Here is a 144,179-nt window from a genome sequence, read left to right on the forward strand (position 1 = left end):
GGCATACCCCCCCCCCCACCCCTGCATTCTGTGGCATTTTAGGAGCATTTAAGAACACCTTTTCCACTGCAAGTTTATATACAATACACCCCTTATTTTCAAATTTTTTATGAGCTCACCTGTAAAATTTCGAAAAAATAAAAAAATTAAGCTTTCATAAAGGCAAAAATCTTTGTTTGTTTCAGATAATTAACATAAATTTGAATTACGTCAGGGTCGTATGTAGCAGCAGCCACATACACTTTGAATGCGGTCCTAATGTTGCCTTTTCGAAAAACCATTTTCTTTCCTTCTTCTCTTCTTTCATTTTTTTAAAGATCTGGGGTACGTGTGTTTGTGTGTGTGTGTTGGGGGGGGGGGGGGGCGGACCCCCGGGCCCTACCCTCTCTGTATCCGCGCATGCCACATTGTATTTTGTAACATTGTAATAGATACATGTGTAAAGATTTGCACACGATGACTGAGTGAGTGAGTGAGTTAGGTTTTAAGGTGAACCTACACAAAAAGGTTATATCCACATGATGACAAATGTCTGTAAGCCTAAGGCGAGGTATATGTATGTTCTGTGTATTTCTCCCTGTATAGTCTGATTTTGAGTACTGAGCCGTGAATTTACCCCAAGCATATTGTAGAGGAAAACATGCCAATCGTATCTCAAAGGTCAAAATATACAATATATAAAAAGAATATAAAAATATACATTTGTGAATGCTATTTGACACAGATACTGTCTAAAATGGCATTGAGTAAACATTACAGTTTTAACTCGTCTAATATGTTTTTTCACGTGCTCAGGTATGGTACGATACCTGTGCACGTGCGCAGGTATGGTATGATACCTGTGCACGTGCGCAGGTATGGTATGTAGGTATTCATTTTGCTTACTAACCCGCGGAGAACAAAAGAACAGGTGTGTAATTCACAAGTAAATATGATCAGGCAAAAAAAAAAACCGTATTTGGATTGTATATATAATAACAGACTACTTTCATTTAATATGCATGACCTGACACTGTTCAACAGATAGCGTACATAAAAACTTCACTGGTTCTATTTTAACATCAACAAACATTGAAGATTTTGTTCGATAACAAACAAAACAAACAAAAGGGTGGAGATATATAATTATAACAATGTTTTGTATTCGGATCTCGTGGATTTTACAAGGTCGGATCACACTCTGCGCTTGCGCGCCTCGTGAGATCCGACCAGGCAAAATCCACTCGAGCTGAATACAGCGTCCAAGATCGAGCTTCTATTATAACAACCCTATTATACCTGATTTGACTGCACATGTCCAATCTTGCTTCCGTACCAAAGAAACAACGTGAGTGAACATCCAAAATATATCTGTAGTGCCAAGTGAAACAGTCTCCGGGAACTTAAATCACAAAACATGAGTTTGATAAATAATCCCGACTAAAAAAAGAAAATCATGAAAAATAATTGATGCACATGTATTAGTGAATTCCATCAATACAGAAAACACTCCGAAAAGTCTCTTAGCTCCTCATGAAAAGTTGAATCGGGTGGTATGTATCGAGAAATCCCTACGTCAGCGGCCGTTACATTTTACGTCAGAGTCTATATTGATATTATCCATATTTTAGAATACAATATTTCATCCCTGCCTTTTTCAAAAACATTCATGACATTCCTGTTTTAAAAAATGACGTTTTATTTCATTTTTCTTCGGGCGTATTATTATCTGCGACATCATAACGTAATTGTTAACATTTTCAAACAATCTAATTACTGAACACAGGAAAAAATTCATATTAATTACCTGGGGCATTTTTTTATTAAGTAACGTAGAAACCGTTGTCTACACTATGATAATTTCAGGACAAATAGGACAATAATTGACTGGTAAGTACGGAAAAGGGAATATTAGATGTAAGAATTGGTCGTTTATTGTTAAAGAGAAATAGTGCACCTTATGGTTAGAGACGTATTTGTTTTAACATTTTATTAAGACATCTAACATACTAAAAACCCGTTGCAACATATCGAAGTACCGTCATAATTCACTCTATAGTGAAAACCTGCAGTTATAAGAAGTTTTACTTTGAAATACTTTTTAAGAACTAGTTATTACAATGTATATTCACTTTATTTTAAAGTGAAACTCTGTACGTAAGTTCGCTTTAATTTGCTACACTATTATAAGTAATGGATATTATTTGTTTGGGAAATAGATTTTAGTTTTGCGTGCATTGTTGGCAAATAAAACACGGTTTTAAGTTCAGATGCGTAGTAATTACGACACATCTGAACGAAAAAACGAAATCTACCCTTACCTTTTATTTGTCAACAAATCACGCAAAAGCAAAATCTATTTCCATTTTAACACGTTCGAATTACACCAGAAAGGGATACTAATCTGGAATCCTTTTTAGGCAGCATAGCCAAAAGTATGTCATTTTGCAAAACGTGTTTTAATCGACAAGACAATACAAAATGTACACGGTAAAATCCTTCTTTGCTTATAAAAACGAAAATCTTAAATGTTAGAATACTTGTTTCAATACAAAATATTTTATATGCATCCCCAGCTTTTGACTGGCTTATAATAGTAGGTTGTCCCCCTTGAAAATTATCCGATAATCAATATTGGTTTCCCTATTGATATTACTTTGAGCAATAGATTATATATAGGAAATTTATTTTCAATGATTAATTTCAAATATGTATTTTGGTTTGTGAATATTTTACCAGATATGACAGTAAATTTCAATTTCTTCTCTTCAAATTAATGTGAAAATATTTATTCTAACTGGACATCTTCTTGCTTCCAATTTTGTTTTAAAAGTATCACCATCGCTTATATTGAAGATACAGTGAAAAACACTAAACTTTTCAATTTCTTTAACTTTAGAGGCAAATAAATCATATTTTTCAAAGCATGACAATTTATTATCACATATGTAGGTATTCTTAACTTTAAAACCAATACAATAATATATTTATAGGTGTAATAGGGTAAAGCTTTCTTGCTTCCATTTTACTTCAAAGTGTATCAAGAAATAAAAACTTGTGGATTTCTTAAAGTTCTGATGTAACTTTAACCGTGTTAATTTACGGAACTGCATAACAACTACTGAAACCAAACTGTTTATGAGAACAATACGAATCAACATAAATTACATAATTTCCGACTGAAAGCTAAATATCTTTGGAATATTGAAATATTCGACGACAGAAGAAAAACTACTTCGAAGAATAATTTTCTTATGAAATAGTGTAATTTGCAAGTTAGGCGCTCATTGAAAGCTGGTGAGAGGGGGGAGAGAATGTGTACATTTATTTAAACAAAAGACACAGCATGGTTTCCACGATGTGCAAAGAAAGGGTGAAATTAACAGACGCGCAATATCATGTCTACTTTAGAAATGAAATCCCAGCTTGAAAAAAAATGGCATGCTTTCCATGAGTTTGCACGGTAGGATTATCTCTTTAGCTCGAAGTACATTTTTTTGTCACGGTTTTGTTCGTGGAAAGCATGCTAAAGACTTTAGTTTACACGATAAATTTGATTTCATGGTTGAATTGTATAGTATGTACAAACACATATGGCATATTTGATTTATGTATATCATTGATTATACAAGTAACTTAGGGCTATATTCAAAGACAGTACTCCAACACCACTCATTGAGTACACTCAAATAAATTGCCTAACGGTCACGTCTTTACTCAGGAAAGATTCGATTTGTATTCATAAAGATGAGTGACAGTCGAGTCGACTCCTAAGAGTGAGTGAATGTTGAGGGAGGTCTTGGGGACCCTTAAGTGTTTCTCAAGGTTTCATAATATAGGTTAAGTTGATAAATTTACAGTATATAATCAATTAGAAGGTAAGATAACAGTGTCATATATGGATTTTAAGCCGAGATTCATATGTGTACAAGATTTTTTTTTTTTTTTTTTTTTTTTTTTTTAAATATTATGTTCTTTTCAATACATGTTGCTGAGGACGAGAAAAACACAAAAAAGACCAAACAAATTAAAAGACAGTAAACTGATTCAAATGGTTAAAATAGATAAAGGAAAACAAGTATACGTTTACGAAGTCTAATCTAACGGGGCTCGTCAGTCACTCTCAAAAAAACACATTGTAGTAACAAATATTCCCTTAAATTATTGTTATAAACAAAACCTATATTCATTACATCTAATTGTTTAAATGACAGTGGAAACATTTACTATATAAAAAAAACGTTGTTTTTCCCCCTTTTAAAAAAAAAACAAAAAAACTCGTGTATTTTTAAGTATAAATTTCATTCTACTTATGCTGATGAGTAGACTGACTGACTGACAGACGAACGAACGGACGAAAGCACGTTTTGTAAAACAAATAGACGAGCGAATGGAAAAACATAGAGACAAGCAATAAGATGACAACTTCCGACTACAAAAATGATGATAGCACTTTTGCATACCTTTGATGCTATTGTCAAATAAACCGTTATAATCCGCTAAATCTATTGTGAAACCATTACCTGAGCTGTCCTTCCGAAAGTTAAGATTGAGTGGAATTTATGAATATGACATTCGGACTCCACTCACACTCCCGCAAGGTCTACTCGAGGTCCACTTGAGTGATACTTACCCAAGTTTGAGTCAAGTGTGAGTTTGAGTGACGACTATGAATATGGCCCTAAGACACTATAAATAAATAGATAGGGTGAATCAGAGCTAACTGTTTAAATAAATGAGTTCGGATCTCTATGATACACATACACCAATGCTGATCAGAAAAATCAGAAACTTGATTCATAATTAAATAGATTCTTTCTTTCTTTGATTTCTATGTAAAACCTGGGATCAAGGCCATTTAATAAAACTTGTGTGTGCGTGTTTTAGTAGTATGTATGTTTTTTAAGTTTGTTAAACTGCTCGGGTTTTTCTTTGCCATTGCCTCTCAAATACAATATTGCTTACTTTATTACTTTATTTTATCATGTTTTAAAGAGTAAACTTCTAGGCATGAAAGTTAAACTAAAGTACCGTTCTATGGACAAGAACAATCAAACAAAATGGGAATACATGTATCTTCACACAAGTTTCGTTTTTCTCGAGGAAAACTATTATACATGTGTTTGTGGAAAAGCTCGTTTATGAAATAATTTTCGGATTTCAATGTTTAGCGAGTTTAAAGTTTCAAAAGAAAAGAAATTTATTAAAATGTTTTCATTTTCTGTTACATGACAACACGAATTTCGCAGTATCATAAGCGAACATAATGTTTTTTTACAGAAATGTTTTATATCTTGATAAGAATAATATTTCTGTATGAATCTATAAAAAAAACATGATTTATATCAAAAACTGACTACATGTTTGTTGCTTTCTATGGAGTAACATGCGAGCTTAATTTCAGTGTATTACCTAAAGCAAAATTTTAGATCAATGCAAAATCCATGACAAAGAATTATTGACTTGGGTCATTAATGACACGACTTTAGCTAATGTAAGGGAGACAATCCAATTTGAAGGGAATTGCTTTAACACAGTCGATAATTAAGGGAGAGAATTCTTGCAAATTCTCGTTAAAAGCTGACCATGAAGACTGTCATGATTTCGTTTTTTTTCCTATTATAAGAAAGGAAACACGTACATTTTAGATATCAAAAGAGGTTTAAACTTAAACGATTTGGAATAGATACGTGAAATTTGAAAGGAATTTATTTCTAATAATTTGTAGGATGACAGCACGCCAATATGTTCTTATAACAGAAGCCCAAGACGGGCGAGTTCTTACGTGATGAAAATATCACATGCCCCTCAAATCTAACATGAATTTACAGAATTTTCCTAACAGATAAAAATAATATTTCATTAAAGAAATAAAAAAAAAAAACACTTCCACTCTTCAGATATCATAATGAAGTGAAATTAAAAAGTATACAGCTCACGAATATACGCGCTATAAGTAGCATGGACATTTTTCCCCGAGAAGCCGTCAGATTCGAAATGAAACAACAGGTTAAATTTTGCATATCTTAATAAAAATGTTTAATTGAGCTCAGCATAAATAAACAATTCCAATAATAATTAGTTTAAGCAAGTTGAATGGTTTAGCCGAGACGTTCACATGCTGATGAACCCCTAGCTTCTTTCTTATACTCATGCGCAGTTCAAGCCAGATAGTAGTAAAATTCGATATTTTATTTCTTAACGAACACTCATTTTCTTAGTTAGATTATTTCCAATCCGATGATCAAAAGTTGTTTTCAACACTTTAAGTCATCAGAAGCAGAATTGGCTATGGTTTGCGACTTGATGCTAAAGATATGTAAACCCTGCCTTACAGCGCACGCATCTTATATGAATTTGAGGCTTTTTTCAATGTGTGCGATATAAGGCACGGTCCACACATGCATGAACGCTAGAAAAAATATCAGTCATATAGAACGGCTGTCGCTTTTCGGTACATCTTCTTGCACCATTGTATAAAAGAAAACAGCGGAATAAACATAAACTGCAGTTTAGACATCTGTGGAAAATGGATTGTGCAACATCCCCTCACGCCCCTAGCGCCGGCTTAATCTTTTGCCTGCTGCCGGCAAGTGATTCTGCCTTTGCGAGTAGTGCAGGCCAAGATCAGCCTTCCGTGCAGGCTGATCATGGTCTGCACTATTCCCTATTCAGTCAGTAAATTTTCAGTGAAAACCCCTTCAAATAGTTAATGGCATTGCCCAAACTGAATATGATGGACCAGTCCAATTAAGAAATTTAGCAGGGTAATGGGTAAACGGTACTCTAATACCCAATAACACGGAACTGGCTCCATCATTCGAAAGGACCAGAAATTATAACAACACGGGGAGACATTTTGTAGCCGCCAAACGTCACTTTAAGACTACTGTTACTCGTAAATGTATATTAGACTATAGCAACCTTCCGATACTAAAAATCAAGAAAAATACACGAAAATGTATTCTTAATTAGTAATCATTTTATTTCTTAATTATGTATATAAATAAGATAGTCTAAAGAATTTTCAGTCTAGTACATTCTTTGGTCATTTTTTAAAGGTGGCGCAAGTTTGAAACTAGACATTTATTAAAAGCATATCAGATAAAACAATTCTTAGTGTTCAGAAAACTCATGCTCAGGGCAACAAACTGTATAATGTAATAGCTACATTGTAAATTATTTGTGTACTTCAAAATGAAACTGGCATAAATCATTGAATACTTGCAACAAGATTATAGCAAATGTACATACAATCCTTTATAATTAAATACAACTGTTTTTTTACACAGTTTATTCATACATATATAATATGTTGTTAAAAGCGCAGTACTCCTTCAAACTGGGACACACTTGTGCTACTTCATAAACATGTTTGCACTTTTTCTATAGGAAATCATTTCATTCTGATTGCGTTCATAAGCATATCGTTACACGGACTGTAAGTATATGTAACTGCTAGAATTCTGTTTGCAAAACAATTGGGTGAAAAACACCTAAACAACGTCTAACAAAAACAAGCACATAGAAATATTGAGAAATAACACGAAACATGTAGCTAGCGACATCGGCAAAAGTTGACAGTCATGAAGTCTTCATAAGATAAAATATATGCGTTCAAGAACATATATGTTATCATTAACCCTTAGCCAGCTGGCGGCAAGTGATACTGCCTTCGCGACCAGTGCAGACCAAGATCAGCCTACACATCCGTGCAGTCTGATCATGGTCTGCACTGTTCGCCATTCAGTCAGTATCTTTTTGGTAAGTACCTCTTTTAACAGTTAATGGTACTGTCCAAACTGAAAGATGGACATGTTCATGCAGGGTAAGGGTTAAATCGTGTTGTTGGCTAGGTAGTTACAAGCAACGAAACTTTAGGATCGTTTATATCAGACTTGTTGAAAGCTTCCCAATCAGGTTATTCAGGATTCCTTTTGTTCAGATGGATTTCCGGGCTAATATGAAACATTTAATTAAAAGAATTCCACATGAAACAAATTATGTTAAACATCTAAATATTATTGCAAAAAGTGTGACAAAGATATAACAGCATTGTGCTGAGAATTGTCTTATGATTTCAACATCCAATCAACTTCCCAATTTTTCATCTCAAATTTCATTTTATTTCTATCCTTGCTTCGTTCAAGGCTTCGCCTTTTTCTCTCGTGTGGAATCGTGATAAAAGTGTATGGTGTGGACACCAGTCTGCTCCACATCGGACACACGGAACCTGACCATTGCTCTACTTTCCGCTGTAATGTTATGATGACCTCATCTTCGTCTGCATCCGGGTCAAGATGGAACGTGATGTCACTTACTTTCTTATTATACATCATCAGTATCTGAAAGGTTTACAAATGCATGCATATTAGAAACGTTTCATTATTAACTCCAAATAGAGTGTGACCCTAACCTTATTCATTTTATGACAATAGAAAACTTGTTATGATATAAAGGCACATTCGAAGAAGTAATAGAATCTAGTATGTTTAATAAATGTAGATCTATACACATACCTTTATCACGTTTCTAAGTGCATTGACGTCCTTTGCATTCTCTAAGTAAACGTCGACATTCCCCTCTGCCCTCCAAGCTAGTTCCTGTTCAACTATCTCTAGGAGAGGACTTGGATTATCTGCCCCTCCAAACAAGAGTTCATCCGTGTTTTCATGTTTGTACGTTGCGGTTATAAGAGGCACTGTCAAGAAAAAGACAAAAAATATCATGAAAATCAAACTTTTTTTAATGTTACTAGTGAACGAACATTAGTTGTACGATAAGCCAACTATTTGCAATAGTTATCCATTTATATGAAACAAGAATTAGTGAGATGGCTATACATGTTTATATCTACATGTATTTTGAGGTACTACTTCTGCACACTTGTTGTAAAAACACATAATACTGTCATGAGGTGTCAAAAAAATTTCGATACTCACTATTGATCAAGTATAAAACCCAACGGCTTTCCAAAAGAACAACCTTTTTTATTTACCCGTATTTGTTGCAATGTCTTACATTCGTCCTGTAGACAAAACTAAAAATGTCTTACTTTTGTGATGAAACCAGGGAAAATGCTACAAAATTTAACTAAAAGTATTAAAATGTAAAACGCATAAGAACACCCTCATACTTACTCAGAAGGGAATATATCTGTGTGTTTTCTACACAAATCTTTCCATCGTGACAAGCTTGTGAATGCACGGCTGACTCGTGGTTTTCTGTGTTAAATACAGAAACCTTATCTTTCAATGGCTGAAATGGTGTACTTGCCCGCTCCAGATATCGCAATATCATTTTTGTACATGTTATCACTTTTTGTTTCCAGATAGCGCCTGAATGAAAAAAATAATGTCAGCAAGACTTTGTTTTGTAAATGCATATATTTTCTCTCTTTTTATATTTGATGTTGAAATTAAAAGTATGATTAAATGTATTCTATTTAGCAGCTGTTGCTTTTCTCTCAATATAGATGCTGAAATGGTACCTGTGTCGACACTTTCATGAATGTTAAGATTTCATCTAAAGGCCGTTACAAAATCTGTGAATAAATACATGTTAACATTTGTGAGCGAAATCACTGAATTAGATTGAACACACATATAATGTTAGCATACCAGCACTAGGGCATCCGCCGCATGTTTTGACAACACAGTTTTCGATTTCTGGCAATATGTCTTTTCTCGGCAATTTCCCCGTACCGGCTGCTGACGTCAGACGCCTCTGTAAGACCAGACTGATATTGTAACGGTGTTCATTCGTCTCAGCGCAGAACTCATCTTTTGCTGCCCAGCAATGGCTGTAAAGAGATGATAAAACGTAAAGTTCAAGCATCAGATAGTAAAGGTTTCCTTACACCTTAAGTAAGTAAAAAATATATCAGAATGTTTTTCTTGTAAAATTGTAAAATATTAAACTATCTTTTATTTTTCTTTCATTATCAACAGTCAAAATGTGCAGTTGATTCAAATAGTACAGGTACCTTTCTTTGAAATAATTTAAGAAATTATGCGCTGAATATACGCTAAGGTGAATCGAACAGCTCTCACTATTCTTCGAATATTCAAACTTGTGACGCAATTGATATATATGTGCATACAGATAACAGGTCTAACAACCCTTGATATGAAACAGTTTTAGCTCTACAAAGTTTATTTACCCTTCCTGGTCGAGATCGAAGTTAAAGTAAAAGTAGTCATCTCCCAAAACTGGCTTGCTACATATAACAGAGTCTTCCCTCGCATAAACCACAGTACCGCCTTCGAATGTAATACAAAGTACATGAAATAACCTATATATCCGGATTTAAGATCACTGTTAATGGTTTAAGTTCTAAATTACACTAAAAACAAGGAACAAATAAGTAATACTTTTAATATTTCCTTTGAATTGATGAATTTATTACAAAGGTTTATTTTCATTTACATAAAATATAGAAAGCGTTACCTTTATAAACTAAAGTCTCAATTTCTTTTAATTTTTTATAAAGATTGGTGTTTCCACTGTCCCACACCTCAATAGCCTTGCTTTCCTCCTCAGCCATTGGTCGGATTTCAAAATACAATCTGTCGGGCTTACTACCAATGCCTATTCCGATACGCTGCATTCGTACGGTCTTCGCCACTTTTACAATTGCTATTGCCAGATCAAATAAACTCTCGTCATTAGCTGGTTTGTTTGGTTTTATTTCAACAGCTTGTCCCATCTCATATCTAAGCATTTCTTTCTCATGCCTTGTTGCTATATTGTCCAAATTAACAGACCTTGGTCTATATCCGGAACCGGAAATGACGTAGAAACCACCATTAAAAGCCTCGAATCCAAGATCTAGAAGACTGATTAAAACTGAGTCGAGTCTAATAAACCGTTTGCCAGGACTTACAAAGTTGCTTAGACGGAAATGATCGGCGATATTGTTGGAGCTTGTGGAAACGTCAAATAACAAAGGTTTTCTTGATTCATTCTTCAGAGATTCCGGATAATCATATTCGTCTTCCTCGCCAAGCGGAAGTGGAACCCCGATTAGATTAGCCAGTGGGAACTGTACTAGGTGCGTTTGGATACCATCTTGAACTTTGACACAGACATCTAGATAATTTGGAGATGTGTACGAGACATAGTCAAATCCTGCTAGAATTGCTTTTGATGCGAATTCAGACATTGTCAAAGATGATCCGGGTGACAAACTGATTCTGGCTGCCCTAGAGCAAAAATGAAATAATTAAAATGACATCGTTGCTAATCCCATTCTCGCACAACAGGGGAATACTATGGCTCCATGGTTCGTCTCTGGATTATGACGAACTTCTGAAAGATGTGAATGTATATAAAAGATTTTTCTGAGCCTACAGAACATTTATTGCTTTTATATCTTATTATAATTTATCATTTGCGTTGGGTTCTAATTCACCTTGTTCCTTTACTTGAAACAGGAAAACATTGTATAAAGTGCGGAAAAATTCAATAGCGGGGTCGACTAATCCTTAACTTTGATTTACTACCATAACATAAAGAGATAAGCATTACCTCCCTTCTGTAAAGAGATTTGATGAACCGTCAGTATTATTCATCGACAATGCCTTTTCAACTTTTACTGAAATCAATATAGACTTCGAATGTTATATGAGTAAACAAATGTTATCATTATTCGTTTTTTTCTTAGTATTAAACTTTATCTAGAGAGTTATACTTTAATTAATTCTACCACTGTTTTACGTCTTATATTCTGTTGGCTACGTTTCTATTTGTTTTAAAAAAGTACCATGTCCATTTACAATGACAACCAGACGCTGGAGCCTTGTAGCGAGCCTCATATGCATCGTTCGAGTACCGCACCATGTCCAGTGGTCGTCTAGGTCCTCTGAGGCCGCGGTACAGTCACTACATTGCCGTGTCTCCACTCCACACCAGGAACCACTAGGTCCCTCGGGTTCAAATTCAGTATCAGTCAACGGGTATTCTATTAGTCTAAAATGCAATGTTATATAATGTGAAAAAACAACAACAACAACAACACAATTCATAGTTTATACGAACAGTGATCCAGAAATGTATATGCTATAGATCAGAAATGGGTTACCGGGGTATTACATTGACAACGCACTTTTGCCATAATGACCGAATGTTATTTAATGATGCAGAATGCGTAACGTGTAATAACAACACTTTATATAGATCTGGCTAGTAAATAAAAATAAGCGGAAAGAACACCCACATTTTGATGAATTCACATAATTTCCTTTAACTGTATCAATTTTGAACAACGCCATTATACCGTCATATTCTGTTTTTACAGTATGTTATCCCCAATAGATAGCACAGATTGAACATGTGGACTGTCTAATTGCTAACTGTTCGGGCCTTTTTGACTACAATCTTACCTTTTAAATCTCATACTGTCATCTTGTGAAACTCTTCCAGTGAAAGCCCCGCATGCTTGCTCCATATTTTTGCCAGGGGGATACCCATTGCCGAGTGTAATTACTGGAGCCGTACCTAAATCCCCTAGAGAGTCCTGTACCGCTACTCCTGATATGTAATCAGCCAACATCAATTTATATTGAATAATAGATAATGATGATTTATCATTTTAGTGTTATCATTGACAAAGCATTAAACTTTCAAGCAGACAAACAGTGCTCAATAAACTGAATTTCCGAAATATATGTCTGTAAATGACATTAAATTTCACCAAGGTTTTCAAGGAAGTCTTTGACAATAGAATGTTTCTCAATTAATTGAATCCCCGAAATATATGTCTGTAAATGATATAAAATTTTACCAAGGTTTTCAAGCATGTCTTTGACCATGGAATGTTCTACGTGACCTGATCGTCGTGTTCTGGATAAGAGCGAACGTTTCTTTACAGACGAACGAATTTTCTTTTCCACACACATTGAGACGGAAGACTGTTTATTTTTCACGTAAGCGAAATTCGAACACACGGCCAGTTCACCCAATCTTTGCAGAATGAATCCATCAGTTTCTACTGGTGGAATACCATTTGCGTAATGAGAAATAGGCTTTGAAACAACAACTTCAGCTGCTCTGCCTTCATAGAATACTGATATGTTGCCATGGTGCCTGTTGGGAAAGTCGGATGTTGGCTCATCCCACGCTTCTTTCACGATTAGTTTTCCTACAAGCAGAAGAAAATTACGGTTCTTCTATACGTTTTTTCCCCGCTTTTTATACTAATAACTCAAAACGTATCATTTTGGGGGTAAAGAAATCAACGCGTAAAAATAATTTTATTGCTGCGAAATGGTGGAATTGTTTTTGCATATTTCCGTGCCATTCTTTTGGTATATTTATATGCTGTATATTTTGGTTTCTCTGTGCGTCATATCATAAATGGTTGTTTTAATTGTGAAATGGCAAAGCATGATAGTTACTTTCAGGCCATTCTGCTTCCACAAACTTTGCCAATCTTGTGACAGATGTTGCAAGGTCAGAGTTCATCATTCTGTCTGCGCACTTGCTGTTGTCATCGTTGCCAACCACGTGATCTGTGCAATTTACACATGGCGTTCCGGGTTTACCACACCAGGCCGAAGATGCTTCCTCGGAGGTATACAGTATAAAATCACCCCACAGCTGATGCAGTCTGCAAAAAAAACCCGTAAAGTTGGTCTAATACATGTGTATAAGGACTGTTATTTATTATTTCAAGTTATTCTAATGGTAGTGAATGACAATTGGTATTTTCCATTCGATGACGTATTCTCGTACGCTATTTCGGTATGGATTAAAGGCAAAAATATTTAAAAAATAAACAAAAAAAACAACAACAGAAAAACTGATAGTCATCATGGAATTTTACAAAAAAAGGAAATATTATATATAGCTCAAAAAGTTACTTCTTTCGAAACAACACACAACTGCATACAATGAAACATGATGTTTCATTTGATTGTAATTTTCTGCAAATATATCCTAATGTGCATTAAGATAATATGAAGATCATAGTTTGAATTAATTATTCATTTGCAAGTTTACTAAAGCAAGCAAACAAATGAGTACAGGCTACGCCGAAACCGAAGTACTCACCCTACAACCTTATACTTCATTGAAAGCACTGAAAGCAAAATCACACACATTTTTCATAATAACAGTAACCTTTTGAATCTGTCATCACCCCTTTCAATGGGACCACTTGGTTCGAGACAGGCTATCTCCATAGTATCTTTAGCCCTCATCTCCACAGGACCGTGGCAGTCGGCATGGCAACTGTACATCAAAGGCTGGTGCAAAATGTCAAGCTTTCTTGTTAGGCTGTTCATCAGTTTAACATTCCTGAGTTTAAAGCACATGAGCATGTAAGTATAATAAAACGAAATACATGCCGTAGAGTAAATGATTAAAGCATTTAAACAAAATATGCATTCTAAGATTACATAAATATTCATACGCCATCAAGTTACCTCCCTTACATTATATACAAAATGCATATGATATTTTACATCAAGGGAAACATTTTTATTGTCATTTTTACAGGTAAATTTCATTTATTACTTTTATTATCTGTGCCACATAAATGACCATATTTTCTAAATAAAGTTAGTTTCAAACAATGCGATGTTACCAGATAAGTATTCCAAAAGCATCCACGCTAAAGTCTGTTTCAGCAACTGTGACGTTACTGTCAATGGCTATAGAGCTATTGTCACATCGCGCAACAGTATCGGAGGTTGAGACAACGTTCAAAGTTGGTCTTGTACTAAAAATGATGCAACTGAACATAAGAAACATAAAATGAAATAACTGATCAATCCTGTACAAACTTCCTTCTGTCATAACTTTAAGGCACTAAAGCCTGATTAGTGTTTGCGTTTTGTTGTGAATATGCTACCTGTAGTTACTGTTTCTATCACACAAATACACCACTTTCAAACAGAAGGCAGCTCACAATCTAGCTGGCACTAACAACACTGGAAAAGCTCGATGTATAGTATCCAAAATATCAATTTTGGGAGAACTACAATGACCTTGAAAAATCCAAGCAGGTCAGTTAAAAGGAATTCTTTCACTAAAAGTAATCTGACTAGAAAAACAAGCATTCATGAACAACTTCAATACAAACCGGAATAGACTACGCCTCCTACATTTTTTATATTCAGGATAATTATGAATTTTGAAATGCTTATCGTACAGCAAAGTGTATTATCCACCTGACATGTATAGGAGGTCCTAGGTTCATATCCACGTCTTTCATTGCCCAGGAAAGGGCGGGAAAAACTGTCAGGTTTTGAAAGACTGCGAATGTGGTGTTCATTGTACCATTTGTGTCCACATGCTGATTTGATGACGTCACCGTCCAGTTGTAAACGGTTACGTCATTTTGCGTCGGTTTTCCTTCCTCAAACCTCTGAGCTGAAATCATCAAAATGCTTGTAGGCAACTTCATTTCATATCAGGTTCATTCTATATGTTTTAAATATCATAGAATAATTAAACAGAGGTATACAAGTTAACAATAAAGATATTTTCAACTGTATAGATATGCAGTTTCAAAAGCAACAAGCTAAAAGTATTCAAACGTCAGTTTAAAACTAAAGTTTTAAAGCTGTTTACGTATATTATCAACATGAACAAAATGGAATGATCTAAAAAATTAAGATACGCCTTGCTTCCAAGTACCATATAATAACTGAAATTCTAATAAGTTTCTCCTCACTTATAACTGTCCGTCCATTCATGCTAAAATCTCCGGTGTAAATTGTTGGTTTTTTCGTAGTCGTCTTCAGCTCTATGTTAGATTGGCTTGAGTAATCAACTGTTAAAACAATCGGTGGAAAGGTTTTGAATTTAGCTATTTCCGTCTGGAATATCTGTGATCTTGGAGTCCGTTGGAAAGTTCCTGTTTTGGTAATGCTTATCTCTTCCTCGGTGTATAAGCTGAAACAAATATTGAAATCCCCACATTTCACAACTACTGTTATGAATTTCAAAATGAATCTCTCGGTAAACGCTTCTGATTTATTTGAATGGTCTTGTTTTTGTTTTTTAGGGGATTTTTGTATTACTATACATACTACAATTTAGTAATTTTTGCAGCTTATTTTAATATAGATTAAGATGTTTATGACGTTTCCTTGGATCTGTTAGATGGGTTTATAAATAATCAATTTCGTAGTTCTTCTTTTATAACGAATTAAATTCAGACTTGTTTCTGTTATCTTTAGTGTCAATACCTGTAATTTTGCTGGACATGTGTGTTGAGGTCCATCTCCATGGTATATTTCTTGATCACTGCCTTGTTGTTTACTTTAAATACCTTTAGCTCACTGTTAAAACAAAACTGTAATGATGATGTACAGTGCAAACTAATGCAACGTTTAACCAGTTTTAAAAATATTACAGTTGAAACTTGATATCTCGAACTCGCTTATTTAAAAATTCTGGCTATCTCGAAGATATATGCAAGTTCCGTCCCGAAAACACGTGCACAAAAAATCATTTTAAGTGGAACTGTGGTTATCTCGAAGGAAAACGCTAGATCCCTTGGACTTGGAGATGCCGTGTTTCGGCTGTATTCTAATGATTATATATAGTATCTATTTGAAGTGATTCTAAAAAAAATATTTTGAAATGATAACACTAATCATTACCATGTTACCATTTATAATTACATTATCAACAATACAGCTTTATAATATGAAAAAGTTATTATTGGGCGTGGTGCGTACGTGATCTTAGGATATAAATGTTCAATTTTTTTTAAGCAAGTCGGCGTCTTTAGCTTATACAAAGTAACAAAACCCACATAATTACATGTAGTTCAAACGCACGTGTTCGGTCTAATGATGTAGTCTCCAGTCTTGTAGGGTTTTGTATTTAAAATAGTGGAAACGCACATGCACTTACAAGAAATACGAAATCTGACTATAACCATGGCAACTGAAACATCTAAAAAGAAAGTCCTTTCCATCATAGGTGGTATTGTCATCAGTGTCTACGGAAGGCTCATATTTTCCCGTGTTCTTGTACAAGTTGATTTCCTCGTCAGTCTAAAATTAGGGAAAACAATGAACTCTTCAACTTACTAGTTGTTGGAATGATAAAACAGAGTCCTTATACGTTTCTAATTATTTACTGTTGTTTCTTGTCGATATTTCAACTATAACATGCTCTAAATTGTATAACAATCGAAATACCTGTCTCAAGTTTCTTGTACTTAAAAAAAATTTTATAAGGATTTTTATATTCTGTCCGTCTACTCCGCATCTGCAAAAATGGCTCATATTTATGTTAAACTCTAACTTAAGTGTAACAAACTACAAAATTATGTTCGGCTTTAACAAATAACATTTAACGTTACTTCATTATCATGGTTCAGGTTAAATGGTATATTCTCTGTAAACGAGGCATTCCAATCTACTCGATTCAGAACTGTACGAAGTGGGTTTGACAAATAACGCCTGTGTCTACTAGGAACCAGCTGTCCTTGCTCGTAGTGAACCCGGATATCAGCTCTCTCAAACATGTCAAGTGGTCTGAAAAAAAACAACAACAACAGATAAATGACACTAACATTTAACAGAACCATCAAACATTCATTTTATATTAATTGTTTTAAGTACTAATATCCTGTCCCGTGATATCAATATTTCTCTGTCACCATCCCCACCCAAGCTCAAACTCTTTCACTGGAATTGTTAAGTAGATAAAAACTGATGGATGCATTTAAAGATGTATGACCAAATTTAGGAAAACTAAATATCTGTCATACCCAGCGTCTGTCGTGTGCAGTTCGACAACATAATCTTTCGGACGTTTTATTTCGGCAACTTTGGCGTAGACTGTCTTGGATTCCGGCTTAAGGACATTATGTTTACAGCTCCAGTTGCCACTACCGATAACCAGTTGACCAGGCTTCCATGACGTCACATCCGGTTGATCTTTCTTCAGAGCTACGAGAACTTTGTTTCCTTTACACAAAACTCTCTGGAATGATCAAATAAAAGTAGACATAACGTTTTTTTTTTACACAATGCATACCCATAGAACGGTCACCGCGTGGAAGTTTTAACCAGTATATGGTGCGCACCAGACTTTGTGTTCAACCTTCCCTGCACCCCAACCCCATCATGTGATAGTATAAATAAGCGTTTTCACCAGCATGTAATGGTAATTGAATGCACGATTATATACGTTTCTTGTGTATTAACGTCTACAGAAGCCCGCTGGATTGTTGGTTACCGAGACTGAGGCTTCTGCAGACTGAAATAAACAGAACAAACGTGTATCGTCACTATTCTCCCATAAAAACATCACATGAAGACTAAACGTAAATGTTTTATCTTCATAGGTGATGAATTTACTATCCTGTCCAATTTTAAATCACCATTCTCTTCTTGGAAACGACTAACATGTTTTAAATATTCCTAACAGGGGCGCACAGTCAACAACTCTACAAACGATTGAGTTATTTCTCGTTCATGATTTCAAACATGCTGTTAACAATATTTTTGCATATCGTATCACATTCGGCAAACAGGAACACAATTTCAAGAATAATAAATTCACTTTCGAGTTATTTTGAGTACGACCCGTTTTCAACGTGTTGACCTGCTTCCAAGATTTATATGAATTCTGTGAGCTGTCAAATAAAATCATACCGATTGATACTTCCTAAAATAGGTAATATGATTCCTAAAAATTGCATAAGTAACATGCGATTCATTACATTCACGGTTATCGGGGAAACTTTTTCGTAACCAGTTCGAAAGGAGAGTAAACTGCAACGCAAGAATAAATATTCGGTCCTTATACAGCATTTCAAAAATAAAAATCAACCATTAACAGTATTCGAACTGCGTTGTTAATACACGATTTTTCTCTCGTTAATGCATGCCCGGATCCAGTAAAAGGGTATATGCATGTATACTGATGACTCAATCTAAATGTAAAACTACGAAAAGACCCGTGGTGACATTTCAACTTCATTATTTCACGATTTCTGCTTCCTGATTTCACGATTTCCACTTCATGAATTCACGAATTCACGATTTCAGCTTCCTGATTTCACGATTTCCACTTCATGAATTCACGATTTCACGATTTCCACTTCACGAATTCACGATTTAACGAAAAAACTTCACGATTTCTTGATTTCACGATTTCTTGATTTCACGATTTCCACTTCATGAATTTACGATTTCACGAATTCACGATTTCCACTTCACGAATTCACGATTTCACAATTTCCACTTCATGAATTCACGATTTCACGATTTCCACTTCATGAATTCACGATTTCACGAATTCACGATTTCCACTTCACAAATTCACGATTTCACAATTTCCACTTCATGAATTCACGATTTCACGAATTCACGAGTTCCACTTCACGAATTCACGATTTCACAATTTCCACTTCATGAATTCACGATTTCACGAATTCACGAGTTCCACTTCACGAATTCATGATTTCACAATTTCCACTTCATGAATTCACGATTTCACGATTTCCACTTCACGAATTCACGATTTCACAATTTCCACTTCATGAATTCACGATTTCACCATTAAACTTCACGAATTCACGATTTCTTGATTTCACGAATTCACGATTTCACCATTAAATTTCACGATTTCACGAATTCACGATTTCTACTTCAAGAATTCACGATTTCTCGATTTCACGATTTCATAATTATAGTACAATTTCAACTTTTCGCGATTTTATTAGTCACATGACTGATGTATGACGTAGAAAACCGCGGGTGATATTCGCTACATGTAAGATGGCGTGTTATATAATTGTACAACCAGGTTTAGGTACTGAAAGTGAAAACTGGCCGAAAATGCCTCAACTGATGAGGAAATAGACTTACAAACAATACTTTTAGAATGCATTATTGCTTAAAATGTGAAATTGTTCCAGTCCCTTTTTTCGGTTTTAGTAAGCTCCTCATCTTTGTGCTATTAAATGAAAAGCGATGCATCTTATTCACATGTAAGCTGTTGTCACCTGCTGTGTAAATGGTATGCAAACTGAGTTGATCAAGAGTAGGGCCGTTTAAAATGTAAAAAAGCGGCTTAGACGTTACAGGCGTGGAAAGGATATACATACAAAATATAAATTCAATCCATGCAAGCATTCTCTTTTAAATGAACAGAAACCAATGTGTCTATAGACGGAAAGACGGATTCCAAAATAACGGACTGACGGACGGACAACTGCAAGGCTTAATGCTCCGTCGCCATACATGGCGTGGGCATAATAAACATACTTATATATTTTGGAATTGTCTAAAACAGTAAAGGTACTTGGGCATCTTATTTTGTTCATACATGTTTTAGTGTTGAAAGTACCCAATACTGTGTTGGTACAGGCACCAATATCCCTCCCCAACCTCCACACAGACGTATGCAGGAGTATAAACTCATCCTCTTTAACCCAGACCATTCATTATGTTTACACTTCATTGAATGGAGAGTAACGGAATGGATAGGCCAAATAGAACAAGTGAAATCAAGAAATCATGAAATCGCGAAGTTTAATTGTGAAATCGTGAATTCAAGAAGTGGAAATCGTGAAATCAAGAAATCGTGAAATCATGAAATCGTGAAATCAAGAAATCGTGAAGTTTTTTTTTCGTAAAATCGTGAATTCGTGAAGTGGAAATCGTGAATTCAGGAAGCAGAAATCATGAAATCGTGAATTCATGAAGTGGAAATCGTGAAATCAAGAAATCGTGAAGTTTTTTCGTGAAATCGTGAATTCATGAAGTGGAAATCGTGAATTCATGAAGTGGAAATCGTGAAATCAGGAAGCAGAAATCGTGAATTCGTGAATTCATGAAGTGGAAATCGTGAAATCAGGAAGCAGAAATCGTGAAATAATGAAGTTGAAATGTCACCACGGGTCTTTCGTAGGCATGCACGCGACCATGTTTTTATACTAGAATGAAAACTACATAATAGCCGTGATTAATTTCTTAATTCCTCGTATGAGGATGAAGTCCATAACTCATAGTTTTATTCTTTTTAATATGAGCTTCATTTCTTTACAATGAAATTAGATTACATCTAAACATACCTTTCGTAATGATAAATATTTTTTACAACCTAATGACAATACCATTTTACTATTTCAAGGAACAGCGGCATCCTCGCATAGCGGAAGTCAACCGTTTTTTCGTCTCGGGATTACGCAATTAGGCTTCGGTTTTATTTTTTCTGCAATGTCTTCCTGTATTATGATAGTTGAAGGAGCTTTTTTTGTTAAAAAGCAGGAAGAGTTTTAATACACAATTTTATTATGTCAAGTGATAGCGAAACAAAACATAGTATTCGAATTGTACAGTAAACTTTAACTAATCAGGAAGATAAACAAGTTAAAAATAATATTTAAATATGTTACAGAACTCGGTTAAGACAAATATAGGTCTACAATAGATTGGAAGTTGTGCTCCGGACACAAAATACAAAATACCGATTTATTTTGGGACCGTGACCAATGTCCTTTGACACTGGGCTGACAAGGCCTAGTACTATCTTCTAAATGCTAAGCGCCAAGCGAGAAAGCTACTAGTATCAAATTTAGGTATGACGCGACAAATTCACGCACTCGAATTCTAAGGCGCAATAATATAAAAGTGATTTTTAGGGGTTGTTGTGGGGAGGAGTAATTCTGATTGTTGTACTCTTCAAATCACACCATACTTATATCCCAAGTTAAAAATCTTGTGTTGTTATGAAGTTGTGCTCCAGACACAAAGCTCAAATGCAGATTTGAACTCAAGGTGTGACCTTGACCTTTCATCTACCATCCAAGTTCATGCGTTCTGCACATTGTCTCATTGCAACCTGCATACATGCCATTTTGAAGTCAATACCTTGAATGGTTAGTAAGTTATGCTCTGGACACAGCATATGACAGACAAATTTGACCTTGCTGTGACCTTGACATTTGACCTGGTTTATGTACTCTTCACGTCGTGCCATCGCCATCTACCTATATCCCATGTTTAAAGTCAATAAAAATGGCCATTGAGTTATGTTCCGAACACGAAATACGAAGGACGAAATTGACCTTTGAGTTCCATTTGTGATCTTGACCTTTTACTTCCCATCTGGTTCATGCGCTCTGCACATTTTGCAATCGTCAACTACATATATGTCAAGTTTTAACTCAGTACCTTAAATGTTTATTGAGTATGTATTTAAAGAAATATAAAAGAGTAGGGCGGTCGTTTTTTCTTTTCTTTTTTTTTATATATTTCTAGATCAATTCTTTAGCATACAATAGTTTTTTCATAACCTTCATCAACTAACTATTAAAACACGAAAGCTATATGAAACTCCCTTATTATTATATTTCATGCTTTTTATGTTTTTTACTCTATTATCACTATAGACTATATCACTATGGCGCGGGCGCCAACACAAAATGAAATGTTTCCTTCTGTCATGTTATGTGTTTCGTTATGTCGCGTTGCTAGTTTCGTTTTTTCCGCGTTGGCGTGCGCCAAAACGAAACTGTAAACTTTCAAAATTTCGTTATGGCGCGTTTGCACACGCGCCAGGACTACATAACGAAATGTGCTGACATGCTAACGCGACAGAACGAAATGTCCTAAATCAGCCCATAAATTTAAGCTAATCGATACACATACATAAACAGTGATAACGTCACTACATCGCAGATCTGTTTTCAAGTATCTAAAATTCAAAATGATTAAATCAAATTTTGATGTTAAATTTCTGATACAAATAAATGTTGGTTTTTTTTGTATTTGTTTGTTTGTTGTTGTTGTTTTTTTTTGCAATTTATTACAAAGTTACAGGTAAATGAAAATCTACATTTAAAAGAATTATCATAAATAGTTTAATGGTTATAAGTAGTTGTCCCTGTTTATAGACAATAAATCATATTGTAATGATTTGGTTTACTCGCTGGGCAATTCTGTCACTTTTAATTTAATATAGCAAATATCTTAAGACGCTTGGTACAAATAGTTATATCTACATTAATTATAACTGGAGAAGTATTGATATTCAAAAATTTAAAGAGACGGTTTAAAATATATAATGAAATGATACCTTGACCGCAGGTGTTTGATCCAAATCGATTATTGGTGATAATTTCCCTTTACTTTGAAGGGTGAGTTTACCACCGGTCTCTGGCTCTATGTAGTGAATCTGATCATCAAAGACGGCACCGTCTTCCTCACCGAAAGCAACTGCAAATCCCACACAAACTACAGCTAAAAATTGCGTAAAATACATGTTTTATTAAAGTCGTCCTTTTAATACATTATCTGTATCCGCGACAAACGTTTCCCACTCAACTATCTACCTTACACTAACGTCTTAAACACTGCTTTTCAATGTTTTGCATGCTAATACACCAAAATACTTGTGCGCTCGTGGTAAGCCAACTACCTGTCACCAAATCTGAGACCAGTCCATCATAATTCTTAAACCCACGTAGAACTGCTTAACCACTCATTTTATCGAATAAAGAACACGCAGAAACGAGTTTACCGGTTATCAAACGCCCAAAGCACAAATGTTCTTCCGGGTCGAATTTTAAGCGTCGATCAATTCCTTTTAAGTTATTCTACACTGAGCTCTTGATGAGTTCGGACAGTTTCGCAACTCTAGGCACAATGTGATTTTAGGAAAGGGTAGGCATAACAACATAGAAAAATCAAAGACTCCAAAGATGGCGCTTCTGCCGTTGTTGCTAATTCTGGCAAATATCTGCAGTGGACAAGCTCTGTATTTTGAGGATGGATATGATCACCATTACACCTATTCCTCGGTGTCGGATATTCTAGGGATGCACAATGTTACAACCATTATTAAGGTACGTACTTATTTTATACCTGTTTAACAGCATTTTCAAATGAAACAGATAAGATCTAAAATACAACTCATTACTATAGAGAGTATAAGGGACATGTTCCATTTACATCATTTCTTGTTAGGATAGCATATATATTATTACTGTTGATTGAGAAATATTCGCGAAAGTTGGTTTTTTATTTATTTTTGCAAACAAAACCCTACTCAAATTTAAGATACCAATCTCGCCTTTAATAGTTTACAAGTTTATTTCATATATCCATCAGGCCATAGACCCATGTGATGTCAAGTAATGTAGCCAAGTACGGGTTCGCAATTCTTAAAAAAAACGAATATGGCTTTTGCCTATCAAATCGTAAAATTACGGAAACGCGAAAACTACCAAATCTACATAATGCTCATGATCTTGCTGACTGAACTTGCGTTAAGACACAATGAGCATGACAATAACAGTAAAATACAACATTTTTTTGTAGTCATTGTTTCTTCATTTGATGATCTGTCGCAGATCAATAAAGTAATTTGAGACGCATTTATCACCTCACGTTGAAGTACAATCTTGAGTATCGATGTATCATAAATATTGATCATTCGTTGTCGAAGGAGATACACAACAAAAGGATGTTCCGTGGGACAGTATAATAGATATGTATGGTGGCTGATTTAGGATATTTCGTTATGTCACCTTGGTGTGTATGCGGCTTTTGTAGCACATTTCGTTGTGTCGTCGTGGTGCCTGCACCAACGCGCCATAACAACATTTTGAAAGTTTTATGTATCGTATGGCGCGACATGTCGAAACATAGAACGTAAAAGAACAAAACAATTTATTTCGCGTTGGTGTGCGCTCCATTAACAAAGATTTTATTTTGCATGTTGGCCAGTGCGCCAAGGGGAAAATAATGTTTCATTATATTGCGTTGGCGTACACGCGGCTATGTAGCACATTTTCATATGTCGTCCTGGCATGCACGTCAACGCGCAACATTTTTATTTCTCTTTGAGCTCGCGCCTCCATGCAAAAAGAAAATGTTTGTTAATGGCGCTCACGCCATCGAGAAACAACGAAACATTTCATTTCGTCTTGGCGTGTCCTCCCAGACGAAACTTTTCTTGATGGCGCGCATGTCAGCACGAAAATAAATATTTCGTTCTGTCACGTTCTAGTTACGTTTTGTCGCGTTGTAAGTTTCGTTTGGTCGCGTTGGCGCGCACCAAAACGACACATAAATTTCAAAATTACGTTATGGGGAGTTTGCGCGCGCGTCGATTTATAGCTGGCTGCACACTAAAATTTGTATATTATCCACTTCTACATTTTATATCTAGACTCCAGTTTCTGTTTATTATCTGATAGCAAAAACCCATCATGACTCCTGCAAATGGTAATAAATGTATGAAATTATTCTAAAACATTAACATAACATATACTTAGTTGAAATAAGTGGTCCAGACCTTTTTATTTTCCTAATCGTTTTTATTTAATGCATAAATATAAAAATTAAATTACACAAAAATCAACAACTTTATTTACGTGTTATAGATATTGTGCATGAGAAGATATTTTGAAAAGCAATGATAATACTGGCCGTATCTTCTCTTGGCTCTATTCAAACTCCCAGCAGTGATAACATCCCATGGCGCTAAAACTTGCCTGTGACAATAACTGATAACAATGTTTAACCTTTACCCTGCTATATTTTCAAAAATGGACTGGCGCATCATTGAATTTGGGCAGTACCATTTAATATTCGAAGGGGTGTGCACTGAAAAATTACTGACTAAATAGCCAACAGAGCAGAACATGATCTTGGTCCGCACTGGTCGCAAAGGCAAAATCACTTGCCACCAGCAGGCTAAAGGTTAAATTGTTAAATTATAACTATTTCACCCGTCCAATATCTTTATGTAAGGCCGCCTTGGCCGAGTGGTTAAGGTCGTAGACTTTGAATCACGTGTACCTCACCAGTGGGTTACAACGTTTGAGGGCGTCACAAACATCACGTGACCATGAATAATTACATGACCGTTGAAAAGAAGATTTAAATATTATGTTCTTTTATTTAACTTCATGTTTTCAATCTATCGCCCACATTAGCCTTAAATCTTTGAAATATTTTTAAACATATTACAATTCTTAAAATCTGACACAAAACAATGAAAAAAAAAAAAAAGATTTATCAAAATCTTGGGCTCAGATGAAGGTTTCTACACCCAAAACGAGACTGTAATCCACATCGGTAAGGAGCAAGTGATTCAATGTCAACGACCTTAACCACTCGGCCACCGAGGCCTCAGACAATGATATTGAACGTGTTAAACAGTTACAATTTAAACAACGTTATCAGTTGTTACAGTTGGTATCAGAGGCACAGTGAAATTGAACGTTTGAAATACTCACAGATTACAGTGTTGTCAGGTGGTTTCAGAGGCGAAAATGATACTGAACGCGTGAAGTAGTTAATTATCAGTTAGATGTTTGCATCATTTTTTCCTTAGCATATCGATATAGATGTTATTGCTTTAGATGTAATTACTATAGCTAAAACATCAAATTGAGTTCTCCAAAATTGTTCTTCAGACGGCGCTGTCCGCATAAAACTTTATTCTACTTCTCATAGTAAATTCAGTAGTATATATTATATGAGGGTTTTATATTATACTACTCACTAAGCGTCTTTCCACACAATAGCGTCGCAGGCGCTCTTAACATGTTCAACAACCGAATTAATTATAGGACCAGTCCACCAGATAGTTTCTTTGATTACGGCTGTATCCATTCTGCCGTTAAATTTGTTTACGAAGCGACCGGTCTCTGTTTTTTTTTTCTGAACTTAGTGCATTAATTGTGGATCTTATTCTCACATGTCCAATGGTCCTTGTATTATTAGTAGAAATAGGACATCTCAACAAGTGTGTTTTCCTGTAATGAGTGGAATATTACTTCGGATCATCTATAAATCTTATCTCATTTTTTCTTCCCGATTCGACATATAATATAAAACAATATGTTCCAAAGAAAATATAACTGTTCTCTATATTGTATTGTATTTAACTCCTAATGTTTTTTTTAAGTTTATAGCTCATCTGAACTTTATTCAGGGTGAGCTATTAGTACAGGTCAATGGTCCGGCGTCCGTCGATTGTCATCTTACTTCTTGCATCACCGTTTTTACTTAACCTTTATTTTTGCTATGAAACCGTTTAGTCAATGTTGATGAAACTAGGCTTAGGTGTGTTCTGATAGTCCTCTACCAAAGATGTTCAAAGAATGCGATGCCATAGCAACCAAAAAAAATGGAAAAAAGGTAATCTTTCCCAAAGCTGCAAAGCCAAGAGTTCCGATGTTTGGTTTGTATCAATGACCAGTGATCCTCTACACATGTGTTCAAATCTAGCTACTGGGGTAAATATTTGCGCTGTCCCGTGGTTCATTAGTTTTACATATCATTCATATATGAAAAAGGTTTTAAAACATTTTCTAAAATGTGTTCAAATCATGCCTCTAGGGTAAAAATTGTCCCCGTCCCGGGGTTCACTTGTTTCACATCGACTTATATAAGAAATACATTATGAATTACTGCAACCCCTCAGCTTAGTTATTTTATATGTAGCCTCGTCTAGTGGTTCTTTGCAAAGTTTGTTCAAATCATTTAACTATGGTCAAAATTGACCATGTCCGTGGGGGTCACTTGTTTTAAAACATCGAAACTTTTCTTGTCTTAAAACTTAGATATTTGGCATAAGACATTGAACCCATTTGAGTCAGGCGAGCGATATTTGGTAATTATGTCCCTCTTGTTTTTCAATTATATTTAGACTATAATGAAAAGCTATCTACGTACATACATGTTAACTGTTTGCATACTGGCTTTTGTCCGTTAAGCATCATTTCAAGATAGCAAAATATAATGATTTCTTTTCGCCGATAACAACTTATCAAAATACAGTGGTAGCCCCACGAATTACGTGTAAAAAGTGCAGATTTGTCACATAAACACATGCATATTTACAGTAACATGAATATCTAAAATCAAAGACAAAGATCCAGTAACAACACATATATTTAAGGAACGAATCTACTGTATATAAAATGCATATAGACAAGATACAACAAATAGTAAACAAGGAAAAAGCAAACAGATATCGGATAACCTTCGGGTAATCCCTTGAAACAGTTTATTTCAAAACATATTTTGACCTGCCTTTTTTGAATGCAAATTGATTCATATCTGTATTCAACAGGTTATTTTCAAGGCCCTTTACATTGTGAAAATGATTAATAGAGTTACAATTGTGTCAGCTTTTTTTGCATTTATCAAACAAAATTTAACAAAAGGTTTACCGCCCCGAAAAAAGAAACCTGGTGCAATGGTTTCTTTTTACGTTGTCATGCAATGCTTAGAATAAATCATATATGCACAATTGTATTGAATGTACAGAGTAATATGAAACTATTGTAAATGAAAGAACGGAGCATTAAATCGTCTCTTCGCTGAAATAAGAGATGCTTTAAAAATATTTGCAACCCGAGATAAGCTGTGAAAGGCGATATTTATAGTCATTCCGCGCAGGTTTATGAGGTGTCTCTGAAACTATTATTATTATGATTTTAGATCATTTATGTATTTGATTTATTAATTTGCAAACAGCATTACGAATTGATGTATAGCTAACACAGGGTACTGGTTTTCGAACTTCTGTAGCAAACATACTATTACGAACAGAAGGTAGAGCTCCTTTATACGCATGTATCTACAGCCGAAACTCGGTATCTCAAATTCGCTCATTTCAAAATTCCGGCTTTCTCGAAGACAATATCAAGTTTCGTCCCGAAAACACGTGCAAAAATATCACTTAAAGTCGAATTTTGAGTATCTCGAAGTAAAACGCTTGATCCCTTGGAATTTGAGATATCGAGTTTCAACTGTTTTTTAAATGGTTTATAAAACATACATTTCTTATTATGTTGCCTCATAGAGTTTTAATAAGGCTTTTTTTCTATGATTTGGCATAGTCATTTAGTTTTTTAAGGTAATATAGTTTCAAACTTGACCTAGATTTCATAGAAGTACACATTCTGAACAAGTTTTGAAAAGATCGAATAGAATATGTGGCCTCTACAGTATTAAAACATTCCTATGTTTTGACTCAGCGACCTATTGTTTTACGTCAGCCAAACAAGTTTCGGACTTCATTTAACATTCCGTAAAAGTCTAAAGGATGTGGTCTCTAGAGTTTTCCTTTGATGTGAATAGTGTGCTTGATTTTGATTTCAAGTTATCCAATTTTAAAATTGTTCTAGATTTTATAGAGACAAACATTTTGACAAAGTTTTAAGAATATCAGTTAGAAAATTCGGCCACAGGAATGTTAACAACTTTTTTTCTATGATTTGACATAGTGACCTAATGTATTATTTTATTTTAGATGACATGGCATATACTTTATAGAAACAAACATTCTGACAGAATGAAGTATTATAAAGATCAATGAAAAAAATGTGGCCTCTGTAGAATGTTAGCAACGTCTTCCCATGATGTGACCTAGTGACCTAGATTTTAACTTCAAATAACCAAATTTCAAATTGACCTAGATTTTATAGTGACTAACATTTTGACAATGTTTAACGAAGACCAAGTAAGAAACACACCCTCCTCTAGAGTGTTTAAAGCGTTTTATTATTCGACCAAATGACCTAGATTTTAATCCCAGATAATCTAGTTTCCTAACTGGCTTGTACTACATAAAGACAAACATTCTGACAAAGTTATATTCATTTGAAAATTTGACTATCAGGGGTTTTTTTCGGGATGTGACCCAGTGACCTAGTTATTTTCTTCAAATGACCAAATCTTCAAATCTACATTAAATTTTACAGAGACAAACATTCTGACAAAGTTTTATTAACACAAAGTAGAAAATAAGGCCTCTAGGGTTTAATTATTATTATCTATTACTTGATCTAGTGATCTAGTTTTTATTTTACATAATCCAGCTTCGAACATGGCCTGTATTTTATACAGACAAATATTGTAACAAAGTTGTATGAAGATCAAGTAGAGAATGAGGCCTCAGAGTGTCAGCAATGTGTTTCTATCGTTCGACCTTGTGGGCTAGGTTTTGACCTCCTGTAATCCAGCTTCAAAACAGAATTTAATCTATCTATCCTCCATTAATGTCAAACCCCTCATGGGGACGTAGACATTTGGAACTATTTAATTTTATAAAGACAAACAATCTCACAAACTTTTACGAAGATCAAGCAGAAAATTCGACCTCCAAATATATGTAATTTTTCGATAACCAATATCTCTATTTATCTAGCAGCAACAACATAAATTATTAAAATCTAACACAAAACAATGAAAAAAAAAGATTTATTAAAACCTTGATAAAATGTTTGTGATGGCAGAAAACCACTACGTATGAGACTGAACGCAGATGAAGATTTCTACGCCCCAAACCAGGTTTGGAGCAAGTGATTCAATGTCAACTCGGCCACGGAGGCTTCACACAATGATATTGAACGAGTTAAACAGTTACAGTTTAAACAATGTTATCAGTTGTTATCAGAGGCACAGTGAAACTGAACGTTTGAAATACTCACAAATTACACAGTGTTGTCAGTTGGTATCAGACAATACGAGTGAAGTAGTTATCAGTTACATGTTTGCATTTTTTCCTTTACTTTAGCATAGAAGCGACCTCCGTGGCCGAGTGGTTAAGGTTGCTGACTTCATATCACTTGCTTCTCATCGATGTGTGTTCGAGCCTCACTCGGGGCTTAAATTCTTCATGTGAGGAAGCCATCCAGCTGGCTTACGGAAGGTAGGTGGTTCTACCCAGGTGCCCGCTCGTGATGAAATAATGCACGGAGGGGCACCTGGGGTCTTCCTCCACCATCAAAGCTGGAAAGTCGCCATATGACCTATAATTGTGTCGGTGCGACGTTAAACCCAATAAATACTTTAGCATAGCGATATAGATGTTATTGCTATAGATATAATAGCTATAGCTAAAACATCTAATTGAGTTCTCCAGGATTGATCTCCTGACGACGCTCTCCACTTTATTTTATATTATACTACTGACTGAGCGTCTTTCCACACAATAGCATCGCAGGCACTCTTAACAAGTTCAACAACCGAATAAACCAGTCCACCAGATAGTTTCTTTGATTTCGGTGGTATCCATTCTGCCGTTAATTTTGTCTACGAAGCGACCGGTCTCTGTAGTTTTCTGAACTTTGTGCATTAATTGTGAATCTTTTTCTCAACTGTCCAACGGTCCTTGTATTACAAGTAGAAATAGGACATCTCAACAAGTGTGTGTTTTCCTGTAATGAGTGGAACATTACTTCGGATCATCTATAAATCTTATGTCATTTTTTCTTCCTGATTTGACAAAAAGTTATAAAACAGTATGTTCCGAAGAAAATATAACTGTTTCCACATGTTCTCCATATTGTATTGTATTTCACTCCTAATGTTTTTGTTAAGTTTATAGCTCATCTGAACTTTATTCAGGGTGAGCTTTTAGTATAGGTCAATGGTCCGGCGTCCGTCGACTGTCATCTTACTACTTTTGCTGCGAAACCGTTTAGTCGATGTTGAAAAAAAAGTAATCTTTTCCAAAGCTGCAAAGCCAAGAGCTCCGATGTTTGGTTTGTATCAATGCCCAGTGGTCCTCTACCAAATGTATTCAAATCTAGCTACTGGGGTAAAAATTTGCGCTGTCCCGTGGTTCACTAGTTTTACATAGCCTTTATATATGAAAAGAAGTTTTTAAACATTTTCTAAAACTTGAAGGCTTAAAGCTTAGATATTTGGCGTGTGGCAGTGTGTAGTAGTCCTCTACCAAATGTTTAAATCATGCCTCTAGGGTCAAAATTGTCCCCGTCCCGGTATTCACTTGTTTCACATCGATTTCTATAAGAAATACATTAAGAATTACTGCAACCCCTACAGCTTACTTATTTTATATCCTTTCCGCAACTGTAACGTAAAAAATCATATTAGCGTCTGATGGCCCTTTCAGGCTTCCGTAGAATCAACATTTATTTCACGAAATTGTACAGCTGTATATATAAAATGAATACAGACAAGATACAACAAATAGTAAACAAGGAAAAAGCAAACAGATATCGGATAACCTTGGGGTACTTCATCGAAACAGTTTATTTTTAAACACATTTTGACATGCCTTTTTCGAAGCGAATTGATTCATATCTGCATTCAACAGATTATTTTCAAGGCCCTTTACATTGTGAAAATTATTAATAAAGTTATAATCGTGTCAGCTTTTTTTTATTTATCAAACAAAATTTAACAAAAGGTTTACCGCCCCGAAAAAAGAAACCTGTACTGGTACAATGGTTTTTTTTTTTACGTTGTCGTGCAATGCTTAGAATAAATCATATCTGCACAATTGTATTGAATGTACAGAGTAATATAAAACTAGTGTAAATGAAAGATCGGAACATTAAATCGCCTCGTCGCTGAAATTAGAAATATTTGCAACCCGGGATAAGCATTGAAAAGACGATATTTATAGTCATTCCGCGAAGGTTTATGAGTCGGCTACTGTAATAACTATCATTATGATTTTTAAATCATTAATGTGTTTGATTTACAATTTGCAAATGGCATTAAAAATGATGTATAACTATAACAGGGTACTGGTTTTCGGCATTTCTTTCCGGATGTCAAACTTCTGTAGCAAACATGCTACCACAAACAGACGGTAGAGCACTCTTTTTTACGCATGTATCTACGGCTCGAATTCGCTCATTTCAAAATCTCGGCTATCTCAAGCCTCGTCCCGAAAACACGTGCACAAAACATCATTTTAGTCGAATTTCGAAGTGACGAAGACTTAAGGAGATCAATTAGAAAATGCGGTCTCTAGAGTGTTAACAACGTTTTCCTTTGATGTGATTAGTGATCTTGAATTTGATTTCTACAACAACTTTTTTTCTATGATTTGATATAGTGACCTATTATTTTATTTTAGATGACATGGCATATACTTTATAGAAACAAACATTCTGACAGAATGAAGTATTATAAAGATCAATGAAAAAAATGTGGCCTCTGTAGAATGTTAGCAAGTCTTCCCATGATGTGACCTAGTGACCTAGATTTTAACTTCAAATAACCAAATTTCAAACTGACCTAGATTTTATAGTGACAAACATTTTGACAAAGTTTAACGAAGACCAAGTAAGAAATACTCTAGAGTGTTCAAAGCGTTTTATGATTCGACCTAGTGACCTAGATTTTATATTCAAAGAACCCAATTTCAAACTGACCTAGTTTTTATAGAGACAAACATTTTGACAAAGTATAATGAAGACCAAGTAGAAAATGTAGCCTCCTCTAGAGTGTTAACAGTGTTTTATGATTCGACCTAGTGACCTAGATTTTGACCTCAGATAATCTAATTTCGAAACTGGCCTATACTTCATAAAAACAAAGATTTATTCACTTGAAAATTGACCAGTAGTTTATTAAAAACGTTTTTCTTGGATGTGACCTAGTGACCTAGTTATTTTCTTCAAATGATCCTATTTTGAATCTACAGTAAACATTATGACAAAGTTTCATTAAGATAGAGTAGAAAATAAGGCCTCTAGGGGTTTAATCATTGTTTTCTATTACTTCATCTAGTGATCTATGTTTTATTTTACATAATCCAGCTTCGAACATGGCCTGCATTTATACCTCTAGGGGTTTAATCATTGTTTTCTATTACTTGATCTAGTGATCTATTTTTTTATTTTACATAATCCAGCTTCGAACATGGCCTGTATTTATACAGACAAATATTGTAACATAGTTGTATAAAGATCAAGTAGGAAAAGAGGCCTCTAGAGTGTTAGCAATGTGTTTTTATCATTCGACCTCAGGTAATCCATTTTCAAAATATATCTTATCATGTTTATAAAGACAAACAATCTGAGAAACTTTTATGTGTAGATCAAGCAGAAAATTCGACTTACAAAATATATGTAATTTTCCGATAACCAATATGATGCACGCTTTGATCTCTATTTATCAAGCAGCTTCAAAATTAAAGTTTGATTTTTTGCAAAGGACAATGCAAGATTTGAATCATTTTTGTTCAAATTCAAGTAAGACAGTTACATTGTGATGTCCGGGAATATTAAGGATAACATGTAGTAAGCTATTATATTCAGAATTTTATCCCAAGATGTCAGGCGGTGCAACATGAGACTGCCAGTTTTATGACAATTTATATTATACGTATATAGTGATACCAAATATGAAATGGATCAGTTAATCAGCTACGTTTTTCCTTATTTTATTACTCAAAATAAAACCAACTGTCTCGTACAGTACTCTTTTTATTAACATCAATATATACTGATACTTATAATAAAAGTTTAACATTCATATATAATCATGTAATCAACTTGGATTAAAGTCTGTTAATAATAATGGAAGTTGATCGGCCGCTCGTGACTCAACAAGGGTCTCACCGTGTAGAGTCTAAGTGCGATAAAATTTCCATCGACCGAGAGGAGAACAGACGCACCAACCCAAGGCTTGCAAACATCACTAACTGTAACCACGCAACCACACAATCCATCGAATCTCGAACTGTGAATCCAACCCAGCCCGGGTCTCACCGGAATGTGGGTCAAATGCACAACCCGAGCCAATGTAGAGCGAGGCAATGCAATACAACAGCACGCATGGTAAGACAACGCAAGACACTTTGTACACTATGTACTTTTGCAACGGGTGTCACTCAAACGCAAATACGCAACAATGTCCATTGAACCTCGAGCAACATTTTCCACTTATTTGGGGTATCACCGTATAATGAGCGAAATCGCAACACGAGTCAATGTAAGGCAAGGCAAGGCAAGGCAAATTGCCACCCCTGAAAGCCAGGCCAAACAACGCAACACACGCAATACTAGGTAGGAATCGCCAAGTACTAGGGCAAAACCTTTTACTAACCAGTTAACACAAACTGGTAAACATGTGACACCCATGATACATAACTTGAACGCAAACACACAGACACCGCATCCGTTCACCCCACGGCCGACAGAATTTTACCGCCACAATAAATTTATAATTTATCCGCCAAAATTCTAGCGATTTTCAGAGATATTCTTTAAAATTGAATCCCTAATATAGTCCAAGTAAAACTCTAGTCCTACTTCATTCAGATGAACCCCATCTGGTCGAAAAAATGGAGTTTCGGCATCAATATCGGGCTGAATAATATCATATCTACCACTGGATCGAACCAATTTGCGGCCTGCCCTGTTTATACGAATGCGCTTTTGTTCAATTACTTCATACCCCTTTAAGGCCCCTCTCCAGACTTGCCTCTGAAGAATGTCTATCCAGACAAGAATAGAATCGGGAAAGGCGTCACGCAAATATTCTATTTCAGTTTCCATTGTTCTTTTAATTTGAACAACTGTGGAGTCTGTTAAATCGTTCCCACCTAGGTGTAAAAATATAATTGATGGATGGGAAGAAAAAAGCACCTTATCCTCAAATTGCTGTCTGAAATTCCGCCAGTGCAAGCCTCGCACCCCCAGCCAGTCAATGGACAAATCCGGCAAGCGTAGATTCACTTTGTTCGTCGCTTCCGCCCGCACTCCAGCCCAATATGGGATCGAGTCTCCAAGGACCCATATGTCGGCAGAAGATTGTTGGACTCTATCGTCTACCACGTTCTCTTCCAGGGCGTCTGCACCACGTTTCGGACCTCGCCCTCGGTCTGCTGCGGGGTCGCCGTCATGCCGGTCGTCAATCTGCTCAGCTACGCCTCTCTGAGCCTGTCTCGGTCGTAACACCCTCTCTCCTGCCTATGCCTGCTGGTTGCCATTGTCTTGCCCTTCATTACGTTGGGCATCTCTGTTACGAAGAGCCCTCCGACGCATCGGTTCCCGCCTTCGACCACGTGGCATTGCAAGTAAATTGCAGACGTGTAGGAATGTTTTGCCAAATAATTCTAAATAATTCTGACGTTAGTACGACGGTGTAGCTAGTCAAATGTGAGAGAACTGCACGAGATTTTTGTTTATATAGTATGTTGAGCTGGGTACCAATTTAGCATGAATAGGAACCAGTCATGAGCAACCAAGTGTAACAATATCGACGGTACTTTATCTATAGATTGCAGACGACAATTTGACATGATATAATAGCAGACGACAATTTAACAAACGAGAGCTTGAGAAAAAATAAATCAAATTATTTTAATTCTAAAATAATTTCCATTATTTTGTAGTCACAAAAGCATTTCCTGAGTGATAGAATAACGATATTTCTTTTCTTAAATCTGACATAGTAGTGAGAAGTGATACTGATATTAAGAAACGTAATATTTCATAATTTATTATTTCTTTTCACGCTATTCTTGGAACAGATTATATTTCAGAAACAGATTTTTCCTTGTGGGTATGAAAACGGTGTACTTTGAGCTATTGAAAATAATTAATTGGCTGGCTTAATTTCCTGTCAACAATAATATATGTAATTATACGTGTAAAAACACATATTTAATTTTGCTACCATTGCAGGTTTCAATTTTGCATACATTTTGGGTGACGTTTTGAAAGGATATGACTTTATCTTGATTAGCTAATTTAGGCTTGCATTAGTATTTCTTGTGCGAAAGATTCGTGTTAAAGCGAAATATAATATTTACAGTCTAAATGCATTTCCTTATACAGCTGATACAAACAACTGCCAATAAATTTTGTGACCCCAAATTTCATTGGAATACTACGATCGTTAACATATGTCAGGTCTTAATATGAAAATCGGATAGCGTGTGTTATAATTATATATTTTACAAGTCTTTTTAAGCGCCCTTTTCATAACAAAAACATTCAAAGGCGGCAGCCACTCAGGGTGCCAAATTCTTCCTCTCTGAGTATAGACAGCGGGTGATCTGTTAAGAGGAACAGAGCGAGAAAAAGCTCACAGAACAGAGAGAGAAGGAGATGGAAATCATTTTAGACACAAACATGTCCGGCTATCCTAGCCTAAATTCTTTGCGAATATATAGTCTGGTTCTTTAATGTGCCGGGTGTATAGCACCGATACACGCGAAGCCGTTTTTCCTGGGAAGAACCAGAACTGGCCTCTTAGTTAGGTTGGAAAAACTCAAGAGTATTTCAGAAATTTCCAAGGAGACTACAGAATGTTTACACAGTTTCAAAACATAACTCTGTTCAAAGGCATACATTTGAATTCTTAGCAAAAACCGTGGTAACGAATAAACTTCTCAAAAACTCAGTTCAAAACACTGTGCACAGCGTTCTTATGGCCGAATAGCAAACAAATATGCACTGGTTCATCTGGGTTTTTTCTCTCTTTATTTTGTTTCATTTTCCCCCGAATTCCTAGTATGGCGTTTGCAGCCGCGATGTGTGTACTGAATTTTAAAACTCCAGCTGGTACGTTATGACGTATTACTAAGCTGTATTAGTAAGATATTCTCAAAAATGGCAGGTACAGGACAGAACAAACAAGTCTTAAGACGATACCAGTAGGACATCCAGATATATATCATGACACCGCAAGTGGGAAAATATCTAAACAAATATAAGGACATCAACCAAGAAATTAAAATCAAAGACCTGATTAACCGAATATCGATTTTTCTTTTGGAGAAGAAAAAAAGTTGATCACGTGACTTTTAAAAATGAAGATAAGGCAGATAAAGGGCAAATCATGTCACGTCAGCAATACATGTACAGTCAAATGGTATGTTAAGAATATATAGTCTGTCCGCCCGCTTAGCTCAATAGGGAGAGCGTTGATCTACGGATCGCGGGGTCGTGAGTTTGATCCCCGGGGCGGGCCGCAAGTTGATAAAAGACATCTTGTCTGAAATCATTCGCCCTCCATCTCTAATTCATGTGAGGAAGGTAGCAGTTAATTGCGGAGAACAGGTTTGTTCTAGTACAGAATCCAGGAACACTGGTTAGGTTAACTGCCCGCCGTTACATAACTGAAGTACTGTGGAAAAATCGGCGTTAAATCCAAAACAAAAAATTTCATTGGTTAAATCATTTTATTGTGTCTCTTTGAAAGATTTCGGTTTCCTTTGTTGCCGAAATTTAGTATCTTATCAACTAAGATGAAGACTGCAACAGTGCAAAGAAAAACAATGTTTATAATGACCACAGACAGAAAGTTTTCATTATCTTTATTGCAGTTCCGCATTAGATCTGTGAATGAGACGAACAGCGGAGAGTCTCTCAACCAATTAATGGTGGACAGTTTTGTGCAACACTCGGAAAAAGGCTACGGTAAGCTTTTGCATTAAAGTTATATGTACCTCTTGGAAAAAACAAAAAATGAAAGAATCACTTAGCACTTTAGTACCACACTTTTATACAGATTCATATAGAGTGAGATTAAAAACTGACAGTGCTGTTTTTTGTTTTGTTTTTTGTTGTTGTTTTTTTAGGGCGGGGGGGTGTTGTTGTTGTTGTTGTTATTTTGGTTTTTTTTTTTTTTTTATTTAGTGTTTTTTCTTTGGTGGTAAATGTATAAGCACCTGGAATTTTCAATTATATGGAATCTATTTTCCGTTTTAAACAAAAATTTTAACAATCTATATCAACCTTTATTAATAGATAGGACGATAGCTACAAGTTTATCTAGAGCTGCACCGGAACAGATTTTGCAATAAAATAAAATGATGTAGCAATCGAAAATTAGACAATAATATTCAAGTGTCTTCTTATAATTGATCTTTCGGTATACATTTATATGAAAATAGTATTTTCTAAGGCAATGAAGTAAGGCGAGCTTTTTTGTTGTAGAAACAGCAAACTTAATGTTCTTGATATGCTTATACATGTAAACTATTTTGTCAATTCACCGTATAATATACGAGATAGATAAAGGTGCAATTTAAGCAACTTGAGTTTTCGACTGAATTTCAAAAGAAAATTGTAGATAATAATAAAGGAGGTATTTTAAATATAAACCAAAAAAAACGTAAACAGTTTAAGTCCTGAATATAACTTTTAGCTTCAAGTAGACATTTTCTTATCTTGTCAACTATCTAAGATTGTTTGTTTTGTATATTAAGAGTTTTTCTATATCATCTGTTACGGGGCACTCTTGGTAAACTTCAAAAATGTCCCTGACAGGCATCTGATTTGTGAATTCATTTTTCTTTTATCATACGTCTAAAACTAATCCGAATATCTATAATAACCTACAAAGTTCTAACAGTATAAACAATGACTTAAAATTCGAATGATAAAAAATAAAAAAAACCATTTAAACAGATCTATATTCTGTTAAGTGTGTTTAAGTACAATGTCAAAATGATCGCTAAATCTATCGAGTTTTCTTTCAAAACTAGGACTTTTAATGTCAAGACATGAACTGGTCACAAACCATTTAGAAATTAGTTTGTGATTTACGTTTCACGTGTATTTACGATATAAAGCATACTCACTAATCCCGGGTCCTCAGCATTGATAAATGACCAAGCAGTACCATGCATGGTAGCCTATTGCTATGTTCTGATTTAGCTTATTTTAACCCTTACCTTGCTAAATTTATATAATGAACGTGTCCACCTATCAATTTGGACAGTGCCATTAACTGTTAAAAAGGGATGCTTTCCAAAAAGATACTGATCTGCCCTAGTTGCCATTGGCAGAATCAATCGTGTCCAACATGGTAAGAGTTAACAGCTTTTACATTTTTAATCGTGAAGATATTCAAGTATTTTGTTTTCTTGTTTTCAGTCGTGGATAATCCAAATCATTGGCAGTTTAGTCACAAGTGAGTATGCGAGTAATGTGTGTTTCTGTTAAATATTCCGTACTGTATTTATTATTTATTCACAGTATATGAACATAATAATATACATAAGAACTTTTGGAAGCATAGAACGCAACCAAACAAACTATTAGAGCAGGGTTGGTTTGAGCGAGTCTGTTCATGAGGGGTAAACCATTTTAGTTACTGATTCAATATCAGAACAAATCCCTACGACCCCACCCGCTTAGCTCAATAGGGAGAGCGCAGATCTACGGACCGCAGGGATTGTGTGTTAAATCCTCGTTCTCGAGACGAATGCTCTCCATGACGATTTGATAAAAGCCATTGTGTCTGAAATCATTCGTCCTCCACCTCTGATTCATGTGGGGAAGTTGGCAGTTACTTCTAGAGAACATGTTTGTACTGGTACTGAATTCAGGAATACTAGTTAGGTTAACTGTCCCCTGTTATATAACTGAAATACTGTTGAAAAACGGTGTTAAACCCAAAACAAACAAACAAACAACTCCCTACTTCACATGCTTACCGATTCTTGAATGCCATTGTAGATTCTTCTTTACGGTTGGAAATGATGGACTCGTGACCTTCGTGCACTTCCATCCTGAAGAGAAAAATGAAATTCTGACAATGAAAAAAGTCCTGGCAAGCACCTTATCTGTCAAAGTACAGGTAAATAATATCAAACCAACATTTTCACAAGTTTAGTTAATATGACGTGAAACATGAAAGTTTTGAGAGGGAAGAAAAAATAATTGTACTTCAAAATTTATGAATAAGTAAATATATATCAAAAGAATATTCTTGGGTTTTAGATACAAGGAAACCTATATGTTTAAGTGAACAGTGAGATACTCAGTACTAAACCTAACCTTTTTGTTTCAGATTGAGACCGGAAGTAGCTGGCGATTCACATCAAATGAAGAAGATCATACAGGTTTAAATATTTCACTTTGTTTGTTTTTATCAACATTGTTTTGTTCTTAGAAAAAAGTGCTTAAACTGGTTGATCTTACGTCCAAATGAATTTCAATCTCACGCATATTTCAAGTTAGATATACAATTTCAGCTTTTTTTTAGTTTCATAAAATGACATTTCTTAGCATTTCGACGTATACATTTATATGCTCTACATCGCTGAAGTTGTGCTATAGCGCATCTGACCAACCTAGATCTCGTGCGTGTAGAGAAGAATTCTAAACAAAAGTGATATCTGCAGTCACTAATTACTACATGTTTTGCCAGTCAGAATCTAATGTGATCTCTGCGGTTAGAACCTCGAGTTGCATATATACAGCATTTTTATAAATCATTGTAAATACTTACGATAAGATATATATAATACCTGACATGTTAAGCTTAGATTGGAAATACACTACTGCAATAAACAATCATTATATATTTCAGGTCATTTGGAACACGAGTATGAAGTCTCCCGGCACACAGATGGTATAACATTCGTGCGCAAACATCAGAGTTCAAAAGATGTCCACAGACTGCATAATAAGGTATACCACTATATCTGAACTTATCCTATGCGAATAAAACACCCGACAAACCACCATCTTTGTTGCCTTTTTACATTCAAAAAGTAAGAGCTGCGCTCCTAAGAGTCCCTTGTGACTTCCATCCAAGTAAATCCCCTTGTAACTGCAAAGGTAGAAATAAACCCGCTTGCTGTTTGTAGATATATTATCATCTGAAATCAGTGTCTGAAAAAAAAGAAAGAAAATATATTCAGACGTTATCTAATCGACGAACAAGATAAAGGGACACTTTAATTAGAATAGACTAATCCCATGCCAGTAGAAAAGAAAGAATGGAAACTATTAAAACTAATTAATTGTATAAGGCGGTCACTTAAAGTATTTGTTCAATACTTACCGTTTACTCATACTCACTTTATACGCATATTTTCAAACTGAATTTTCCGGATATGATGGAGCTTTGTTAGTATAAGAATACATTTTGAAAGCTTAATTGTATTAGGAATGATAGAAAAACTCGCTTTTCTCAATAGTAAAGATAAAGTGACTGGTTTTTATGAAATTAGAATATTCTGAAATTCTAATTTTGTTTAATTATCCGATATGTAAATTTTGTTACTTCAGCATCTGGGTGAGCGAGATGATAATCGGAAAGTTTTCAATAATTGTAGCCAGTTATAGTTTTGAATGCAATATGCGTTTCACGAAAGAGAGATATCACAATGGGCATTATTTATCTGCTCAAAAAAAGTTTGAAAGTTCAATATGTATATATTTCCAAAGCCTGAAATAGCACCAGAGATCAGTATTACTGACCACAGGGATTAGCTTTATTAAAATATTTTGTCTGTATGTATGTTTTTTTTTTTTTTTTGAACTGATCTGAAAATGTACGAAGTACAAATATATTTCTGCGGTCGGTGTTTGATCGTTTGCAATAGTTTATTCTTTACATTCTGGACAATACATATAACTTCTACGGATGCGTGTTGATTATCTTCTATTGTATTTTGTAATACCGTTCCTTGCAGTTTAAAACACGGTTGTGATGTAATCCTTTGTTAGTTTTGCCTACTATATAGGTTATTGTACCGACACCGTTCTATACACACGATTATTTTACTATACCTGTCCATTATTAACCTGTAACTGTCCATTCTTAAAATAATGGATACTTTAAGAATGGACAGGTACAGGTTAATAATGGACAGGTATAGTAACAACCATGTGCGTTGAGAAGTGTGAGTACATTAACCTAAGAAATTCGAAAGTTTCGAAATTTAAACTACAACGTTTTACAGAACTTGTAACTGCAATAAAAAAAACCTGAAGAGGAACGTATGACTTTAACCTAAATCGCCCCACAAATTATCAGTCAAATGAAAATCAAACAGTGTGCCAAAAGTAATTACAGAATGTTAGTTTAAATCTTCAACCGTTAGAAAGTAATAATGTTCTCTTTGTGTACTCCTAAATCGCAATAGAAATGTATCGCAGATATACACCTGGTATGGCATTTTCAGTCAAAAATAGATAAAATAGGCAACGTTATGTAAAAACAAGAGCTGTCGGAGTAAAGCAACGCTCGACTATTCAACAGCCTTGTCAACTGAATGAATATTTAAGTCGAAAAGGGGGCATACTTTCGTAAGATTGCAAAAAGGGTTATTGAACCAGTACAAAGTATATCAGCTCATGACAATGGACAAATGTGCAGGTTTCAATCCATTCCCATTAGTGGGTACTGAGATATCAGCTTGCATACAAAAAAATTAACCAACAACTGTTTAGTCGAAAAAATGGCATACTTTTGTAAAAATGCAAAGCAGAGTTATGGAACATGAGTAATGCATGTCAGATCATCGCAGTGAACAAGTGCGTGACGTTTCAATCCATTTTCCATTAGTAGGTACTGAAATACCAGCTTACATATAAAACCTTAATAAAAAATTATACGAAACAGAGTTATGGAACCTGTGCAGTGTAAGTCAATTTATCACAGTAAATAAGTGTGTGAAGTTTCAATCCAATCCCACAAGTGGTTACCGAGATACCAGCTTACATACAAAAATTAACCAAATCGGGACGCCGACGCGGACATCGGCACAGGGATGAAATAAAAAAGTGGAAAACCACAGGTCGCCTAACACGACATAACCGCAAATGTTGCAGGCTCGGTCTGATTGAGCCTGTTCATGGACGGTAGTGGAAGTGCAAGCTACCGTCCACGCCCTCTAGCCCCGGGTTGAGCAGAACTCTACATTTACACATGTTATAAGTACCAGAATGTAATTTAGACATTCGCAGATGTATTCATACGACGGTGCACATGGAACCTCAATGATTCACAGAGTGCAAATCCATGAAAAGTGGCGTATAGTCCCCAGATAAAATAATGGTTGTGCCCTAAACAAGAAAACAGTGGGCAGAATTAAACAAACTGGAGTCCAATAGCTCCACCTATTCTTTGAATAGTCGAGCTAAAACACATAATTTTCCTTTCTTTTTCAAATGCTGCAGACATATCTTTCTCATGCAGTGTTCATGTAAAATTGGTTAAATTTGTAACATAACTGACATTTGTTGCAGTCCTACCCAGAAATGTACAATTTCACTTTTCTACTACAAAGACTTTTTTACAACGTCAATTTCCCTAAAGTTTTACTGCACATTTCGGTATTACCAGAAAATTTGGCCGTAATGATCTACATTGAACTTGAGTACAATTGTCTTGCAATAACGGTGCTATTTATTGTAACAACGAAATATTAACGACATATGAGTCATAACGAGTAAAGATCTCATGAGATACGAGAATATCTCGTAATTACGAGATAAGAACGATTGTTTTCTAATAACGATATAAAATACATATACATACATTTTAGAATGTCTTCACCTGGACCCGTCATTTATTAAATTACTTGATTTATATAAAACTGCAAACTTAGCACGAACAAAGCATGGGCAACTATTAATACATACATAATAAGGCCAAGTTTAATTTTACTTTTTGTAAAGGCACTTCAAATCATTCATAAATATGACAAAACGAGATATGTTCGAAACTTTCCTAAGAATCAGCACTGAATATCATTAGTATTTAAAAACTTTTAATTGCAATAAACATTTATATGCAATCTAATTTAAATTCCATTTGACTTGGTATTTTTATTTAGCACAGAGACACAAATCAATGATTTGTCTTTGCCTCAAAGAGGACAATATTAGAGACATTATATAATATCACGACAATCTTGATTTTTTCGTGAGGACCGTGTTTTAAGTCAGAGAAAAGCCTCAAACTATCCATTATGTGAAAGAATGGACAATCTCGGCGCGTTGCGCCTCGATTTGTCCATTCTTTCACATAATGGACAGTTTTCGGCTTTTCTCCTTTACTTAAATTACAATGACTTTGATAAATTTCGTACTATTTGTGTATGATTCGGTTGAAGTCTAGTGCGCATCATATATTTTAGACAATACAACTTGACCTGAAAGGCACGCCGGTGTACGTTGATTCCGTAGATAACATAACTCTGCGGCATACCCCGTCTAAAGTCTCCAGGTAATTGTTTAACTTACCTCAGCGATGTATCATAGCTTGTCATTTTCTTATTTACTTAATAATTAAGTTTAAAGTCGTAAACAAGGAAGTGATTGTACTTTAGTCTTATTTTTTCAGACAGTTGTATTGATTGTGATATCTATTTACAAGAGGTATATGATTGAATACCTTACAAAAGTGATTGATAAGGCCTATTTTAGAACAGCATGGATTTGTCGATAATTTTTTTATGTGAAATGTTTTGTTTTTTTTTTTTTTTGAATGTCCGTAAATGATATAAATTGAATAATAAAACTACCAATGTCTTCGGTGTGTTCTAGAAAGTCTTGTGGCTACTGGGCAAATACCCACGACAATACGACAATGTTATATCAAAATTCCTGACAATGATGTAGTCAATAGGTTTCACATAAAACTAAGAATTTGCTTCCTTTTGAATCTGCATTAGACATATACTCAGTTTTGTAAATAAAATCATGCTGATATGTTGATTTTATATGGACAAGATAATGTCTAAACTTGACAAAAACAAAAAGAAATATCTAAAATTTGTTCTTGGTCCTGTTTTTGTTGCAGAAAATCAATGGATGGGTTTCAGGAAATAGAAGATGAACAGTCTGGAGGTAATTATGGATATAAGTAATAGCATTATTGTACAAATGAGCCGTGCCATGAGAAAACCAACATAGTGGGTTTGCGACCAGCATGGATCCAGACCAGCCTGCGCATCCGCGCAGTCTGGTCAGGATCCATGCTGTTCGCTAATAGTTTCTCCAATTCCAATAGGCTTTAAAAGCGAACAGCATGGAGCCTGACCAGACTGCGCGGATGCGCAGGCTGGTCTGGATCCATGCTGGTCGCATACCCACTATGTTGGTTTTCCCATGGCACGGCCCAAATGATGTTTTACTGTACACGTTATACCTTTTCAGCTGAACTAGTATGAAAGGAACATAACAATTTAACCTTTAGCCCGCTAAATTTCCAAAACGGACTGGTTCGTCATTCAATCTGGACATTACCATTTATTATTCGAAGGGGTGTTCAATGAAAATTTACTGACTGAATAGCGAACAGTGCAGACCATGATCAGCCTGCACGGATGTGCAGGTTGATCTTGGTCTGTACTGGTTGCAAAGGCAGAATCACTTGCCGCAAGCAGGCTAAAGGTTAAATATATATGAACGCCATGCGTTCGATATACCAATTTTCATATCTATGAATAAGTTCAAACTTATGTCTAGCTTTATTTTTGAAGCAAATACATTATGCAGTAGTCTTTAAAAGATATAGATTACGAATCTGTGTCACTGCGTTTTTTTACAAGTGTCCGCGAGCAGCTGCTAATCTCTCTTTATTTATCATGGTTAAGTAAATAGTTTAATCTATTTCCTTCAAATTGAAAAGCGTACTTGATAGTTTACACTATAACCCTTATCTAAGTATATTATTGGCAGATTAAAAATGTTTGGGGGGTTTTCAGTAGAAAGGGAAAAAACGTGTTTTAACACTGCCATATATCGGTATCGGGACGATTTATTGTCTATAGCAAGACAACAAACACTAATCTACTGCAATAAATTTATTTTGTTTATTTACAGAATTTCCGAAGATTGGTTCTATATCAAGAAGTAAAGTGAAAATGACATCTAAAAGGTCTTTACTTATTTCCTTCATCAGCCTATACAAATATTATATATCATGTAAAGTATCCATAAACTCTTGTCAATACTCATTGTCATATTTAGATCATTGTATATTTCGAGTCGGCGTGGTTTTATTATATTTTAAGATTTATATTTAATCAAATAACAAATGGACAACGCAAGCTTAAGAGGTACTTGTGAAATTTGCAACACTCATTTTATGTTCCGCCTCGAAGAAGGAAATTGGTATATTGTTTTTCTTTCGGTAGGTCCGTCAGTCTGTAGAATATTTTAGCCGTGTCATGAAAAAACCAACATAGTGGCTTTACGACCAGCATGGATCCAGACCAGCCTGCGCATCTGCGCAGTCTGGTCAGGATCCATGTTGTTCGCTTTCAAAGCCTATTGCTATTAGAGAAACTGTTAGCGAACAGCATGGATCCTGACCAGACTGCGCGGATGCGCAGGCTGGTCTGGATCCATGCTGGTCGCAAAGCCACTATGTTGTTTTTCCCATGGCACGGCTCATTTGGTTTCCAATAAATATGTAGAGAACGATGGATAACATGACCACTTAATGTGATGCTTACCGATGATCAAGGCATAGTCCCTATTGATTTTGGAGTCAGTGTGTAAAACGACAAGGTTCCAATGGTCACATTGAAACTGAAAATGGTTGCCGATCGGTTACCGATCGATATATGAAAAGACCCTTTGGCCTACGATCCCTATACTTTAAATGAAGAGACTGAGTCTTTTCCATAAAAACCGCATCGGTAGCCTAGTGGTAGAGCGTCCGCTTCGAGTACATGGGTTTGATCCCTGGCCGCGTCATTCCAAAGACGTAAAAAATGGTACTAGTAGCTTCCTCGCTTGGCGCTCAGCACTAAGACGATAGTTCTAGGACTGGTCAGCCTGGTGTCAGTATAATGTGACTGGGTGGGGTATCATGTCACGACGTGATATTCCAGTGAGGCAGCGCTATAAAGTTAAACGCGAACACACACACACACACACACATACACACATACACACGCACACACACACATACACACACACACTTTCAATAAAAGGTAACTGATAAATTGCGCAACACACTCCTGTCACCTAGCACCGGTTTTAGCGGAACTGTATTATATATGTATGTGTTTGTATGTGTTCGGGTTTCACGTCTTTTTCAACAATTTTTCAGTCATATAAACGACGGTGTCTACTTGTAGCAGTAAGTACAATGCCCAACTTTATAGTGCTGCCTCACTGGAATATCACGCTGTAGACACGTGGCATGATACCCCACCCAGTCACATTATACTGACACCGGGCTGACCAGTCCTAGCACTATCCTCTTAATGCTGAGCGCCAAGCGAGGAAGCTACTAGTACCATTTTTTACGTCTTTTTACGTTTATGACGCGGCCGGGGATCGAACCCAGACCTCCCGCGCTCGAAGCGGACGCTCTACCACTAGGCTACCGAGGCGGTTAACAATACTGAGTCTAAATACGAGGGAACTTTTACTGTCGTAACACGAAACTTAAAAACTGTTGTTGTGACTTTTCATAAAATCCATTACAATATCAATTTGAGGAATGTGACGCAGCCATGCACAGCAACATAACTCTGAGTCTCTTCATCATGAATATTTCAATCAATTTATTCCTTTTTACATGTTTTTAATAGGAAGCATAATGAGTGGACAACACACAGCCTTTCGAACATGCAAAAGGATACACTGACTGTGAGAGAGGTTTGTGTACTGTGATATTATATATAATGCGCATGTTGTAGCTTTTGAAGTGTATCATGCAACATAAAAAATGATAAAGTAACATCTGAAAAAAAGATATATGTCAGAACATATTTTTAACATGACAATATAACAGGTATTTAATGGTTTTCTTAATGTTCAAATTACCCTTAACAGAATATATTCATTGAAGAAAGTTATATTAAACCGCTCGATGATTTCATTTCCTTGTGGTTTTCTTACACGGTTTATATAGTTTTGTTGTGCAAACCGTTTGTCGCGCTCAAAATTACCAAAAAATGAAGAAGTTGTTTTAAAAGAAGTTCAACTTATTTACGAGGTCTGGCTCTATACAAATGATATTTACTCAGAACCAGTCTAAATCACACTTATTTTCAATTCAACAGAAACCCCGAGAGAAAGTGTCACTCAAAAAAGTTGAGAAAGAAATATATCGTTATCTGGCCTGTGTACATTCCATACAAAACAAATGTAAGTACTGGAACTGTTGAGACTTGAAAGTATACATAGAACATCAACGAAGATCGTGTATTTCAGCAATATTTGCGCGACGTTTGTATATAGAAGCGTAGTTGAATGTGTCGCCTAGCGATGATCATTGGTTTTTTGCTCCAGTTGATTTAATTCTAATAATTATCATACTATATATATTATTGGTTAATCGTTTCAAATGTGAGTTTATTTGCACTATTCAACTGCCACAGAAGTTTGAATAAGAAATCAGACCGTTGATCAATATATACAAATAAAATGGCACAATGGACACCAGTGGATAAAAAACTGTTTGTAAAAAGTTAGTTATTCTTTTCAGATGACAGAAACAGGACTGAATGTGTACATAACCTAAGACAGCTAATATATTCACTGAAAAAAGAAGACTTTCTGCAATTAGGCAACGACGTCCTGACACGTCAATGCGAAGGGAACGATGTCTTATGCAACGATGAAAGAAATCTATTCATAGATATTATAGCGCGCGAAGGAAGTGCAGAAGCTCAGCTGTTAGTACTTGATTTAGTTATGAGAAGTCCCAATGTTACTGAAGACGACTTAAGAAGATGCTTGTTCCACGCTATTGCCATACCTACACCAGAACTGGTAAGTTTGATGCTGATTCTTTCAATTGTTCCACGCTATTGACATACCTACACCAGAACTGGTAAGTTTGATGCTGATTCTTTCAATTGTTCCACGCTATTGACATACCTACACCAGAACTGGTAAGTTTGATGCTGATTCTTTCAATTGTTCCACGCTATTGCCATACCTACACCAGAACTTGTAAGTTTGATGCGGTGAACACTCTTCTTTGTCGAAACGGTTAAGAATATTCATATATTGTTTAAACTTAAAGTATAAAACCTTTGGACATTGCATCAAACGAAGAGAAACCTCGTTTATACATTGCACAAAACGAATATGATACGTTTAGACATTGCTTGAAAAGAATAGAATATTACGAAAGTTTAGGCATTGCCTAGTAAAAGGAATTGAATACAACGTTTAGACATTGCCTTTAGCAAATTGAATACAACGTTAAACCAATAGAATACAACATTCAGATATTACCTTAAAGGAATAGAATACACCGTGTAAACATTGCACAAAACCAATAAAATACAAAGTTAAGACATTGCCTGAAACGAATAAAATGCAAATTTTAGACACTCCCTCAAAAGAATAGAATACAACATTAAAAGGCATTACCTCAAAAGAATATAATACAACATTAAAAGACAATGGAATGAGAGAAAGAGAGAGAGAAAGGGAGAGAGAGAGGTCCTTAAGATACAGGGCTGTCCGCCTAACTAAGCTTAGCTCTCTGGACAATCTGGTTCTCTAACGTGCCTCGTGTATAGCACCGATACGCGAAGCCGTATTTCCTGGGAAGAACCAGTACTGGTATCTGGTAATGGTATTTTAGTTAAGTGAGAGACACTCTAGAGCATCTCAGAAATTCCCAGTGCCTGACCCGGGATTCGAACCCCGGACCTCTTGATTGACAGTAAAGCGTGACCTAAAGAATAGCGTTATAAACTTATAATCAATATCATAACAACTGTTATTAAACTGAAACTGAAACTGCTTTATTTGATTAAACGCCTAATTTTACAAATAGTATTTTCACTGGCGTTGTACATTAAATTGAAAAAGAAAAATCATGATAAACTATATACATAATGGAATCAAACAATGAAACACGACATATTTGACAAAATTACTGTACAGTGCAAATTACAACATGGCATATAAAGCATACGTCGATCACACTACATAGTAGAGTATACACAGCGTCTCTACCATATTCAGTCCACCAACAGAGAAATAATCAGAACCATGATTCAAAGCTTTTAAAAACAGTGTTTTGAGCTTTTTCTTAAAAGTGTCTACCGAATCAGAATTTCTCACTTCTACTGGTAGTTTGTTCCATAGTTTCGGCCCTACAGTTTGAAAACTTCTGTTTTACAAATGTTTTACGTTTGTTAAATGGTACCTCGTAACAACCGGTAACAGAGTCTGAAGACCTTAAACTACGTTTTGGTGCTTGCTCCGATAATAACTCAGTCAAGTAAGATGGAGCAAGTTATTACAAACTCATGTTTTAATTCTTATTACAGGAAATAGTACAGCATATTGAACACCTTTGCTTGGATGAAGATGCCAAACCAGGAGGTAATAAAAATGATATTCTCATGCCAAGAGGGCATTTTAATCCAATCACTAAAATGAACAAAATATATTATGTCTTCGTATTTAACAATATTCTTAGTTATACATAATTCTTTACTTCCTACATTTTTTAAAGCATTATCTTTAATAAGATACACGCAAATGTATTATTAAGTATAACCTTAGTCTTATTATTTGCTATCAGAAACCCCAACCCTGACAAAGACGAGAAAAAGAGCATGTCTGTCACTGGGAGCCATGGCTAAATCTCTACATGATAAGAACGTAACAGAGTCTGACAGAATTGTTGAGAAACTTGAAACTTGGCTGGACCATCACAATGAAAGTAAACCGTTTTGTATACTAGTTTTTGCTGACATATTTGGTAATGCAATGATATATGATTTACTGTAAGGAAAGAGAAGTGTTCAAGAGTTGTATTCGACAAACCATGATTTATTTTAGTGTGACTTCCTATTATGTCAATATATATGGGCCGTTCCATAAGAAACCCTATTATAGTCTGAAAATTTGAAGTAATTATCTTCACTATTTCAAGAGTTACAATGATTTATAATATCCTTACGATTGCAATAGTGTATATATTTCAGAAATGCGGGGTAATATGGTAAAATTAGATTTCATCTATTTACTATTTGTTTGATATTGTTATATTGCTTTGCAACCACTTGTTATTTAAAACTATATGATTGTTGCTTTTAAACAACAGCAAGATCAATGAATATCGTGAAACCGCGGGAGAGAAGATCAATCATTCAGCATGATATGCCAGCCCGGAAGCACATCGAAACCAAAATGGTACTTATACAGAGTCTTGGTAACGCTGGAAAGCAGAGATCATTAAAGCACATCAAGTCCTATATGGAACCAAATGTTGGTGTCACTGCATGGCGTAGAGCAGCTATACACAGTCTGAGGCACTTCTCTTGTAACGAGGTAAGTAGAAAATTTAGAAATGATTTAGATGTAAATAGAACCATGCCATGTTAGTTATAGACCCAAATGTTGGCGGAATGATCTAACTATACAAAACTTGTAACCACGTAAACAAAATTAACCCCATATTTTTATCGTAATCATTTGTAACAATTCATTTTTCGTTTTCATGTGATCTAAGTGTTTTTTTTTTTGTGAATGAATATGTCATTTCTGAATATACTTTGCAACAGTCTGTCTCAGTTCTGCTTCTTTGCAATATAAATGATAGCATATTTTCTGTCTCTAGAATAAAAAAACAAAGTGTTGCAATATGAAATAAACTAGACTCGTGTCTTGAAATATGTTTGCAGAGTGCGCATGCTCTTTTGACAAGTGCGGTGCATGATGGTGATGATATTGTAAGGAAAACAGCAACAAGTGTTCTCAAGAAGCACCCAAAAAGTGACAATTTTACAGTGGAGCATGAAAACGTAGTTTTAAGGTAATGGAGATATTAGTCTTTATATTTAATTGCCTATGGCAAAATCATTAGCCTGGTGATATTAAAAAGAAATTTATTATGAAGTAGATATCGTTTTACAACGTATTATACCTTGTCAATGTTACTTTAAATTTGATTCACCATTTTGCAATATTATGTTTCCATCATGCAGTTTATGGAAGGTCATTTGATCTATCCATGTACCAGCCCGGCCTAAAAGAAGGTCCTGATAAAGACCTATGGAACTTGCTGTGCCGTCAATAAGCTGAATAGTTGCAATAAGGCCTAAAATTGTGTCGCTGTGACATTAAACACAACAATAAATGTTATAAAAGCGAACACTTTACAAACCACTGGCAAACTGTTCAAACTGTTTTATATATTATTGTAATTAAAGGTTCGTCATTGAGTGAAACAATGTTCATACATTCATATCTTGTATGTATTTCAATGCATTTAACACCCATTGCAGCAAGAATTACAGTTACCCTATTGTTTCCCGTGTACGAAGAAGCTTGCTGCAGACTTTGGAGCAGGGCATCCAAGTGCTTATCAAGCCTCCTGGAATAGAATGGGATAAAACAATCGGAACAGAAAATATTGGAGCCAGTTTTGGTCTTCATATACGTAATATCCTAGACCTGAAACTAGGTATGGCATGACATATCACAAACACAAATCTGTTTAAGATAATAGTATGTATCTATTTAATGAGTGCGAGGTCTCCGTGGCCGATGTGTTAAGGTCGCTGACTTCGAACCACCTGCCCCTTACCGATGTCTGTTCGAGCTTTGCTTGGGACGTTGAATTCTTTATATGAGGAAGCCATCCAGCTGGCTTATTAAAGGTCAATGAATTCAATGTGAATGATTCTACCAAAGTGAACGCCCGTGATGAAATAATACACGGCGGGGCACCTTGGGTCTTCCTCCACCATCAATGGTTCGAAAGTCACCATATGACCTATATTTGATTCGATGTGACATTAAACCCAACAAAAAAGATGATGACTGTCCCTCTCAGGTATAATGTTAATGTATACGCTACACAAAACATTAACAATAACGCATTTCAGCATTTGGTTTGATTTATTTCAGGAGGATAATTTGCTGTAAATATTTATTAGCACTGCTTTTCGGATATTTTTTGTAATATACATGCACGTTGTTTTATTTATAGCACTGCTAAGCGGTCATTTTATGGTAGATGTTTACGATGGGGCGTATGCAGAAGCCCATGTTGGAATGATCAACTTTCAAGTAGATATTGTCAAGGCATATGTCTGCTTCAAAGGCCGTATTGCATATGATCTTAATGTTTTAAAGGTAATATCTGTTTAATTTTTTTTACATTATGCGACACAATTTAATCCATATTTTACAATTTTACATAAATTTTTGTTTCATACATTGTATTTGCTTAAAATTACGCAAGTCCAAAGTATTCATTGCATATATCATACACTCAAAATGCACATCAGCAGCGCACATACCCTCGTCGACTAACTTGTCTTCTACCATACATCGCTTAACATTAATTCTGTTTATTGAAACATATATTAAATAAAAATTATCTTAAACTATTTCGACTAATTTGCTAACAATTATTTTCAGGACTTCGGAATAAACAGCCTGTCAGACTTGGTGCATATCTACGACAAAATTGTTGCCAAAATAGTTACACCTATAACAGATGCTGTGAAAGCTTTCCGGGACATCATCATGTTGTTTAAGGGTAAAGGCATCTTCACGTGTCATGTTAACTACTCTGAATGACATTAATATATGATCGACCCTTTACTCAAAATTTCCAAGAAATAGCACCAGTTTATTTTATTTCTGAATCTGGTCGTAGTCTCAGAAATGGTGTACGAAATGTAATCTTTATCTTCCATTTTGGTTTTTACGATCACATCATTGGAATTGTTATTGAGGGGAAGACACGAGTAAACACATATCGTGGGCTGAGCGCGAAACTATTGTAACTGTATATAAATAAAGAACAAGATACAATAGAATCGCGCTCAGCCCTCGATATGCATAATACTTCAGATCTAAATAACAATACAGTTAGTAATCCATTCTGTGATGTACTATAAAATCTATTCATAATTGTGACATTGTGTTCAGTAGGATATCATTGTATCTGCAGTCTTAAATATAGAGTGATACTGCAATTCACTGTCGAACTTACATAACCATTTCACTGAAAATTGATAAGTCATGTTTCAGATGAAGATATCCAATGTAATTAAGCATGGTACATCCTTTATTTTTTTTCGATTATCTCCCTTGCACTCTGCAGCGAATCATTGATACTTTAAAAGCAATGTTGAATACCTACATGAGGATAGATTAGTTTTTGTTGAATACGCATATAAGAATCATTTCGATACATGAAGGCGTGATCAATTTACATCGTATTCAAACTTTTTTTTCAATACTGTTGTTATCGAGTAAATAGTGTATAATCAATCTATTTTATGACTGAGATGAAAAAAAAATATAATGGCAAAAGTTTTGGGTTGTTAAGTACAAATCTTGATTCAGTTCTGGTGAAAATAAAACAAAAAAACGGTGAAAGCTAGTTATCAGTGGACAATTAAGTACATAATCAAAATGAGGTAACAGCTTTGTAAGTTAAATACATCGTATAATTTATGACAAAAACTCGATTCAGGGCGAAGTCTTACGGATATCGTGAACACTATCGTACAAACGGTGAAGAATCTACCCACTATACTAGGCGATGTTGCAAAAAGGCTATGGGAGTTTGTCCAGGAAATATTTAGCATTGCGGGCTCCACCATCCTCGAAGAAATCAAGATCATCATTCAAAACGTCCGTAATTTCGTAGATGGTGTCAAACAGGACGTTTTGAAATTCTACAATGTGAGTAGTAAAATGTTTAAAGCCTAAAAGCGTTTTCAACTCAGTTTCACCTTTCCAAATGTAAAAGCTCGATCGCTTAGTTCAATAAAGTTAGATCGCTGATCTATGTATGGTGGGGTCTTGTGTTCAATTCCAGGGCGAGGCGTATTTGTCAAAATTCATTTAGTTCTCCGCCTCTGATTCATTTTGTGAGGTTGGTAGTTACTTACTTGCGGAGAACAGGAAAGTACTTGTACAGAATCAGGGAAGACAGGTTAGGTTAACTTCCCACTATTACTTGACTAAAATACTGTTGAAAAAAATCCGCTAAATCTAAAACAAAGTTTCCAGTATGTCAACAGCTTTCATTAGTCATTTTCTTTAGAATTTTTAACATGCTACGACCATTTGGTATTAGAGGTGTGTGTATGATACGAATCGTATGACTGTTAAGAGATGTTATACGTTGGTGTATTTGGAAACTAAAAACACTTCGTTCATTTTACATAAGCCATGAGCCCGGTACATAGATTAAGATATATAAATACAAACCTATGTTTATAAAAATAGTTATAAATTAATATTGTATTACAGGATATAGTGGACGCTGTAACAATGGGGCTACCATACATTTCGAAGAAAATTGTTGATGCATTTAACCTTATAGTAAGCTCCCTTGCACAGCTACTAAACAATCCCATGCAGGCAATTACATCAATGTCAAGGGGAATATCGAAGTAAGTTGCTTATGTATAATACTGCAGGTTAAACAGGAAAGGCACCGCAGTGTATATGAAATTACACATAACGTTATGGCTTACAATGCTTTTTTATTCTGGTTTTTATTTGCAGAAGATATGCGCACTCTTATTCAACATTACAAGTTTATATATAGAATGTATTCACAAAAATGATTCAAAAGTTTAATTACCTTCCAAGACAATAAATATATATGAATGTGGAACCATTCTAAAAGTGATTTATTGGAAAGCCTTCTTCACGTGTGCGGCGGATTTAATCGCCAATTCATTTTAGCTTGATATACATGTATATTAAGAAGATTTTACTTTTCTACTCCTCCATTTTGACCCAGGAGTACGACACCACTATCCCCGTACATGTGGCAAACATGGCGATATGTACCTTTACTTTCTTTACTTATTATTTAATGAACCAGGGAAACATTTATTTGAATTTCTTATAGCATAAAGATGGCTATCACAATGGCTGTAGACGTGAAAAATAAAGTGATTGATGCCTGCATGTTCCTGAAAGGTGAGTTAGCTATAGGAGAGTAATTCGTTAATTAAGACTAGTAAGACGTCGATAAATAAAATGTAAAATCAGACACATTTTATAACTGGAATGCTGAATGTTCAAGTTTTTGTTTTATTTTCTAATAAAGTAGTGCATTTGGTATGTAAATACTTACCATGCTGTACACGATTGATTCTGCCTTTGCGACCAGTGTAGATCATGATCAGCCTGCACATCCGTGAAGTCTGATCATGATTTGCACTCTTCGCCGTTCAGTCAGTATCTTTTTGGTATGCACCCCTTTTAACAGTTAATGGTACTGTTCAAATTGAAAGATGGACGAGTTCATTATAGAAATTGAGCAGGGTAAGGCTTAAGGAAAAATCAAGGATAAATGTAGAATAGGAAGGAAGCCAAGAAGGCAGCCTCCACAAACCACAATCCCATAGCAGTGCTTGTATGGATGTGTATATGATTAACCCTTAACCTGCTTAATTTCTATAATGAAATTGTCCATCTTTCAGTTTGGACAGTACCATTGACTGTTAAAAGGGGTGCTTACCAAAAAAGATACTGACTGAATAACGAACAGTGCAGATCATGATCAGACTGTACGGATGTACAGGCTGATCATGATCTACACTGGTTGCAAAGGCAGAATCTATCGTGTCCAGCTTGCTAATGGTTAACAATTTATTTATTTATTTGGGTTTTTTCGGCGCACCAACACAGTATAGATTATATGGCGCCAAACAGGACTACAAATTTTGGTTTCACATCTCATTTACATCGAAAAAAAACATGAAGTATGGAATAATGGTTAACAAATACATGAAAATATTCAAAGTAAAACATATTGATACCAAAGAGAAAACGAACAAATAAAGGAACACTTAGGGGACCGCCTTGTCAATAAAATCTGTATGAACATCCTTTGAAAGCTTAGAACGCAACCAAGGAAAATAGACTCATTTTGAGTGAAACTAGTTTATGGTGAGTAACTGATCTTCAGTAATTCATGTTGTATCTGCAATTGTTAAAAATTTTACTAAACTGATACTAAACTCAAAATTAAAACATACATTATGACAGGTCGAGCAGTTGAATGGCTGAACACAGCTAAGCAAATACCCAGTATACTTAAACGTCTAGGTGAAGCTTTAAAGAAACTCATTAAGTCAATCACAGGCCGGAAACGTCGTGATCTAGAATCAGAAATGACTACTGCCCTTAGTGATGGTGTCGGAGACATGGTAACAGTATCTTGTTATTAACATAGGAGAGGTAGTTCACATTATTAATGAATTGCTAGTGACGGAGACAGAGAATCAAGTGTACATAGTTAATGACGATATCATCAACGACAAACATGTTTCATTGCCAAAAGTCAAACAACACCGATATTATTCAGCTGTTCGTTTAACAATTCTTGGTATTAATCAATAAGGATCCTACAAATAGAATTGTAAACAATTAAGCAACCATTAGCATTTTGTTTAAACGAGAAAAATAAGGGAGTTTGTTAATGTAACAATCGTTATACTCATACCGTAAAACCTGATTAATCGACTTGTTTCCAACACATCTATTATTCAAAATTCATATTTGTATACTATTTTAGATGGATTTATCATAGCTTTATCTATCTTCGTAAAACGTGTTAAAGAGACAGTGTGTGCAGTTGTAACCTTTTGTACCGCGATTTGTTTAATATACCATCTCTATGTCTATTTATTGAAGTTAATAGTCATTGCTTAGCATATTTTAAATTTGATTTGATTTAAGATATCTCTTTTAATCTGATGAAATGTTAATATTTCATATTTATATACCTATCTGTAACTTAAATTATACATTTTAAACCACAGAAAAACTCCTTGCATAACCTTGAAAGCGATTTAAGAGCAAAATGGGACAAAGTTTTGGAACCTCTTAAGCCTCTGATAGATATTGTGCAACCATTTGTTGATGAATTCAAAGCAATTATGGATCTAATAAAAGGAGTGAAATGGAGTTACAAGAAAGTGAAAGAAGTGTAAGGATACTTGATCTAACATTCATTATTTATTATTATATTACAAAGTATGTAAACAAACTAAATAGGATATTTGTCTTTATCTTTCAGTTTAACTTTACTTTCTATACATTTTACTGTCAGTACAAGAAACATTCCTTTCAAGTTTGATACATTTTAGCAGCCAGTCGAGTCGTGAATGTGACCGCAAAACAATGAATCAGAATATCTATCTGTCGGAATACTGACAAATTAAATTCAGACCAATCTTATGACAACGATCTTTTATGCAATTTAGTGCTCATGTTTTTTTGCATATATACCAATAAAATCTGTAAAAAGATTCTTTGGAAGCATGGAATGCAACCAAGAAAAATAATAGCAGACTCGGTTTGATTGAGTCTGTTCATGAGAGGTAACGAAATGTGCAACACCTCTCACGCCCCCTAGCACCGGCTTAAGCGGAACTCTATTACACATACGTTGAATGGACTCCATGATCCCAAAGGACCAGAAAATATAACAACACTGAACATTGTTTTATTTACCACCTGTACAAATATACTCCTTTACGCAGCATCGAAACCAGCAAGTCCCTCGTTCAGAAGGTATTTGGGCCAAAATTTCACCGAAGTTTTCCGACAGAAAGGCGTAAAGGGAAAGGAGGCTGCAAAGATGGCGTGTGGCCAACAACAACTCAGGATACGTACCAGACAACAGGTGTTGATTTGGCACTTGGCAAGGGCCAATCGGTAACTATATTTGAAAATCAATTATCATTATTTACACTGCTGGTGAAAGGTAAGCGAATATAATGAAAAAGTAAAATCAAGCAGAAAAAGTTAACGTTAGTTGTTAGGAAGGGGAATTGTGTGTAAGTAGATTCAGTATTTCGCCTCATTGTTTCGTCATATCTTTCTGATAATTATGTCTGGGACCCGAAAGCTCCTAAGTCATATTTGAAAATTGTTGGCATGATATAGTATGTAAATCTTTCCTTTATAATAAAGGGGAAGTTAACCTTTTAGAAACATATCAATCGATAGTTATTTTAGATCACAGATTTAACAATTTAATATTTTTGCTATGCTTTGGTTTATGTAAAATGTTTAGCAAACTGTCAGTCATTGAGTGTAATGCAGCAGGACGTACCAATTCAGATTTATGTTTAGCATCCTCGAGCTGGTAGGTTTTTACTTCCGATCTATTCATTTATCAATTATGACATCAGGTTTAAATAATTCCACATTATAAATACCAAAATGCTAGTAGCATAAAGCGTAAATACTGCATAATCTCTGGTTTAAGTTGTCATGGGTATAAAACTAGCATCTAGTACTAATAATTTTTGTATTTCTTATCAACATTTTGCTTGTTTTTCTAATTTGATAAATCTAATATTGTAAAGATGTACACATTTTGTAGATTGTGATGCCAGTAAACGGAATCTTGCATGTTGAGGCAGATAAAAATAGAGTGGTCGTTCAACCGATAGATCCTGAATTTATAATATTAGAGGTTATCATTGAAAATATAAATCCGGAACTAAAGTTTAATGGGAAACAAGTAAAGGCCGGAGACAAAATCGGACGAGCAACAAAGGCGCCAAAATGCGAGCCAAACTATATCCACGTGTCGGTACGACAGGCAAGGAATGAAACAGTCCCGGATGCTGATTATGATTACACTGATCCAGGACCATTTTTAGACAGATTGGTTCCCATTCCGAAGTGGATACAAGAATGCAACGATCACGAGTTTAGGTAAATATATTTATTACATGTTTGACGTCGTAGGAGTGAATAATGCCATTACATAATTTTGGTATTACACTAGTGTAACAAAGCTTCGACATCGACGCCATTTTAAGTATAGGAGATGTTGGTCGAATTGACCTGGTATAAAGTAGGTAAAGGAAAAAGAATTTCTCTCGTTGAATGAACTGACAAAATGCTCGACATAGCTTCGCATTTTATTTTTTTATATAACCCCTTTAATGAATTCAGTATGAAATATGCAAGAGTTGATAAAAGCTTCATGCGTTAAAAGGCAACGTTATTTCAACTTAATCGACTGGTTTCCCTATGTGCAAAGGGTTACGTAAAAACTGTCGTGATTCAGTAATTGAACATATCTTGGAAATTAAGACAAATCTTTTACCACTGAAATAAAAAAAAAAAACATTCCACCATATGCAAATGGGAGTTCCGTAGGCTCCTATGTAGGTACAAATTGCAGCAATAATCGTACCTACAAAGCTCTACACAGTCAGTCTAAAACGATCTGTATAAAGGGCATCGTAGATGAATACATGCGGGCCAGGAACCTAAGATTTAAAGACAATGTGTCATTACATATTCTGAAAACTCAAACGGTGATGAAATGTAACCGGAGGTTTACTGCTCAAAGATATGTAACTCTCTTTCAAAATATTACAGATGATGATGAAATTTTCTGCTAAAACCCCAATATGTTGATAATATCTTTATTGTGTTATGAATTATTCTGGCATAATCGCAGAGCAAATCAGTCAGGGACATCTGTCAAACGTTTGGTGGTAGTAATTTGGTAATTTTGTATAGATCAATGGCAACCATTCAGTAATTGCTAAGTAATTTTTGGACATATATATTGGTCATTCCATAGAGATCCTACACTATTTGCAAAGGTACATTTACAGAATGAGACAATGTATCAATTACTACTAATAATGGACTATACATTAATCGGACCATTGACTATTTAGATTGGGCGGATACACTAGTCATTTCTAAAAATAACTGTTATTTTTAGCAGGTATATCGGTAATGTTATTGTTTAAACAGGTACATTGGACAAACCTTTGAATCGGGTGAGACGGACGAGGAAGAAGAGCCTGACTCAAAGGAAGAAACAGTAGAGAGAGACAAACCTGATTTTGATGAACTAGATGATATGTTAGGGGATGAAGATCCTGCATATCGTCCGGATGATCCCTCACTATATGATCCTGAATCTTTTGGAGACAGTCTGAAAAAGAGCTTGCAGGAACAGACTAAGAAGTTTGCTGATTTCTTTAAAACTGCTTTATTTGGCAAAGGCGGGTACGTACAATAATCATTTTAATTACATGTCAGTACGGAGCTGAATTTCTACTGTTTTAAATTGATAAAGCACTCTCGTACTACAGTAAATGATATAAAGGACAACAATGCATGAGGTCAATATAACACACAGGAAACCTGTCTGGATAGAGTGTATTAATGCATTACAAGTCTCGACTTATTCATACAGCTGTGTGTATAGTTCAAGTTCACTCTTTGATATATTGTTATTTCAATTAAAAATAACTTCTTAACTATAATTCGTACTGGCATTTCAGGCCAAAAGTTCCGAACATTTTGGACATCGTAAATGTGAATAACAAGACTGTTACTTGGGTATTTGGAAGTCTGACGGGGGGCAAACAACTATACAAAGATTTCAGCGAACTAGTTGACAAACTTCGTTGTGCGATGGTGGCTACCCCAGTGGGGAATCCAGCTACAATGTCTTTGTCTTTTATCAAGAAATTCATGAAACTTCATGGAGTTGCGACCTCTTCTAAAGGCGGAGATATAAGCAACGTAGCAGACAGCCTCATGGCAACGGCAGGAAAAAGTAACCACATACATTAAAGTAAACTGAAGATAGTTTTATAAGAAGGCTATAACATTTCGAAAAGTGAAATATTTTAGAATTATTAAACTGTACTAAAACCAAACTTGATACCATATTCAGATTGCCATTCAAGTGATATAACTTTTATAAATCAGTTAAATGAACCTACATTTACAGTCAGTGCAAATGCATTTTCAGTACAAATCTGTTTACTTCAAAAACAAATGTTTCAGTTGTCCAATCGTAATATATAAAATCCATGCAAATATCCGTTAAACATGGAAATATGACGCCACGTCGACGTATTATTTGGCGCTATGTATGCACTGAGAAAGAGTGCTCATATATTTTATCTACTTTTTTTATTTAAAAGACGTTTAAGAATCAAAATAATAAAACGTTATTATGTTTCACTTAATTTACATACACTGCATAGGTTTTTAGGCGCGAAAATTAACTCATCAGACGTCTACGCATTCCCAAGTTATTCCTCAGGACATTTTACGTCTCGTTTTTTAACATTGCTGTTAAAACACAGGTACGCTTTGATGTCACGTCAACTAACAATATTCGGCGCCAGATATGCGTCATGAAATAGTGCTTCCCTATTTTATCTACTTGGTTACATAAGAGACATATTAAGATTGGTATAATGTAGCAGAAACCATGTTTTAACGTATCTCAACAATACGAATCGGTTATACGACGCGTAAATATTTAACTCGGGCTACGCCCTCGTAAAATTATTCCGCACGCGTATAACCCCGTCGTATTATTTCGATATGTTCAGTAGTGTACGTTTTTAAGTACGCTACATTATGTAACAAATCAAGGGATGAGGCGAAAAAATTACAATGCATTCTGAACACGAAATGTTACAAGAGGAAACCTAAGTCATATGTTTACAATAACCAGAACATGTTAAAAATTGTACAACTGATTTTAAGTACATGTTTGATGTATGTAATCAAATAGCTATGATTCTTTTGCAGTGTGTCCAAATTTCAAAGACAGGATTGCTGCCGGTTTTGGTCATGTTTGCACTGTGCATGATAAATGTTGCCTAGGTATCACGTGCAGTGTACCAGTTCCACTTGGCGCAAAAACAAAACACATGGAGTTCAGTGTCAGTGTTGACCCTGGAAATGCAAAAATACAATTTAAAGTTAATGGGATATCAGTTGAATTTGGGGTTGATGGTAATTTTTGTATATGTTTCTTTATTTCTCTAAGTAGCTCATCAATCATTTTACCTTATCGATCATATTGTTCAAGCATGACAATAGACTGAATCTTGAATGCATTTTGAATCCTCAAACAATTTATATTTAAGCTAGAAGTAATTCTTCACAATTAATTTGTAATGAGTTTGTTTTTGAAGGCAGTCGTGTTTCAGTTTATCCAGTTGTATAATAGTTGTGGAGGAATTAACATCGAATGTGAATATAGATGTTGCTATGCTTGTTCTTATTAACAACCTTCCAAATAATTCAAATTAAATTATAAAGTATTGAATTTTCATTTTTACAGGAGTGGACGAGGAGTACAACACTGGCATCAAACTATTCGGCATGAAAGTGTACATTGTCGCAAATGCTAAGTTAAAGAATAGCATCATCTCCCTTACTGCTGAAGTTAAACTCTGCACGGGACTTTTTGCCACCTGTCTTCCACCTATAGAGTTGTTTCATAATATGAAATTTGATGTAGGAATATCGTGTCAACACAAACGATGTAAAAATATATTTCTTTTAAATGATTTTTACAAATATAAGAAAACCCCTTGGAAACTTAGAAAGCAAGCAAGCAGACTCGGCTTGATTAAGAAATGTTCATGAAATGCAATGAAATTTATGCAACACACTTCACGCCCTCCGGCACAAGTTAAGCGGAATTCCGGTATAGTAAAATTGAGTGAACTCCATGATCCCAAAGGAACAGAAATTATAACAAATACTGGGAATTTAGTACAATTGTCAAATGGCATTTAAAGACTGATGTTTTGATAGTTAATACATTCTATAAGATGACTCTTTAGAAGCACTGGATGCGGACAAGGGGTTGGTTTAACAAAGGGTTATATATTTAGCCTTATATTCTGTTCGGCAACATCTTTCCGAAAGTGCATTTTGCATTCCATTTCAAAGAATTGTGCTTCTATCTTTTTCATCTGAAACAGACCAAAGCAGATAAAAAATTACAATAAATTGTAACCATTCTTTTACCGTGTCCAAACCAGGTTAAACTTATCAGCTGAAAACAACACACCCCTAGAAGATGACAAAAGAATGTCTTATACTGGAAACATGATTTACAGAAAAAGTTTTAATTTTTAGCTCACCTGTCACGGAGTGAAAAGGTTAGCTTTTGTGATCGCTTTTCGTCCGTCGTCCGTCGTCCGTAAACTTTTATTTAAACGACATCTCCTCATAAACCGCTAGGACAATTTCATCCAAACTTCACAGGAATGATCCTTGGATGGCCCCCTTTCAAAATTGTTCAAAGAATTGAATTCCATACAGAACTCTGGTTGCCATGGCAACCGAAAGGAAACACTTAAAAAATCTTCTTGTCCAAAACCACAGGGCCTAGGGCTTTGATATCTGGTGTGTAGCATCATCTAGTAGTTCTCTAAATTGCTTTTTGTACTTTTAGCATGTGTAAATGTTGAGTTCTGCACATCCCGAGGCTAGAGGGCGTGGACGGTAGCTTGCATTTCCACTACCGTCCATGAACAGGCCCAGTTAAACCGAGCCTGCAACATTTTCGTTATTGTCATGTTGAGCGACCTGTGAAGTTTCCTTATTTTTCTATTTTATATAGACTTATACAGGGAAAACTTTGAACATCTTCTTGTACAAAACCAAATGGCCTAGGGCTTTGAAATTTGGTATGTAGCATAATCTAGTGGTCCTCTACCAAGATTGTTCAAATTATCCCCCTAAGGTCAAATATGGCCCCGCCCCGGGGGTCACATGGTTTATATAGACTTATACAGTGAAAACTTTGAAAATCTTCTTGTACAAAACCACAAGGCCTAGGGCTTTGATCTTTGGTTTGTAGCTTCATCTAGTAGTCCTCTACCAAGATTGTTCAAAGTATCCCCCTAGGGTCAAATATGGCCCCGCTCCGGGGCTCCCAAGTTTTACATAGACTTATATAGGAAAAAAAGTTTAAAATCGTCTTGTCTGAAACCACAACACTTAGATTTTTGATATTTGGTTTGTAGCATTGTCTTATGGTCCTCAACCAAAATTGTTCAAATTGTACCCCTTGGGTGAAAAGAGGCCCTGCCCTTGGGGTCCAAAGTTCTATATAGACTTATATAGGAAAAAGCTTTAAAACTCTTCTTGTCTGAAACCATACGACCTAGGCTTTTGATATTTGGTATGATGCATTGTCTAGTAGTCCTCTACCAAAATTGTTCAAATTATGCCCCTGGGGTTAAAAGGGGCCCCGCCCTGGGGTCACTTAATTATTATGTGAGTTATATAGGAAAAATACTTAAAAAATCATTTGATCCTATTTCCAAGACTGTTTAATTATAATTACCTGATGACCCCAAGTAATATGATGTCACTTGACTGTGACCTTGACCTACTGACCTACTTTCTTGTTTTTTAAGATACAGTCTTGAAATTTTAATGACATACATAGTTTTGCACACAAATCGTAAAACTGAATTTCATTGACCATGAATGTGACCTACTGACTTTCTTAATATTTTATCATCAGTTTGACATTTGAAACATGTAGCTCATATTACTCAGGTGAGCGATCCAGGGTCATCATGACCCTCTTGTTAAAAGTGAACTCTCAGAAAATGAGTTAAGAACATAGATCGGGCACGGCATGTATTCGAACATTATCTTACTGTTGGATATGAATACATGTCACTCGTTAGAACGTGTGAATAGTTCCACTTAAATGTCCTTAAGTTATGACGTTGAGTCAATACGTCGGTAAAGTACGGTTAATACTAGTTCAATTTCATGGCTAGAAAGGATGTTTGAGACATTATTCAAACTCTTATATCATTTGAAATTTCAGCTGATAGTACCTGCTCTATATCAAACAAGGCACAAATTCTCGAGATGACAATACCTACTTTTGTAGCACAGCTTGGGGAATATCAGTTGTTAGACCACAAGGTTACAAAAGTTCTCGAAGATGTCAGAGAGACAGTTGTGAAAGAGGCATGTAGACCATTAATTTAGTTGTATCTATTTTTGTCTCATATGAAACAGATTCAGGGCTGCTTTAATATTGACCATTTATTTAAATGTTTTAATATCTTAACATTCTTACAGTTTATAAATAAACTGAATAACTTTTACAGTGATAGATAGCTGAAGCGATGACTGGTATTTGATACACAATGTCATTTTTCATATTATAATTTATCTATTTTTCAACAAAATGCTATGTTAAACGTCACGGATTTGTACTATTTTAGCTAATGAAAGAGCTTGTAGAGAAGTTGGGCGCGATTGAAAAGGAGTTCAAAAACAAAGTTGATTTCTGCGTCAGTGCCAACATTCCTGTACCTCCATTTGATATAATTTTCTTCGACGTGAGGCAGCATTTTATGGTCGGGCCTGTTCCACTATCATTAGGTATATCTCTATTTCTCCATCTTTCTAAATATCTGTCCAATATTCTCATATAATAAAAGCACTGACTTACTACTACTTAATCCTTACTTACTAAAATGGAGGTACGAGTACGCCTTCCCCGGAAAGGAAGCCACCCATTTGCCGAAGACGGCGGTCCATGAACCGGGGGAGGAGGGTCCTCAATGTTATAGTACCTTTTATGTTCTGGGAATGTGATGCATGTTTTTCATTTTTCGTTTTTCTATGAAGGAATCATATTTAGATGGCATGAATAATTTTAGTCTTTAAAGAAAATAGGGGCTACACAAAATCCGGTGTTTTTCCATAGAACGTATGCTTATATAGAATTCGTGCACATCACACTTGCGATGTGTATAGAAATTGTAAACATTTTAATGTATTTAATGTATTTAAAGGGTTTGGTGCTGGTGGAAGTGTAGGTATGGGTGTAAAAGTTGGTCTTTGCGTACTCAGCATGACAACACAGGTAAGTCTACTATATTGACAGAAGATAGAAATTACTTTCAAAAATAAGTGAGAACGGTTACAAACATATATGATTTAGTCAACACATCAAATCTTAAGCTTGTATAACGATACTTTGCAAACGTGAGGTGAATAGAAGAGCAATGTTCCATTTAACGAATTATTCTACCATACCGTGCCTGTTGTTAAATTCAGTTTGTATATTTCCAAATACAAAAGTCACGTATATACAACAAACGGAATTATGTAAACATGTTTAATGCAAACAGTATTTAACTGTAAATAAGGAACTACAAATTTCATATTAAAGAATTATATATTTTATAGTTCATTAAAGAAATGATCTTTTACATCACATACACTTAAATTTTCTTCAGTTGACATTGACACCATGGGTAGGAGGTAAAGTTTGGGGCGATGCCGCAATTGATATTTTTATCGCCAGGGGAGGAATCCGGTTGATTGGATACTTAATGGAAACCAAATTTCCTATGACTACTGAACTTGTTTTTTCCAAATATCCAATTGATGTAGGGTAGGTATAATTTTTTTTATAATTAACACGATCATAAACAAGAAATGCTAAATAAGATAAAATCTAGAACCAAAATGGATTAATATAATGACTGAAATTTAAAATCCTGATTTAAATTTTACTATATTTTTACAATGATATTAACACAAACATGTTTAAGTTATACTATTTTCTTGCACAACAACAATCTCTCTATGCGTTACCTTTGCTCCGTCTGTAAAACGTCGTAACCGATTGATCAATACGCATTGATGGCGACAAGGCTGCTCGCTCATACTTTATATATACTTTTTGTCCGTGGTTTATTTTTTTTTGTGTGCAGAAATAACTTTTTAACCTCTGTTTGTCCAGAGCAAAGATGGATATGGTACTAACACCGCTTCGTCTTCAACTGAAAGCTTTCGCAGAACTGAACCTTTTCTTCACGCGTGTAACAGTGTTTGAAGGCTTAATATGGCAGTATGCAGTTCCGACAATTCGCAAAAATATATTTCATAAGAAGAAACGCGACGATGATCCCTCTCCTCCGGCAGTTTTACCGGCTACAATAAACGAACGAAGGAAAAGGTCCGGAACTAGAGGTTGTATCGTCCAGCAGATTTCCGGAAGACCGTACTATGATCCGGCATTTAGACTTGAAATGCACGCACAAGATGAGGTCAGCGAGGTCAAATTATTCTATGCAATAGGAACACATCGTGGTGGTACAAACGTTGTTGATTGGACCGACATGGGCGGTAATTCCCTTATGGTACCATCAAAACTTCCTGGAGGCATTCCTCTATACTGGTCTGTGAAAGCGAAGAACAGTCAAGGTTTAGAATCAATAAGTCAATGTTCGCTTGACACTTACGACAGCACTCTGCCAGACGGAAGAGTGGAACATTCTTACACGTTTTCCAGTCACCCGAATAAGATAATTGCATCTGTTATAGCCTTTGAAGACAGTCCTTTAGTTGAAACTCATTACAAAGCTGTAGGATTTAGTCCTGGTCAATTTGGGTCTCAATTTGTTGACTGGCAGGTGCTGCGACTTGACCATTCTACGACAAGAGAAGGTGCGCCAGGTGCGTTAAAGCATTTCACCATACCGAGGGAAGGAAAATTAGTCGCCTGGATTCTGCAGTCACAGAAAACTCCTAACGCAGGGGTATGTGCACAGAGATGCATTGACTATGGGTCTAACTGCGTGTCATTCGACTACGAACATCACTCGGAGACATGCGACTTCCATGATGTTGTGCAAGGTGCTAATGCCTATCTACGTATAAGTGGGACTTATAGCAACTACGAAAGGCTTGGCAGTGGATACCATACTCCAACAGAATATTCCGACCTACCGCTAACACATGGATCAACTTATTTTGTAAATGCAAAAGTAAGAAACGTTTTAGGCTATGATGCATATCTTCTTGGAGAGGGTACAATGGTAGACTTTACTCCACCGGAACCTGGTACTATAAAGAATGCACGTAAAGATATTCTGCAGGCAGACAAATGCACTGCCGCTGTCACCCAACAATGCATAGATGTCACTTGGAAAGATAATCACAGGTACAATCATTATGGTAAAATATAGACTGAAATGTTACCTTTCACTTTCGACGACTTTGTAAATGTTCTATTGGTCTGATGACTTCCTGGTACCCCTAAAATAAAATGTGTGTCATTTATATATAATATTATATATTAGCAAATTTTTATTCGACCCTAATTTAACTATACAAAATTTGGTTTATCAGCAACTGTTTCAACTTACTTATATCGGATGGATTCAAATGTTTTGTTAGTTTTTCCTTTAAGTGTCCAAATCATTTCATTGCAGAATAATCATAGATGGACCAGGATCTGGCACAGTTTTTAATGGACATGAACCATTGTTTGACGAGCTTTACACGCTGACGAACCATTATGTTTCTGGTGAGTTACGTACTTTATTGTCTGTGTAACTATAGAATAGAAAACGTGGAAACTCCACAGGCCGCTCAACACGACAAAAACGAAAATGTTGCAGGCTCGGTTTAAACATAAATGCTCAGGCTAAAATACGATTACATAGTGTCTACATCATTTAAGGCAGAAGCTGTAAAAGTCGTTCGTTGCTATAGGTTTTATCTGACTTATCTCTAGGTTAAGAGATATTGTTTGACATCGAACTAGTCAAATCTATTCTTAAAATATTTTATAGCAATATATATTTTATTGATATTAATATTCTTATGTCTGTTATACAGCCAACTGGAAAGGTTTCCATGACGATGAGAGCGGACTCTGGGGCTTTACATGGGCTGTTGGCCGAGATGTTTGTGGTACTGATGTAGTTCCATACAAAGACCCTTATGCACATCTGACCAGTAAGAAATTTTGGACAGATTCCGGATTCCAAAAGGGCATTCATCTCACAGATGGTCCATACTATGTAACAGTCCAGGCATTAAATGGTGCAGAACTTGGCGGATCACTTGTCACCACTGTATGTCATTCCACACCTTTTGTCGTCGATACTACTCCACCTGTCTTCAATGGTGTAACAGATATCATATATGACGAAGACTTTGATCTAATTGCTATCTATTACAATGCAACGGATCATCTTTCAAAGATTGCTGATGCTGAATTCGGACTCGGCAAAACAAAATATGATGTTCAGTTGAAGCCATACAGCCTTCATGCATCTATGGATAGGGATGATCCTTTTGTCGCAGTAGAAGAACTTGGTTTACAAGAAGGCATCCCTGCTTGGATTCGTATTCGAGTAACGAATAACGGTATTTCACTATTCTATGTCTTTGTTTATAAGTTGTGTAACTTAATATAGAGTTCTGTGCAAATGTATTCCATAATATAAGAAGAATATGCGATATATTTTTAGTATTTGAATCAAATGCAGCGTACTGTAATTAATCGCTTACACTGAATCTGAAAACGTACCTAATTATACCAAGCTCTATTTTATATCATAATTCTATATTATTCTATGCTTCAAAGGGAACTTTTAATCAATTTTATTGCTATAAATAAGCGTATCTTGTGTATGTCATCAGAACATAATCGGCAAATAATGATATTTTAACCATTACAGTTGAACTATTTACGGCTGGACACGGTGATGAGCCAATATTAATTGACAAGTCTCCTCCAATAGCTGGACATGTTTTAGATGGTGATAGGCTTCGCAAGGACCGCGCATTCCAGGCCGATGATGACAAAATATGTGCACAGTGGGTTGAATTTTTCGACCCAGAGTCTGGATTGGACAGGTGATTATTCGCATTAGTATTTTTTGTTTATAGGCATACTCAATAACTGACAAAAGAAGTAACTGTCAGATAAAATTTGCATTTATGTGACAAATTTCCATTTAATCTTCTAATACCATCATTATTTTATGACAGGTTTTTATGGGGAGTAGGAACTAAGGCTGGTGAAGACAATGTTGTCAAGTTCCATAATCTTACAAGATATGAGAAATCATCATGTGCACCGGCAACATTGGCACATAACCGAATGTACTACTCTACAGTTTTTGCCTATAATAATGCTCTGAATTCGAAGTCAACCAATAGCTCCTCAGATGGAGGTAATGTCAGTTTGCATTGCTTACACAGATAATATAGCTTGTCATAAGGCAAAACAGCCATGTTCTGAATGAGTATTTATATCTAATACATGGTTCTCGTTGAATCATTTGAATATAAGAGTGAAATATTTCAAAAGATTTTCATGGTTAAAACATATCACATTGTCTTTTAAATGTCTCCTGTGAAACTTCTTAAGCAAGGTTGCATGCTCTTATTTATTTCACACGCAATATATTTGCAATATGTTCAATAAATCATCAATTATGTATAATATACAGTGCTCGTCGACGTCACCCCTCCAATTTCTGGTCACGTAAAAGATGGCAAGAAGAATGAAGGCGAACTCAGTTTCAGTTCGGAAACAGTATCCAAATTTGCTAACTGGGATGGATATTATGACCCAGAAAGTGGTATAGATCACTACAAGGTCGACGTAGTCATAAACAATGAAGAAAAGGGAACTTTTGAAGCCGGAAAGCAATCGGAATTTGAAGACCATACAATATCGATGGAACATCAAGATCAAGTTGTGTTTACTGTCTATGGAGTAAACGGCGCTGATCTGGAGAATGCGTCGAACAGCAATGGATTCATGGTAGATTTGACGACTCCAGTTTTAAGAGGTAATATACTAATCGAAACTTAATAGATATCATTTAAATACACAGGAAGGTTCTAAGTCATGTTTTTCAAAAGTTAAAAGAAATATATTTAGGAGCTCTAAGCTCTAAGCAAGAAGACGTTTTCGAAACCGACACTTGACAGTGTGTCCTTTATCTATATTCAGTAGTTATTAATTCAGCATTTATTTTTATTTTATGCTGATAAAATTTTAATTCCAGATATCTCTGATAATAACAAAAAGTTGACATACCAGAGCGACAATACAAAGATGGATCTTACGTATGAATTTGAAGACCCTGAATCTGGCATTAAAGAGTATAGAATTATAATTTATGAAACCAAATATGGCGTGAAACAGAAATTCTGGCCGAGGGACAGTCACTATAACATTTCTCAACCACCCACGCCGTTCTTCACAAAAATAACCACACTTTTAAATGGATTGTCAATGACAGATGGTGCTCAGTATTCACTTCACGTGACGGCATTGAATAGAGCTCTTTTGGCGTCCTCGCACGAGACTAGTGGTGTAACAGTTGACACAACGGAACCTCAACCACCAAAAGTATGAGTGTCTCAAAATGATTGAAAAACATTTTAAACTTTGATTGATTACTATTCTGTCCATTTATATTAATTTTCAATTGCAGTATTAGAATGTTGTTACAATGCTAATGACTCTTAAGCTTAGGTTTTCAATAACTTTTGTAAAGTAAATAAAACTTTATAGATTAGTAATTTATTCATTTGACAGGTTCATATCGGACTTTTTAAAGACGAAGAAGAATTGGACGAGGACGGAAACATTTTACATGATGATCAGAATGGAATCCGTATCAGCTGGTCCGGACGAGACTCTGAAAGTGGTATTATAAATTACCGTATTGCCATAGGAACCACCGATGCGCCGTATAGTATCCTTAATTTCACTGATTACGGAAAAGACGTAACTGCTTACATACAAAATATTCATTTCGAAACAACGAGTGCATCGGGTATCAGATACGTAGTAACTATAATCGCAGTAAATGGAGCAGGCCTACAGTCCAAAGAAGGAAAATCAAAACCAATCTTCGTTCAGAAAGCTAATGTTCCTGGTATTGTTTTCGATGGTAGAAATTTATATGTAGACGAGATGTACACCACCGATTATACGTCGATTGCTGCATCATTCTATGGGTTTGAAAGTGAAAGCTGTAACATCATTAGCTACGACTGGGCAATCGGCACTACTGAATACGGGACAGACATTCAGACTTATACAAACTATGGCCTTGTGATGTTGAACGAAACGCATGGTCAGTGCCAGATTCATATAGAGCTGTTTGAAGATACAACATACTACATTACAATCCGAGCCGTGACTGGATGCCGAGATGAATATATATTGTCATCGTCCGACGGCATCACGCTCGACAGAATACCACCGGAAGTTACATATGAAATAGAAGACTCGAATGACACTAGCATTATTAATGTTAACGATGTTATTTACCAGGGTTCTGCTGACACGCTTTCAGTTTCCTCTAATGTAACAGACAAAAATTCTGTTGCCTCAGTTCAATGGGCTTTAGGATCACTGCCACTTTTAGATGACCGTCACCCGTATACAGAAGATTTTTCCGATTTAACAAGCGTTGTGACACTCACTCCAGGACAAGCTACCTTCATTACAACAAACACTTCGGACAAAGCTGGAAATGTTAATATTACGTCATCTTTCGCTATAATTGCTGATTCAACAGCACCGCTGATAAGAAACTTCGACTGTACAAAATATATGTCTTCTCGGAAAAGCCTCCTTACCTGCACATGGGATACAGTAGAAGAGTATGAAAGCTTGGTTGACAAAGTTATTATTTCCATTGGATCTAACAGTACTTCATCTGATATTTTAGACAAGTATGTTGTCCCAAGAATGTTCAGATCATTCAGCAGAGATCTGAATAACCACATTGATAGTATACAAAACATGACATCCATGTTTGTAAATGTTAGAATCGAAAATGTCATCGGGCACCTGAAAACGTATGGGAGGGAAGTTGTTGTTGATAGATCAGTTCCGGCAACACAACAACTTGCTGTCGTGACAAATATTGGAACAGGAAACGTAACAGAACATCAAAGGTGCCAGCTTCCACGAGCGTTTGCAGAGCTGCACCCCTATGGTATCGTCGACGAAGAATCTGGAATTGACCATGAAAGGTAGAGTTGGATTCATACTGTTTAAAAAGTTATTATTGCAGTTTCTTTTTATATTCTGATCTTCCTTTTAACTACGATCAAGGTGATATTGTAGACAGGCTTTGTGTTAACTTTTTCATTATGAAACGGCCATAGTTTGTGTTTATGATTTTTTTTTATTCTTTTACAGATTTGAGGTTGCTATTGGTTATACACCGTATGGGACTAATATCCTTGAATATACACCAGTAAAGCTTGAGGCCAACGGTATTATCTTTGTTGATGGATTTAGCTTACATGATGGAGCAATATTTCACGCTACATTGCGAGTATACAACCATGCTGGATTGAAAATGGAAGTCACTTCTGACAGTGTTGTAATAAGTCAGTCTCCAGTTCTATCAGTCAGCGATGGAGACCAGGAGAATGACATAGACTATCAGTCCGTACCAAATCTCATTCAAGGGAAATGGATATATTCCGATCTCTGCCCTGTCAAGGAAGCGTCCTGGTCAGTAAGTGATCTTACTGGAAAAGTGCTATTTGACTTCCAGCCAATTCCATCGGCAGCGAAGTTATTTTACAACGACGAGGTGGCATTGGAGAATGGAATGAAGTATATAGCTACAGTTAAAACTGTAGATTTCCTCGGCCGAACTAAAATTGCGAGATCAGACGGTGTCTCCGTTCGAATACAACCACCACTACCTGGACTGGTCAGAGATGGTCTTCAAGAAGATTTGAATTATCAGTTCAGTACATCGGAATTATCTGCCAACTGGGATAATTTTGGCGATGGCTCAAACGATCCTACCCAATCCATACACCATTATGAAGTAGCCATTGGAAACGACAGGCGTTATGCAAAAACGCGATCCAACATACATTTTTTCGTCGACGTTGGTCTTAATACTTCCTTTACTTTCAAAAATCTAAACTTAACATCAAAATTAGTGAAATTTTACATAACAGTGCGTTCATACAGTATGGCAGGAGGTTATACGGAAGGTTATTCAAACGGCATAAGAGTCGGTTTCAACGACGACATCAGCGCAGGTTCAATGTCTGTTAGTAAATACCAATCATCAACCACTTCCGTGGAGGTGTCATGGACGGGATTTAGATCAGATATTGACATAATTGACTACATAATTGGCATAAGTAGCCACGACAATATTATAACAAATGATACCCGTAAATGTACAATGTTTTACAGAAATATCACGGAATATGATATTTCTGAATTAACAAGTGTTAACAAAAATGAGTACAAGAAAGTGAACGGTCTCAGTCTCAGCCACGGAGACACATTCTATGTTACAGTCATTGCCAAAGACGAAGCCGGAATGTGCATCGGCATAACAAGTGAACAGATTCTTGTTGATACCTCTCCACCGAATAAAGGCTCCATCTTTGTTAACAACATCCTAAGTCAGACTGTGCTCTTTGCAGACTCAAGCTCTGAAATACATATAAGATGGACCAACTTTACAGATAAAGAATCTGGAGTGATGAAAACAAAAGTTTTTCTATTCCAATGCAAGGCTTGTGGTATTGCAGACGTATCAAACTCAGATTGTTTTGTTATAGGCGATAATACGGTAGAAAATGATGATAAAACCGCTTTCTATGAACTTGAGCTGGATTCAGAAAGTGTTTATTACGTTGTTTTGAATTTTACAAATGGAGCTCAGTTGGTAACGCATGTACAAAGTGAATCAATTTTAATTGATACCAGCGGTCCGTTACCCGGAAAGGTTAAAATTGCCAAGAACTGGTACTCTGTTGACACATTCCAGTATTCTACATCTGAACTGCGTGGGTTATTGGCAATAGCATCAACGTCCGAAGATTATGTATGCCCGACACAAAAGCACTACTTTCCAGTGAATGTTGACACCGAGTTTGGAACATTTTCTGATGATTTTAGTACAGACTTTGTTGCCGTAAATCGTTCCGGAGCTTTCCTCGGTATTGGTTACAATGCAGACCTGACTGAAATAACTAAGTCAAGCATTGTTTCAGATCCACTTCCGCTACAACGAGGCAATTATTCTTTCACTGCCCGGATTGCGACAGGAGAAAACATTATAACAACAGTCGCTCTTATAACAGATAGTGTCGCTGTCCCATTTAACATAGATGAAAAACCTGTAGAAGTTGAATTTGATGAAAGCGTCTTTGAAAATATGACTGGACTTGAAGCCCCAGAAACAAATGTCACCGACACTTTAAACATAACTTCAACGGTACCAACTATAACTACAAGAAAGGCTGGAGCTTTTGTACCTACTAATACAAATGCGTCAAATACGGACACTAATTTTGATAATGACGAATACGGGTTTGGAATTCATTTTCTCGGATATAAAATTGCAGCAAATAAAAATTGGCACCATCAATTTTGGGCTCGGAATAAGTTTACCAGTATACAAAGATGGTTCAGTGTACCATTTGATCCTTCTTCGGAGAACCATAGATATACTGTTCTAGTGGAAAAGAAATCGGAATATCTAGAAACAACTTTAGATCTTACATTAATTGTTGATGGTGAGGAAATTATAAACATTGCAGGTTTCAAATTCTATGGCGACATGAAAATATCAGCACTTACTTGGAACGAAGACGGATACAAACCCCCAATAGAAAATGTTTACCACCCTTTCTACAGCGACGCTATAATTAATAAGATAGATATACCGGACGAAAAAGATAAAATGTGTCGACACGGACGAGGATTTTATGACGAGGAGAGCAGCGTCAAAGAGATTTGGCTAGGAGTGTCTGACAGTAAATTTGAATTTGGTAACGTCGTTTCACTTTCACATTATAAGACATTTTGTTATCCTTGCAAGGGTCTATGTCAAAGTCTTTGCAAACAGCCATGTTCATACGAGCGGCTTTCTGGTGGCTTTGATCTTATTCCTCTTGAAGTTAATGGACTGAACATGGAATCTCCGAACATAGAAGATACGTGCAGTAATGTTACCAGTGATTCACAGTGTAACAGTACAGCATACTACATCAACGTGAAAGTTGTCAATTTCGCTGGTATAGAATCGTTAGCTTATTCTAATGCAATACAAATTGATCTTACACCACCAGAATGTGAATATGTGAAATGTCTAGATCCTGACTACAGTGAAGACGAACCAACCAAACATTTAGGGTCTAGTTCCAATATTGGTGCGTATTGGAATTGCTCCGAAGATGTAAGTCAGATAGAAAATTACGCTGTACGTATATTTGATTCCTCCAGCAATCAAACGGTAATGAACAGTACTTCAGTTGGTCTAAAGACAAAGACTGGATTCAAATTAGGGAATGGAACGTTCAAAGACGGTAAAAACTATACCGTAGAAGTAACAACAGTAAATACTGCCGGTCTTTCGGTGATGACAAGCTGTCAAGTACAAGTAAGTCTTTATCCGCCAGATACATCGGGGGCAGGGACAAAACCGTTATATACAGAAGCCTCGGATACACCAGCTGATGAGGATACGCCCTACTGGACCTCGTCACAGACAGAAATAGGAATAGAATGGCAAGGTGGAAACTCCCAAATAGAATATTATGGTAAGTACTTGTAAATGCTTATTAACAAAGTGTAGCGCGAACAATTTAATTTGTAGGCATTTATCAGAATTTTAAAACGCATGATTTGCATCTTTTAACTGATAGTATAGGTATGCCATTGCAATTTGTCTAATAAAAGCAGATGTATTGTTTCCATTTTTACACATATGGTTTACATATACATTTTATCACTAGTTATTAATTCTTACCCGTCACTTCTTGCAGAATGGCAAATTGGAACGTTGAAAAATGGAAGAGATGTATTTCCACCAGTGAAAGTCGGTCAAAAAATGGTCGGTTCGTCCGCTATTGTTCACGGAAAACTTGAATTCGACAAAAAGGCAATAAATAAATCGGTGGCAGAATTTAGAAACATGTCAGGTATGACGCCGGAAGAAATCCAAAATCTGACAGGAACAAACGAAAGAGAAAAGTCTTTCTTCAATATGGAACCAGGGCGGTGTATTCACCAGTCACTGTATGCCATAGGTTATTCCCACCTAAAAAGTAAAATTCAAGGGAAAACTGTTTGTGTAAAACGTAAGTATTTTTTCTGTACATTTTATGTACTGACGATCGGAAACACCGTTTTTATAATTTAGCTTTATCATCCATTGCGACATGCATCATAGAGTACTTAATGGTAGTGTTAATCCTACAGTTGTTCTACGTTTCAGGCAGGAATGATATATTCTTAAACGGGACTATGAAGAAAGTGAAAGCTTCCAAATCAAAGTCGTCAGATACTTGGAGCCTAAACGTTGTTACTGAACCGCAAATTGTGATAGATGCTACTCGTAAGTAATTTAATAACAAAGTGATAACATTTTGTTTCATAAAGGGTGACGTTTGCAATGTCCAGTTACAGTGGTGCAGGGCAACCTGTTGCGTTACTCCGCACATCTGTTATCTATTACGTACAAATCACTTGTCACTCACCGCTGTGGATCCGAAATTTCAGATGTATAATTCTTGCATTTGAGGAAAAAATCCAGTTTGCTTTCAAAAGGTCGGTAGTTCTGCGCAGGTAACCGCACATGCCTACAAATATGCTCGGAGTGACTCCTGTGTGATTTCCTGCACCATTAAAAACTGGAAGTCGCCACACGACCTGTTTGTCGGTGTCACGTAAAACTCAATATAAATAATCTAATAGTATCAGACCCCTAGACCTACTTTAAAGAATGAACAAATATGATGCGATATTGATATTGCAATAGTGGCATTTTCTAATACAAGATATTAGAAACAAGATAACGAACCTAACTACTATATCCTGATACTTCTATTGGAGAAATATTATTGTGTCTTAACGTTAAATTTTAACCACAAATGTTTGATTCTCGTTATAAATCAACAATAGTGGTAGCTGGAGGTTTAGGCTTAGGAACATTAACAAAAACTGATCTGTCCAACGACTATGGCAGTGCGGCTACAGCTGATTATAAACCATTCATAGCGGATCCAGAGACTACCTTTTATCAAACTTCAAGACTTCTAAGAAACAGGTATATTTTAAACATTTAGACATGTATTAAACATTAAGGACGAATAGAAAAATAATGTTTATACACAGTGTTACGGAAATGCTGTTCCTGACTGTAACAAAACATTTTCAGGTACCAATAGGATAGTAGGATAGGAAATAGAACTAGAGACACACAATTTTCTGTTTCTCATTAACATATTTGGGACGTCATGTTATACATGTTATATATCTGCAGTTGAAACTCGGTATCTCGAACTTGCTTATCTATCTCGAAGACATTTGCAAGTCCCGTCACGAAAACACGTGCACGAAATATTTAAAGTCGAATTTATCTCCAAGTAAAATGCTCGATCTCCTGGAATTCGAAATATCAAGTTTCAACTCTATGTTGTAGATCGACATCATTTAATAACCATACAAAATATGTAGGAATTATGATATGTAAAGTTTCTTTATAAACATGTATTGGTTTACCATTTCAGGATCCGGAAACTGTGTAACATGACATTTTATGTATCACCATCTCCGTTGGTTGAATACGAAAGGATAGGTATCAATGTCACCGTACCTAAAGGTTGTGAGAAAGATCCCGATTATCAACCTGCTTTGATGTACTGGGACAATGGTGAGGTCTAGTGATTCAATTTAATGTTATTCCCTTAATCCGTGGCTAGTTGTAGTAACAGTGTTACAAATTTCATCTTACACTCTTTTGTACAGACTTAATCAAACCGTCTAAGCTTCCAAGGGATCGACTTTTAAATTTGAGTTTTATATTGAGGTTTCTGTTTTATTTTTATATTTTATTGTTAGATAGTGAATTTACTCAGTTTTATAATTCAGTAGCTGATGCTTCAAACAAATTGATGTTTAATCGAAAGAGTGAATATGAAGGCCTCTCTGGCCAGGGTGGTTAAGTTCGCCGGCTTCGAATCACTTACCCCTCACCACTGTGAGTTCTACCTGTGCCTGAAATAATGCACGGTAAGGCATCTGGGTGTCGTCTCCACCGTCAAAGCTGCAAAGTCGCCATATAACCTTTATTTGTGTCGGTGTGACGTTAAACCCAACAGAAAAAGAAACAATGAATATCTTAGTATGGGAGCGTTTAGAATTGTTCAGCAGTTTAAAAAGTAGGTGTATGAGCTAAATGATGTCATAAGTAAAATCAATAAAGTCAATAATGGGGATGATTAAATGACTATTAAAGACCACAGCTTGCCTTGCAGATGAGCAATCGATATGTTTAATATATGCCAATCTAAATCTAATAATTTAGTTTTGTCTACTATTCTCGGTTTTCTTTTAAAGAATAACTCAAACGTCTGTATTTTTGTATACTGACATCTTACCATTTACTGTGTTTTAATATATTACAGTAAATGAGCAATGGGTTCATATAGATGAAGGCTGCAGAGATTATCTCACGGCAGTTATGTCTTCCGACATATACCAAGCAGAGGTATGCATAGGCTACATGTATTTTTAGTTTCAAGAGTGTGTTATATTTTACTTACATGAAACTGCAAACATAAATTTTAAATTCTGCATGAGTGCTAGTTAGAAACACATGTGTCGTTCATTCTGTATTTAATTTACATTAAATAAACGAGTTTATTTCAAATGTAAATTTGCTTGTCATGTTAATTCATTGTGCAAGAAAATATGTTTAACACTGCGTACAGCACATTATAAATCCAACAACATACATTTCAGTTGTGTAAGAAAAATAAAGAGACAAACACTTTGACAAAAAGAGCATCGACTGCAACATTACAAACTCCCAAAGATTTCACTTTAGTCCAGATAAACCGAAAATTTCCAAATAATCCACCGACAATCATAACTGAAGTGGTACATTTTCTTGAAGATACTTCGGACGAAGTATTAATCCAAACTGTAGATCTGGAAAACGATACACTTCTATTCGAGATAACAGAAGATCCGACATCAATGGACTGTGAAATAACCCAAAATTCAAGCGGCAAACTCAATTGCACGCCTTTTGAAGATTTTTATGGTACGGATTATATTAAAGTAAAAATAACGGAGACTGGACTGCCACCCTTTGAAGAAGCTTTAGTTTATGAAAAATTGATTACGATAAATGTATCAGGAATTCCAGATAAAACAGATAGGTATTTTAAAGATCCAAATGGAACGGTACATTCGGACATACGACCGTCTATGACCAAGGTCTTTACTGTAAATGCAAATCGGTCATCATTTTTCAGTGCTGGAAAGATTTTGTTAGCAGACGTAGACGGTAATGAAGTGTTTACGGTGCACGAGAGTTTCGAGAAGCTTGGTAATTCAACCTTCACGTTGTCAGCTACAGACATTTTAACGATTCAACTCGACAATGTGACTTCAAGAACATACCGAAGTTTAGAAGCATACGATGTCGGGTTCAAGTTTTCTCCGGAGGAAAGCGGCAATATGAGTCTTAAATTCATTGCACGAACAGCGGACGGTCGTTACACACCATCTATGACAGTTGAGCTGTATGTTCTTGAAAATCCTTGCATATATGGTCACTGCAGTCCCTTGGGGAATGTCGGATGTGACGACATAAAACGCTCTACGTCATTTGCAGACTTCAAGTGCGTGTGTAACCCTGGATATGAGGGCGAATGGTGCCAGACTGAAACAAACGAATGTCAGTGGGAGCCTTGTGCATTAATGTTTGACTGTGAAGATTTGATAAACGCTTACAAATGTAACATCAACATACCTAAGCTCATGGCTATTCTGATATGTTCCATAATTGCAATTGGAGGAGCTTCATTCTTGGCGTGGAAGCTGATCAAAAGATTCGGTCTGTATACGGTGAACAAAGTAACCCCGAGCAGGTAAAAGATTTATTCATCAATATTTACAGTGAAAACTGGAATTTGTGTTAAAGTAGAATATAACAAACTGTGATATTAAATGGTGAATTCGTCGATTGAGCTGTCTTTTAAATTATATTTAATGAAATAATGTTTACATTTTTATTGAAGGGTCGACTTAAAGGAATTTGAGTTCAATGAGACTTTTGAGATGGACGAGGAACGACCTACAACCAGTGGTTCAATCTTGCTCGAACCGGCTATGCCCAGCACCCCTGCACCATCCACATCCATTGGGTCATTCCGGCTAAAATCTGATGGTGACGATATTGCTGCGGTAACGTCATTTACAAAAGCTCCAGGAATGATGCTTCCACCACATCATGCCTTTAGACCCAAAGGATTTGGACCTTCAAAGATGGTGTTTAAGACTGGTAAACTCCACGAAGACATTTTGAAACCAAAGGATCTGGATAAAGCAGACGAAAGAGACGTGTCGTCACAGTCATCCGTTGAAACATCCAATAGGTCAGTGAATGGTGACCTCCAAGATTCAATTCCGGAAGCAGAGAAGATGGATGACGCACAGAGAGGGAGCGTATCGTCGCTGTCATTCACTGAATCACCGGCTCGATCGGTGACTGATGATTCTGCCAGCGGCATCACTAAGATTGATGTTTAGCGCGTGGGAGCATGCTACTATTGAAGGCTTTCTTTACCTGTAAAGGACATGTTTTTTTTTACCTTTTTCATTCTTTTTTTTAATTTTAATCCTGATCTTTTTTACTTATTATTAAGTTAGTATTTGATCCATATCAATCCAATGTGGAGAGATGTATGTGATTTGGATGTAAAAACATTGAAATCTTTTCTGCTCTGAAAGATAAACACAATATTTTGCAGCCATAAAATTAACAAACTTTATTGAGCTGAACACAATTGCATTTTGCATGTATATACGCGCTGATGAGTTAGTTTTGATAAATCTGTAAGATAAAGTGTTTCTATCTTTTTGCTACCTGTAGTGATGCAAGTACAGTCAAAACTTATTTTGTGCTCACCTTTTCTGTGTGTAGAGCCATTGCGTTTTTTCTTCTTTTTTGAAAAAAAAAGATTGTATAAGAAACATTGTTACAAGTCTAAACAAGTCGCCTTTATCAAATAAAGATATTTTGGTAGAGACTATTCATATGTTCCTATAGTAATTCTATAAGCCTGGTAAAGGCGCGTATTTTCACATGTCAAAAGAGTTTATTGATCGCTCGACACCTTTTAATTTGACAACTCGCATACTGTATTACGTTACTGCTTGTGGCCGCAGAATGTTTGAATTTCAGCTCTGTTTGATGGAACTACATATATCATTCATTACATTATACATTTGCAGTTTAAATTCAAAGTGATACAAAATTACAAAATATATTCGGCAACACTCTTTCTGCAAACTACTGTTTGACATTTGCAAAATAACAACACTTCAATGAAATTGAATTAAAAATAATTGTTGGCACAAGACATATTTACATAACATACTGAAGGTTTTAATGTAGCTGAAATAAAAAAATAGAAAGAATTATGTGCGCATGAATACGGTTCCCATAAACTTGTTGATAAACCCACTTATCATTAGAGTTCATTTTTGATTTCTATTATAAAATGCTTCTATAAGTATTGTTTTCTGTCTGCCTTGTCTTGCAGCTTATAGCAACAAAATATTTACTTCTTGAAATAAAGCTTCTTGTTATTCAGACTTTTCAAAACTAACGTTATATAGAAACCAGCAGGGGCACATGCATAGTTTCAATGTGTATTCGCTCTCCTGTTTTTATTTTTTGGTTTATATTTCATCAGTGTTTATGTAACCTTCTTCTCCTAGAATTTATTCTTTAAAAATGACACTTACTCCATCATGTATGCTTTTCTCCCTCATTTAAAACAAGAAGCATATGAGCCGCACCATGAGAAAACCAACATAGTGCGTTTGCGACCAGCATGGATCCAGACCATCCGCGCAGTCTGGTGAGGATCCATGCTGTTCGCTAATGGTTTCTCTAATTGCAATAGGCTTTGAAAGCGAACAGCATGGATCTGGTCTGGATCCATGCTGGTCGCAAACGCACTATGTTGGTTTTCTCATTGCGCGGCTAATATACATTTCTTTTGAGATTGTATGAGGATGTATTAAACAATAGCTTAGGGCTATTGAGTGGCATATTCCCTTTGCCTTTTAAGGGAAAACAATAAATTCCTGACTTGGTCGTTGGTGTCATCTCCCTTTGCCTTAAAGCAGTTGAGATAAGATAAATGTTAAATAAGATAAATTATATATAAGGGGGGACTAGAGCTGAATGAAAAAAAAGCGAACATGAGCGTGGATTTTATCCATTCTGTCCCGAGGGATAAGAGCTGACAACTGACGTTCGTGAACAGGAAAAGAAATAAAAGATTTGTATGGTAGCATATTTCTGTCACGAGATAGCTAAGTAGCTATCACGATAATATTGTAAACATTCCAGAAAATTTGTGCATTTGTTTTTCGGAAAACTTTTCAGCAAAACATAATATTTTCTAGATATTTTGTTTCCAGAAAATATTTAGCGCAAAATTTCGCGTTAGTGCTTGAAAATGCGACGGTATACTTCGGAGCTATGACGATAACATTCTAAATTTTCCAGAAAAGTTTTTGCATTTTTCTGAAAACATTACCGCAATAAATTATTTTTATAAGATATGCTTTTTATTCTCAGGAAACTTTAAGATAAGTTTTCAGAAAAGTTCGAAATATCAAGATAATTTCTGAAAGTATAGATAGCTATCTTGTTAATGATTGTCAACTGTGGGCACTTAGGCAAAAGTATCGAGAAACTAATATATTAATCGCAATAATATGTCCAGGAAACTTTCAACAGTATAGATCTCTTATGATAATCTTTTCAGAAAAGTTCGCTTTATCAAGATAACTTTTTAAGTATTGCGATAGCTACCTAGATATCCCGCGGCAAAAATATGCCACCATAGAGTAGATTTCCCGGAAGCACAGAGCATCCCAATCAAAGCCGGAGAGCCACAGTAGGCCCGCAACAAAAGGAAAGTGTACCAAAGTCGTCTGAATCTATACGGCTTATGACAACACGGAGGCAGGAAGACAGCGTGTTCTTTTGACGAAGGCATGAGAGTAAACAAAGTCGATTGAATCGCATCACATTGTTCAAACCGGAAGTTGTTGTTATAATATTGTCACACTAGTATTATTTAAAAGGCATGGCCCAATTGTTTGTATGATTTTAAGACCATCTAAACTATGTATTGATCAATGTTGTTTGAATTCCTTCAAGTAGAAGTCGTTTGGAGTGAAATGACTAAATATATATTCATGACCTCGTCCCTTGTCCCTAGCGAACTGAGCTGTTTCTAGAAAGATGTCTAATCTCTGTTTATACCTTTATCTAATGTTATAAAATTGAACTTGGAAACCAGTCTCAAAGCCTCAAAGCTCAAGCATCTGATTGGTTGAGTTTAAGCTTGGGCTTGAAATTTAGCAATGACAAACTGATTTACGAACTCAGTTGTATAACCGCGGATCCGGTATTACTTAATAAGGTGCCTATACAATTAAAAAAGCTCTAAAATTGGTTTAAAGAGGTAGGTTACCTTGTTACAAGGGTGAATTTCAAATTAGTTGAACCGCAGCATTTTTTGTATTTCGTGTTATATGAAGTTTTAACTGCTACAATCTCAATTTCGTTTGTCTCTGTCCCTTCAAATTCAATTTTTATCCAGGTTTGAAGAACATGACCCTCCAAACTTTAAGGTATTTTATATTGAAAGAAGGAAAATACGGATATTTAACACTTTTCAGTGTATTTTAGTTTCATTGATATCCGTAGAAGTCTGCATAATAGATAATTTTACTAGTATGCACGTTAGCTTTCTAATATAATCTTAAAATGTATATGTCGCGGGGCTCGTGTTTCCATGGTTACGCATTTTTTCTCATTTTTAAACAACCATATATAAAAGTAGGGGTTTGCGACCGCTTCAGTGCCATTCTGTTGATGACCAACATGGAATATTTGGGTAATATTATTAGCAAAATACCAAGCTCTTTACATGGTACCCTATTTTTCTTAAAGTTTAAAGTAACCATGGCAACAGGGATGTTTAAAATAGCTTATATCTTGCTTTTTATCGTAATTTCTTATAAAAAATATTGAATAAGATTATCTTTCTAGTTGATATAGCTTTAAAACATATTATTTCTAACGTAAGTTATATTTTCGTGTTATTTGCATTTATTCAAACAAATTTCACAGCTTAGAATACTAACAGCAGTACCCCTTGTCTGGCATTTTTCATGGAAAAATCGTTCAGCATGTTGCTATTATTCTCATGGATATTGTTGAAACGAAAATAAAAAGCCGAAGCTGTGTTTCTTAAATAGACCAGTGTCAACGCTTTTGAATTGTATATTTAGATACATATGCCACGGGCTTCGTTTCCATGGTAACATCAATTAAATCCAAGAAACCACAATTTTTTACTGAAATTTGAACAATTTTAGATCTTAGTTTTAGTATATAAGTAACAAATTATCAACGGAATCTGAAAAATAGATATTACAAATCAAACTGCTAGATTTTTTATTTGAAAATGGCCGTAACAAGTAACACTTCACCGAACTATAGTCCAAAAAAACATTGGTTACCATCATCCATTTTCTTACATTCCGCATAACATTTTAATATAACTACATAAAAGAAGCAAAATATTGATTATTATTCAGAGCAAAAGACTCATAAAAAATATTTCAGCAAGTAATGGTTATTTGAAAATAGTTTAAAAAAAGAAAACGTACAAAATTACATACTTTCAAGATAAAAGCTATTAATTTTGCGCGGTAACTGACACGTAACGTCATGACGTCAATGGCGTCAGAAGAATGAATTTACAGGTAAGAGACCACCAATTGTTTTCCCATTGACTTACATTGTAACATTATGGCGTGTACGGCCTTCCATACATCGAAACATGTATATCTAATTAAAAGTTTTTCAAGAACTGTCTTAGTTCTACCAAAATATCGGACGAAAAACATATGAATAGTGATACTTTATTTAAGTAATTTTCGCGTGAATGAGATGACCCCCTGTTTACATCATTGACATGGCGGGAGAAATTCGTTTGATAAAACTTTTTTTCAATACACATAAAATGTAGCAAATTTTGTCAAAATGTATAATAAAATACTGTAAATGCAGTGAACAAATATCAATTTTGAAAAAATAATCACTTCCTGGGTTTGTTTACATGACTGACCAATCAGAACGCACAGACGTTACCTTATTCCCAGGTATACACTTACCTCATTCCCAGTAAGTTCTCTGTACTTTTTTGAATTGGTGGTCTCTGACCTATAGATGAATGTTTCGTATCACATTTTCCAATTTTACAGTAATATTGTGAAACATGATCCAATACCAAATGTCTTACAAAGTTTCACCAAGAAATGTTCAGTTTTCAGAAAGATATGGACAGTTTACTGAGGTCACCCCCGGTCGATTTATATGCCCAGACTCAGTCCCTGTCGTCGTCAGATTGCAATTTTTCGTGAAAATTTCAGTTATCTGCATTTGATTTGACTTGGAAGCTGAAATACGATTCATTCCGTAAAAAATAGAAATAAGGTCTAATAATTTTGATCATTCTCTAACATTACATATATAAAAATGATCCTTTTTGGCCCAAAAGCTCAGATAAAAATGGGCACACCTGTTAAAAAAAGAGGCCAAAATTTAACAAAAATCAAATTTCACGCTTATTTTTGCACGAAAACGTCTTTCTACATCATTTACAACAGATTTGTGGCCATTTACATTACCTGTGGTGGCTTCCGACGAAAGTCATGTTTTAGCGGGAGAAATTCGTTTGATAAAACTTTTTTTCAATACACATAAAATGTAGCAAATTTTGTCAAAATGTATAATAAAATACTGTAAATGCAGTGAAAAAATAATCACTTCCTGGGTTTGTTTACATGACTGACCAATCAGAACGCACAGACGTTACCTTATTCCCAGGTATACACTTACCTCATTCCCAGTAAGTTCCCTGTACTTTTTTGAATTGGTGGTCTCTGACCTACAAACACATTTAGTTTGTCGTAAACGTCGTCGTAAATCGTCACATTAGCTTCCGGTTGGACATGCGCACATTCAAATATGAAGGTAACCTACCTCCTTAAGACGATGAAAGAGGACATCTCTTATCTACAACTGCCAGCATGATAAAGAATAAAAATAAGAGAAATAACTTGATGGAATTTACTAATGGTGTTAAAATATAAAACAACAGTGAAACAGTCGTCGAGGTGTAAGAAGATCATTCATGGAGAACGACTTAAAGCTTAAATATTTCACCTTAATTATGGTGTCCAGAAAATCATGTTATGTATATTGATATCTGACTAGTGCAAGCTATTAGATATGTATTAATAAATAAATAAATAAATTAATTAAATAAATATATTGACTTATTAATCAATGTATAAATAAAGACAGTATAACGAGATAATTCAATTACGAGCGAAATATTTATTAAAGTGCGACTCCAATGTGAATTACAACCATTAGAAATAAAATCCATATGGACATCCATTTGAAGCATATAACATAACCAAGCTAAATAAAAGAGGACTCGTTTTTTGACTGAGTTTGTTGACGAGAGGTAATGAAATGTGCAACACCCCTCACGCCACCTAGCACTGGTATGAGAGTAATTCTATTTTTCTGAAATACTGAATGTTCTCCTTGATCTAAAAAGACCCGAAAATATAACAACACTGTGTTCAAGAACGTGAATATTTGTACGGTCGCAACGCGGAACTTAAAAGACCTAATAAAATTAATACGATGATCGTTTGGAAGCAAACACAACCAAGCAAAATAACAGCAGACTCGATTTGATTAAGTTTGTTCAATGCCTAATATTGCCTATAGCCTCTAGCACTGGCTAAAGTGGAACTTTTTGTTGTATAATTCTTCATGTGAGGAAGCCATCCAGCTGCTTTAGGAAGGCCGATGGTTCTGCCAAAGTGCTCCCTCGTGTTTGGAATATTGTCCGTAAGGGCACCTGCGGTCTTCCTCTACCATCAAGACTTGGAAAATCGCCATATGACCTATAATTGTGACAGTGTGGCTTTAAACCTAACAAATATTATATGTATATAAATGAGTACGCTATATATGTGAACGGTATCGTGAGACTAAAATCCTATTTCTCCTTTACATCTACAAAATGTTTTCCTTCTAAGTTGGTGGCAATGTAGATACCAACAGCGGACAGTCCATGAAAAGCTGGTTAACATTCGCTGATACTCTACAGCGCTTTTTTTCGACATGCATGTGGGTGCCCGCCCGTGCGTGCAATAATTCATGAAGAAGCACATTGGGTCTAATACCACCATCAAAAGCTGGAAAGTTCGCCATGTATGACATATAATTGTGTCGGTGTGACGTTAATCAGCATACACGCCAAACTTCTACGCAGTAGGAGATTGCATACACGCATGGAAGACCATTTGATTGTTAAGCGTCTGATTTTTTCTTTCTTTTCTTCTAGCAGGTTATTTTTTTTTTTGGTTCTGGTGTTATATGGGAACATTTTATTATTAAGTCCTTGAAAGAAATCTTTATATCATTCATTCAAAATTTGATCTGTGACCTCTTTCTTTGTGAATGAATGATATACTCAACATTCTTTTTAACTCCATACATTGTTTATACATTGTTTTCTGTTGTTAAAAGGTGTAAAATATTGACATATGTCAACGAAAATCTAATACCCTATATAATGATAAGTTAAGTTAAACAAAACATGACAACGACAGCCCTGTATATCAGAACCGGATAAAAAGTATAAGAAGAACTGTTTTGACACATTTTTATTTGTTCTACAACTGAAAACGCTAACCTCGTCAAAATATGTAAAAAAAAAAATATAATTATTTCAAATATTTTAAACGGAAGCGGACAACCGAACTTTAAATACTTTACCCGTCCTATCTAGGATCGCCGATCCCTGTCTCTTCCTTTCTTAAACAAACGAACTGCCTGACCCAGTTCGGCCACACAGTTCGCAGATAACATCATTGTATTTTTGATAGTTGAATTTTCATTAGACACCCAAATCCTACAAAATAATCTCTAAATTCTTTGAAAGTGGGAATAAGAATGGTCGGTGGAATTCAACCTTGATACGTGTGTGGTGTTGAAACTAACTCGAACATTAAAGCCTGTGATATTCCCATGCATGTATATTATTGTATATGGTACTAAACTGAAAAGCTTCGATGTTGCTAAGTATATTGGTTTGTTTGTTTTTGTTGGGTTTAACGTCGCACCGACACAATTATTGGTCATATGGCGACTTTTCAGCTTTGATGGTGGAGGAAGACCCCAGGTGCCCCTCCGTGCATTATTTCATCACGAGCGGGAACCTGGATAGAACCACTGACCTTCTATAAGTCAGCTGGATAGCTTTCTCACATGAAGAATGCAACGCTGTGGGTGCGGCTCGAACCCACATTGGTGAGGGGCAAGTGATTTGAAATCAGCGACCTTAACCGCATGGCCACGGAGGCCCCGGGAAGTATATTGAAGTGACAATCAGCAAATAATAGTGATGATTACATCAAAGACAAACAACTCTCTTCTACGCTTTGTTAGGAGAAATGTCAAGATAAAAAAAATACAAAAAAATCAAATATAGACTTATAACACCTATTTTCATTGCTAATTAGCATATTGTTTTGGCAAGTCTGGCAATAATCTATCACTAGTAAAATCAATAGGAATGATTTAAGCAGGTCTGAGGCACATTACTGTATGTCGGTAACAACGTGTTTTGACTATACAGGCAGTGTTTCCCATGGCACTATCTATTATGTTTTAGCTATATTGCTTAAGACGTTTATAAAATAGTTAATGAAAAGCTGTGTGAATTCTAGGCCGAAAAAAGCGCTATTCCATCATGTAGAATCTGTTGAAATCTTAAATATACATATTGCGTAACGCAATATACATTTGATTCAAGACAGACAGAATAGTCATACTGATATCATTAAATATTATTAACTAAATTTATATCGAATAATGCATTTTAATACCTTATAACCGTTTCTGTCTGTTTGAAAAGACATATATATAGTTTTCAGTCATATTAGATGCTCATACAATGACGTAATGCTGCTATAGAAATTTGGTTAATTTCGTATAAAAAGACCTGTCAATCACTCTATGAAGTTTGAAGACATAGATTAAAGCATCCTCCAGTTATTAATCGGTAACTGTCTTTGTTACTATGACATTTATTAATTGATCCAAAAATCATACGGGGCATTTACTGTCCAAAAGAAATCATCATACAAAGTTTGAAAGGCTTGGTTCAAGTGCTCCTTCACCTATACCTTGCTAAATTTCAAAAATGGACTCGTCCATCATTCAATTTGGGCAGTATCATTTATTACTCGAAGGGGTGTTCACTGAAAAATTACCGACTGAATAGCGAACAGTGCTGACCATGATCAGGAAGCACGGATATGCAAGCTGGTCTTGGTCCGCACTGGTCGCAAAGGCAAAATCACTTGCCGCCAGCAGACTAAATGTTAATTATCTCCAGTGATTGATGGGAAACTTTTTCAGACATCTAGTATCAACAAACTTCCGAGCTTCAGAACAATATACGAACTCTTCTAAACAGGGGTACATTCAAAACGCCGTTTTTCAACAGTATTTAAGTTAAGTAACTGCGGGCAGTTAACCTAACCAGTGTTCCTGGATTCTGTACCAGTACAAACCTGTTCTCTGCAAGTAACTGCCAACTTCCTCACATGAATCGGAGATGGAGGATGAATGATATCAGACACAATGCCATTTATCAAATCCTCACAGGGAACATGCGCCTCGTCTGGGGACCGAATTCACAACTCTGCAATCTGTAAATCTGCACCCTATTGAGATACGCGTTCTACAATGCATATGTGTATTCTTGCATTATTCATAGTTTTTGGCGTTGGTGACCAAAAGACAACATATTTCCATCATGACTGCACAACAATTAAGCTGTCTCGTCTTGGTGTGAATGGCAGATCACGAATCTTGTAAAATAAAAAAAAAGTGGAAACTTCACAGGTCGCCCAACACGACAAAAACGAAAATGTTGCAGGCTCGGTTTGATTGAGCCTGTTCATGGACGGTAGTGGAAATGCATGTTACCGTCCACGCCCTCTAGCCCCGGGTTGAGCAGAACTCAACATTTACACATGCTAAAAGTACAAAAAACCAATTTAGAGACATCCGCAGATGTAAGCCATGAACCACAAATGGCGGCATGTCTTTAGTTATCCTCCCCAGGATCTGATATACAGTGAAATAACTTATTTCGTGAGCATGAAATTTTGTAGTTTTGCCAAAAGCAGCCATTTTCTTGGGATGTGAATTTGTGGATTTTAACTTTTGCAGGCAGAATGAATGGCAATTTTATCTTTTCGTTGGTATTTGATTTTGTAAACCGACACAATAAAGCAATCCACAAAAATTAGTCCCAAAAGAATATTTTAATGATTTCAAAATATGTGGGAAAGTTGTTAGTTATACTTAACACAGGACATGCAAGAACTGTTGCAGAACCTAGAACACTCAAGAATGTTATGTAATTAAAATGTTGTAGAAAAAGACGGCATATTCAATCTAAATCATAATATAGATTTAGAAAAAAAAATGTGCACTGCATCTAACATCATACAATTATGATAATTATGATACACCTAATCACAGCTGCTATTTTCAGCTTAATTGTTGGTTTGTTTCTTCAGGTTTATTTTTAAAGCCATTTCGTAGGAGTATAACTGACACAATAATATGTGCTATAACTGTCTGTTAACATGAATATTTCTGGTTTCTGCACCAGTACTAACCTGTTAACTGCAAGTCATGAGCCCCAATTTGCATAAAATTAGGAGAAGACAGTGTACACGCATTGGTCAAGAGGGCTAAGACGCTTTCCTACGGAGGTGAAGGTCCCGGGTTCGATTCCCATTGCGGTGTGTCCATGGGCAAGGCACTTTATCACGATTGCATCAGTAGATCCAGCTGTAAATGAGTACAAGCAAATTGCTGGGGGTAAGGTATAATTTGTTTTAACTGTTCTTAAAATAGGGCCGCTCAAAAACTCTATAGAGCTTATGTTCATTGTTTCACAAAGCGACGGTAAATAAAATTTACCCTTATCTTTACCTTTATAAAACATTATAATTTGCTACAGATCAAGTTTGATGAGGATGGATCCGGCGGTTTGTGAGAAACTGTTAAAAGATATTTCTATATTTAGCTCTAAAGGCTAATAAAAGTGGCCTGGATGCCCCATCTGAACAAGTTTGGAAGAGACTCTTACAATGATGCTACTATGTCCGATGAGGATTCATCAAGCAGTACTGTAAGATTCCGGACGTAACGGATTTTATCCAACCTAGCCGGAAGTACATAAATATGGCCGCCTCCATGCGAAACGTGTTGTAATTATAGTTAAAAAGATTATTTGATAACACGTGCTCTTTCAAGGTATTTGCACTTCTGTTGTCTTCATTATTTAATTTCTATATCTACTTATCTTTTCACTGAAATATATCCAATTAATTTTCTGGTTTACATATTTACGCCAGTGCAGAAAATTATCCTGGTCTATGCCTACATGGTACAAAACACAACATATATTTCTGTTTCTTCTTCCCGTTAAGAGCTGGGATCTTTGCAGACCGTAATTAGCTCTGCGTGTCATTTAAAATTCTTTAAAATTATCTACAAATTACAATGTTGTCAATTCAGTGGTGTGGTGGTCAGGTCTTCATGCAAAATGCATAAACTCTCACACAGAAGCGTATTTTTATGTTGCTAAATATTTCTTTCAGATATTTGAACCAGCTGCTTAGAATGGAAGAAGAGAATTTTCCAAGAGGAGGTGTAAAGAAGGCAGAAGGAAAGAAGAATAAAAAAGAACCGAATTTGTTTCAGGTATCGTCGCACCACGTAATTTTACGGCAGTGGCTACGATTACGGTACCGTAATCCTAGCCTCCGGTTCTAGGATTACGGAAGTTCCGTATTCCTAGACAACCCTATGAGGATAGGCTAGGATTACGGAAGTATTTTAAGAGGCATAAAGTATATGTTAGGACACGCATAAATGATGTTGTAAACTTACTTATTTCACTTAATTTTTCATGCCTGCCTTATTATTTCGTGTTTTCTATCGGCCGTTTTGGGTTAGTATAATCTTAATGGCGGTGCGCGGAAATATATTAGAAATATGCGTATCAAAGTTAGATTAAAAAAAGAAAGAAAAATCTATACTTTGAATTTTATGATTTATAACCATATTGTATGTTATTAAATACCATTTGTGTTGACTTGATGAAAAAAAATGCAGGTATATACGAAACATAGATACTTCTATAATATTTCCGCACACCGCCATTAAGATTATACTTTATAACTCAAAACGGCCGATCGACAGCTCGAAATATTTAGTGAAATTAAGTGAAATGGGTAAGTTTACAATGTCATTTATGCGTGCCCTAACATAAATTTGATGCCTCTTAAAATACTTCCGTAATCCTAGCCTATTCTCATAGGGTTGTCTAGAAATACGGAACTCCCGTAATCCTAGAACCGGAGGCTAGGATTACGGTACCGTAATCGTAGCCACTGCCTAATTTTACACACTCCTATTTTGACGCCATTTTTGTTTTGACCTTGTTCTCATCGAGAACTTCTTGATTAACTTGGGGTTCCGATGACGTAGTTACTTGGTGTAATGACAGAAAACATCATGGTTAATTTTACCGATAAAAAAGTTGGAAAGTTCAGAATTTGAAGATATTTATCAACTTGATTTACCCTATACATGATTTTTAGCTCGACTATTCGAAGAATAAGTAGAGCTATCCTAATCACCACGGCGTCGGTGTTGGCGTCGGCGTCACACCTTGTTTAAGTTCTTCGTACCAGTCCACATTTTTGACAAAGTCTTTTCAGATAAAGCTTTGAAACTTTCAGCACTTGTTTATGATCAACATTGCCAGTTATAGGCAAGAGCACATAACTCCTTTAGGGATTTTGGCTAAATTATGGCCCCTTTTGACTTAGAAATCATGGTTAAGTTTTTCGTACCAGTTCATATTTTGACAAAGTCTTTTGAGATAAAGCTTTGAAACTTTCAACACTTGTTCACCATCACCATGTCCAGTTATAGGCAAGAGTACATAACTCCATCAAGGATTTTGGCTGAATTATGGCCCCTTTCGACTTAGAAATCTTGGTTAAGTTTTTCATACCAGTTCATATTTTGACAAAGTCTTTTTAGATAAAGCTTTGAAACTTTCAGCACTTATTAACCATCACCATGTCCAGTTATAGGCAAGAGCACATAACTCCATCAAGGATTTTGGCTGAATTATGGCCCTTTTTGACATAGAAATCTGGGTTAAGTTTTTCGTACCAGTTCATATTTTGACAAAGTCTTTGAAGATAAAGCTTTGAAACTTTCAACACCTGTTTACCATCACCATGTCCAGTTATAGGCAAGAGTACATAACTTCATCAAGGATTTTGGCTGAATTATGCCCCCTTTTGACTTAGAAATCTTGGTTAAGTTTTTCGTACCAGTTTATATTTTGTGTAAAGTGTTTGACATATGGCTTTGAAACTTTTATCACTTGTTCAGTATAATAGTCTCTATCTGTAGGAAAGAGTACATAACTCTGTCTTATATTTTGGATGAATTATTGCCCTTTTTGGACTTGGAAATTGGTTCTGATTTCATACAAGTTTTTTTTTTCAAAACTATTTAACATATGGCTTTTAAACTTCGAACACTTGTTTATCATGATTTCCATCCTTAGGCAAGAGTACAGAACTCTGACAACTATTTTGGCTGAATAATGGCCCTTTTTGGACTTTGAAATTGGTTCACACATTGCCATTTAGTGCAAGACTTATCGAAATCCACAAATACGGGAACATTGTTTGTCTGATGTATTTTTTTCTTTTGTCTGAATATCTGTAGAAATATTTTGACCGCATTCTTCAATCAGTTCTTCGAATAGTCGAGCGCGCTGTCATCCGACAGCTCTTGTTTGAAAACCTTGGTAGCCAAGTGGTAGAGCATTGGTATCAAGTGCTGGAGGTGCTTGCTCCCTGGCCACATCATACTAAAAGACAAGAAAAATGGTACAAGTCAGGGTCTTACTTGATGCTTAGTGTCATGAGGATAGTTCTAGGAGTCCTGGACTGGTTAGACTGGTTTCATAATGTGACTGGGTTGGGTTTCATGTCACTTGTCTACATGATCGGTGTCATGAGGATAGTTCTAGGACTGGTTAGACTGGTTTCATAATGTTACTGGGTGGGGTTCCATGTCACTTGTCTACATGATCGGTGTCATGAGGATAGTTCAAGGAGTCCTGGACTGGTTAGACTGGTATCATAATGTGACTGGGTTGGGTTCCATGTCACTTGTCTACATGATCGGTGTCATGAGGATAGTTCTAGGACTGGTAAGACTGGTTTCATAATGATACTGGGTGGGGTTCCATGTCACTTGTCTACAAGATCGGTGTCATGAGGATAGTTCTAGGACTGGTTAGACTGGTTTCATAACAATGTTGGCAAAAAGCCGGTCAATATGAGTATTGACCGGGCCAGCGGTCAATACTGGTTAAAACCGGTCAATACCGGTCAATACTGGTCGATTCAATTCTTTGGTCACTCTTGGGTGGTCAATACTGGTTTATTCAACACTTTTACATAATGCACATTAACAGATTAGAACAAGCTGTAACAGTAATGTAAAAATTGTAAAGCAATCTGAATAATATAAAATTTTGTTTGTTAAAAAGTAAAGTGGATTGATGGTCAATACTGGTCGATTCAGTTTTGGTCCTTATTTGGCAATGTGTTCTGGTCAGGCTCAGTTCTGGACAATATACTTAGACTGGTCAGTGGTCAATACTAGTTTATTAAATGCTTTTATCACTTTAAAGTATAGCCTTTATTTTGAATTAATTAAAAAAAAATTATTACTATAAACTACACTGATTGAAATGGACAGTACTGGTCATTTCAAATTTTGGTCCTACACAGTATCCCTGATCAACACATATTGTGGTCAATACTGGTCATTTGAATACTTTGAATTGCATAACTAATTTTTTTTAGATAAAGCACCATGTTCAAGCACCTCATTGATACAGTGGGATTATTGATCATGACAGCTAATAAGTGACTAGATAGACAGGCCTGCAACATATAATGTGACACTTGCTATCAAAACACAATTAAACCACTTAAATGAAAGGGTCCAGTTGTAGGCAGCAATTATTCATTGAATTAAATACCAGTAAAAATAATTATATTTATCACTTGTGAATCAAACACTTGACTGCTACAGTTTATGAAATACTTTCTACAAATGAAGTTCAGTTAAATTAGCAATATGATGACCAGTATCAACCAGTGCTGACAAATTGACCACTTCTGACTAATTTAGGAGTATTAATTTGGTTGCTTGAACTAAATATAATGCATGGAAATACCTTCATCAAGCCCCAAATGCTCTTAACAGTCATTATTTAAATTGTTCATAAACTCTGCAAAATATCTTAACAGTCAGTATTGACTAATTGACCAGTATTGACCAATCGACCAGTATTGACCACTTCAGGGAGTATTGACCGGGGCGGTTTTAACCGGTTAAAACCGCTGGTTAAAACCGGGGGTGGTTTTAACCGCCCAACATTGTTTCATAATGTTACTGGGTGGGGTTCCATGTCACTTGTCTACATGATAGGTGCCATGAGGATAGTTCTAGGACTGGTTAGACTGGTTTCATAATGTGACTGGGTGGGGTTCCATGTCACTTGTCTACATGATCAGTGTCATGAGGATAGTTCTAGGACTGGTTAGACTGGTTTCATAATGTGACTGGGTTGGGTTCAATGTCACTTGTCTACATGATCAGTGTTATGAGGATAGTTCTAGGACTGGTTAGACTGGTTTCATAATGTGACTGGGTGGGGTTCCATGTCACTTGTCTACATGATCAGTGTAATGAGGATAGTTCTAGGACTGATTAGACTGGTTTCATAATGTGACTAGGTGGGGTTCCATGTCACTTTTAGGTGTGGCTTGAACAAACATTTATAGGGAAGCAAGCGATTCATTCATTGATCCTAACCACTTATCCAAGAAGGGAGGTAACTCATACTATATTATGTTGAATCTATTTTAGGACATTTCTCAGGGGTCAGATACAAAGAAAAAACAGAAGAAGCAGAAAAAAGGAGGAAAAGCAAATAAAGATGGTGGGTCAGAGAGTAAGAAGAAACATAAAATGGAAGGACAAGTTTCCGGTCAGATGGGGCAAGAGCAGCCACAGTTTCTCTCCAAAAAGGTAGATATATGGAAATATAGTTAAAATCTCTTATACAAATCAACATTTAGATCAATGTAGAAATCATATCAAACTATGCATGTCATAGTTGTGAAACTACTGCAGTTAGTTAACCTAACGACTGGAGTTTGAAGCTGAATCAATAAAAAATATATGTAGGTAAGGTTAGGTCTCTTCATAGTGGACTAAGTGGGTGTAATGTGAAAATGTATATATTTATTGGTAGAGCTTCAAGCACCTGTGGCATTACTAGTCTTGCTAGATTTTATGCCTTCACTGTTCCCGGCAGGTTACTGACAATCTCTTCACATTATGATGACACTAATCAGGGGTGAAAGAGGATTGACTTCAAGCTAACTGTTTTCTGTGAAATAGTCCAGAAGTTTTTGCACGGGCATGGGAACTGAAGTTGATTTAGTTTTTCTTTCTACCTAACTGAGCTCCAGGGCAGGCTTTATACATATACATGTATGTTAACATTATAATTTTATACTTGCAGTTTCTATACCCAGGAATGCTGATGCTTGGCTATGTGAAACAGATAAAGAACTATGCTCTGATGATGGCCCTGCCTAATGGCTTATCAGGGACAGTACCTATAACTAACATATCACAGGCTTACACAGAAAGTCTACAGAGGTTTTCGGAAGCTCAGGATGATAATGTTGAGGTAAGATTGTCTTGTCAGGATTTGTTTCTCAAACTGGAAAGAAGCTCTAGCTTTTATTTAAGGGAAATTTTTGCAAGTTTTTTACTCTCTGTCGAAATAAGGGAAGAAAATGTGGTACTTACAAAAAAATGAACTTTCCATCAAAACTTCCTTTTCAACAAGAAATTGGTTTAGGATCTACTGGATTTAGCATATTATCTTTTGTTTCAAATACTTAAGTTGACATACTATTAGGGAGATTTGACAGAAATCCTTTTTAATGGAATGATTTATGGTAGGCACATGCTAAACTGTCCTTTGAAATGGAATTAATTATGGTAGGCACATTTTGAAATGGAATAAGCTATGGTAGGCACATGCTAAACTACCCTTTGTAATGGAATTAATTATGGTAGGCACATGCTAATCTGTCCTTGCTGGAATGAATTAGACATGTGCTGAACTGTCCTTTGTAATGGAATGATTTAGACATGAGCTAATCTACATATTCACAAAGTGTATCTATTTTTAGAATGTAAGCACATTGGCAGAGTTATTCAAGGTTGGTATGGTGATGCCATGTAAGCTGACAGAGCTTGACAAAAATGCTGACAGTAAATCTCTGACACTGACTATAAATCCGAAAGATGTGAATGGTGATCTGTCAGCTTCCAGTCTCCGACATGGAATGGTAATTTATTTACTGACAAGTTCTATTTCAACCTTTCAGTGGCAAAGTGAAATATATATATATACATGTACCAGTACTGTGAAATCATAAACATTTGATGGGGACTGATTTTCATGGATGCCTCAGTTCATGACATTAATTCCCATCCGATTCCATGAATTCATATCTGAATGAAATAGCCATGTTAGACAAAACTGCAAAATTTATATCTAGGAATTTAGATGACTGACATAATATCAGTGCGTTTATACGGGCCTGATCCATGATGATCAGCTGTTTTTTGTTTCCTTTTTCTGCTATTGGTCAAAAATATATTACAATGAAGATTAAGATGCATATATTAAGATATTAAAATTCTACAGAAATGATGAATGTGTAAATTTTAATAATATAATTTATTATGCTTATTTATTTTCAACAAGAACAAACACTGTTGTTTATTAGTTAGCCCTTAATAGCTTGTCCAGCTTTCTTATAAACTACAGAAAGCAGAAATTGTCACAAGTATAAAATGTATAAATTGTGTCAGTTTACAGGTATGTTTCATTTTCAGTGTGTTTATGGAAACGTGTCGAGTCAAGAAGACCATGGTTATATTATAGATATTGGTGTTAAAGGTGTACAGGTGTTCCTGAAGAACAAACATGCCTCGAGATACATACAGCTGTACAATAATGGTAAGCTTATCACAAGTTCATAACTTAAACAGGGTTTGCAAAGGCCTTGAAAGGTCCTTGAATTTGATGCTAGTCCTTAAAAACTCCTTGAAAATGACTAAACTCCTAAAAACCTGGAAAATTTGAAAAATTATTTATTAAGGGCTGTAATCCTAAACAGTTAAGAAAAGCATGCAAGCCCTACCACTTAGTTCAGTAGGGAGCAAGAATGGAGATATGTGGATTGTTGGGTTATGAGATCAATTCCTAGGTGAGACATATGTTCTCCATGGTGATACAATGGAAGACATTGCGTAGGGAATCATTCGTCCCCTGCTGATTCATGTTGAGAAGTTGGCAGTTACTTGTGGAGAACAGGTTACTGGTACAGAATCCAGAAACATGTCTGAGTACCTGCATAAATAACTCAAATACTGGTGAAAAATGGTGTTAAACCAGAAACTAACAAACAAAAAAGGCATGTAGATGTAAATCAGATGTTACATTTGGGAAAAATGTTGGCATCAGAAAGTGAAGGAAACTGTGATGTAGAGGATAAAGTATAAGCCACTCAACTTGAAGGTTTAAAATTTAAATCTGCATGATCTTTTATCACATTTCCTCATTTTTAATGTATGCAGATTTAAGAATGGTTTGTGGAATTTCAACACTTCTTCACAAAGAGACTAAACTTATTAATTAAAAATGAATTAATTGATAGACATATATGTATCAAAGTTGTTGTCTGTTACTGTAGTGCCCTGCTGCTAAACTCAGTAGAGTGAGGGCAGATCTACAGATTGCAGGAATGTGAGTTTAAGCCTATGGTGGGTGTATGTTCTACATGTATGACAATTTGGTAAAAGACTTTGTGTCTGAAATCATTCGTCCGCCACCTCTGATTCCTGTGGTCATGTTGGCATTTACTTACGGAGAACAGGTTTGTACGATACAGAATCCAGGATCACTGGTTAGGTTAACTTTGTGCAGTTACCTAACTGAAATACTGTTGAAAAACTGTGTTAAACTCAAAAACAAACTGTCATTGTAGTAAAAATCTTAAAAGTGTTATGCCTGTTGATTTATGTGGATTGTAGCAATTTGACTTCAGTCTGATAAAATGATATTATTTAAAGCTTTCTTAGTTGTTACAGCTCTGGCCACAGTAATTGGAACAATTTTAGAAATCGTATTTTCAGTTGTACTTTAAATTATCTTTAGGTACTAGGCTTGTAATGACACTTGGCAATTTCCATTCTGTTACCTATTCTTTGTATGCTATTTTGGCATCCTTAAGCTGTAACAGAAAATCACTTTTTTCGTACTGGCCAAACATCGTCGAAATCACATATGGAGATATCGTAATAACCTGGCCACTACATTTAGCAGAGAAGCCAGTTTGGTGAGTGTAGTAGGTGGAGTACCAGACCTGTAATAAGAGGTGTGCAGGTTTGAAACCCAAATGTGGCGAGATTTCTCACTGATTTACTAACCTTTAGCCTGCTGGCGGCAAGTTACTCTGCCTTTGCGACTGGTGCAGACCAAGATCAGCATGCACTAACATGCAGGCTGATCATGGTCTGCACTGTTCGCTATTCAGTCAGTAAATTTTCAGTGAACACTCATTCGAATAATAAATGGCTATTGCCAAAAATCAATGATGGACCAGTCCATTTTAGAAATTTAGTAGGCTAAAAGCTAAACACAATATATTTCAGATCATTCGTTCTCCATATATTTGTTTGTGGAACTTGAGAGTTACCTAAACTTGAAATATAATGATAGTATTATATAGTAGAAATAGTATGTAATAATATATTTCAGATAATCCACTTGGTGTTGGTCAGTGTTTGATGTGCAAGATAAAGATGAAAGGTGACAGAATGTCTGTTTTGACTGGACAGAATCGAGTCGTAAATGTTACCATAGACCCACTGGAACTGAAGAATGTAGAGGTTAGTATATGATCATATATTTGACAAGAAAACATTCAGCTCCAATCCTTACATATCAGTTGACTAGTGTGAAGTTAATGATGACTTGCAGAAACCAATATTTATTACTGTTACCAAAACTTGGGATATACAATGCCCTGACAGTGCCCTTCAGAAGTTTAGAGATGAATAGGAAATAAAATACGTTTTGTCATTATAGGCCTTTAATGTTATTAAAGTTGGTCAGTCTTCACATCTCATTCAGGTACGGAAGTTGTCAATTAATAGTAACTAGGACCTAATCAGTCTATTAACTATGAAGAAGAAAGCATGTTACTAATTTAAGCATTGTATCATTTTCAGGGCACAGAAGTCAGCGATGTTCAATTTACGTCACTTGTGCCGGGGATGAAAGTTCATGCCAAAGTGGAGAAGGTAAACTTTACACCTTTATATTTCTAGAATGTGACAGACTTTTATTTAACCCTTACCCTGCTAAATTTCTAAAATTGACTAGTCTATTCAATTTGAGCAATACCATTTATTATTCGAAGGGTAGCGAACAGTGCAGACCATGATTAGCCTGCACAGATGTGCAGGCTGATCTTAGTCTGCACTGGTCGCAAAAGGCAGAATCACTTGCCGCCAGCAGGCAAAATGTGTTACTCTTAATGTTACACAAACATTTCTTTATTTGAATGTTATTTGTAAATGCATTGAAAATACCAATTTGGAAAATGGCAAAATAATATTAACTGTTGCATGTTGGTTTTACATGTTTCCTGGTGTTGCTGTCATTTTAAGTAGGTCTGTGTTTACAAAATGAATTGTAAATGTATTCTGATTTATTCAGGTAGTGAAAGATGATGGTATAGTGGTAGAGTTTCACAAGCTGAGGGGGTTGATACATAAGTCACATCTTCCTAAACCGCCAGGCTCTTACAGCCATGCTCAACAGGTGATGGATTTGGGTTTGTTTTTTTTATCAAAATCTATCAAATAATTGAAACATGTATATATTGCAAACAAAAGTTATAATATCATTTTTACATCCAAGAGCCATAATTTGTCAGTGTCATTAAAAAACTTAAAATTGAGTTTAAATGCTAAATTTCCTTATTTCTCAGGAAAATTAAAGGTCCATTACTAAGGGAAAGTGAGTTGGCAATTTTTTTCATAGCCAGTGCATAGACTTCTGCAAGACACTAAATAATGAAGATTGGCAGGTCAAAATTTACAGAAGGTCTTTGGAACTCAAAGAAATGTATGTGTATTATGTTGAAATTTCAATGAATCGACAGAATGACCCCCCAGGTCTTTTTAACTTTCTTCATACTTCATAGAAAAATAATTGTACATATACTGCGATTTATTTCGAATTTCTACATACCAACTTTCATTTTCCAATAAAATGAAATAGTTTCTGTGCTTTTTAAAAGAAATTAAAATGTTCACTTTCCTTAGTATTGGACCTTTAACTGAAATTTTTTTTTAAAAAATACTAAAGCCACAAAATGTTTTACCCACAAAATTACTAGTTGTAAAAATTGAAAATACTGGACATTTTCAAACATAGATAAATACAGGCTAATTTCCATGTTGAAAAAAAAAACACACTAAAATTTAGACAATTTTTCAAATTAACATTTTTATTTCATTTAGAGAAAGTTGTCTTTCTATGCATTCATATTCATTTAATTTGGTTGACACATTATTTAGGTTACCTGCTGTATCTTGTACATACATCCACTGATTAAAGCAGTCACCTTGACATTGTTACCACACCTAACTGACTATGTTGGTGTCCCAACTGGTCTGTTTGGAAAGGTCAAGGTCGGACAAACTATTGAAGAAGCCACTGTGAAGAAAACTGAAAAGAAGCGTGGAGTTTTTCTAGATCTGCAAAACAACATTACAGGATTTGCTGGGGTAATCTATTTCTTTGAAGTAATCTAATTTTGTTAAGGAAGGTCGGTGGTTCTACCCGTGTGCCCACTCGTGATGAAATATTGCACAGAGGGGCACCTGGGGTCTTCCTCCACCATAAAAAGCTGGAAAGTCGCCATATGACCTATAATTGTGTCGGTGCGATGTAAAACCCAACAAAATAAATAAATGTAATTTTGTTGTCTTGAAATTTCATGGTTCCGACAAAAACAGTTATTTCATGAGGATATGAATTTGTGGACTAAATCTTTTGGACTTGAACTTGAACATGAAATTATTTGGAATTTTGATTGTTAATTTGTATTTAACCCTTACCACACTAAATTTCTGTAATGAACTTGTCCAACTTTCAATTTGGACAGTACCATTATCTGTCAATAGGGGTGCTTACCAAAAAGATACTGACTGAATGGTGAACAGCGCATATCATGATCAGACTGCATGAATGTGCAGGCTGATCATGATCTACAGTGGTTGCAAAAGCAGAATAAATCGTGTCCACCATGATAAGGGTTAAATTTATGGATTTACATGAGATCCCCAAAAATCAGTCCTCCACAAATATTAATTATTTAACAGTATACTGCATAGAGACATCTGTGTTAAATTCAGATTGATGTCAGATTGTTTTGAAGTCCTGTGGTCAGTGAAATATGTAGAAAGTCTGAAAAGAATTGAAAAAATGTCTGCTGTACTAGTCTGGCAATAATCATAGTAATTACACATGGGCTGAAATAATACACTTATACAGGATATTTTATATTTTATAGACAAATAGCCAACATAAAGGTCATTTGTACCAATCTTTTGTCTTGGTTTGAAAAAAGTCCAGGAGTGGTCATTGATGTTTCTTTGTTAAATTAGCGTACTTTGCTGTGAAGTCAGCTGGGATGTCCACTAGGTAGTTATTTTCTGTTAAACATGTTTTCCTCACTCGGGGCGTTGAATTCTTCATCTGAGGAAGCCATCCAGCTGGCTTACAGAAGGTCGGTGGTTCTACCCAGGTGCCCGCTCATGATGAAATAATACACGGACGGGCACCTGGGGTCTTCCCCCACCATTAAAGCTGGAAAGTCGCCATATGACCCATCATGTGTCGGTTCAACGTTAAATAAAAAAGATAAACATGTTTTCAAAGTATGTTTAGTTAATAATTGCATGTTTATATAATTTACAGATGAGTAATTTAAGTGATGATAATGTAGAGAACGTACAACAAGCCTTCAAGAAAGGTTCAACTCACAGGTAAATTCTTGTTCACCTTTAACCTTTACGCTGCTAAATTTTTAAAATGGACTGATCTGTCATTCAATTTGGGTAGTACCACTTCTTATGCAAAGGGGTGTTCACTGAAAATTTACTGTCTGAATAGCAAACAGTGCAGACCATGATCAGCCTGTAGTCTGATCTTGGTCTGCACTGGTTGCAAAGTCAAAATCACTTGTTGCCAGCAGGCTAAAGGTTAACATTTGTTTTTTAGCTCATCTGATTTTTTGAAAAAAAATGATGAGTTATTGTCATCACTTGAGCGGTTGTCGGCGTTGCCTGGTTAAGTTTTATGTTTAGGTCAGCTTTTCTCCTAAACTATCAAAGCTATTGCTTTGAAACTTGGAATACTTGTTCACCATCATAAGCTGACCCTGTATAGCAAGAAACATAACTCCATCTTGCTTTTTGCAAGATTTATGGCCCCTTTTGTACTAAGAAAATATCAGATTTCTTGGTTAAGTTTTATGTTTAGGTCAACTTTTCTCCTAAACTATCAAAGCTATTGCTTTGAAACTTGGAATACTTGTTCACCATCATAAGCAGACCCTGTACATCAAGAAACATAACTCCATCTTGCTTTTTGCAAGAATTATTGCCCCTTTTGGACTTAGAAATCAGTTTTCTTGGTTAAGTTTTATGTTTAGGTCAGCTTTTATCCTAAACTATCAAAGCTATTGCTTTAAAACTTGCAACACTTGTTCACCATCATAAGCTGACCCTGTACAGCAAGAAACATAACTCCATCCTGCTTTTTGCAAGATTTATGGCCCCTTTTGGACTTAGAAAATATCAGATTTCTTGGTTAAGTTTTATGTTTAGGTCAACTTTTTCTCTTAAACTATCAAAGCTATTGCTTTGAAACTTGCAACACTTGTTCACCATCATAAGCTGACCCTGTACAGCAAGCAACATAACTCCATCCTGCATTTTGCAATAATTATTGCCCCTTTTGGACTTAGAAAATCATTTTCTTGGTTGAGTATTATGTTTAAGGCAACTTTTCTCCTAAACTATCAAAGCTATTGCTTTAAAACTTGCAACAGTTTTTCACCATCATAAGTGGACACTGTACATCAAGAAACATAACTCTATCCTGCTTTTTGCAAGAATGATGGCCCTTTTTAGACTTAGAAATTCATGGGTAGGACAATATTTCTATTATACAAAAAAATCAGATGAGCGTCAGCACCCGCAAGGCGGTGCTCTTGTTTTTTTTTGGTTTTTTTTGTTGGGTTTTACGTCGCACCGACACATGATAGGTCATATGGCGACTTTCCAGCTTTTTAATGGTGGAGGAAGACCCCAGGTCCTCCGTGCATTATTTCATCACGAGCGGGCACCTGGGTAGAACCACCGACCTTCCGTAAGCCAGCTGGATGGCTTCCTCACATGAAGAATTCAACGCCCCGAGTGAGGCTCGAACCCACATCGATGAGGGGCAAGTGATTTGAAGTCAGCGACCTTAACCACTCGGCCACGGAGGCCCCGTTAACATTTGTGAAGTCAGTGTTTTTGACTAAACTATTTGAAGAATAGTGAGAGCTGTTCTACTCGCACGCATGTTGACATCACAGTTTGGTTTAAGTTTCGCCTTTAAGGTCATATCTCACTTACCATTGCATGTATCGGATTGAAACTTCACACAAGGATTGCTAGTCATCGTATCTACTGGAATAACTATGTTAGATAATTATGTCTCCCCCAGGAGACATATTGTTTTTGCCCTGTCCGTCTGTCCGTCCGTCCATACGTCACACTTCATTTCTGAGCAATAACTGGAGAACCATTTGACCTAGAACCTTCAAACTTCATAGAGTTGTAGGGCTGCTGGAGTAGACGACCCCTATTGTTTTTGGGGTCACTCTGTCAAAGGTCAAGGTCACAGGGGCCTGAACATTGAAAACCATTTCCGATCAATAACTAGAGAACCACTTGACCCAGAATGTTGAAACTTCATAGGATGATTGGTCATGAAGAGTAGATGACCCCTATTGTTTTGGGGTCACTCCATCAAAGGTCAAGGTCACAGGGGCCTGAACATTGAAAACCATTTCCGATCAATAACTAGAGAACCACTTGACTCAGAATGTTGAAACTTCATAGGATGATTGGTCATGAAGAGTAGATTACCCCTTTTGATTTTGGGGTCACTCCATCAAAGGTCAAGGTCACAGGGGCCTGAACATTGAAAACCATTTCCGATCAATAACTTGAGAACCACTTGACTCAGAATGTTGAAACTTCATAGGATGATTGGTCATGAAGAGTAGATTACCCCTTTTGATTTTGGGGTCACTCCGTCAAAGGTCAAGGTCACAGGGGCCTGAACATTGAAAACCATTTCTGATCAATAACTAGAGAACCACTTGACCCAGAATGTTGAAACTTAATAGGATGATTGGTCATGAAGAGTAGATGATCCCTATTGATTTTGGGGTCACTCCGTCAAAGGTCAAGGTCACAGGGGCCCGAACATTGAAAACCATTTCCGATCAATAACTAGAGAACCACTTGACCCAGAATGTTGAAACTTCATAGGATGATTGATCATGAAGAGTAGATGACCCCTAATGATTTTGGGGTCACTCCGTCAAAGGTCAAGGTCACAGGGGCCTGAACATCGAAAACCATTTCCGATCAATAACTAGAGAACCACTTGACCCAGAATGTTGAAACTTCATAGGATGATTGATCATGAAGAGTAGATGACCCCTATTGATTTTGGGGTCACTCCATCAAAGGTCAAGGTCACAGGTGCCTGAACATGGAAAACCATTTCCGATCAATAACTGGAGAACCACTTTAACCAGAATGTTGAAACATCACAGGATGATTGTACATTCAAAGTAGATGACCCCTATCGATTTTGGGATCACTCCATTAAAGGTCAAGGTCACAGGGGCCTGAACATTGAAAACCATTTCCGGTCAGTAACTTGAGAACCACTTGACCCAGAATGTTGAAACTTAATAGGATGATTGGTCATGCAGAGTAGATACCCCTAACGATTTTGGGGTCACTCTATTAAAGGTCAAGGCCACAGGGGCCTGAACATGGAAAACCATTTCCAATCAATAACTTGAGAACCTCTCAACCCAGAATGTTGAAACTTCATAGGATGATTGTTCATACAGAGTAAATGACCCCTATTGTTTTTGGGGTCACTCCGTTAAAGGTCAAGGTCACAGGGGCCTGAACATTGATAACCAGTTCTGATCAATAACTTGAGAACCACTTGACCCAGAATGTTGAAACTTCATAGGATGATTGAACATGCAGAGTAGATGACCCCTATTGATTTTGGAGTCAGTCAATTAAAGGTCAAGGTCACAGTGGCCTGTTCATGTAAAATAATTTTTTGGAACTAACTTGAGAACCACTTGACCTACAATGTTGAAACTTAATAGGATGATTGGACATTCAGAGTAGATGACCCCTATTTATTTTGAGGTCACTTGATCAAAGGTCAAGGTCACAGGAGCCTGAACAGTGACTTGAGAACCACTAGGCCCAGAGTGTTGAAATTTAGCGGGATGACTGGACATGCCAAGTTGATGATCCCTATTGCAGCCAACCATCAGTGTCTCTTTGACTTTCGCTCCTGACCCCTATTGACTTCTTGCCTATAGGACTTTGCATTTGGGGAGACATGCGCTTTTTTACAAAAGCATTTTCTAGTTCTTGGTTGAATTTAGTATAAATTTTGAACCATTTTTGTTGAAGTTTTGCAGGCAGTTACCTTTCAAACAGTAGCTCAGTAATACCTGCATTATGTTTTATTGAAACTTAACACAATGCTTCCTGGTCTTAAGACTTTCTTACATAACCATGTAAGATAACTCTTGATTGATTTGGATTGAAATTAATTGCCTTTTCTGTGTGCCACTTACTGTCAAGCTGTATCTCAGTGACAGCTTCATAATACTGGATTGAAACTTATATTGCAATATATCTTTCTCATTAAACATACATATTAAACCATGTTAGAGAACTGTTGGTTGAAATTTATTTAAAATATGGTCCTTCCTCTTTACAAATTTTTAGTTGTTTGCAAATTTTTATCATTACTGTAAAATAATTTGGTTATGTAAGTCTTGTCTGACTACAATTAACGTTCTGGCCCTTGTTCAATATAAAAATTGTCAAATAGTCGTGCAGGTTGTCTTATGGACAGTTCTTGTTCCATATTGAAATCAAAAATTGAGAGATTTTTTTTGTTGATAAAGATTGTTTTTTACATTTTATTAATAGTTTAATTCAACATAAAACACTTGATTAATTATTTTTCAGTATTGATTCAATAGTGGGTTTACTTTGTGTATATTTCAGATGTCGGGTGTTAGGATTTTACCCAATGGAGGCACTTGTAATTGTTACAATGAAACAGTAAGTATTCATTATATCTGCATGGTGCATCAGCTTAATCATCCTTGACTAATGCACTATGGTTGCTCTGGTCAAGGAAACACATGAAAAGGACAGAGAGTTGTAGAATGGGATAGTTAAGGTATCGAGCATTAACTAGCTTTTTATTTGCCCCTGTATCCAAAGCCTCACTTGTTACATTGGATGCACAGTCTATCTGGTTAGTGGCCGCACCTAGCTCAAATCTCGCCAGTCAATGCTGGCAGCAGCCTGTACTAAGTCTTGCCATTTATGGCAGCCACATCTGTAAGTCAGTAATACCTAAATCATTTAATATAACCCTGCTATTTTTGTGACCATATGGTTCTGAAACAATTGGTTGGAGAAGTTAGGCTTCCCATCTAGGTTGGTCTGCTCTAGACTATTTTATGAGAAGAGTCCGTTACTCAGCGCAAAAGTTTTTGTATTGGTTTATGATGCCGTTTTCCCCAGTGTTCATGGATTCTGTACCAGAATTGACATGTTCTCTGCTAGGGACTTGTAACTTCAACATATGAGTCTGAGATGAAGTACATATAATTTTCAATGAAGATTTTGATAAAGATAGAAATATCTGCACCTCTACACCTTGTATACTAATAGAACTATTTGTATGCCCCCGGCATCTACTGATGCGGGAGGCATATAGTGATTATCCTGTCCGTCCGTACGAGGTTAACCAAATGGGACCGTTTCGTCTAGCATCAATACCCCTAACTAGAATGACTTGATACTAATGCAGATGTAACTTGTGACCATTCCTCATCTTCAGACATCACCTGACCTCAGTTTGACCTTGACCTTGAACTCGTTTTGGACTTAGGTTGCTTTGTATCGACAAGGATGCCACTGGGGGCATCAAGCGTTTTTGAACGCAGCTCCTTGTTTCTGTCAGCTTTAATAAATTTTGATGTCTTGATTATTTTTGCTTGTGACATAGTATAAGTTAAATGGGTAATTTTACAGGAGTGTATTAGACGAGAAGTATATGAGGATAACAGATGTAAAGCCAGGCGATATATTAGATGTAAGTATAGTTGGAATATTTTAAAACTTTTAATGTGACATTAAATCTTAACTGAGACGTAGAGATTTCCAGGCAAAAATTGCTGTAGAAGTTTTTATTACAAGTAAAGTTTACATGTAAAACTGTAAAGATTATTTCAGTATTGTATGAAGAGGGTTGTGTTTTTGTTATTTTAAAGAGGATGTTTCATTATTAATGAGCCGCACCGTGAGAAAACCAACATAGTGCATTTGCAAACAGCATGGATCCAGACCAGCCTGCGCATCCGTGCAGTCTGGTCAGGATCCATGCTGTTCGCTAATGCTTTCTCTAATTGCAAAACTGTGAAATCATTTAAATTCGCTGGCATGAAATTTCGCGCAAATGTGAAAAAGGACTGTTTCGCACAGGCTTTAATTCGCGTGTTTCAATTTTAGAAATGAAAAAATAAAATAAAAAATAAATAATAGTGTGGTCTTTAATTCGCGCATCAGTCCTAGCGTGAATTACGCGAAAATTCGTTCTGCGCGAATAAAATGATTTCACAGTAGGCTTTGAAAGCAAACAGCATGTATCCTGACCAGACTGCGCAGATGCGCAGTCTGGTCTGGATCCATGCTGGCCGTAAACGCACTATGTTGGTTTTCTCATGGTGCGGCTCATTTTATTTGATGGTGATACAGATACATGAAGTTAATCCTAACCTACAGTAGAATTAATCCACTAAATATTACCAATTACAATACTGTAAAATTATGAATATTTGTGAATGATTTATTTTCCTGAATTTCAAGGTTGGGTCAATCTGTAGAATTAAATTCCAGCAAACTTGTAAAATTCCCACTCATTTTATATTTGAAAGTCCATGGATTCCTAACTCAGAATTGCAGTTATAACTCAAACCATGAAATTTCATGCCCACAATATTAAATGATTTCACAGTTAATCAAATGCCTTGTTACACATAAAATGAGTATACAAGGTTCCAAAATTGCTGGCTAGAACTTACAGATGCTTTATAAATGTGCTTGTCACAGTTTTAATAAAAACTGTCACGGTAGCCCAGTGGTAGAGTACCCGATTTTAGTGCAGGAGGTCATGGGTTCAATCCCAGGCCACATCGTACCAAAGACATGAAAAATGGTACTGGTAGCTTTCTCACTTGGCGCTCGGCATTAAGAGGATAGCACTAGGACTGGTCAGCATGGTGTCAGGATAATGTGACTGGGTGGGGTATTCCAGAGAGGCAGCACTATAAAGTTGGGTATTGCACTCACTGTTACAAGTAGACATTGTCATTTATATGACTGAAAAATTGTTAAAAAAAGAGCCTAAACCTGAACACACACACACACAGAGTTTTATTTTTAAAAAAAAACAATTTCTACAATCTTGACTCTTTGTTGGCTTACTATTTGTTTGTTTGTTTTTAGCTCACCTGTCACAAAGTGACAAGGTGAGCTTTTGTGACCGCTTGATGTCCGTCATCTGTCGTGCTTCAACAATTTCTAAAAAAATCTTCTTCTTGAAAACCACTGGGCAGAATTACACCAAACTTCACAGGAATGATCCTTGTGTGGCCCCCTTTCAAAATTTTTCAAAGAATTGAATTCCATGCAAAACTCTGGTTGCCCTGGCAACCGAAAGGAAAAACTTTAAAAATCTTCTTCTCAAAAACCAGAAGCCCTAGAGCTTAGATATTTGGTGTGAAGCATTGCCTATTGGACCTCTACCAAGTTTGTTCAAATTATGACCCCGCCCCAGGGGTCACTTTATTTTACATAGGAAAATCTTAAAAAATCTTCTTCTCAAAAACCAGAAGCCCTAGAGCTTAGATATTTGACTTGTAGCATTGCCTAGTGGACCTCTACAAAAATTATTCAAATCATGACCCCGGGGTCAAAATTGACCCTGCCCCAGGGCTTACTTGATTTTACATAGGAAAATTTTCAAAAAAAATTATAAAAATAAACAAGAAGGCCTAGAGCTTATATATTTTACATGTAGCATTGCCTAGTGGACCTCTACAAAATTTGTTTAAATCATGACCCCAGGGGTCAAAATTGACACCATCCTAGGGGTCACTTGATTTTACATAGGAAAATCTTCAAAATTTTCTAAAAACAAACCAGAAGACCTAGAGCTTAGATATTTGACATGTAGCATTGCCTAGTGGACCTCTACAACATTTGTTCAAATCATGACTCCTGGGGTCAAAATTGACCCCGCCCCAGGTGTCACTTGATTTAACATAGGAAAATCTTCAAATTTTTTAGCTCACCTGAGCAATGCTCAGGTGAGTTTTTCTGATCGCTCGATGTCCGGCGTCTGTCGTCTGTCAACATTTAGCTTGTGTATGCGATAGAGGCTGTACTTTTCAATTTTTCAATTAATCTTCATGAATATTGGTCAGAATGATAACCTTGATGAAATCTAGGCCGAGTTCGAAAATGAGTCATCTCGGGTCAAAAACTAGGTCACTAGGTCAAATCAAAGAAAAACCTTGTGTATGCAATAGAGACTGTATTTTTCAATTAATCTTCATGAATATTGGTCAGAATGATAACCTTGATGAAATCTAGGCCGATTTTGAAAATGGGTCATCTCGGATCAAAAACTAGGTCACTAGGTCAAATCAAAGAAAAACCTTGTGTATGAGATAGAGGCTGTATTTTTCAATTGATCTTTATGAGTATTGGTCAGAATGATTGCCTTGATAAAATCTAGGCCGAGTTCGAAAATGGGTCATCTCGGGTCAAAAACTAGGTCACTAGGTCGAATCAAAGAAAAACCTTGTGTATGCGATAGAGGCAGTATTTTTCAATTAATCTTCATTAATATTGGTCAGAATGATAACCTTGATGAAATCTAAGCCGAGTTCGAAAATGGGTCATCTCGGGTCAAAAACTAGGTCACTAGGTCAAATCAAAGAAAAACCTTGTGTATGCGATAGAGGCTGTATTTTTCAGTTCTTCTTCATGAATATTAGTCAGAATGATAACCTTGATGAAATCTAGGCCGAGTTTGAAAATGGGTCATCTCGGGTCAAAAACTAGGTCACTAGGTCAAGTCAAAGAAAAACCTTGTGTATGCGATAGAGAATGTATTTTTCAATTGATCTTCATGAATTTTGATCAGAATGATTACCTTGATGAAATTTAGACCAAGTTCGAAAATGGGTCATCTGGGGTCAAAAACTAGGTCACTAGGTCAAATCAAAGAAAAACCTTGTGTATGCAATAGAGGCTGTATTGTTCAACTGACCTTCATGAATTTTAGCCAGAATGATTACCTTGATAAAATCTAGGCCGAGTTCGAAAATGGGTCATCTGGGATCAAAAACTAGGTCACTAGGTCAAATCGAAGAAAAACATTGTGTATGCAATGGAGGATGTATTTTTCAATTGATCTTCATGAAATTTGGTCAGGATGATTGCCTTCATGAAATCTAGGTCGAATTTGAATATGGGTCATCTGAGGTCAAAAACTAGGTCACTTGGTCAAATCAAAGAAAAAACTTGTGTATGTGATAGAGGCTGTATTTTTCAATTGATCTTCATGAATTTTGGTCAGAATGATTGCCTTGATAAAATCTAGATCGAGTTTGAACATGGGTCATCTAGGGTAAAAAACTAGGTCATATCTAAGAAAATGCTTGTTTTATCGCAAGAGACCAATTTTTTGGTCCAGTCTTAATGAAAATTGGTCAGAATATTTGTTTCCATGAAATCACTAGGTCAAACATGTTTTACACTGTTATGGAGTGCTTCTTAGGTGAGCGACCTTGGGCCATCTTGGCCCTCTTGTTTAAAAAATAAACCAGAAGGCCTAGGTCTTAGATATTTGACATGTAGCATTGCCTAGTAGACTTCTACAAAATTTATTCAAATCATGACCCCTGGGGTCAAATTGACCCCCGCCCCACGGGGTAACTTGATTGTACATAGAAAAATCTTCAAAATTTTCTTAAAATAAACCAGAAGGCCTAGAGCTTAGATATTTGACATGAAGCATTGCCTAGTGGACCTCTACAAAATTTGTTCAAATCTTTACCCCCAAGGGTCAAATTGACCCAGCCCCAGGGGTTACTTGATTGTACATAGGGAAATCTTCATAAATTTGCTAAAAATAAACCAGAAGGCCTAGATCTTAGATATTTGATATGTAGCATTGCCTAGTAGACTTCTAAAAACTTTGTTCAAATCATGACTCCCTGGGTCAAATTGACCCCCGCCCCGTGGGGTTACTTGATTGTACATAGAAAAATCTTCAAAATTTTCTAAAAATAAACCAGAAGGCCTAGATCTTAGATATTTGATATGTAGCATTGCCTAGTAGACTTCTAAAAACTTTGTTCAAATCATGACCCCCGGGGTAAAATTGGCCCCGCCCCAGGGGTTACTTGATTGTACATCGGAAAATCTTCCAAAAAAATTCTAAAAATCATCAGTTTGACATTTGAAACATGTAGCTCATATTACTCAGGTGAGCGATGCAGGGTCATCATGACCCTCTTGTTTTGGGTTTATCGCCGTTCTTCAACAGTATTTCAGTCATGTAAGGGCGGGCAGTTAACCTAACCAACGTTCCTGGGTTCTTTACCAGTACAGACCTGTTCTCTGCAAGTAACTGCCAACTTCCCCACATGAATCAGAGGTGGAGGACTAATGATTTCAGACACAATGTCGTTTATCAAATAGTCACGGAGAACATATGCCGCACCCGAGGATCAAACTCACGACCCCGCAATCCATAGACCAACGCTCTGCTTACTGAGCTAAGCGGGCTTGTTGGCTTACTAGGGTGTATTACTATTTATATCAATACATTTATATCGCTGAAGATGGTTCATCTGAAGTACTTTCTCCACTGATTTATGTTGGAAAGTAGTCGGATGTTTGCATAAAACTGTGATAATTAATACTGGTATGAAATCCAGAAATACTTGTGGGTACCTGATGGCCATATTTTAACTGAAATTTTGTTGCAGATACAGGGTTAATGCAGAAAAAAATGTCAAACTAAATCTGAACATTTCTGTGTGTAACACATTTACATTGTGTTTGATTGCAAATTTCAATTCACAGTGTAAAGTGAAGAAGTTGGAGAAGAAAGGGATCAGTGTTGAAGTACACAAGGGAATCATGGGAATGATACCCACAATGCAAATGGCAGACGTAACACTGCAACATCCAGAACAGAAATTCAAAGCAGATGATAAAATCAAATGTAGGGTAAGTACGGATTGCTTTATTCAATGTGTACTGATTTTACCATTTTGGTTGATCCTGATGAACACATATACGCAAATCATGTGTACAGGTTATTTTGAATATACAGTAAGTAGACAACAAAGTGAAGAAAAATGTTATTTGAAACACTATTTCAACAAAAATGTTGAATAAACAATGCAAAATTGTTTTCGACTATTACTGAATAATGACTATTTGCTGATATTTTATCAGTTAAACCTAACGAGGTTTAATATTCGCGAAATTGTAAAAATTGTATCCTACTTGAATTTGAATAATACTAATGGTGAATATTTACGCAAGGATTAATTTTCGCGATATGTAGGGCCTCATGAATATAGCGAAATTTAAACCCTCGCGAAAATTTCTGCTTGTACAGTACATACCACAGCACAGTCTAAAATAAGATATACCACTGTATGATTGCCAGTCCAACCCTAGTTTACAATATTTTACAATGTGCAATTTGTTTGGATTATTCAGGAGTTAAGTTTTGATTGAAAAAAATAGTAAAAGTTAATAGAAAAAATCATTGACACATTGACCTGTTACTTTAATAAAAGTATGAATAATGTTTTGACAGTCATCTACATAGTGAAAGATGCTATTTATAATGAATTCACAGTGTTACAGAAATGAAATTCTTTCTATTATTAATAAAATTTTTTCAATGAAAACAATATGGCTTTAGACAAATTGATGATGAAAGTAGTATTTGTTCATCAAAGTTATTTTTTTAAATGGCTGAAGCCTTTATTTGATCATTTATTTGTAAATGATATTGTTTGGAAATACCCAGCTTTCTTGTATTCCAGGTATTGTTTGTAAACAAGAAGCGTTCAAACGTGACCTTGACCCACAAGAAATCTCTGATAAATAGTAAATACCCGGTGATCTCGAACTACCACCAGATAGAGGTTGGACAGATACTCGAGGGTTATATCTCGGCTATCAAAGACTTTGGATGTTTTGTCCGATTCTACAGTGATGTTATGGTAAATATACTATGTTCTTAACCCTTACCCTGCTTAATTTCTATAATGAACTTGTCCATCTTTCAATTTGGACAGTACCATTTACTGTTAAATAGTGATACTTACCATGATGATACTGACTGAATAGTGAACAGTGCAGATCTTGATCAGACTGTATGGATGTGCAGGCTGATCATAATCTACACAGGTCGCAAAGGCAGAATCAATCGTGTTCAGCATGCTAAGGGTTAAGGGATCAGTTTTGGACAAACTTTACAATATCAGACTGACCGCAGGAAAAATAGTTCCTCTAAATGGCACACTGGCGTAAAGGTATAGAGAATTACTTCTAAATTGAACAAAATTTGACTTCAGTTTGTACGATCTCTAACTTAGGTGTGAGTGTTTTTTAGAAATAAAAATGACTTTAATCAGTATTAAAGGAAATGCAGACAAATAAATTGCAAACAAGCTTAAAATCTCTTCTAATAGTATTCCATAAAGATGAATAAAGAAACAGAAAATGATGCAGGATATGTGTATATCACTTTCAGAACGGATATTGTTATCATGGAATGATATATGTTTACTGTTTGTTTGTAGGGTTTGACCCCAAGGGCCATGTTAAGCACAGAGCCTATTGAGTACCCAGAGAAAGTTTTCTTTAAGGGCCAGGTAGTCAGATGTAAAGTTGTACATGTTAACCCCCCAACCAAAAAACTCACGTTGACTTTTGTGGTGAGTACTGTTTACACTACTGTCTCCCAGTAATATTATGATTGCTAAATTAGTGAAATTATGTATGTCTCAGTTCAGGAAATTTGACTAGGTAAGCCAAAATCGATTTTTCCTCAGTCTGAAACGACAACTTTGCTTAAGAAAATGTTCATATTTATAGATGTTTCACTTGGCAGTATATACACATGGATTAAGGTTTTCAACATTTGTATGAAATTAGTTGGGTTTTTATATACTTGAAACATAGATTGCCTCTTTATAGTGCAGATAGCTTCACCACAGCACAAAAAATGGCCAACTACTTCTTTATGTCAACAATGCAAATACCTATATTTTGTTCTGAGGTGACAGTAAGACATGGAATGGGGTTTCACAATTAAGATTTATTCACAAATATATAAAGCAGAATTTATTTTTAGGAAGACACAGAAATAGTCATGGAAATGGTTATTTAGTTAAAATGATCTTTATGTCCTGATTTTAGCTCTTACTTTCCTGTTTACAGAAAAACTTGCAGGTGTGAGTTACCTTATATATACCTATAGAAATGCTAAATTTAAGACTTATTTATAGCTATATTAGTGAATAATGATTGCAATTTTGAAGCACAGATGCAACTTCAAGCAATCAGTGTTATACTGTAATAATTTATTTAAAATTTTATGTCTAGCTTGAAGGGAAGACAGAGTTTGGACAGAGAACAAAAGAAATGCCAAAGGACTTTAAAGCTGGCAAGGTAGGTAACTGTGCATTTAATACCTACTCCTAGAATCATTCATGTGAGTATGTTACAAGATATGGCTAAAGATATACTATGAAATCATTAATATATTTTCGCAGATTTCATTGTTGTGTATATCCATGAAATTAAATCCTAACAGACAAGTGAAAGTCCCATTCTTTTATCCTGATAAGCCGAAATCCTCAAATTTATATTGCAGCAAACTGTTTCGGGTAAAACCACAAAAACATTTTCACTTGAAATTTAACATTTTACAGTAGTCCTATGGTAATACAGTAATTTCTCAATATTAACAAATGACTTGCATTGATTACAACTGTCAGTAATATTTTACATTCTTGATTCTTAGGGAAAAAAATCATTACTGTCACAAGATTTGAAAAATCAGTTGCCTTTGCTTGGCAAAGAAATAAATAAATACATTTGACAAAATATTTAGCATATAACATTGAAATGATAAAGTTTTCTTTATATTTGACAGAAAGTGAAATGTAAAGTTTTGAAAAAGACTGAAACAGGTGTCGATGTTGAGCTTGTCTCCTCCCACATGAAGGCGTTCCTTCCCAAGACACACCTCTCAGACTCCATGGAGATGTGTGATGCGTTATGGAATATGTACAAACCTGGTGATGTCATAGAACATGCGATGTATTGGCACAAATCCAAAATGCCTGTATCCTTTCAAGCTCATATTTAAAATAACATTTGCAACATGATTAACAATACTAAAACAGAAGATTCAAGACCTGTTGAAATCAGGTAAAGAATAGGACTCTGAACTGTAAAATTTGTGTGCAACTCTTTTTCAGAAACTTTGAATGAAGAAAGAAACAAAATTCTGAATATTTAATCAGTCTCCCTTCACATTTTCTTCTAACCCAGTCAGACTTCACATTTCCTTCTAACCCGGTCTGACCACATTTTCTTCTAACCCAATCAGACTTCACATTTTCTTCTAACCCAACCAGACTTCACATTTTCTTCTAACCCAGTCAGACTTCACATTTCCTTCTAACCCAGTCTGACTTCACATTTTCTTCTAACCCAGTCAGACTTCACATTTCCTTCTAACCAGTCTGACTTCACATTTCTTCTACCAGTCTGACTTCACATTTTTCTACCAGTCAGACTTCACATTTCCTTCTAACCAGTCTGACTTCACATTCCTTCTAACCCAGTCTGACTTCACATTTTCTTAAACCCAATCAGACTTCACATTTCCTTCTAACTCAGTCTGACTTCACATTTTCTTCTTACCCAATCGGACTTCACATTTTCTTCTAACCCAATCAGACTTCACATTTTCTTCTAACCCAGTCTGACTTCACATTTTCTTCTAACCCAGTCTGACTTCACATTTTCTTCTAACCCAGTCAGACTTCACATTTCCTTCTAACCCAGTCTGACTTCACATTTCCTTCTAACCCAGTCTGACTTCACATTTTCTTCTAACCCAATCAGACTTCACATTTCCTTCTAACTCAGTCTGACTTCACATTTTCTTCTTACCCAATCGGACTTCACATTTTCTTCTTACCCAATCAGACTTCACATTTTCTTCTAACCCAGTCTGACCACATTTCCTCTTAACCCTGACTGACTTCACATTTCCTTCTAACCCTGACCCAGTCTCACTTGACATTTCCTTCTAACCCTGACCCAGTCTCACTTCACATTTCCTTCTAACCCTGACCCAGTCTCACTTCACATTTCCTTCTAACCCTGACCCAGTCTCACTTCACATTTTCCTCTAACCCAGTCTCACCTCGCATTTTCTTCTTACCCAGCCTGACTACACATTCCTTCTGACCCAGTCACACTTTACATTTTATTCCAAGTCAGCCTGAATTAACATTTCCTACTATACCAGAACAAGCATACATAAAAACAAACCCTGTAGTAACATACAAGATTCAGACTGAAGCAAAGTTTACTTAATCTGCACAATGACTACCACGATGCTGTATTGTTGTTAGATTACCAATTCAAACAGCTATGATACATAGTTGTTCAGTTGCTCATGTGCAATTTATTTCCACAAAGCTACTTAGTTTTGCTTTTTTATTTAATTTCTTGTTTTATCGAGCTTTTAACTGTTACTTATGTTCAACTTAGATGTAAAATAAATTATAAATTTTGAAGAGAATGACTTTAACAGTATTCCAGTTATTGACATGTAAACCTTGCCTTCTGACATCAGCTGAGAATGAGGAGGACTTTGTTACAACATTTGATCCTCTCACAGTAAGTCATACCTCACACATTACTGTTAAATACTTGTCAATTTGTTTCAGGATTTACTACATTTGAAGCAAATATCTAAATATGAAATATTTTATTGAAAGATAGCCATTGGATGTCTTTAAGGTATTAATGCATGTTGATAAAACTGGAAGTTATTGGTACATGGCATTATCCTGGAGTAATACCTGTATCTCTAACACTACAACTGGATTTTGCTACACAAAGAAAAGGGCCTATGTGTTAATTGATAAAACCAAAGGTAATGAAACTCTGCTTTGCGTAAAGAAAGGTTCCAAACTTGATTTTGCTACACAAAGAAAAGGGCCTATGTGTTAATTGATAAAACCAAAGGTAATGAAACTCTGCTTTGCGTAAAGAAAGGTTCCAAACTTATACAATTGCCTTAAGACCAGTTGAAATGAGTTCCATCCCCAGTGAATTCCATCTCCTTTACATTCCATTTCAAAGAAATAGAGGTTTATTGTTTTGCCAATTGTTGGTCATGTGGTAGACAATTTGATTTCTGATCAATAACTAGAGAATGCTTGTGTTCACAGGAGTCAACTTTTATACTTTTTTAGGATGATGGCCTGCGGTCAGTAAATGATCCTTATTGCTTAAGAGGTCAAAGACATAATGGCATCGAGACAATGGTTCCTGCTCAGTAAAAAAAATGCTTTGACCTAAAGTCATCAAACTTTATTGAATGATTAATAGATTACCCTGATAGTTTAGGGGATCAGTAGGTCAAAGGTCAAGGTCACAGTGACCTAGAGACTGAAAATGGTTTCTGCTGAGTAACTTAAGATTGCTTTGACATAAGTCCTCTAACTTCATAGGATGATTGCCTGTGGTCAGTAAATGATCCCTATTATTTTTGGGTCAGTAGGTCAAATGTGAAGGTCACAGCAGCCTTGAAAATGAAAATATTTTCTGTTCAATTACTTAAGAACCCTTAGGCTTACAGTTACCAAACTTGCTTGTTAATTGCTTTTGTTCTGTAGATGATCCTTAATCGGGGACAGGAGGTCAAAGGTCAAAGTCACAATGACCTTGAGACTGAAAATCACCTTGATCATTTGAGACTGAAAATCACCTTGGTCATTGGCCTTAAATTTCATTATATGATTGCCTGCAGTCAGTAGATGACCTCAGCTGTTTTTGAAGCCATCTGATCAAAGGTCAAGGTTACAGCATACATAATTACATCAACAGTTGCCTCCAACGGGCCATCATAGGAGGGAGGGGCATATGTGTTTTACAAACAGCTGTATGTGTTTTACAAATGTTATTACAATTATTTCAGCCAGGTATGATGTTGCCCGGAGTTGTGAGGAACATAATGTCCTACGGTATATTTGTGGAGTTTGCAAATGGATTGTTTGGGCTTGTTCCTATGCAGGTAGGATATCATATGATAATTATTTGAAGAACAGTTTTAAGATATTATGTTCATCTGCAATGTTGAGAAGTATGTTTTTGAATTTCAAAAGGTGATGGTATAACAAGTACTTGTATGTAAACCAAAGAAATGACTTTAACCTGTATAATTATAACAGAATGTGCCCAGAAGTATACAGTAAAACAAGTGTAAATGGCCACTGTGATTAAAATTGCTGATTTCAGATCAATTCCCCCTCCCTTCTTTAGGTTTAAAGCCCTTCTTATTTCATCATCATGTGAGAAAGCCATCCCAGTGGCTGTCAGAAGGTGGCTGGTACTGTATAGGTACCAGCTCATGAACTAGCCAGGTACCAGCTCATGCTGGGAATAAACTTTCAAGAGGCATATTATGTCCCACCATTAAAGGGTTGAAAGTTGCTGTGAATTGTGTTAGTGTGAATGTAAAAAATAAATAAAGTGATAGAATTGATTGTTGTCAGAATGCTGGCTGCAAACTGGTCTTTAATGAGTAAAGATAGTCCTCAACAGTTTACAATATGAACAACTTCAGAATTGTTTTCTTCCTTTCAACAATTTTTGTAACTTTAATTTAAGGTTATGTGTTATCAGTCATTAATAATTGTTAATACTTTTCACTTGTCCAGTATGCTGTGGATAAAAGGGTACCAGACATTAAGGTATTTTACCAGCCGGGCCAGACTGTTGTTGCTAAGGTTGTTGAGGTCAACAAGGAGAAACAACGGTTCCTGGCTTCACTGAGAATGAAAGATTGTTACCATGGTAACACAGAAATTGGAATAGAACTTACATGGAACTACCTGAAAGAACGGAAAAGGTTGTTAGAATCCTTGCAGAAAACTAAAGGTAAATCTAAAATCATATAAACAAGGTACTTTCACTTTAACATTTTTTTCAAGACTATTTGAATGTTAATATTTTGCTTTTTAAACTCACACATGAGGAAGAGAGGTATACATAAGACTTAGTATGAAGCGTGTCTATATATCCATACAGAGTCTAGGACAGAACTCCGCTGTTTTTACATGATGGACAAAATGCTTCCCATTGGAATTCCAAGGGGTACGAAAACTACCTCACTAAAATATTAAGGTGGACAAAACCCATCCAATGATTTGAACAAGTAGGACAAAACCCCTCCCACTGTTCTGAAGCATTGTTTGAAAAATGGGAGGGTTTTTTCCACTTTGACTTTTATGGGAGGGTTTTCAGCCAGTTTGAAATTATAACGTGATGGACTTTGTCCTGCTTGTTTTAAAAACAAGAGGGGTTTTGTCGTTTTTGTCAAAAATCAGCGGGAGCAGTTTCGTCCAGCTGCTGTCCATACATTGAGGAATATACTTTAGCAGGGCATTTTGGGCCTCCGTGGGATGAATGGTTACGGTTGCTGACTTCAAATCACTTGCCTCTCGCTGATCTGGGTTCGAGCCTCACTCGCAGCAGAAATTCTTCATGTGAGGAAGCCATCCAGCTGGTTTACGGAAGGTCGCTGGTTCTACCGAGGTGCCCACCTGTGATAAATTAATGCACTGAGGAGCACCTGGGGTCTTCTTCAGCCATCAAAGCTGGAAAGTCACCATATGACCTATAATTGTGTTGATGCTTTGTTAAACCCTATAAAAAATAATTAGCAGGGCATTTGTCTGTAAGGGCAATCTCTTCCCTTTTCTGCTTCATTAAATACTTGACATGGACTAGTCTTCATCGGAAGTCCAAAACCAAGGCTTGAAGCTAGATAATTGTGTTTTCAAAAATAGAATTGAACTAACTTATTTTCAAAACATAACATTTAACATTCTGTAAAACCATAAATATTTGTTTGGGAGTGATTTTCATGGATTTTGTACTTGTTTCAATCCGCTATATAACATTCTAGCAAACAAATAAAATTTCAATTCATTTGATATTTACAATTTAAATTCTAGGAATTACTGTTCCCACGAAATAGCCATATTCGTGGAAACAACATTTTATGCTGACAAAATTAAATATACCATGCTTAATATGGCAATAGAGCAGTTAATTGGTTTGTCTGTTTTGTATTTTAGATAAGGGACTACTTACCAAGGTGGAATTTGGTAGTGTGCACAAGGTTACAATCACAAAGGTAACAAAAATTGGAGCTATATGTGAACTGGAAAATGGAATCAAGGCCATAGTTACAAAAGATCATATGCCATTTAAAGGTAAGCAACCTGTTTACTTGAAATATAAAAGCATTTTGTAATTTTGACAGTTCTACTTTCACTTTCCAGGGCTGTGGAATTCCTATGTCCAACTTGTCCAACTCGGGACTATTTGCCGGCGGACAAGTACATTTTTAGCTCACCTGTCACAAAGTGACAAGGTGAGCTTTTGTGATCGCCCGGTGTCCGTCGTCCGTCGTCAGTCCGTGCGTGCGTCCGTCCGTAAACTTTTGCTTGTGACCACTCTAGAGGTCACATTTTTCATGGGATCTTTATGAAAGTTGGTCAGAATGTTCATCTTGATGATATCTAGGTCAAGTTCGAAACTGGGTCACGTGCCATCAAAAACTAGGTCAGTAGGTCTAAAAATAGAAAAATCTTGTGACCTCTCTAGAGGCCATATATTTCACAAGATCTTCATGAAAATTGGTCAGAATGTTCACCTTGATGATATCTAGGTCAAGTTTGAAACTGGGTCATGTGCCATCAAAAACTAGGTCAGTAGGTCTAAAAATAGAAAAACCTTGTGACCTCTCTAGAAGCTATATATTTCATAAGATCTTCATGAAAATTGGTCAGAACGTTCACCTTGATGATATCTAGGTCAGGTTCGAAAGTGGGTCACATGCCATCAAAAACTAGGTCAGTAGGTCAAATAATAGAAAAACCTTATGACCTCTCTAAAGGCCATATTTTTCATGGGATCTGTATGAAAGTTGGTCTGAACTTTCATCTTGATGATATCTAGGTCATGTTCGAAACTGGGTCACGTGCGGTCAAAAACTAGGTCAGTAGGTCTAAAAATAGAAAAACCTTGTGACCTCTCTAGAGGCCATATATTTCATGAGATCTTCATGAAAATTGGTCAGAATGTTCACCTTGATGATATCTAGGTCAGGTTCGAAAGTGGGTCACGTGCCTTCAAAAACTAGGTCAGTAGGTCAAATAATAGAAAAACCTTGTGACCTCTCTAGAGGCCATATTTTTCATGGGATCTGTATGAAAGTTGGTCTGAATGTTCATCTTGATGATATCTAGGTCAAGTTCGAAAGTGGGTCACGTGCCTTTAAAAACTAGGTCAGTAGGTCAAATAATAGAAAAACCTTGTGACCTCTCTAAAGGCCATATTTTTCCTGGGATCTGTATGAAAATTGGTCTGAATATTCATGTTGATGATATCTAGGTCAAGTTCGAAACAGGGTCATGTGCGGTCAAAAACTAGGTCAGTAGGTCTAAAAATAGAAAAACCTTGTGACCTCTCTAGAGGCCATACTTTGAATGGATCTCCATAAAAATTGTTCAGAATGTTCACCTTGATGATATCTAGGTCAAGTTTGAAACTGGGTCACGTGCCATAAAAAACTAGGTCAGTAGGTCAAATAATAAAAACAAATTTTTGACCTCTCTTGAGGCCATACTTTTCATGGGATCTGTATGAAAGTTGGTCTGAATGTTCGTCTTGATGATATCTAGGTCAGATTCGAAACTGGGTCAACTGAGGTCAAAAACTAGGTCAGTAGGTCTAAAATTATTAAAATCTTTTGACCTCTCTAAAGGCCATATTTTTCAATGGATCTTCATGAAAATTGATCTGAATGTTCACCTTGATGATATCTAGGTCAGTTTCTAAACTGGGTCACGTGCGGTCAAAAACTAGGCCAGTAGGTATAAAAATAGAAAAACCTTGTGACCTCTCTAAAAGGCCATATTTTTCATGAGATCTTCATGAACATTAGTGAGAATGTTCACCTTGATGATATCTAGATAAAGTTCAAAACAGGGTCACGACCTTCGAAAACTAGGTCAATAGGTCAAATAATAGAAAAACCTTGTGACCTCTCTAGAGATCATATTTTTCAATGGATTTTCATGAAAATTGGTCAGAATTTTTATCTTGATAGTATCTAGGTCAGGTTCAAAACTGGGTCACATGAGCTCAAAAACTAGGTCACTATGTCAAATAATAGAAAAAACGACGTCATACTCAAAACTGGGTCATGTGGGAAGAGGTGAGCGATTCAGGACCATCATGGTCCTCTTGTTTCATTGTATGTCCACGGACAAGCATACATTTACAGGACCTGGTATAAATTATGCAAAATGCAAGAATAATTAAGTAAGTCTGTTGCTTGAAGTTTATGGAGGTGAAAAAGTAATCTTTTCTACGAAATCCATGTTTTACCCACCGATGGCCTCTCGATTGCTGCAGTTTTGGAAAAACCATACACTTGCGTCTAAATTTAGCATCCTTTTCCGCATTCTGATTGGCTCTTGGTCTCGGTCTCGCATGATTTTGCACACGGTTACATTGCGAATAGAAAACGTAAACAGTTCCCGCAAAAACCTTATGACAAATTTGTTTGCTGACAAAAACAGGAGTCAATGGTCGGGTAAAAACAAAAATCAAAAGCACAGAGAGATCGAGGGTACAATTCTAAACGAGTCAGATCATTTCAACAGTCTTGATTATCTAAATTCTGCTGGCTTTGCACGGGCATTGTTTCGGCATAGCATTTTTGTTTTACTGAATCTGTTGAAGGTTCCCCAGCCTCGATGTGACTTCAGCCTTGTATACAGGCAAAAGTGTTGATAGCTTTTTTTGTCACAGTTACAGTAATACACTGTATTATGTTTGCTTTTGTTTCTGTCTGTAGATCATAAAAACACTTGCCCGAAATAAAGAATAATTGGCAGTTTAATGCAGGCTTTGTTGAAAATCCGGACGAGTGAATTTTAAATGCAGACAAGTGGACTTTTATGTCTCACTTGTTCGTGGACAAGTGAAAAATATTGGGATTTCCACACCCCTGCTTTCAGTTTGCAACTTGTATAATTATTGCAGATATACATGGTTTGCATTATTTTTGTTATATGCTGGTTTTGGAAAAATGGACATATTATGAGATGGTGCATACATCTGTTCGAGAGTCTGTCTGTCTATCATATTTTCTGTCTAGAGCATAACTTAATAACTGTTCAATCCAAAATATACATGTACTTAGAATAAGATTTCTTTTAAAAAAAGATAGTAATTCTACAAAAACTCCATAAACTATGTTTCCCATTTCAATTGATACATTTTGTTTCTGCCTTCGTCATATGTTCGAGAGTCTATCTTTCTATCATATTTCCTGTCTAGAGCGTAACTTAATAACTGTTCAAGGTATTGACTTGGCATATAGGTAGGTGGCGATGAGACAAAGTGCAAAGCACACGAATCTGGTCTGTAGGTAAAAGGTCAAGGTCACAAATGGAGCTCAGAGGTCAAATTTATCCTTCATATTTTGTGTCTGGAGCATAACTTAATAACCATTGCAGGTATTGACTTCAGTCTTGGCATATAGGTGGCGATGAGACAGTGCTTAGTGTGCATGAAACAGGTCTGTAGGTCAAAGGTCAAGGTCAAAGCAAGGTCAAATCTGTCAACTTTATAACTATTCAAGGCATGACTACAAACAGGGGAAATTGTTAGGTGGCAATGCGACAAAGTGCATAGCTCATGAACTTGACCTTTAGGTCAAAGGACAAGGTCACAGATTGAGTTCAACGCTGTCCTTTGTATTTTGTGTCTGGGGGACAACTTCAAAACTATTCAGAGTGTTGACTTTAAACTTGGAGTAAAAGTGGCTGGTGAAGTGCTGTTCTAATATTGTTCTCTCTTTATGCCTGTAATATAGTGGTTAAAGGGCCCCCCCCCCCCCACCACACACACACACTACACATTCACACCTTAACTTTTTGTATTGATTTGCAGAACAGGTATATGTAATATTGCCAAAACAACACTATTTAGTGTTGAGTTAATTATGCTACCAGTATACATTATGATTCATAATGGTGAATAAAGTCTAAAATTAAAAATTCATGTGTAGGGAGGTAGCCACTTCTGAAAATAGAGATACCATATGTATAATCATTTTGTAAATTTGAGAGTTTACATTATCTACAGATACCTTCTTTCCAAAAGAGGACTGGTTTAGAATACTTTCAAGTATATACTGAATTTTGGTGGATTTATTTCAGGTACCTGCCTGTGAGGAAGCCATCTAGCTGTCTCAAGATTGTTGTTTCTACTCATGTGCTCTCCTGTATCTGAAGTAATGGCCGAATGGGCATGTTAGGTCTTCCTCCACCTTTTAAATCTGGAAGAATGTTGCTGATGATTTTTGTTGTTGGGTTTAACGTCACACCGACACAACCATAGGTCATATGGCGACTTTCCAGCTTTGATTGTGGAGGAAGACCCTAGGTGCCCCTCCGTGCATTATTTTATCACAGGTGGGCACCTGGGTAGAACCACCGACCTTCCGTTAGCCAGCTGGATGGCTTGCTCACATGAAGAATTCAGTGCCCAGAGTGAGACTTGAACCCACATCGCTGAGGGGCAAGTGATTTGAAATCAGTGACCTTAACCTTGTGGCCATGGAGGTCCCAGTTGCCATATGAACTATAATTCATAAGCTTGATGTTAAACGCAATAAAAACATAAAAGAAATACTTCAACAATTATTTATATTTATTGCAGAGGAAGTAAGTGAAGGTCAGACATTAGACAGTGTTGTACTTTATGTTGACTTGAAACAGAATTGTGTAGAAGTTTCCCTAGACTCCAAGCTTGTGCCACCAGTTAAAAAGAGATTAGAAAAAGATGATTTACAAGCGGTGAGTTGTAACATTTACCTATTCTATTTAGTTTTATTATCCCCCGACGAAAGTCGGAGGGATATAGTTTTGGCGTTGTCCGTCCGTCCGTCCGTCCGTCTTTCCGTCCGTCCGTCCGTCCTTCCGTCTTTCCGTCCGTCCGGAGCCATATCTAGGAAATGGTTGGGAATATTTATTTAAAACTTCATATACATGTTCACCACAATGAGTTCTTGCGGCCCGTCAAGTTTCAGTCAGATTGCCCAAGTAACACCAGAGTTATGGCCCTTAGACGTTTCTAGTGTTAACTATATAGGGTACTATAAATATGGCAATTTCTTCATCATAACTTTTGATATATTTGACCTAGAACTATGAAACTTAAACAGAATTTAGATCACCATAATGTGGTGTGTACACACAATTTCATTTGGATTTATTTGTAAATTAAGAGTTATTGCCCTTTAATTGTATAAAAAATCCACATATTTGTACATAACAAACTTACCATTTGGTAGAATTTCATTAAATTCTTTCATTCTTTTCCATGAACATTTATTGTAAACATGTGAAGTTGTTTACCCACACCTGGTCACCCCCTTACCTTGATCACACACCTCCCCCCCTACCCCCCCCCCCCCCCCCCACCCAAAAAAAAAAAAAAATCATTCCTTATTTTAGATTTTTTTCAAACAAACTTCATATACATGTTCACCACTATGAGGTTATGGGGCCCATCAAGTTTCAGACAGATTGCCCAAGTAACACCAGAGTTATGGCCCTTAGAAGTTTCTAGTGTTAACTATATAGGGTACTATAGATCTATAGATATGCCAATTTCTGCATCATAACTTTTGATATATTTGACCTAGAACTATGAAACTTTAACAGAATTTAGAGCACTATAATGTGGTTGTGCACAGAAAATTTTTACGGATTTCTTTTTGTAACTTCAGAGTAATTGCCCTTTAATTGTCTAAAAATCCACATATTTGTACATAACAAACTTAACATTTGGCAGAATTTCATTAAATTTCTTTCATTCTTTTCTGTGAACATTTATTATAAACATGTGAAGTTGCGCACCCACACCTGGTCACCCACTTGCCTTGGTCACACCCCCCCCCCCCCCCCCCCCCCCCCCCCCCCCCAATTTTTTTTTTTTTTTTCATTTCTTATTTTAGATTTTTTTTCAAACCTTCCAAGTTGTACCATTCCCCCACCTCACTTCTCCACCCAGTCATGCCCATCACTGATCATGCATCCTCTGCACCCCCCCCCCCCCCAAACTTCACCCTTTTACCTTTTTTTTTTTTTTTTTTTCATTTTTAAATTTCAATCAATATTTATAATCAACATGTGAAATTTTGTTTCCTCTCCCGTTCCCCTGCACCCCCACCCCCTAAAAAAATAAATATATACATATATCTATATATAGATATATATATTTCCATTCCTTTTTTTTTTTTTTTATATGTTCAAACCTTCAACATGTTAAGTTGTGACTGCACAAACCTTGCCCTCAGCCATGTTCAAGATATCTTACCTGTGTTCTCTTAAGGACATCTGATCTTTTAAGTTCAAATGTACATGTAAAACAGCAACACCTGGTGCCAAACCACTCAAAGACAATATTTCATTCCAGTTAAACTTCAAGCTCGCATTTCAATTAACTGCATTTAATTTTAAAAGCTAAGCTTATTACAGTAAGCATATCCCATTCAAAATAAATTCTTTAGTCAGGATCAAAGTATCATACATTTATTATGTACTCTTTAATTAAACATTTGTTTTCTGTTAAATTGATTTTGACTAATGAAATTATTTGCTTCTTATTAACATCCTTAACTTTTTGCCGGATATATCTTTTTGCCATTCCTCACCACAAACCCTTTCGGCGGGGGATACCAATTCATCGAATTTGCTTGTTAAATTTCTTTTTATTTGCTCACCTGAGCCAAAGGCTCATGGTGAGCTTTTGTGACTGCTCAGTGTCTGTCGTGTGTCATCAACATTTTCTAAAAATGATCTTCTTGAAAACCACTAGGCAGATTTACACCAAACTTCACAGGAATGATCCTTTGGGTGGCCTCCTTTCAAAATTTTTCGAAGAATTGAATTCCACACAGAAAGGAACCGAAAGGAAAAACTTTAAAATCTTCTTGTCTAAAACCACAAGGCATAGAGCCTTGATATTTGGCATGTGACATCATCTAATAGTCCTCTTTGAAAATTTGTTAAAATTATGCCCCTGGGGGGCCTCCGTGGCCGAGTGGTTAGAGTCGTTGACTTCAAACCATTTGCCCCTCATCGATGTGGGTTCGAAACCTCATTTGGGGCGTAGAATTCTTCACGTGAGGAAGCCATCCAGCTGGCTTACGGAAGGTCGGTGGTTCTACCCAGGTGCCCGCTCGTGATGAAATAGTGCACGGAGGGGCACCTGGGGTCTTCCTCCACCATTAAAGCTGGAAAGTCGCCATATGACCTAAAATTGTGTCGGTGCGACGTTAAACCCAACAAAATAAAATAAATAAAATATGCCCCTGGGGTGAAAAGAGCCCCTGCCCTGGGGACCCCAAGTTTTACATAGACTTACATAGGAAAAAACTTTAAAAATCTTCTTGTCTGAAACCACAAGACCTAGGCCTTTGATATTTGGTATGGTGGTCCTCTACCAAGATTATTCAAATTACACCCCTGAGTTGAAAAGAGGCCCCACCCTGGGGGTCCCAAGTTTTACATAGAATTATATAGGAAAAAACTTTAAAAATCTTCTTACCTGAAACTGCAAAGCCTAGGCCTTTGATATTTGGTTTGTAGCATTGCCTAGTGGTCCTCGACTGAAATTATTCAAATTATGTTCCTTGGGTGAAAAGAGGCCCTGTCCAGGGGGTCCCAAGTTTTACATAGACTTGTATAGGAACAAGAGCTGTCCGTAAGACAGCGCACTCCACTATTCAGGGATTTGACAGTAAAATGAATATATGTCTGAATAAGAGACCTCTACTATAAAAGGAAGATACACCAAGCGGCATAATTCCATCAAATACACAAATTAGAGTTATTAGGATTGTTACAACAAATGCAGATGATGAAGGTAAAGATATATTTCGAGTTTCAAGTCATTATCTTATATAGTACCAAAGTTATGTCCAGAAAATGAAGTTTGTTAAAAAATTAAGTGTAAAAGGGGCATAATTTGGTCAAAAATACAAATCAGAGTTATGGGGATTGTTACCACACATGCAGATGATGGAGATAAAGATACATTTTAAGTTTCAAGTCGTTATCTTATATTGCATTAAAGTAATATCCAGAAAGCAAAGATTAAAAAAAAAATATAAGTACAAAAGGGGCATAATTCTGTCAAAAATACAAGTAGAGTTATGGGGTATGTAACCACACATGCAGATGATGATTATAAACAAATATTTTTAATTTCAAGTCATTACCTTTTAAAGTACCAGAGATATGTCTATTAATAAAGCTTTTGAAAAAAAATTAACATGAAAATAATTCCAAGTATAACTCCTTGGTGACCTTGACCTTGGGTATAATAGGCCCAGCCCCTGCATATGCTATGTTTGTATGCTGGACAATGTTTATGAGAACTTACAATAAGGTATAAGCAGAAGTAACAAAGATATGACAGAAAAACAAAGGTTGCCGAAAAACTTTAACCCAAAAAATAACCTAAGTGTAAGACCTTGGTGACCTTGACCTTGGATAAAATGGGCCCAGTCCCTGTACATACTTTGTTCGCATACTGGACAATGTTTATGTGAAGTTACAGTAAGATATAAGCAATAGTAACAAAGATATGACAGAAAAACAAAGGTTGCCAAAAAACTTTAACCTTAAAAATAACCTAAGTACAACACCTTGGTGACCTTGACCTTGGGTATAATGGGCTCAACCCCTACATATACTTTGTTTGCATACTAGACAATGTTTATGTGAAGTTACAGTAAGATATAAGCTATATTAACAAAGATATGACAGAAAAACAAAGGTTGACCTTGACCTTGGGTATAATGGGCTCAGCCCCTACACATACATTGTTTGTATAATGGACAATGTTTATGTGAAGTTACAGTAAGATATAAGCAATAGTAACAAAGATATGACAGAAAAACAAAGGTTGCCGAAAAACTTTAACCAAGAAGGGTCACGCCAACGCCGACGTCGGGGCGAGTAGTATAGCCCCCCTATTCTCCGAATAGTGGAGCTAAAAATATTCTTGTCTGAAAGTTAAATGCCTAGGACTTTGATATTTTAGGACTTTGATATTTGGTATATAGCATTGTGTAGTGGACCTCTAACAAGATTGTACAAATTATGCCCCTGGGGTTAAAAGAGGCCCCACCCCAGGGGTCACTTTTTAGCTCACCTGTCACAAAGTGACAAGGTGAGCTTTTGTGACCGCCTGATGTCAGTCGTCCGTCGTGCGTCAACAATTTGTAAAAAAATCTTCTTCTTGAAAACCACTGGGTAGAATTACACTAAACTTCACAGGAATGATCCTTGGGTGGCCCTCTTTCAAAATTATTCAAAGAATTGAATTCCATGCAGAACTCTGGTTGCCACGGCAACCAAAAGGAAAAACTTTAAAAATCTTCTTCTCAAAAACCAGAAGCCCTAGAGCTTAGATATTTGGTGTGAAGCATTGCCTAGTGGACCTCTACCAAATTTGTTCAAATCATGACCACAGGGTCAAAATTGACCCCGCCCCAGGGGTCACTTGATTTTACATAGGAAAATCTTAAAAAAACTTCTTCTCAAAAACCAGAAGCCCTAGAGCTTAGATATTTGACATGTAGCATTGCCTAGTGGACCTCTACTAAAATTGTTCAAATTGACCTCGCCCCAGGGGTCACTTGATTTTACATAGGAAAATCTTCAAAAAATTTCTAAAAATAAACCAGAAGGCCTAGAGCTTAGATATTTCACATGTAGCATTGCCTAGTGGACCTCTACTAAATTTGTTCAAATCATGACCCCCAAGGTCAAAATTGACCCCGCCCCAGGGGTCACTTGATTTTACATAGGAAAATCTTCAAAAAATTTCTAAAAATAAACCAGAAGGCCTAGAGCTTAGATATTTCACATGTAGCATTGCCTAGTGGACCTCTACAAAATTTGTTCAAATCATGACCCCACCCCAGGGGTCACTTGATTTTACATAGGAAAATCTTCAAAAATTTTCTAAAAATAAACGAGAAGGTCTAGATCTTAGATATTTGACATGTAGTATTGCCTAGTAGACTTCTACAAAATTTGTTCAAATCATGACCCACGGGGTCAAATTGACCCCGCCCCTGGGGTTACTTGATTGCACATAGAAAAATCTTCAAAATTTTCTAAAAATAAACCAGAAGGCCTAAAGCTTAGATATTTCATATGTAGCATTGCTTAGTGGACCTCTACAAAATTTGTTCAAATCATGACCCCCTGGGTTAAAATTGACTCCACCCCAGGGGTCACTTGGTTTTATGTAAGAAAATCTTCAAAAAGTTTCTAAAAATAAACCAGGAGGCCTAGATCTTAGATATTTGACATGTAGCATTGCCTAGTAGACTTCTACAAAATTTGTTCAAATCATGACCTCCGGGGTCAAATTGACCCCACCCCATGGGGTTACTTGATTGCACATAGAAAAATCTTCAAAATTTTCTAAAAATAAATTTTTAATTACTTCCCTTTTATGTTTCTATAAATAGCTTCTTGTCCTTAAGTTCAGTGATGACAGGTGAGCGATATAGGGCCATTGTGGCCCTCTTGTTATATGAGTTATATAGGAAAAAATACTTAAAAACTTATCAGATCATTTTCCTAGACTGTTTATTTATAATTATTCACCTAACTGTGACCTTGACCTGCTGACCTACTTTCTTGTTTTTTAAGATACAGCCTTGAAATTTGGATGACATGTACAGTTTTGCACACCGATCTTAAAACTGACTTTCAGTGACCATAAATGTGACCTACTGACCTACTTTCTTAATATTTTAGCATCAGTTTGACATCTGAAACATGTTCACACAGCTGGGAAAAGATTTCAATGCTCTTACATTTGACTTCCTTACCTGATCTCTTACACTTGTCAATGTAGCTCACATTACTCAAGTGAGTAATCCAGGGTCATCATGACCCTCTTGTTTACCGGACTAGAGTACAATTGTCCTTTCAATGAATGAATATTTAAAAGACTTCACACTAAATATGATAATTAGAGATCTAATGGCATGATTTGGAGATTGACAATTTTGCTCTTATGAGCTCATGTTTTGTTATTAGTTTATATCCTTGTTGTGTCATAGATGCAGATAAAGAGCCAATTTCTTGTGCACATTTATGACAAGTGAATTTTCATATGTTAATTGTGCTTGACCATTGCTTTCTTTCAACACCTTGACCAAACTTAATAGCAGAATAAAATACCACTATTTCAACTGAAATAATTTCCATGCAATCATTTTATTTAGTAGGCACAAAGTTTCGTTGTTTGGGCCAAAACATGTAATCCATTGGGATATGAATTCGTTGATTTCAACTTTTCAGGATAAAACAAATGGGAAGTTTATTTGTCGTTGAGATTTAATTTCATGAATTTACTCAACCATGAAATCTATGCAGATTAGTCATCTATGAATATTTATGACTTCATAGTAAATATTACATAGAAGGTGCTGTTACCTATTAAATTGTTTATGGCATTTTCACAGTCTACACTTTCACTGGTCATGTACGTGTCATTTCTTTTATTTCAGGCCAGAGTTGATCAGATCTTGCAGTCTAAAGTTGTCCTTATCAAAGATGATTTTATAGTTGTCAAGTTAAGCGGCCATGCCAAAGGTCAGCTGGCTTATCTACCTGCTAGAAGGGTAAAATCTTTTGACATGTCTTTGCACATCTTTATGTACTGTATAGTGGCATGATGTCGTTACGTTATGACAAATAATATGTTATGTACATGTATCTACATTGTTTCCAAGTTGTTGTTTCAATAGGGATTTTAATTTTACTTAAAGTTAGTTCATGATGGCTCATTTTATTGTATTCCCACCAATATGCAATAATACAGAAAAAATGAAGTTTTTATCAGTGGTGTTTTCAGATTTCTTTTCGTAAGTTTGGTCTCTGTGGCTAAGTGGTTAAGATCGCTGACTTTCAAATTGCTTGCCCCTCATAGCTCTGCATTTAAAACCCTGCCTATGAGGTTGAATATCTTGCTGGCTTACAGAAAGTAGGTTCTTCTACCAAGGTGCTGCCTTTGCCTGAAAATAATGGTTTCTTGAGGGGCTTGTTGGGGGAGTATATTATACTACGCCAGATTTATATAGCACCCTTTTCATAGTAAACAGTTCATCCAGTACAGACTCGGGGACATAGCAAGAGAAAACCCCAAGAATTGACAGAAATCGTTTTAAATATACAAGCCCGCCCTCTTAGCTCAGTAGGGAGAGCACAGATCTACGAATCGCGGTGTTGTGAATTAGCCCTGGGCAAGGCGTATGTTCTCCGTGACAATTTGATAAATGACATAGTGTCTGAAATCATTTGTTCTCCACCTCTGATTCATGTTGGAAAGTTGGCAGTTACTTGCGGAGAACAGGTTTGTACTGGTACAAAATCCAGGAACACTGGTTGGATCAACTGTCCGCTGTTACATAACAAATACTGTTGAAAAATGGAGAAAACCCAAAACAAACAAACAAACAAACTTTTTATACAGGCATAGCCAGATAATTTAGCTTAGTTTTAGCTTAGATCTTTGCAAATAGACAGCCAGATTCTTTAACATGCTTGGTAAATAGCACCAATATGTGAGAAACACTCTTCAATATATTGGGCCAACGTCCTTGAATAAACGTTTGGTTTAAACCCAGCCAACAAACTAAACACCTTGCAGAAATATATTACGGTGTAAATGTGTAATTTTCATTAAAAAAAAACGAAGCCATTCAAAGGGATAATTAGTTTGTATTCTGTAGAATAAGAGCATTCGTTGGTACTGTGAAATCATATAATGTTGTGATTTTGGTCTAAACAGCTATTTTGTGGAGATACAAATTTGTGGATTTCAACTTTTGAACAAAAATGAATGTGTACTTTACTTGTTCATTGGGTTTTATCTCATGAATTGACGCTATTCAGTCAGTAAAGTTTCATTGGACACCCCTTTGAATAATAAATGGGTCTGCCCAAATTGAATGATGGACCAGTCCATTTTAGAAATTTAGCAGGGTAAATGTTAACATATTTCTAAAGTGAACAATATTTCCTGTTTATTTCAGCATTGGAATGATGTCTTAGAGAAACACCAGTATACTGTTGGACAAGAAAACAAAGTCAAAATTAAGAGGTGGGTTAATAGTACTGTTAAATCATTTCATTTTGTGGGCACAAAATGTTGTGGTTTTGCCCAAAAACAGCTTTTTCGTGTGGATATAAATTCGTGGTTTTCAAGTTTTAAAATAAATTGAATGGGAATGGTATGTTTGTAGAGATTTAATTTTGTGGAATACCCAAACCACGAAATTAAACTAACAACTTTATGTGTATTGACAGCGCTTTGCATTCAATTTAAAACTTTACACACTGCATACATGTGTAGCTAAACACACTAGAAATGTGTACTACCACTAAAAAACTGGAAGTTTTTTTTTAACTAAATATGTGAAATTTAATTATTGATTAGCTTAAGGATGTACGATCGAATTTTTTCTAACGTTAAGAATTTTTTCATACTCTGTGAGCTTGCAGAACATTAGTTTTCAAGACAAACAAGAGAAGAAAAAACATAGGTCACTGGACTCGTTTTAATTTTATAGGGCATTTTCTACACCCACTGTTTAAGAATTTCTGAAATTTTGTAAAATTGAAAAAATGGTTGTACTTTATAAAACATATAATATCCCATTTAATGTTATAGGGATTTCATGTCTTACAGGTTAATATGAATACAAGGTGATGTCAGTATTATATAAGCATAAATGTCACATACAAATCTCTTTCATTTTTACACGTTGACATAATTACCCCACCCACTTCATTTTCAATGGAAAAAATATATTTAGATCTACAAAAAAATTTCTGACGGTAAGATTTTAAAAATACTTTGCAGCTTTAATGACACACAAAAATGCTTTAAAATGGAGAGAAAAAAAGTAGGGGTCACCGTGCATCTAAGAGATTTATTAAGAAAAAACTGTCAAAAACTGGTGAATTTTGATATTTTGTGTTCTTTTTTATTTAATTTATATTTTCCAGAAAAAATAAAGTGCTATCTTGAAAACTTTTATTTCATTTATAGCTTATCATCATATGTATCAGTCAGGAAAATATCAAAACGAAACCTGATCTACTTTCATAGATATTATATAAATATTGCATTCCTGAGAGGGTGATATGAAAAATGTTCACCGCGAGATATATGAATATTGACCGAGGCGCCAGCCGAGGTCTATATTCATATTTCGAGGGGTGAACATTTTTCATATCACCCTCTCAGGAATGCAATATTTATTTTATCATACCGAAAGCTTATAATGGGTGAAAGCATTAATGGGAAATCAACATAATAATTTATTTAACATTAAAAAGTAATTACTAACCAAATAATGAAGACAGAATTAAAGAGTGTTTACTTGTTAGGACTTATAATTTGTGGCGACTTTGCTGTAATAAGACTTTTTTGATAGATTTAGTCGAGTCGTTTACATATAGCTGACCCCTATATTTATTCTAATATTTCAACATTGCGTCAATCAGTAGCATTCGAAAAACGGCGGTAACTCTTTTTTTCTAAATGAAACATACAAGTGTGAGCACTCATTTTCTTAGTTAGATCATTTCCAAACTAACTGTTGTAGTTTCGATTCAATATTTGATGAAAAATTGTTTTCGAAATATTTTGCATGTAGCATAAGAAAAGAAAATAACCTTTGCGAAAGTATCAATCTCTCAACGGGTGATATGAAACAATAATATCACATGTGCAGAAAAACAAAATAACGCTGTTGCGCATGTGATATGAAATTATGGATCATATCACCTGCGCAAAAATTGAAAATAACGATTTTGCGCATGTGATATAAAATCACTGGGGAATATAATATATTATTCAAGTTTAATTAATGGGAAATTTGCATTGGATATTTATGTGAGGTATAATAATTGAAATTACCTACCCCTACCCCATTGTAAAACTTACGTCAATTTTAGACAAATGCCAGCCAAAAATAAGGGTGAAAATTTTTTTTTTCGCAAAAAGCAGAATCTATTTGCTTAAATGGTACTTTATTAGCCATATTTTAATGATTTAGCATTAATTTTCGGCAAAACATTTGTTGGAAGGCAATATTTGAAGAAACATTTTTCAAAATGGCGGATATCCTGAAAAAAACGCTCGTACATCCTTAATATACAAACTTAATTTATATATTCAATAAAATTTAATCTACGATTGAAGAGGATATTCTACATTTGAAGTAAATATGTAAAGATAAAATATTTTCATGAAAGATGGCCATGGGGTATCTTTAATGATATCACAATTATATGAATATCTATATTACTTTAGGAGCATTTTATCACCTTAAGTTTTGTGGGTTTTTTCAAGCTCCCTTGCAGCAATGAAATTGCTTTATATTGACTATAATTACATCCTGCATTAAATAAAGTTACTTCTTTAATTATTTGACCAGTTTCGACCTTAAATGGTCTTCTTTAGGAATATAATAAAAATGTGTATGAAGTGCAAATGTTAAATACAGCATAATATAGCTAAATGAAGGTAAGTTATTTTTTGAGCAGGGATAAAGACCTGTTTATTGTGCTGGACACGAATGATTCTGTCTTTGCGACCAGTGCAGATCATGATCAGCCTGCACATCTGTGCAGTCTGATCAAGATCTGCACTGTTCGCCATTCAGTCAGTATCTTTTGGTAAGCACCCCGTTTAACAGTTAATGGTACTGTCCAAATTGAAAGATGGACAAGTTCATTATAGAAAATTAGCAGGGTAAGGGTTAAGAAATATCTGGAGTAGCATCTCGAATCCTTCATTTCTCAAGCTGGTAAGAGTCCAAGTGACCAGAACAGTGTAAGCAACAAAACAAGAGAAGGAAATATTTAGAAATATTAATGTTAGCAAATATGTTATGGATCATTAACTGAAATTTGTTTTATTTTAGGGTTGAAGGAGACCTGATCTTGGCATCTCTCAAAGTTCATGAGGACAAGGCAGTGGAAGATGAAGATAAACTGAATCATGTACCTTCACATAGTCTGAATATAGGTGACATCTGTGATGCCACGTACGTAACAATTATGTTAAATAACATCTGAGATCTTGTTTGTGTAATCATGTATGTAAGAATTTTATTTGATGGCATCCATTTTGAAATTCATATTATATGTAATTGTTATATTTGTTGACATCTACGATGCTGCATATATGATTACATCTGTATGTTAACATCATATTAAATAACATCTGCGATGCTTTATGTTCAACATCATAGTAATAAACATCTCTGTTGCTACATATGTACATGTCATTTTTGACAACATGAGCTATGCAGTGTATTTTGGGGGCTTATAAATTCTTTGCTTCTGCAAAAATGGCCACTTGCAAGGACACCGGTAAATGGATCTTAATTGTTAAAGATAAATGAATAAGATTAATATTATATTTGGATTGACCCAACTATAAACTCTATAAAAATTAGTCCCATAGGAATATTTATGAATTCTCTATAAGTATTTAAGTTTTTTTTTATGTTGCAGTGTGCGAAAGGTATACAAAGACCAGATTTACATCAATGTCAATGGGACGCATGGAAGAGTCCATGTCACAGAGATGTTTGATCATGTCGAAAATGTATGTTTTCATTCTTTTCAGTGAAACGATATTCCCAAAACTTTATGAAAAAGCTATTTGATTTATTAAGTGTTTTGAGTTAATCTATATAATATTGCTTAATATCAAAATTTTTTTTTTTTGCGTTATCGGAAGTTTGTTTTCTGTTATCAAAAGGTTTTGTTTAAATTTGTGTAGTGTGTTAGAACTATCTACAGACCAGGGGTCTCCATGGCCAAGTGATTAAGGTCGCTTAATGACTTCAAATCACTTGTCCCTCATCGATGTGGGTTCGAGCCTCACTTGGGCTGTTGAATTCTTCATGTGAGGAAGCCATCCAGCTGGCTTACGGAAAGTCGGTGGTTCCACCGAGCTGCCCGCTTATGATGAAATAATGCATGGAGGGGCTCCTGGGGTTGCCCTCCACCATCAAAGCTAGAAAGTCACCATATGACCTAGTGCAGCATTAATGAAATCTAAGGTTATTTTATCTCTTTAATATGTTTTCACATGTTTTAAAGTGTTTAAACAGAAAACATTTAAAATTTAGTCATTTTCAAAAACTGTCATTTTGAAAAGAAAATTGAAATGTCCTCTTTTAAGTTGATGATGGTCTTGAATTTTTCAGGGTAGCTGTCCACCGTTAAGGTTGACCAAGGGTCAGGAAGTGAAGGTCCGTGTTATTGGGTTTAGAGATAACAAATCTAAAAAGTAAGTGGAATTTTATTTGTAATTAGTTATGCCATCGGCTTTGTAGGTACTATTTTATTCAAGGAAATTCAAGTTCAAAAGTGGGTCACATGCCTTCAAAAACTAGGTCAGTAGGTCAAATAATAGAAAAACCTTGTGACCTCTCTAGAGGCCATATTTTTCATGGGATCTGTATGAAAGTTGGTCTGAATGTTCATCTTGATTATATCTAGGTCAAGTTCGAAAGTGGGTCACTTGCCATCAAAGATTAGGTCAGTAGGTGAAATAATAGAAAAACCTTGTGACCTCTCTAAAGGCCATATTTTTCATGGCATCTGTATGAAAATTGGTCTGAATGTTCATCTTGATGATATCTAGGTCAAGTTCCAAACAGGGTCATGTGCGGTCAAAAACTAGGTCAGTAGGTCTAAAAATAGAAAAACCTTGTGACCTCTCTAGAGGCCATACTTGTGAATGAATCTCCATAAAAATTGGTCAGAATGTTCACCTTGATGATATCTAGGTCAGGTTCGAAACTGGGTCACGTGCCTTAAAAAACTAGGTCAGTAGTTCAAATAATAAAAAAAAACTTGTGACCTTTTTAGAGGCCATATTTTTCATGGGATCTGTATGAAAGTTGGTCTGAATGTTCATCTTGATTATATCTAGGTCAAATTTGAAACTGGGTCAACTGCGGTCAAAAACTAGGTCAGTAGGTCTAAAATTATTAAAATCTTTTGACCTCTCTAGAGGCCATATTTTTCAATGGATCTTCATGAAAATTGATCTGAATGTTCACCTTGATGATATCTAGATCAGTTTGAAAACTGGGTCACGTGCGGTCAAAACTAGGCCAGTAGGTATAAAAATAGAAAAACCTTGTGACCTCTCTAGAGGCCATATTTTTCATGAGATCTTCATGAAAATTAGTGATAGTGTTCACCTTGATGATATCTAGGTAAAGTTCAAAACAGGGTCACGTACCTTCGAAAACTAGGTCAATAGGTCAAATAATAGAAAAACCTTGTGACCTCTAGAGACCATATTTTTCAATGGATCTTCATGAAAATTGGTCAGAATTTTTATCTTGATAATATCTAGGTCAAGTTCAAAACTGGGTCACATGAGCTCAAAAACTAGGTCACTATGTCAAATAATAGAAAAAACGACGTCATACTCAAAACTGAGTCATGTGGGAAGAGGTGAGCGATTCAGGACCATCATGGTCCTCTTGTTTGATATATTTGACCTAGAACTACGAAACTTAAACAGAATTTAGATCACCATAATGATGTTGTGTACACACAATTTCGTTCGGATTTATATGTAAATTAAGAGTTATTATGTCTCCCCCAGGAGACATATTGTTTTTGCCCTGTCCGTCCGTACGTCACACTTCATTTCCGAGCAATAACTGGAGAACCATTTGACCTAGAACCTTCAAACTTCATAGGGTTGTAGGGCTGCTGGAGTAGATGACTCCTATTGTTTTTGGGGTCACTCCGTCAAAGGTCAAGGTCACAGGGGTCTGAACATTGAAAACGATTTCCGATCAATAACTAGAGAACCACTTGACCCAGAATGTTGAAACTTCATAGGATGATTGGTCATGAAGAGTAGATGACCCCTTTTGATTTTGGGGTCACTCCGTCAAAGGTCAAGGTCACAGGGGCCTGAACATTGAAAACCATTTCCGATCAGTAACTTGAGAACCACTTGACCCAGAATGCTGAAACTTAATAGGATGATTGGTCATGCAGAGTAGGTGACCGCTAACGATTTTGGGGTCATACTTTGAAAGGTCAAGGTCACAGGGGCCCGAACATTGAAAACTATTTCCGGTCAGTAACTTGAGAACCACTTGACACAGAATGATGAAACTTCATAGGATGATTGGTCATGCAGAGTAGATGACCCCCTAACGATTTTAGGGTCACTCTGTTAAAGGTCAAGGCCACAGGGGCCTGAACATGGAAAACCATTTCCAATCAATAACTTGAGAACCTCTCGACCCAGAATGTTGAAACTTCATAGGATGATTGTTCATGCAGAGTAAATGACCCCTATTGTTTTTTGGGTCACTCCGTTAAAGGTCAAGGTCACAGGGGCCTGAACATTGATAACCAGTTCCGATCAATAACTTGAGAACCACTTGACCCAGAATGTTGAAACTTCATAGGATCATTGAACATGCAGAGTAGATGACCCCTATTGATTTTGGGGTCAGTCTATTAAATGTCAAGGTCACAGTGGCCTGTTCATGTAAAATCATTTTTTGGAAATAACTTGAGAACCACTTGACCTACAATGTTGAAATTTGATAGGATGATTGGACGTGCAGAGTAGATGACCCCTATTTATTTTGAGGTCACTTGATCAAAGGTCAAGGTCACAGGAGCCTGAACAGTGACTTGAGTACCACTAGGCCAAGAGTGTTGAAATTTAGCGGGATGACTGGACATGCCAAGTAG

At 35.9% G+C, this 144,179-nt stretch overlaps 3 protein-coding genes across 5 annotated transcripts in view; 2 read left to right on the forward strand and 1 right to left on the reverse strand.

Annotated features, from left to right (window-relative positions):
* Positions 1 to 6,941: 6,941 nt before the first annotated feature.
* LOC128559529 (uncharacterized) lies at positions 6,942 to 23,375 on the reverse strand. The gene is made up of 20 exons (XM_053551485.1): positions 23,035 to 23,375; positions 17,714 to 17,928; positions 17,303 to 17,477; positions 16,849 to 16,991; positions 16,176 to 16,268; positions 15,659 to 15,879; positions 15,153 to 15,354; positions 14,567 to 14,701; positions 14,101 to 14,277; positions 13,377 to 13,588; positions 12,764 to 13,120; positions 12,363 to 12,510; positions 11,744 to 11,949; positions 11,509 to 11,575; positions 10,429 to 11,183; positions 10,142 to 10,241; positions 9,600 to 9,781; positions 9,120 to 9,317; positions 8,499 to 8,680; positions 6,942 to 8,324 (listed from the first exon to the last, which is right to left on the reverse strand). Exons 1-20 carry the CDS (start codon positions 23,218 to 23,220, stop codon positions 8,052 to 8,054), a joined length of 4,227 nt encoding a protein of 1,408 aa, XP_053407460.1. The 5' UTR covers positions 23,221 to 23,375; the 3' UTR covers positions 6,942 to 8,051.
* A 143-nt stretch (positions 23,376 to 23,518) lies between these two features.
* Positions 23,519 to 83,643, forward strand: LOC123547213 (uncharacterized). 3 transcript variants are annotated; one of them, XM_053551482.1, is made up of 50 exons: positions 23,519 to 23,803; positions 38,023 to 38,116; positions 39,578 to 39,614; positions 40,163 to 40,283; positions 40,497 to 40,548; positions 41,019 to 41,119; positions 44,581 to 44,669; positions 45,246 to 45,292; positions 46,271 to 46,325; positions 47,995 to 48,061; positions 48,469 to 48,553; positions 48,894 to 49,180; positions 50,701 to 50,755; positions 50,958 to 51,098; positions 51,483 to 51,709; positions 52,063 to 52,193; positions 52,666 to 52,844; positions 53,373 to 53,518; positions 53,807 to 53,927; positions 54,873 to 55,084; positions 55,658 to 55,800; positions 56,268 to 56,338; positions 57,413 to 57,573; positions 58,189 to 58,355; positions 58,912 to 59,086; positions 59,760 to 60,097; positions 61,160 to 61,417; positions 61,696 to 61,973; positions 62,966 to 63,172; positions 63,504 to 63,707; positions 66,024 to 66,169; positions 66,430 to 66,589; positions 67,006 to 67,076; positions 67,453 to 67,610; positions 67,962 to 69,164; positions 69,436 to 69,530; positions 69,845 to 70,378; positions 70,693 to 70,870; positions 71,006 to 71,190; positions 71,470 to 71,814; positions 72,034 to 72,380; positions 72,570 to 74,020; positions 74,190 to 77,575; positions 77,801 to 78,115; positions 78,253 to 78,372; positions 78,939 to 79,083; positions 79,547 to 79,689; positions 80,444 to 80,526; positions 80,781 to 81,916; positions 82,067 to 83,643. In XM_053551482.1, the coding sequence occupies exons 1-50, from the start codon at positions 23,660 to 23,662 to the stop codon at positions 82,575 to 82,577; spliced, it is 15,105 nt and encodes a 5,034-aa protein (XP_053407457.1). In that variant the 5' UTR covers positions 23,519 to 23,659; the 3' UTR covers positions 82,578 to 83,643. The 3 variants fall into 3 exon arrangements, with proteins under 3 accessions (XP_053407457.1, XP_053407459.1, XP_053407458.1); XM_053551484.1 differs by lacking the exons at positions 23,519 to 23,803; positions 38,023 to 38,116; positions 39,578 to 39,614; ... (7 more) ...; positions 48,469 to 48,553; positions 48,894 to 49,180 and adding an exon at positions 49,290 to 49,302; XM_053551483.1 differs by lacking the exons at positions 23,519 to 23,803; positions 38,023 to 38,116; positions 39,578 to 39,614; ... (7 more) ...; positions 48,469 to 48,553; positions 48,894 to 49,180 and adding an exon at positions 49,334 to 49,363.
* A 9,780-nt stretch (positions 83,644 to 93,423) lies between these two features.
* LOC123546220 (protein RRP5 homolog) overlaps positions 93,424 to 144,179 on the forward strand; it is a 71,000-nt gene continuing 20,244 nt past the window's right edge. Inside the window, exons 1-28 of the mRNA XM_053551486.1 lie at positions 93,424 to 93,510; positions 93,858 to 93,960; positions 98,236 to 98,397; positions 98,897 to 99,067; positions 99,579 to 99,737; positions 100,291 to 100,414; positions 102,218 to 102,348; positions 102,691 to 102,762; positions 103,181 to 103,285; positions 104,047 to 104,256; positions 105,452 to 105,519; positions 109,873 to 109,929; positions 110,914 to 110,974; positions 116,041 to 116,187; positions 117,021 to 117,200; positions 117,783 to 117,917; positions 118,588 to 118,653; positions 119,141 to 119,332; positions 120,826 to 120,903; positions 122,210 to 122,305; positions 122,952 to 123,171; positions 124,374 to 124,511; positions 129,037 to 129,173; positions 135,923 to 136,036; positions 137,450 to 137,517; positions 140,351 to 140,473; positions 140,946 to 141,039; positions 141,647 to 141,729. Coding sequence (XP_053407461.1) covers positions 93,880 to 93,960; positions 98,236 to 98,397; positions 98,897 to 99,067; positions 99,579 to 99,737; positions 100,291 to 100,414; positions 102,218 to 102,348; positions 102,691 to 102,762; positions 103,181 to 103,285; positions 104,047 to 104,256; positions 105,452 to 105,519; positions 109,873 to 109,929; positions 110,914 to 110,974; positions 116,041 to 116,187; positions 117,021 to 117,200; positions 117,783 to 117,917; positions 118,588 to 118,653; positions 119,141 to 119,332; positions 120,826 to 120,903; positions 122,210 to 122,305; positions 122,952 to 123,171; positions 124,374 to 124,511; positions 129,037 to 129,173; positions 135,923 to 136,036; positions 137,450 to 137,517; positions 140,351 to 140,473; positions 140,946 to 141,039; positions 141,647 to 141,729 — 3,272 coding nt within the window. The 5' untranslated portion in view covers positions 93,424 to 93,510; positions 93,858 to 93,879. The remainder of the gene's footprint in view (positions 93,511 to 93,857; positions 93,961 to 98,235; positions 98,398 to 98,896; positions 99,068 to 99,578; positions 99,738 to 100,290; positions 100,415 to 102,217; positions 102,349 to 102,690; positions 102,763 to 103,180; positions 103,286 to 104,046; positions 104,257 to 105,451; positions 105,520 to 109,872; positions 109,930 to 110,913; positions 110,975 to 116,040; positions 116,188 to 117,020; positions 117,201 to 117,782; positions 117,918 to 118,587; positions 118,654 to 119,140; positions 119,333 to 120,825; positions 120,904 to 122,209; positions 122,306 to 122,951; positions 123,172 to 124,373; positions 124,512 to 129,036; positions 129,174 to 135,922; positions 136,037 to 137,449; positions 137,518 to 140,350; positions 140,474 to 140,945; positions 141,040 to 141,646; positions 141,730 to 144,179) is intronic.

Source organism: Mercenaria mercenaria, chromosome 9 (assembly GCF_021730395.1).
Source record: "Mercenaria mercenaria strain notata chromosome 9, MADL_Memer_1, whole genome shotgun sequence".
NCBI classification, from domain to species: domain Eukaryota; kingdom Metazoa; phylum Mollusca; class Bivalvia; order Venerida; family Veneridae; genus Mercenaria; species Mercenaria mercenaria.

Excerpts from the sequence above, each read along its gene's own strand:
- LOC128559529 (XM_053551485.1), bottom strand. The coding sequence starts at position 23,220 with ATGTATTTTACGCAATTTTTAGCTGTAGTTTGTGTGGGATTTGCAGTT. Across the intron at positions 17,478-17,713 it reads CTGCACACGACAGACGCTGG|ACCACTTGACATGTTTGAGA; the intron begins GTATGACAGATA and ends GTTTTTTTTCAG. Across the intron at positions 12,511-12,763 it reads AGACATGCTTGAAAACCTTG|GAGTAGCGGTACAGGACTCT; the intron begins GTAAAATTTTAT and ends ATTACATATCAG.
- LOC123547213 (XM_053551482.1), top strand. The coding sequence starts at position 23,660 with ATGGCGCTTCTGCCGTTGTTGCTAATTCTGGCAAATATCTGCAGTGGA. Across the intron at positions 58,356-58,911 it reads TACAAGAAAGTGAAAGAAGT|CATCGAAACCAGCAAGTCCC; the intron begins GTAAGGATACTT and ends TCCTTTACGCAG. Across the intron at positions 67,611-67,961 it reads AAATATCCAATTGATGTAGG|AGCAAAGATGGATATGGTAC; the intron begins GTAGGTATAATT and ends CTGTTTGTCCAG.